Raw genomic sequence first — 144,179 nt, forward strand, 5'->3', positions numbered from 1 at the left:
GATCAGTTGCCATTTATTCCATTCTCTCCAAGCACCTGTTCCAGTCTCTCTGAGCTCCCCATTCTAGTCTCACACTGCCCCTCATTCCCATCTCCTCCTGTCTCTCCCGCTCATCTCTCCATGCTTCATCTTGCAGCCTGGGCTCTCTCTCTCTCTATCTCTCTCTCTCTCTCTCTCTCTCTCTCTCTCTTTCTCTCTCTCCTCTCTGGATTCTGACTCCGACTGCTTCTCCCCCAAGGACTCCCTCACTCTCTCTTTCTGCCTCTCCCCCACTTGTCTCTCCACCCTTTGACCTCTGGGTCCACTCTACACCCATCTGGTAGCAAAATCAACAAAAGAAAGCTCTTCTTGACTGCCCATCAGGCTCCAGAGCAGAAACACCACCTGGGAACATTCCTCTCCCCCTAGCATCTTAATTAAGATCTTAATATTAGTAATTTTTCTATGGGCACAGTAAGAGATACAATGAGGCTTGTAGGGGAGCTCTCCTAAGAACATCTTGCCACAGACTTATACTACAGTTCTCAGGCCAGATTAATCATTTCTAATGCTAGCAGAGTCCAAATCTAGTTATTATTTTTTGGATCATGACAGTATCTGTCCATGACCAAGCTCTTAACTTATAGTTAAGCATTAGGCACTTTGGCCAGGCCCATCTCGATGCCAGGGTAACACATAGCTCATGACTTGCCCTGGGTCCATCCAGTCCCTCATTGGTACCCTGCTTTGAGGGATGCTAGGAAGTAAGGGCAGCTGAGGCTTAGGTCGAGAGAATGGATGCCAAGGAGTAAACTATCGTTTAAAGTCAGTTGACTCACATGGTACAAAAGCATAGCATTTACTGTCTTCAAAAGGACATTGCTCTGAATTAACTATGCAAAGGACTTAAGGAGAAGAGGAAAACAATATTTACAAGTCAACAGAGCACAAAGAAAGAAGTTACAAATTACAAATAAACACAGAGGAATTGGAGCACTGTGATGGGAGTAACCCAAATAAACCTAAGCTACCTGTGGCAATGCTGTCCTACAGTCAAATATGATTTCAAAGATATGATAGCATCCCTCTGAAATGTCTTTATCAGATTTTAAATTAATTTAGAAATTTAAGATTCAAACCAACATTTTTGTAGAAATTTTACCATATTACTTGAAGAATAAATGATTGTCTCTAACTTCAAATATTTTATCACATAATGCCATAAATTTTTGTAGTTTTCATATTATATCTGATCATATGTAGGAGGAATATTTCTATTCAATTTCTATCCTACAAAAAATAAGTAAACATTTCTCATTAGCACAAACATATGTTTAGAGAGAAGCAATATCTTTAAGGTTTTAACCTTGTTTCTGTAAAAGAAAAGAAAAAAGGGCAGGAGAAATAATTCCAAAGGAGTTGTTTAGTGCATATTTTGTATGAGAGGCCCAGGTTAGAGGCCCAGCATCACATTTCCCACTGAACACAGCCAACAGTGACTCCAAACAGTGAGCAACAAGTAGCCCGTAGCACCACCAACTAAGGCCTCCAAAACCAAAAAATAAAAATAGAAAGATAAAACATTATCAGAGCTCAGTTTGATATGTGTCAAAAAGTTTCAAATGGTAATGGTGATTAAGATACAAAACTTCAATAAAAATCTTGTCAACCTCTCAGTATGTTAACCACCACAATACTTTCTGTGTGAAGTCAGAGGAAGAAAGATAAATACCAGATGATCTCACTCTTCTGAAGTAAATAGAAAAATAAAACCTGAAATAGTGATGAATGATGACAAAACCCAGCCTTGATTTTCAAAACTAGGCAGTGGGGAAAGCAAGGGAAAAGATAAGGTAGACTAGAGCTGACAGTGGTGGAAGGTCCTTCCTGGACACTTTGGTGGTGGCACTGTGTGGTAACTATTCATAAATGTAAATACTATCATACCCACATTCTCTAAGCTATAATTTAAAAAGTAAATTAGATATATAATACAAGGTAGTGTAATAGCACTAAAAAATATGATTGATGTGTGAATTGAAATCGTAATTGACCCCATGTCTAATTACCTGCCAGCCATCTCCAACATGAAAATTCTTCTAGCTCCTGAATATCTACTGCTAGAAAATTAATCAACTCCAATCTTAACAATCCTAGTCTCTCTACCTCTTTTCATCTGGGTTCTAGTGTTGTTGGAAAGATTTAATTAAATATTGGTACACAACACCTAGAATGGTACCTGTCACAGGAGTTACGCTTTTCATTACAGGTATTAAAAACTTTAGTCAGTGAGTACTACCCTCAACAACTCCCTTTCTGTGGTTTCCTCACAAGCAGTCATCCCTCATATTCTACCAATTTTAGGGTCAAATAGTTATTCCTAACATCTCCCTACCTCTAATCACTCACCTCTTTGCTAAATTAGATTGTAATGTTTAATCTTTTAAAATTTCTCATAGCAAAATAATTTGTGCTACTCAATTAGAGTCTTTTACTTAACTCTTCCACTAAAGCCTCGGAGAAGTGTATGTATACAAAGGTGACTATTACAGTTGATAAAAGTGAAAAAAATTAAGAATAATGAAAATTCCCAATAAATGAATTTTTAGGGCACTCATAACTTAAAAAATTCACAAGGCTTCAAATCTATTATAACTCTGGCCAAACTGTTTATAAATTCTGCCTTTGACTTTTGTTTGTCAAGGAGAACGCAATAGGAAAAACACTTCACAAGCACACACTACAGTGCCCTGGCTATCTGCTGGACTAGTACTGTATTCTAGCTAGAGTCTTCAGTCACCATATGTTCTAATAACCCAAAACAATGTAAAGGTTCTTCTTCATGAAGAAGTTACATTTTAATTGGAGTGAAAGTCTTGTTATATAATTAAAGGTCTAAACTATTTCAAATATCAGTCAAGGAGAATTTGGGAAGCCTCAAGACTTTGGTGATGACTTTTCATTACCAAAGAGACAGTTTGTTTGTTTGTTTGTGGGGCCACAAACAGTGATACTCAGGATTATTTCCTAGTTCTATACTCAGGGATCACTCCCAAGTGGTGCTCAGAGTACCATATGTGGTGCTGGAGATCAAACCAGGGTCAACCACGTACAAGGCAAGCACTTTACTCATGGTATTATCTCTTTGCCCCCCCAAAGAGACATTTTATAGTCTTTTATAGTCTTTATAGACTAGACATTTTATTGTCTTTATACACATTTACTTACCTTCTAGTAATATAGGTAATATACTTAAGTTTGAATTTCAGTTTAATGCTAGGTGTAGCCCTAAACCTGCTTCCTCAAAATACACAATTATAAGAAAAGAAAAATCATAGATCACATAATAGGGCTAAGATTCAGTGGCACAGCTCCTGCTTTGTGGTTGGAGGTCCCTAGCTTGGTCCCCAGCCCAGTCCCCATCACTTAATGTAATCCTGATAACACTATAAATGGATCTCTGATGCCACAACAAAAGTGCTATCTCCAGCAAGCCCTGCAACCAAGTGTGTGTCCCGAGAACATTGACAACAATAACAAAGGGAGGAAGGGAAGAAAAGAGAAGGAAAAAAATAGTTTCAAAGTTGTTTTAACCAGTAGCTCAGAACTGTCATTAATATTATCTCTCTTTTTAGCAATATGATTATGATGTAATGACTTATCCTAAAACTAAAATTCTTTACAGGTTTAGGCTAGCTTCCAGTCAGAATAAGGGCAGTGCTTCACCACTATTATCAGTGGGAAAGAGGATTCTATACTCCAAATAGAACCACTGGAATCACTTGAATTATATTAACTTAATCTAATTAAGTTAACTTAATTAATTGGGCCACATGCTTGTCTCTGAGTCAATAGCAAAGCCCAGGGAAATAAAATACGTGGAATGGTTTAAATCCATCTTAGCCTAACCAGGATAGAGTTAACTTCCCAAACAGCACAGTCTTTAATATTACAACATTCTACAATGTTGTAATATTAAAAGGTTATAAAAGGAAAGACTAAGGAAAAACCTAAATAATTTCCTCTTAAATAACTTGATTTTCTTATGTTTAGAATTCCTGCAGCAAAAAGCCTAAATAATTTCCTCTTAAATAATTTAATTCTCCTCTGTTTAGAAATCTTGAAATACTTGTATACACATCATAATTTTACAAAGTGAATACAAATATAACAAGGAATAAAAAATATAAATAAATAAATGTATTTAGAAATCTCAACTTAAAATAAATGTAACCAGGAATAAATGACAGAAACAAAATGCTTTACATATATTTATTTATTCAATCCTCACAAAACTGTAATGTTTAAGCAAGGAACTATTTTGGAATGGAGACAGAATTTGAAACCTAAGTAATATGACTCCAGCATTTGCATGTTTAAGCCCTCAATGAGGCTACTTGTCAACAAAAATGTAATTTTTAATTCCTCTGATGCACTGTAGAATGTCCATGGAGTTTAGTTATATCTGTGGCATCCTCCGCTTAAAAGTGATTAGCATAAAGCAATTAATGAATGAAGGACTAATGAATAAATGAATATCAAGGGAAAGAGGCATTCTTACAGAGAACTGAAACCCCATGAAAAGGAAAGAAATAAAGCAATTACACCAGTAGGGTAATTAGAAAATGTTCTCAACCTCACCTCATTCAGTTTCCCAGCCTTAACAGCATCTTCAAATTAGAAAGTCAGAGCTAGCATTTCTAATGTGAATGGAAATTGGTCACCATAATTAGGTGCTTGATATTATGAAATTCAAGGTTTCAAGTCTTATTTCCTTCCTCTTTGAAGTAAAGCAATTCAATGAGGTTATATAAAGAACAGCAGGTACACACATACACAAGTACAATTACTTACACACTTCTAGCACTACCTTGATCTATCCCCTCAAATAATAGTAATTTTACTTAGAATCCTGTTTATTGACCTCTTCCCTGTGGCTTTGTTATTCTACCATGTGTGGTTATATTTTAAGAGAATTTAACTGGTAAACCAAAGAATAAACAACACATAAGGAACCTTGAAGTCTCTCTATGAACTTCAGCTAGTTAATCCTTCCAACACCCTCTTTTATTCATGATAAACCATTTTCAAGGTCAGATCTCTTTGAAGTCAAACTTACTTTATTAAAATCATAGAAACCCCAGAGTTTATGCTTTATACTTTCTGTCTCTCCTTTCCCCCACCCACTCTCTATTTTTTGGTCAGTGTCTTTGTATCTTAGAGGTTATAAATGAACTAACATGTTTTTTATATCCTTATTTATAAAGAATTACAAGTTTGAACAATTAGTCCTGATAATATTAGAACATGTATCAGGACTAAATCACTATACTCTGCATGTTCACATAGAAAATATTTGATGACCTTAAAGATTTTACAGCAATATCAATTCCATAGTTTTATGAATTCAAAAGAAATATGTTTCAGGTAATGCAAATTTCTTTTCTATAACATAAATCCTGGAACTCTGAGAAGGACTCAAGTAGTTTTTATTCTAAAATATAAACCACTTTTCTGTGTTTCTTGGTTTAGGAAGAAAATGCCTGTGAGACTCATTCTTTTAGTAAGTATGTGGTTCTCATTAACCTTAGAGAGGAGAAATCCTAGGATATAGATCAAAGTAAAGGGCCATTTGGCTATAAACTAAATGTATTGCTATCTTGGTCAGTAAAAGAAAGTGGAATGTGTACTTCCTGAAACACCTTCAATGCCAAGGCAGCTTCATTCCCTAATGAAATTCTGTCAACCTACAAAGATTTTTTTTTATGGAGATGTAAATAGTTCACCTTGTACCCTGTAGAAAGTATCTTGAAAGATTTTAATGAGACTTAACTAAGCTCAACATAACAGATTAGAAAGAAAAAATTTGAAGGGTAAGTAAATCTTGAGAAATAAAATGTACACTGTCATCTTTTGTAACAAAGGGCACTGAATTCTGCTCTAACACTATTTTGTATTCCTAAATTGGCTTTTTTTTTTAATTTATTCTTTTATTGAATCACCATGTGGAAAGTTACAGAACTTTCAGGTTTAAGTCTCAGTTATACAATGCTCGAACACCCACCCCTTCACCAGTGCACATATTCCACCACCAAGAATCACAGTATACCTCCCCCATTCCCCCCCACCTCCTCAGCCCCCAACCCTGCCTGTGTAACTGATAAATTTCGCTTTACTTTCACTTTACTTTGATCACATTCAATATTTCAACAAAAAACTCACTATTATTGTTTGGAGTTTCTCCCCCCTAAAGTCAGTCTAAGTCTAAGTGCTCCTCTACTTCTCAATAAGAGCTTCACTTCTGTACCACCTTTCTTTTCCCATCCCATCTTCTTTATCAATTAAAACATTGTTGTTTTGCTTTGTTTTGGTTTTTTTTTGGTGGCCACATCTGGTTGTATTCAGGGTTTATACCTGGCAGTGCTCACAGGACAATTTCAAGATATGAAGAATTGAACCCTGGTCAGCAACACACAAGACACAGTGCCTTCCCCACTGTACTATCTTTCTGACCCAATATAACTATACCATTCTTATGTGCCCATCCTAATACAAAACAGATAGATACTGGGCAAGGATAGAACTGATGTGTTCTCAGTTTAACTTCTCATCAAGCTAAAAGTTTAAAGCAAAGCATAAGAACTAATAAAAAATTGAAGAAAAACTTGAATGTCAACTCAAAAGTAAATCTTGAGAGATATCAACAAGTTGCAGAAAGTCTTTCTGGATACCCGGGCATGGCTAAATAGTCCAATCACCCCAGGGGGTGTGGCGGGGAGGTCAGACCATTGCCCACCCAAACAGATCCCCAGTAGCAGCAGTTTGCTTCCACACTCCACAATTGCAGACTCCACTGTCTCTGGACCAGCCAACCCTCACTGAGAAATTAATCTGCTGAAAAATTCAGGTATGTGGGTTTTGTGAGTGAAATCTCCAGGCTTTAATAGAGTCAGGTTGAACTACCTCACCCCATCTGCCTGTACATCTGGAAGCCCCAGCAGTTAGGCCCGCACTCCAAACCCGCCACCCAGTTTAAAATTTAACTCTAGCTGTGCCACCTGTTAAAAATTTCAGACTTCCTAGACTGACATCTCAAACTCTACAGTACTGATAAACCAGTAGTGGCACACCACATTGGAATGGATGTAATATAGCAGGCAACCAATCTCAATTAATAAAACATAAACACAGAAGGCTTAACCTCTAATGATATCTTAGTATTCTCTTGTACAAGGACTTAATGGCTCCATGGTAAGATACAACAATTTTTAATAACTTTCTTCTAAGGAAACATTTTTTGATAATTCTATTAGCAAATTATTGATGACAAGCGATGTAAAATAAGTGATTGAGGACCAGCTATGGGGGCAGACTTAAGGAGTAGTTGGGATAATTAGAGACAATGGTAAAGGGAAACTGTAATAGTGGTGGTATTGATGTTGGAACATTGAATGCCTATAACAAATCATCATGAACAACTGTATACACCACAGTATAAGAGGAAAGTTTAGATGTGTAGGCCTTACCTAATCCATGTAAACTCCAAGATATATTAACACAGAATTGCTTTAAAAGTGTTATTAATGACAAGTGAGACATGGTTATTACCATAATGTGATCAAGTATAAAATAAAATTTAATGTAACACACTTTTAGATCCAGAATTGAAAATATATAGATGTAAGTGATAATAGACATTTTATTATACTGTTTGGAATGGTTTTAATTGTATTTACAAAGGTCAAATCATATAATAATCACTAATTGGCTCTTAATGATTTATTTTCTGATCACTCTATTTGCCAGTTCTTAAAATTTTGTTGGAATCAGAATTATAAAGCAAATTTGTTATGTGCCTAAGGGGGCAGGTTGGAATTGGGAAGGATACTGGGGTATTGGTGGAAGGAAGGTCATACTGGAGGTTCTGGAACACTAAATGCTTGAAACAACTGCATAATGAACAACTTTGTAAATTACAGTGTTTTTAATAAAGATTAATTTTTTAGAAACACAAATGTCTTTTCACTGCTTCTAAAATTGTGTGTTACAAGTGAATGAGGGCATCCATACTAGATCAGGTGCACTATAATAGATGCTCATATGCACCATTGTTAATAAGGACTTTGGGGATGAAAATCTGTTTCCTATAACTAGCTCGTGTATTTGGTCAATTAGTTGATTTCTTTATGCCCCATTTTTAATATCTCTAAATGAACACCTCCCTTATTGGGCATTATAAAAGTTAAATGAAGTAAATTAAAAAATTTAATATAAAAATTAAATAAAGTATATATAGTGCTTAGAATTGTGCCAGAATCATAGTAAATTCTGTGTAGATATTAGTTATTATCTAATTTGGGGTTTTAATGTCTTTTCAATATTCCTAAACAGTGGTCATCTTATGTTTTATTTTTCCCATAAACAATGAATTTGGGGGGGGCTGATGATATGGTAGAGCAAGTTGTGTATTTGCCTTGCAACAACAGATCTGCGTTCAATCCTCGGCATCCCAGTCCCCCAAGAGTCCACCAGGAGTGATCCCTCAGTGCAGAGCCAGGAGAAAGCCTTAAGTATCTATGGCCCAAAGAACAAAACAAAACAAACAAAAAGCAGGGAACTTAATACCTTAAAGGTAATCTATCTCATCTTCTTACTATTATAATATTGCTCTTCCTATAGTAAGCTCACATTTTTCCCCTATTATAGTTCCTATTTACTGGGCTGAAATTTTAGACCTGCATAAAAGAATTCAGTTGTTTCCCTCTCTATTTTCTCTGAACTAAATATCCTTAGTTCTTATAATGATATATATGTAATAAATCCAAGTGTCTAATTACTAGTTTGTTTATGGTCTTCATAAAGAGTGACATTTAGAAAGATGCATCTGAAAGCAGCACTAGTACATCCCTAATTCTAGAGGCAATGTTAAGATCCTATTAATGTTGAGTGCTTTTAGAAGCCCCATATTATCCACCAAGAAAAGTGATCTTTGAATGACAGATACTAAACTGCATCTCTCCTCCTTTCTGGACTAATGCAGCTTTCCTGCTTTCTATAGATTTTAGATGAAAATAAAGTGGTTTAATATATGTAGGAGTGAAGTAATACCTATACAATTTTGTGTTTATTCCTGTTAAATACTACGTGATATCAGTCTATATCTGTGTTTCTCAAGATATTTTTGGATTTTGTTTTGGTTAACACTTTTTCATCATTTATTTCTAATTGTCCTCTTTCTTTTGTTGACCAAAAATTTGTAACCACCATATGATGAGTAGAATTTGGTGCTTCCTGAGAAGACAATGATTATACTTTTATTCCTATTTTCAAAATTAATAGATCTAAGGACTTAGCTGATCAGTCTATCTGCATACCTCACAGATTTGATTTTTAAGGATAGATGCCAAGAACATTAAATTGGTATCTATCATCAAGTCTATAAATAATCCTCTATAACATTAGAGAGTCAATCAAGAGTTTTGTTGGGGAAAATTACTCATAAAACTAAGCGTATGGCAAAAAAAAAGTAATAGTAAAAATTTATTTCTAAAAAAATCAGAGTAAATTTAATAAGAATGTGAAGGGGAGAGTATAAAATGCATTTCTAACCCATAATCCTTTTTATTTGCTTTGTTCTTGAATTCTAAGCATCTCTCTATGGCTTGCTTTAGCCCTGAGAGCTGCCTCTCTGTAATTTTGCCTCACTCAAATCCTTCTTTGTCTCTGCTCTCATCTTTGTTTCTGTTTTGTTTGGGGGAGTGCTCCCAGCTCTACACAAGACATACTCCTAGGTCTGTGCTCAGAGATCACTCATGGTAGGTTCAAGAGACTGTTTGGAATGCTGAAGATCAATTATGGGTGGGGCGAGGGGGACTAGAGGGAAACTGAGGAGACTGGTGTTGGGAAATGTACACTGGTGAAGGAATGGGTGTTGGAATATTATATGACTGAAACCAAATCATAAACAACTTTGTAACTGTGTATCTACAGTTATTCATTTCTTTTAAAAAATGGGTCAGCTGTGTACAAAATACCTTCCCCACTGTGCTATCTCTCTGGCCCCCATCTGTTCTCATCTTTGGAATTAGCAATATTTTGTATTGCTCTTCTCTAAAATCATGAGTTCCTTAAGGTGAGGGGGAGCATTTTTAATAACCTCTATACCTAAAACGGGATCTAATGCCCAATAAGCAATAAATTTTTATTGAATAAAGAACTGAACAAGTATGCTACCTGTCCCTATTGGTAGAAGGACAACATCAATTAAGTTAATTAAATATTACCAAAGATTCCACTAAATGATTCCACTTTTAGATTCCACTTTTAGAATCTAAATTTCACAAAATAATTCAACTTTTAGATTCAACTAGAAGGTTCCACTTTTAATTTTTATAACTCTTAAAGACAAAAATGCATAAATGTTTTTACGAAGTTGTAAATTAAAAGCTATTCTCCATAGTTTGATTGTAATGACTAGAGTGGTAAGGAGAAAAGTGTTCATCCTCTCTGTAGACCCAGTCCTCTGACAATAGGCCAATAAAAGCCTGCAGCATCAGACCTTCAGCAATTAGAAGCTAGAAAATTCTCTTACTCTCACAAATACCATGCCTAAAACATGGATCCATTCTGAAAACATCTGTGGGAGCATCTGAACCAAGTTTTCATTTTTGCTGTTGTTTGTTTGTTTGTTTTGCTTTTTGGGTCACACCTAGCGATGCTCAGGAGGTTACTCCTCGCTCTGCACCCAGCAATTACTCTTGGTGGTGCTTGAGGGACCAGATGGGATGCCAGGGATTGAAGCAGTGTCGGTCAAGTGCAAGGCAAGTGCCCTACATCCACTGTACTACCTACCGCTCCAGCCCCCTGAACCAAGTTTCTTAATTGAATACCTATCCCAAGAAATTCATACTTTCTTCATAGTCCCTTGCAGACATGTGGATGCCTTCCTGAAAAAAAGGAAGCAGATCCTTGAATCTTGATCAACAATAAATATCACAGGCTTTCTTGTACTCCACTGTCCTCAAGGAAGATTCACATTCCAAGAAAGCTTAGGGAGGCTTTTTGCCCAACACGCCCTTAGGTTCCTGCTGATCCACTGAGGTAAGTTCTTCATTCCTTGCTTTGCAACCCCCTGACTCTTTTCTTCTCTAACAGAAACCTGACTCTTATGTCCCGTCCTCTAATTTGGGCTTGATTTGCCACCACTAATCGCTATCAACTCCACTATCCCAGGGCCCATCCAGCTCTAATCATTGCAGCCCTTGCCAATCCTGATTTGGTACTAGTTCCTTTTTTCTCCTTTGCAGGAATTTCTGCATCTCTGTCTGCCTTTGTCACATGAGAGGGAAAAAGGAGGGGGAGGGAATGGAAAAAGGAAGCACCAGAGACAACCAAGTAAAACTTCCTTCTGCATTAGATGTTTTGCCAAGAGTCAGTACTGATCAGTAGCATAGGTTTAAATTCCCTGCTCTCAGGGCTGGAGCGATAGCACAGCTGGTAGGACATTTGCCTTGCACGCGGCTGACCCGGGTTCGATTCCCAACATCTCATATAGTCTCTTGAGCATCGCCAGGAGTTAATTCCTGAGTGCATGAGCCAGGAGTAACCTCTGTGCATAGCCGAGTGTAACTAAAGCAAAATCAAAAGAAAACAAAAAAATTCCCTCCTCTCATACAATATTGTCTCAAAAAAACATCTGTAACTAGAGTTTTTCTGTCTACATCATGAAACCTTCTCTCCAGCAGGCCCACAATGTTAAACCCAATAAATCCTGGCCAGCCAGTTTTTCTGGAGCCTGAGTGTCAGCCAAATTTATCTGCCAAACTAAATAGAAAAAGGAAGAGACACAGAATGAAGATAGCAAAGGGCATTTCCCTGTTAAGACAAGCCCTGTTTTTTAAAAAACTGCATTTTTAAAATCCTGCTCATTCCAAACTGGAAATTCCTGGGAAGTAAATTTTACTGTCATCCTGTCTATCTCACTTTTTAAAGTGTTATTTTCATATACTTGTGATATTAATGAGGTTGTATCTTTCTATTGCACATACAAAAGAAGTTTAGTTTTTCAAATCAATGAGGCGGTTATCAAATACATGGTGCTAAAAGAAATAATACTTCATTATGAGTAAATGTATTTTTAATCATCTAATTTATTCTTTTAATTGACTTAAAGTTTTTCTCTGTTTTGTAGCATAATTTCATCATTCTCATCTATATGTCTGATTTAAATTAGATGTTAAATTAGATGTTTTAACATTTATTTTTAAAATGTGATGGGAATCAGATTTCTAAACACTAGTTATTTTGCCTACTGTAGAACTTTAAAAAAGGTTTTCAGATTCTTCATCTGCAAAGCACAGGAGTTATACAGAGACTGGTTATAGCCTTTTTCCATTCAATAATTTGCACCCAGAATATGTTACAATTTTTTTAATGTGCTAAAATACAAAATTCCAGGTTTTAGTCTTAGTGTTGCCTTTTTGTGACTAAGCGTTTTCCTTTCATGTTTTCTCACCTATAATAAAAAGAATGTAACAAATAGTGTCGAAGGATATTGCCAACTTTAAAACTTCATAACAAGGAAAAATGTTACACATGCTGTCTTACACTGACTGGCATGTTAAAATTAGTGTTTTACCCCAAGTGGTCTAAAAGCAATACATGAATTCACAAAACATTCCCCCACTCTGCTGAAATATATATACCATCCACATGAACAGTGAACCTTTGTTCTCAGCACAGACAATCTGTTTTAGGAGCCTTCTTTAATACCAGTCCCTTCTCACCACTATTTTTTAAGTTTCTGAGAACTAGACCAGAATCTAACTTAAAATTTATCATTACTAGGTTTCACGCAGTACATCCTGAAGACACAACATTCATAACTGGTCCTTGCCTACTGTTTGCAAATAACTGCTTAGTTCAAAAAGTTTTAAAAGTTTTTAAGGATGAAAAAAGGCTGTTAATCCAATAAATTTACTCTTAAATGTTTCTACCTAAAAATATTGCTATACAAAACTATTTTTGTAAGCGACAAAGATTCCTAGATTCAATGAAAACTATGGTGACTACTGGAAATGGGAAGGATAGAAAGAGCTAGATGGAGCTTTTGCAAGGTAATGGGACCCTGAACCTTGGTGGTGGGTGTGTTGAGTTCTATAACAAATGTAAAAATATACCCATGAAATTCAATGACCAATTACCATCGACTAAAATTTCCAACTCTGTTTCTATGTATGTTAAGTGTTAGTTATATAAGTACCTTGCATTTACAGTTTCTGAATTTTTGCTAAAATGCTTTAACTATTCAAATAAAATATCTTTGCTTCAAAAGGAAGTCAAAGTTACTGTCACGGGTGGTTTACAAAACACCTTCTGGTAGTCTTTGCTTCATTTCAATATCTTGCCATGATTGGCTGTTGATTGCTACAAATAAGGAAGTCTTCAAATTAGGGGATTTCTCAGTGGAAGTTCCCAGTTCGACTGAAGGAAGAGCTCAAGACAGTCTGAGCTACATTGCTAGAGCCTATAGACAAGACTTCCAGACTACAAAATTGTCTACTTTTTAAAAGAAGAATTGTCTGTGAAGGAAGATATGCAACCTGGAGAAGAGGTAACAAAAACTTTTGTAATCTAATCTTTTTCTACTATCTTTATTTTACAATCAAATATGCATAAAGATTGTGTAGCATTTTCTTAAAATTATTTATTGGAGGAAGAGATTATAAATTTTAGAAGCTAGCAAGTGACAGAATCAGGACTTAAAGAAAAATTTATAACACATTTTTTCCTATGGCTCTCTGTTTTGACTGCCCTGCCCTTTAACAATATTGAAATAGTACTTGAGATGTCTTATCCAAACTACAAGATAATAGGGTGAAATAGAAAGTAATTTGGCCAACATCACAGAGCAGCAAAATTATTCCTAGTAGCTAGATGTCTCTTCTCTCACTTGCCTACCCCATGTCCTCAATTCTTGTAGGGGATACTTTTACCTGGACAAATTTTAGGGAGGAAGACCTGGGCTGTATTCCAGATCCAAGCTAACTAAAGCTCCTGTTGTCAACCAACTAGTATCTTAAATTAACATCAGTTATTTCTCTTAAACACTCCTGATCATGAAATACATAGTCAACAGAAGAATTTAGCATCAATCTGTATAAATTTCTTCAAGGGGTTCTGGTTGAAATATGAAATTAATGCACTAAGTTGAGGAAAATAATCCATCTTACTATAAAGAAACTTTCCATTTATAAACATTTTGTCTCCCTTGAGGAAAGGTAAGAATTCAGAAAACATACTGATTCTTTATGTATTATAAAATATATGTGTATTATTTTTGTCCTCTTGTGAGTACAGGGGATGTGATCTTGATAAAGACATTTCAGTTACTTCCTGCTAAAGCTTAGAAAACTTGTTACTTTTTATCTTACATTCAATAATTACATTGCTCCTTTTTTAGTTCTCAATCATTTTAGGTAATTCACAAGTGATGCCTAGATAGGAAAAATATGATTTTGTTTTCTCTTTTTATTTCTTCTCACTAATTTGCCAAAACTCCTAGAATAGAAGTTAGTAACTGAAGCTACAGTCAACCTTGTCTTGATCTGATCCCACTGGGAATTTCCCTTTTGGTTAACATTTAGAATGATGTTTGCTGGTGGTTTAGAATCTGTCCATATGGATTTTTTCCATAGTTTGAGATAAAACCCTTTTTATAAAAAAAATAATAAATAAATATACTAGATTTCATGTTAAACTATGTGTAATGTCTTTTTGGTATCATTAGAAACAACTCTATGTCTTTTCTACTTTAAACTATATAGTGTTTTGTTGACACACAACACAGTGTACTCTATTTTGTTTTTAATCCATGCTATCAAAATAATGCTTTTATAATATAAGTTTATTTATAGTTATAAAGTGTACTTTATTATTGCTCTGGTTAAAATAAATTGGTTCATAAAAACAAAACAAACCTACATATTTCCTCATTTTCTCTTCAATCCACATGCTTAAACGCCTCTCCTCTACTATTTTGGCTTTACAATTCAGTTCACAACTCAAATTAACAGAAAAGAATGAAAACAATGTGGGCATAGCCAAGAAAACCCTATCCAGGCAGTGTAAGCAAAAACTAAAACAAAGCAACTGTTTCTACACTTTGTGAAAAATGTTTTCTCTATGTTAGCGGTGCCAATTGCACATCACAAGTATTATGATCAATAGTGGTATGTATTATGTATCCAAATTGATTACCTTTATACAAATTATATTTAAATTTTGGGTGCTGAAAATAAAATTCCTATAATTTATTGAGAATGTTTGCATTAATATTCACAAATGAGATTAATCTGTATTTTAACTTCCTGATCAAAAATACCAAAGCTTATTGGGGTTGGGGAGATAGCTTAGTGGTCAGGTATATGCTGGACCCAAGTTCAAACCACAGCACCACATACCCCTACTTCCAATACGACTGGGCATGCTCAGTGGCAGACAATTCCACAAGATCAGTAAACCTTCCAGTAAAGATGGCCAAGTATGGCATGGAGTGACTTTGGGATCCCTGAGCACTGTTTAGGAAGCTCCCCCTCATATCCCATTACCAATATATATTTTTTTCATCTTCTAAAATTGTTTAACAGGAATGAACTTCTCCTCAAACATTTAAGGAGAAATCTTAATACTGTCCTTGGCATCCACTTTTAAAATTAATTCTTTAAAAACTTGTCAGTGTTTTATTGCCATTGATCTCTTCGGGTTTTGTGCTAGTTTTCCACACAGCTTAGGTTGCTTTATGTTTTTGTTTTTATTGAAGTAAAATAGCTTTGTGTAGAGAAATGTGAAAGGAGAGAGAAACAGACAGAGTTATGAGTTCGAGGGGGAACATGAACTTCTTTGGACGGGGAAAAAACTGAATATGCACCTCAGGTCCAGATGCAGGCCAATCTGCAAGGTAGCAAGTCATACAGTGTTAAGTATACAATATCAGACAGAAATGCAGGCCATTTCTCGAGCCTGGAAACATCTACCAGGTAGTTTTTGGTTTATAAATGATCCTTTTGATCAAAATTTTCAAGTATACTAGTAAAAAGAAAAATATGTTCTTTTTTTTAAAGCCATGTCCATAACTATGTGATTAATCCTTCTTTTTACTGCTATTTTTATTCATTTACATTTTCTCTTTCTCCCCCCTAATTAGACATATAAAGATTTAATCACTTAGTTGTGCCACTGTATGGTTAGCCCTTTTTTAAATAAATAGTTTTTGCTCTTATTCTTACTAATATATTCTTATTGCCTTCTTTTAGTCTATTTTGTTTTTCCTTTCTTCATTTTAAGTTGAATACTTTTATTTATTATTTTTTGTTTAATAATAAAAATATTTAAGATGAGAATTTTTAGAGTACCATTTCACCACATCTTGTAATTCTTGATGTTACTTTCATCATACTGATATTTAAATTTTTTAATTTTCTTTTTAATTAATTTTTTTAATTCAAGAATTATTTAGATCAAAAACTTTTAATTTAGTTGACTTTGTATTTTAGGACAGTTTTAGGTTAAGAGAAAAATTGAATAAACACTACAGAGAGTTCTCATATATCATTGTACCCTTCCCCACGCACACCCCACATACATACCCATTTCCCCTAATATGAACATCTTAATGTGCTATATTTATAGAATTAAGGAATTGGTATTTACACATTTGTAAAAACTTGATCCATTATTTATTCAAACTTTTCCTTTTTAAAAAATTGAGATAACATTCATATAACACAAAACTAAAATGAACATCAGTAACATTTAGCACTTTCACAATATAATAAACTAACTTCTCTATCTGATTTCAAAACATTTTTTCACCCCAAAAGGAAACCCTGTACCAAATAAGCAATTGCTCTGTATTTCCTGCTCTGTATTTCTTAACTTTCACAACCACAAACTATATTATGTTTTTGTGTAGTTACACCTAGCTTGGATATCTCATAAAATAAATCATATATACCTTTTATATGACTTTTTGGTATGCTTTTGAGGTTCATTCGTGTTGTAGCATTTACTAGTTCACTTCTTTTATAACTAAATAATATTATATATGACACAATTTGTTGTTTCATCCATTGATGGATAGGATAATTGGACTATTTTACTCTTTGACTGTTGTGAAAAGTGATTTCGTGAACGTGCATTTACATGTATTTGTTTTAGTACTTGTTTGCATTTTCTTTGGTTATACATGGAGCAGTGGGATTATGGGATCATATGGTAATTCTATTTGTGATTTTTAAAGTAATTGCCAGTAGCCTATCAGAGTGACTAAACCATCTTATACTTCATCAGCAGTGTATGAGAGTTCCAGTTTCTTCACATTGCTGCCAACACTTGTTATTTTACATGATTTTTGCTGTTATGTTTTGGAGGCTTGGGGGCACAAGAGTTTACTTGTGGCTCTGCTTTCAGGAATCTCTCCTGCAGGGCTCAGGACCATAATCAGTCCTGAGGATCAAATTCAGACCTGCCACTCAAGAAAAGTGCTGTACTATCTCTCCAGCCCCTGGTATTAATTTTTATATCTGTTAATCCATTAATCCTGTTAGTCACCGATTTCTCGGGCGGGCTAAGTAACATCTTATTTTGTCCTTTCCCTGAGATCTTAGAAGTCCATCTTGACTCGGCCCTCCTAACGATGTTGCACTGGGGGCTCTTCAGGGTCAGGGGAATGAGATCCAGCTAGTTACTGGATTTTGCATATGAATACACATGGGAAGCTTGCAAGGCTGTCCCATGTGGGCAGGAAACTCAGAAGATTGCTAGTTTCTCCCAGAGGGAGAAGAAGGCTAAAGATACATATTTTTATATAATGTGAGGTAACTTCATTCTTTTGGTTGTCGCTGTAAGTTGTCCGAACATAAATTGTTGAATTCTTTTCCCACTGAATGCTCTTGGTGCTTTGGGAAGAAAAAAACAATCAAGACCATAGACACAATAAGGACTTATTTCTGTATTCTTTTTTCTTGTTTTGGGGATATTTTCCCCTTTGGATTTACTCCTGGTTTTGTGCTCAGGGATCACTGCTCAGGAAACCTTGTATGGTTGACAGCATGTAAGGCCAGAGCCTTATCCACTGAACTGTCTCTCCCATCCGTTTCTAGATTCTTAATCTTATTTCTTTGGTCTATGTGTCTATCCACTTTCAACTACTGTCCCCATTTCACCTCTATTCTGCCTCTTCATTCTCATTCACACCTCCCCCACTGTTTAGTTTCTGAGTTTGTAGCCCAAGGCTCTGGGTTTGTCATTGTTTAATACTGCTGTTCCCTTGTTCTGTCCCTCTCTATATATATATGCAATAGATGAGTGAAATCATCCGGTATTTCACCTCCCTCTGACTTACTTCTCTTAAATTGATATGGTCCAGTTCCATCCACATTGCAGTGGTCTACAATATTTCAGCTTTCCTGATAGTTGAATAGCATTTCATTGTGGGATGTATGCCACAACTTCTTTGACCATTTATCTATTGTTGGGTGTTTGGATTGTTTCCATATCCTGGCAACTGTACTAAACACTGCAATAAATACAGGTGTTCACGTATCTTTTCAAATTAATGTTTCAGTGTTGAGGGGGGCAGATGCCAAGAAATGGAATTACTGGGTCATATGAAATCTCTATTCTAATTTTTTTTATAAATCTCTATAATGTTTTCCAGAGACTAAATCAGGTAACATTCCATCTACAGTAAAGGAGGATTTTTTTTTCACCACCTTCCAAATGGCTATTTGTTTCCAGTCTTTTTTATATATGCAGTTCTCACTGATTTGAGATACCTCATTTTGTTTTGATTTGCAGTTCCCTAGTAATAAGTGACAACAAAGATTTTTTTCATATGCCTACAGCCACCCATATCTTCTTTAAGGAAGTGTGTGTTCATCTCCACTTCCCATTTCATGATGATATATTTCTCCCCCTGTTGAGCTTTTTGTATTTTGTATATTAGCCCTTTTTGTAATTAGTACTTTTTCTGGTGAACATGTGTAAATAGTTTATCCCATTCCATTGGGTGTCTTTTTATTTTAGTAAGAATTCCTTTTTCCATGCAAAAGCATTTTAATTTAATGTAGTCCATTTGTTTATTTTTGTTTTCATTATCTTTACCAATAGAGTAGAATCAATGGACATACCACTGATTGTTGAAGGCTCTACATGTGTTTTCCATAATTTATTTTATAGATTCTAATTTAAGATATTTAATACATTTTGAATAATCTTTTGTGAAAGGTGTAAGGTACAAATCCAGTTTGTTGTTGTTGTTTGTTTGTTTGCATATGGCTCTCCAGTTTTCCTACTACCATTTTTGAGGCTTTCCATGGTCCGTTTCATGAGCCAACTTCCTGTGTCATGGAGAAGGTGCTTGGTAGAATTCATCAGTGAAGTTACATGGTCTTAGACTTTTCTCTGTTGGGAGAATTTTAACTTCTTCTGATTCTAGAAAATATTTTTTTCAGGAATTTACACATTTCATCTAGATTATCTTACTTGTTGATCTTAACTATTCATTGAGTTTTTTATAATCTTTGTCATTTCTATTTTCTTGGTGGTAATTTCTGCTCCACTCTTTCCTCTTTCTTTTTTATTCTTTCTTCCTTCATTCCATTCCTCTTTCTTTCTTCTTTCTTTCCTTCCTTTTTTCTGTCCTTCTTTCTTCTTGTTTTTGGGTCACTTAGGAATGTTTGGGAAACCATGTGGTGCCAAAAATCAAACTGGGTCTCCAGCATGCAAAGCACACAATCAACCCAATAAGTTATCTCTTCAGCCGTACACCTTTGTTTCTGATAGCAGAAATTTTGTTTTCTTCCTTTTTCTAATAAGTTCAGCAAAGTTTTGTCAATTCCTTTGATCTTCTCAAAGAATAAACTTTGGATTTATTGATTTTTTTTCTGTCACTATTTCATTTATCTCTGCTCCAACTTTTATTATCCCGTTTCTTCAGCTAATTTTGTTTATTTAACTCTTCTTTTTTTTTTTTTAAATCTTTACTTTTATTTGTGTTTTTTTTTTGTTTTTTTAATAAAATAACAGTGGTTTAAACCATCTTATCAGCCTCAGGTATACATTATAATTCAACATTTCTACTAAATTGCATTGAAATTACTACTGTTATTCTGAAAAATATGGAACGCTTCACGAATTTGCGTGTCATCCTTGCGCAGGGGCCATGCTAATCTTCTCTGTATCGTTCCAATTTTAGTATATGTGCTGCCGAAGCGAGCACTATTTAACTCTTCTTTATATGGTTGCTTTAAGAAAAAAAAAAGTTTATTGAGTTCAGATCTTTCTTCTTTTTTTTTTAATCTAGGTGTTTGCTGGTACTAGCTTTCCTCTCACACTGCTTTCATTGTATCTCATTAGTTCTGCTATTTTTGCAATTTTGTTTTTTGCATAAATCTTATTTTTCTGTGATTTTTCTCTTTGACCATTTGTTTATCTAAAGGGTGTTCTTTAATATGTACATACTTGTGAATTTTCCAGTTTTATGCTGCTATCTACTGATAAATTTTATTCAATTTTTATTAGTGAAGATATTTCAATCTTTTTCAATACATTGAGATTTTATGTGTATCATTTGATTTGTTCTGGAGGATGTTCCACTGACAAAAAAAGAGTACTCTACTGCTATTCAGTAGAATATTACAGGTGTCCTTTATAGTTAATTGTTACAGGAGCCAGAGATAGAGTTCAGTGACAGAGTATATTCCTTTCATAAGTAAAAACTGAATTTGATCCCTCACTATACAATCAATGTCTGTAGCACTGTCTTCCCATTGTTCATCGATTTGCTCAAGCAGGCACCAGTAATGTCTCCATTGTGAGATTTGTTGTTACTGTTTTTGGCATATCGAATACACCACGGGTAGCTTGCCAGGTTCTGCCTTGCATGCGGGATACACTCCGTAGCTTGCTGGGCTCTCCAAGAGGGATGGGGGAATCGGACCTGGGTTGGCCACGGGCAAGGCAAATGTCCTACCCACTGTGCTATCGCTCCAGCCCATCTGATTATACAATAAGTAAATAAATTTATTGTTCTTACTATTATTTAAAACACTATTTTACTATTATTTTTCCACAGTTTTTGGATCACAACCAGTGATGTTTGGGTGTTATTTCTGGCTCTGCACTCAGAAATCACAAATTACTTCTGGCTGGACTCAGGGGACCATATGGGATGCTGGTGATTAAACCCAGGTCGGTAACACATAAGGCAAGCACCCTACTCCTTGTACTACTTCTTCAGCCCCATATGATATTCATTCTATTCAGTTTTTTAAATTTATTTTTCAATTGGTGAGTCACATTGAAGGTACAGTTACAGATTCACACATGTTCGTGCTTGGTTTTCCCTCATGCAATGTTTGAGAGTCCATTCCTCCACCAGTGTCCATTCTCCACCTCCAATGAACCCAGTATCCCTCCCATCCCCCAATCCCATCCCCCCACCCCACCCCCCCTCTGTGGCGGGGCATGATATTCAATTTTATATCATCTATTTCTTTATTCATCACTGAGTAGCATAGTAAAGTCTCCAAATATTATTGTAGTACTTTTCATCTCTCCCTTAAATTCTATCAATATTTGGGGTCTCTATCGTTTGGTGTGTATAATGTTATATCGCCCTTATGAATGGCCCTTATATATGTCTTTTACATCTCTTGTAATAGTTTTTACCAAAAAACTATTTTATCTGATATTAATATAACCATTCCATATTTCTATTGGCTATGTTTGTATGGAAAATATAGTTTGTATGGAAATATGTTTGTATGGAAAATATAGTTACAAACTACTTGCATTTTTTTTCTTTTTTGGGTCACACCCGGCAATGCACAGGGTTACTCCTGGCTCTGCACTCAGGAATTACTCCTGGCGGTTCTCAGGGGACTATATGGGATGCTAGGAATCGAACCCGGGTCGGCCGCATGCAAGGCAAACGCCCTACCCGCTGTGCTATTGCTCCAGCCCACTACTTGCATTTTTATGTCTAAAGTTCACTCTATAGCCAGCATATAGCTTGATCATGAAGCATTACCTTTTGTATAATCAAAAGGTAAGTTTTGCCTTTTGATTGAACAGGACAATCCATTTATATTTAAAAACTTACTGGTAAAAAAGGAATTACTTCTTAAAAGCAATTGCCAAGACTAGAGAGATAGTACAGCAGATTAGGCACTTGCCTTGAAGCACCTGACCCAGGTTTGCTATGATCTCCTGAGCTCTAACAGAAGTGATCCCTGAGTGTAAAGCCAGGAGTAAGCCCTGAGCACCATTAGGTATGACCCAAAATTTTTTAATAATTAATTGAAATATAAGTAATTAATAAGAAAGGAATTGATAGTTAATTTCTGATACCTTTTACCATTTTTTCCTATTTATCACATCCCCCATTACTACCATGTTTCATACTCAATCGATTCTTCTGTTTTCATGTTTTGTTTTCATTTGTTGATTTATTTTTGTTTTTTTGGCTCACAACTGGCTATGTTCAGGGTTTATTCCTGTCTCTGTGCTCAGGGATTACTTCTGGTGATGCTTGAGAGAACATATAGAATGCTGGGAATCGAACCCCAGTAGGTCACATGCAAGGCAAGCACCCAACTTGCTTTACTACCTTGATGGGCCCCACTTTCAATTCTTTGTTGTGTACTGTTTTACTTCCTTCTCATATTCTTTTGTGTATTTTTTAGTCTTGGGCTGGAGCGATAGCACAGCAGTTGGGCTTTCTCCCTTCACACGGCTGACCCGAGTTTGATTCCTCCGCACCTCTCAGAGAGCCCGGCAAGCTACCGAGTATCAAGCCCGTGCAGCAGAGCCTGGCAAGCCACCCGTGCATATTGGATATGCCAAAAACAGTAACAACAAGTCTCTCAATGAGAGACGTTACTGGTGCCCGCTGGAACAAATTGATGAGCAACGGGATAACAGTGACAGTGATTTTTTAGTCTTAGTTATTACCACGGGTTACCACTGGAATTACAATTAGCAACTTAAATTTATAACAATCAAATTATAATTAATATTAACTTAGTCTCAAAGACATGCAAGATTTCAGTCCTATACAGCTTAGTTTCCTCTTTTATGTTGCATAATTAAAGTGCCATATCATCATCATCATCATCATCATCGTCATCATCATCGTCATCATCATCATCCCATTGATTGTCGAATTTCTCGAGCGGTCTCAGTAACATCTCCATTTGTCCTAGCCTTGAGATTTTAGAAGCCTCTCCTTACTCCTCCTTCCCAACAATGCCGCATTGGAGGCTCTTTCAGGGTCAGGGGAATGAGACACAGCATTGATACTGGTTTTGGCATATGCATACACAATGGGGAGTTTGCGAGGCTCTCCCATGTAGGCAGGAAACTCTCGGTAGCCTACCATTTCTCCCAGAGGGAGAAGTAGGCTATAAGAAGTAGGCTATAGGTTCCGGGAGCTTGCTTTTAAGTCTCTGGATGTTGGTGGGATTACAGGGCACGTGGGGCAGTCCCTGGGTGTGACCGCCTAGCTATGAAAAATGGGAAATCTGGGTGGAAGAGGCCCAGTTCCGATCCGAGCAGGCTTGGAAGTCTCAGCCACATGTCCCACATACCTGGGTTCCTCTGCTGATACCTTCATGCGTGAGCTCATTCAAACTGTGGAGAGGGGCCTTGAGCATGGCTGTGGCTAAGGCTCCAGAGGTCTTCGGCCACAGGAGCTCTGCTCTGGGCAGGGAGGGAAGCTGGAGCCTATCCCCTCCAAGGGGCCCCAGGATAACATAAATTTATAATTTAAGCATTTTCTTAAAATCATCAAGTGACAAACAAAAAATTATAATAATGATGGCTCTTATTTTACCTACATAGGTGCCTTTTATATTTGGAAACTCATGCATTTTCCAAAGAAATAAAGACATTTATTTGTATGATTTTAAATTATTGGTTAGTGATCTTTTATTTGAGTCTGAAGGACAGTACTTCTCCCTTTATCATCTTTTTTAGAATTAATCTATTAACAGCCTTAGCTTTTATTTCAGAAAGTGTTCATTTCTTCTTTACTTTTAAGTAACAATAGTTGCACTGAATATAAAATTCTTGGTCAACACCTTTTTTTCCAAGTTTTTTAAATATTTCATACACTATCTTCTGGCTTCCATAGTTACAAGGTGAAATTGACTGTTAATCTGACCCTTATACATAATGTATCACTTCTCAACTGCTCCTTTCAACATTCTGTCTTTATCTTTTACTTTCAAGAATTCTAGTTTAAGATGCCTCAGTGTGGATCTCTTTATCTCATTAAAGTTTATCTTATTGAACACTGAGTTCTTAAATGTGCAGATCCAGTCTTTCATCAAAATGGGAAGTTTAGGGCCTTTATTTCTTCAAATACTTTTTCTGCTCCTTTTTTTCTCAGTTCTTCAGAATTTCCACAATGCATAATATGGTAAGCATCTTATGCTCTATTATTCACTTTATTCAGGTTTTTTTTCTTTCTCTTTCTTCAGCTGGAAGTTTTAAATGGCACTTTAATTATATTTTCTGTTCCTTTTGGCTAAGCTAATGAACTATTTGTCTCACTGTACTATTCAGCTAAATTATTTATGTATATATTTTTCTATTTTCTGTAATTTTAAATGTATTTATTGTGGCATTGAAGTTTAAACCCTGGATCTCACAAATGCAAGAAAAGTGCTCCCCTGCTGTGCTACCCTCCAACCCAAATTTCAATCTTTCTCCAGATAGCATCATTTTTTTTATACCATTTTCCTGATTTTCTTTAATTTTTTTTTTGATCCATGGTTTCTTGTAGCTTTGAGAACATTTTAAAACCATTGAATTAGTTTTTTTCTAGCAAGTTGAATGTCTAGGTTGGATGGATTAATTTTTTGCATTGGCAAACATTATCAAACATTTGCCTTCTTTTGTAGTGATGTTTAATTTTAACTATTTATTTTGGCTTTTGACCATATGCTTTGCAGTGCTCAGGGATCATTCCTGGTGATGCTGGGGAACAAGATGGGTACCCAGGATTGGCTTCTGGGTTGGCTTCTTGCAAGGTAAAGTCCTACTGAGTATACTATTGCTCTGGCCCCTAAGATGGTGTTTTTTAAAAATAATTCACTGACAGTATATTTACATTGAGGTTAGGAATTGAGTGGAATGACATAATTTCAAAGCAATTTTTTTTACTACATTATAACATATATGTTATGGACATAACATATATGTTATGTTAAAAGCAGGCTCTTTGTATGCCTGCTAGGGCCCATCTCTTCCATGTCTTCCTTCAAGGCTAGTGTTGACTTGTTGGGTTTTTTATAATTGACCTATCCAGCAGTGATCAAGGAGTGTCATCGTCTTCTATGACCGTTGTGTTGCTGTCAAAATCTTCCACCAGTTGTGCCCTTTCTTTAGAGAAATCTTAATCAGCAGAGTTATCAGATTGCCTCAGCCCTTGGGGGTGGCGCTGGATTTTGAACTCATTACCTTGTGCTTGTCAGGCAAATGCTTTAAGCCATTGAGCCATTTTATGTGTCCCTAAAATTATTCTTTTTAAGTCCATTGTTATAACTCATTTAAAAAATCCTCTGAGGTAGACAAGCTTAATGAGGAAAGGCTTGAGTGCCTCTGGCAGGTAGGGGCCCTATACTGTGCACAGCTATCTCCAACAGACACACTGACCTGATCACCAATCCTGCCTTTCAATTCCACTACTAGTTTTCATGATTTCCTGATTTTTTTATTAGGCATTTAATTTAGAGAGTATGAGACACAGACTGCTATACCTGATGTCAATCCTAATTCAAAAACCAACCAGGTTCTATTCATAGAGATATTTCACATCAAATACTTGGCTAAGATCATTGCTGCATACCTGACGCTCAACCTGTACTAAGTGTTTATACTGGCAACTTTCCTAATCCCTGGGTTTATACTCAGAACTCTCAAGAAAATATTAGGAGTGTTGAAAATAGGTCCTAAAATATTTTATTTTGTTTGAAGTTCTTACTTTCATCAAATCCTAACTCAAAGTATTGCACACCAACATGAGACATGTTATAATATAGTAAAAAAAATTGCTTTGAAATTATGTCATTCCACTCAATTCTAACCTAAATGTAAACATACTGTCAGTGAGTTATTTTTAAAAACACCACCTTAGGGGCCAGAGCAATAGTATACTCAGTAGGACTTTACCTTGCAAGAAGCCAACCCAGAAACCAATCCTGGGCACCCATCTTGTTCCCCAGCATCACCAGGAATGATCCCTGAGCACTGCAAAGCATATGGTCAAAAGCCAAAATAAATAGTTAAAATTAAACATCACTACAAAAGAAGGCAAATGTTTGATAATGTTTGCCAATGCAAAAAATTAATACATCTATACCAGCATTCATTCATGTTTTAAATATTTATAAATGATACAGCCACTTCTCTTCATTTTATTACAGCTTGAGAGAGGAAAGACATTTTAAAATGTATATTTGAGAAATGTATATTTTGAACCAGAGAGATAATATATTGCATATGCCTTGCACATGACTGACTTGGGTTTGAACACCAGCAACATGTATGGACCCCCAAGCTCATCAGGAGTGAGCTGAGCACATAGCCAGGAGTAAGCCCTGAGCATCATCAGATGTAACCACAAAAACAAAAAAACAGAAAATGTATATTAATAGTTCTTTACTCATTCAAAATTTTCCCTGCTTCAATATTAAAAAGCCCTTATGCATCCAGTTTTAGATTCTTGGTGTATAACTAGTGCACTGTCTGTCACTGTCATCCCATTGCTCATTGATTTGCTCAAGCGTGCACCAGTAACGTCTCCATTGTGAGACTTACACAGTCCATAATTCCCAGTAGGGTTCATACTTTTTTTGTGAGGGAGCCTCCTCAGTTGGGTTCAGTGGTAGGGGCTACTGATTCTCTTTTTTAAAACTTTTTATTAGTGAAACACCATGTGGTACAGTTGTAGACTTATAAACTTTTGTGCTTACGTTTCAGTCATACAATAATTGGGTACCCATTCCTCCACCAGTGCCCATTCTCCACTACCAATGATCCCAGTATCCCTCCCACCACCCCCATCCCATCCACCCCCCCACCCCGCCTCTGTGGCAGGGCATTCCCTTTTCCTCTCTCTCTCTCCTTTTGTGTGTTGTGGTTTGCAATAGAGGTATTGAGTGGCCATCGTCTTCGGTCTATAGTCTACTTTCAGGGGCTACTGATTCCTGATCTGGTAGTTATGGTGCTTGGGATTCAAAGCTGCCTTCATTTGTCTACCTGAGAATGACCAGAGCCATGCCAATATTGCTCATAGGCCACCAAGGCTACACCTAACAGTGTTCAGCAGGGTCATGGAGAGCAGGGGATAGAATTCAGGACCTTGTACATCACAGAATGCACCCCCACCCTTTTGAGCTATCTCCTGTATCTAGGGCTCATTCTTGATATTATACACTCTATGAGTTTTGACAGATGCTTAATAATATATATATATATATATTATAGTAACACTCTGAGTAGTTGTACTATCTTTATTGTTCACTTCACCTCACCAACCATTTTATCAAATTAATTTCCTGGCATGACAATGAATTTGGCCACAGCAATAGCCTCCAAAGAGTGAAAAACCAGGAGACACCAGTTCCAGTGAGAGCATTAGAGGAGAGAGGCCTCAACATTAGAGAGAGGCCTTCAGTTGCTCTGGATTCCTTCTTCCACTAAGCCAACACACTAAGTATCTCCTGACCTCAACAGTTTTCATCCCAGATCCCTGGAAGAAGAGGAGAGCCTTAGGGAGTCCGACCTTGCTATGTACAATCATTAATAGGTATCACTGTATCACTGTCATCCCACTGTTCATTGATTTGCTCGAGCGGGCACCAGTAATATCTCCATTTGTCCTAGCTCTGAGATTTTAGCAGCCTCTCCTTACTCGTCCTTCCAAATGGTGCCATATTGGAGGCTCTTTCAGTTTCAAAGGAATGAGACTGTTATTGTTACTGTATTTGGCATATCAAGTATGGCACGGGGAGCTTGCCAGGTTCCATTAATAAGTATAGAATCATTAATAATTATCAGTCACTAGTGATTGTGGACTTTATTGATAAAGTATACAATCATTAGTAAAATGTACCTTGCCGTGTACAATCATTAATAAAGTATACCGTTAATAAAGAGAGCTGGGCTAGAAATTTTCAGGATGTGAAAGAATAATAAGCTGAAAAACTTTAGACATGGCTCGACAAAGATCATTAGAAAGGGTGTGTTCTCAACCACAGAAATTTCATTAAAGTTATGTATGTAAGCTACAGCCTAGAGTAGGCTCAGTCAAACTCAGTCACACTCAGTCAAACCAGAGTCCTAGTCTTCAGGGATCTCAGGAAACTTCCACAAGTGCTGTATGTTTCTCTTTTTTCTTGAAAAGAGTCTCAGGGATGACATTGGTAATGAGAAAGAGTAACAGAATCTTTATTTTCTGAGAACCACTCAGAATAACAGGAGTGATTCTGGAGAATACCTTTCATTTGCAAAGCATTCTAAATTTTTCAAAGTATTTTTACTAACATTATTTGATCAACTCTCACAACCATCTGTATAATGAATAGGTAATGATTGTCTTCTTTGTCAGATTTTTTTTTTTAAAGCCCATGGAAAGGAGAGATAGATAATGCCAGAATTAAGGCGCTTTCCTTGCATCCCACCCTACATGGATTCAAATCCTCAGGCACCACTTAGAGTTCCAGGAGCACTGACAGGTTTTGCTTCTGAGCACAGAGCCAGGAATAGCCCCTGGGCATCAGTGGGTGTGGTCCCCAAACAACAAAAACCATTTCATTAATGTGCAACTTGCCTGAACCAGTAGGTATTAGAAGTGAGAGTACGCATGTCTTATTATATCTGTCTATAATATCTTGGAGAATATGGCTGGGAAATGGAAAAATGAGGAAGTCTTCATGGTCTGCTTGGATTTACCATTCAACTTTAGCAAGTACACTTAGTACAAGGAGTGACTAATTAGGGGAATCGTGTGTGTGTGTGTGTGTGTCTGTGTGTCTGTGTGTGTGTGTCTGTGTGTGTGTGAGTGTGTGAGAGACGCTTCTCAGGTGTGTAGTCTAATCTGTTTAATCTCATCAGCGAGATCTGTGGAAATTCTAATTCCTTTGACTTTACCCAGGTTTTTCTCAACTCTAGGGGTGAGTTGGTGAATCTGTAGCAAGCCCCAAGCTGATCCTGAGATATGCCAACCCAGTACCGAGCGATGACAGATACAGCTGTTGATGGTTAGCAAAAAGCTAGCCAAGACCCGCCGGTGGTGACCTTAAAACTTGATGTGAGAAGCCCTGGTTCGCCCGGGAGGTGTGTGTGTGTGGTGTGGGGGGGGGGGTGGGAAAGAGCTGCGCTGGGCGGGGCTTCAGGGAAAGGGTGTGAGGGCGGATCCGGGGGCGGGGCCAGAGGCGAGGGGGCGGGCCGGCCCGGCCCGGCGGGGTGGAAGGTGAAGGGTTAATGACTCGCCGCGCAGGCGCTGCCCTCTGAACTGGAACGGAAAAGAGCTTCCGGTCGAAGTCCCTCGGCTCGGCGCCGCGGACCTGAGGGCGCGAGTGGTTGTGAGTAAGAAACTTGGGGCGCGAGTGGGTGTGGAGGAGTCGCGGGCGCACGGCTCAGCGAGAGTTCGAGCGTGTGAGCGAGAGGGCTGCACCGGCAGCGGGAGCGCCGTTGGCAGGGGAGCCGGGGAGCGAGCTGAGAAGAGTTCCCGGGTCCTGAGAGGGGAGGGACCGAGCTCGAGAGAGGAATCTCCCTGGACCGCTGCCCGGGCCGCCGGGAGGGGCTTTCCCGGGCGCGACGTCAGCGCGGGGCCGTCGCGCGCCCCGAGGGCGGGCACTCTGCGGGGCTCCGCGCCTGTGGCGCGCGCGGCGAAGCGACTCCTGGTGCTGGGAGCCGGGGCGAGGAGCAGCCCACCCCGTCTGCAGCGACCCTGATTTCCACCCCCGCCCGACGTGGACCCAGCTCCCTTCCACAGTCCGGGTCGAAAACTTGGAAGAATCTTTCTCTCGCGCTCCCGCGGGTTTATTGTCGCCCAGTCACGCCTGTTGCTTTTTTTTTCTTGGAGTGTCAGCGCCTGGTCAGTGACAAGTCGAGTAACTTCCCCGAGTGAAGGGGCGGCGGAGACTGCTGCCTCCCGCTGCAGGAACCCAGTCCTCAGGGTCTACACCCTTTATCCGGGTGTAGACTAAGTACGAGGAGAAGGGGGAAACTGTTGAACCTCGACGTATGTTTTTTTGGCATCTATCGTGCCCAACTGTGTGTTTTACCTATTGAACCTAGTGAAGACAGTGACTTATTTTAGTCGATTTCTAGTGTGTGAACCAACATTATCCTCCATCGTTTGTGATATTGCTACAATTCTGTCTTTGAGAGGCCATAGGACATAGTGTAGAGCTTCGTTGAACTCTTGCCTTGCATGCAGCCGACCTGGGTTCTATCCCCGGCACCCCAAAATGTTTTCCCCGAGTCCTGTCAGGAGTAAGCCCTGCACACCGCAGGGTATGGTCCAACACTTTAAACATTAAAAAAATATTGGGGCTGGAGTGATAGCATAGCGGGTAGGGTGTTTGCCTTGCACGCGGCCGACCTGGGTTCGATTCCCAGCATCCCTGAGCACCGCCAGGAGTAATTCCTGAGCGCAAAGCCAGAAGTGACCTTTGTGCATCGCCAGGTGTGACCCAAAAGGAAAAAAAAAAAATTAAAAAATATTTAAAATTCAGCCGTTCAGGTTTTTTTATATCACCTTTTAATATCCAGTCATGCAGGTTATTTAAAAGCAGAGGAGTTGATTTTATTTTTTTCTTTTCAACTCTAAAAGTAGTTTTCGTGGCATGAGAGCTCTCTGTTCTTTGACCTGAAAGAGATCTCTAGAACTTATCATGAAGAGTAGTATATCGTTCTTTAAAAAACCAGCCACAATACTCAGGTCTGGGGCTTTTAAAAGCAAACAAAACTTATTAGAGTAAATCCAACTGAAGAGTTCTGACACACCAGTAAGAAATAATGTCTCACATATAAAAAAAATCTATATTATTTCTGATCATTTTTAAACCTCTCCCCCCATCCCATTTTTTTCAGAAGGCAATTAGGATAAATGTTATAGGTAGGCAGAGGTTCATAATAAAATGTATTTCAGGATCAGAGGGATGGCACAAAATCTAAAACATAAACTTTGCATGCAGGAGGCCCAGGTTCAGTCACCAGCACTGCATAGTCCCCTGAGCACTGAGCTGAGAGTAGGCCCTGAGAATTGCTCTGTCTGACACTCCTCTCCCCCAGAACATCTGTGCTTAAAAGAAAACCAAGACTGAAACTAGTCTGAGAAAGCACAAATTTCACTTTGCTGGCATAAACTTCCCAAGATTGTTGGGAATTTCTAACCTTAAGTGACATTCTACTATAGCCAAAAAAGGGGATTTCAAAAATTAGTAAGAACAAGGAGTGAAATCATTAGTATAGTCCAGGGATGTGTATGGAAGTCATATTTATAGAAGGACTCAGGCATCAGACGAATGCTGGGTTAATTGATGCAGGCATCATAGGCTTGCTTGGTTAATTGATTATATTTTTTCAGTGCCAGGATCGAACCCAGGACCTGACACATATGAGACAAGTGCTCTATAGCTGAGCTACAGTTCCATCTCTAGTTTGTCATGATTTAGGGCTTGCCCTATAACAAAAAGGACTTTGCATGTTTTATAAAACTGTTCATATCCCAAAGTACCTGGTAAACAAGTACTACCTTTGATGTAAAACTTAGCTATTCTAATTCTGGTTTCATTTTTTAGCAGATTGGCTGTTGCTGTTTATCCACCCACCCACCCCCAACACCCTATAAGCATAAATACAGCTGTTTCATTTTTGGTTTGTTTAATTATATTAAGCTAAATATCATTTTTATTTTCTTAGGTTTATATTATGGTGGTCATTCTCCCCTCCTATTTTTCCTGCTTGCTACTATGGTTTTCATTTGATCTTAGCCAAAAGACTGATAAGTGATGCTGTATGGTTTTCAATCATAGGTTGAGGGAAAGAGGAAGCTATTTTCTAGAGCAGAACCATTATAGTCCAGGATGAAATTATGAATTATCTTAAAGGATAGCAATATGAAATGAGCTGCCTTGTCAGTGGGTGCTAATTAGCATTTAGAATCTTTTGAACCAGGTACAGTGTTTGACAAAGTGTTTTTTTCAAAAAGATTTAGGAGGATTGGAACTTGCAGTGCTATCAGATCCTTTGGAACCAACAACAAAGCTTTGGAATTGTGTAACACATGTGTCATAGTTTTTCATTCTCTAATCCATTAAAAAAAAAAAAAACAACACCATGTTCTTATGTGCCCAAGAGATAGTATAAAAGTTAAGGCACTTGCCTTAAATGCAGCCAACCCTGGTACAATCCTACACTGCATATTAACCCCCTTAAACCCCCATCTCCGTCCAGCATTGCCAGGAGTGATCCCTGAGAATAGAGCCAAGAGAAAGCCTAATAGAACATTGGTGGTACCCCCTCCCCCCAAAAAAGTGTTAATTGTGATAAAAAATACAAGTAACACAAAAATTTGCTTTCTTAGCCATCTTCAAATTTGTACTAGTGTTGATGTTGAATATTGTTGATCAACAAAGAAAAACTTTTTTTTAATTTTTTTTTTAATTGAATCACCATGTGGAAAGTTACAAAGCTTTCAGGCTTAAGTCTCAGTTACACAATGCTTGAATACTCATCCCTTCACCAGTGCACATATTCTACCACCAAGAACCACAGTAAACCTCCCCCCAGCCCCCCACCCTGCCTGTGTAACTGATAAATTTCACTTTACTTTCTCTTTACTTTGATTACCTTCAATATTTCAACAACAAACTCACTATTATTGTTTGGAGTTTTTCCCCCCAAAGTCGGACTTGCTGGAAAGGAAGCATTTGAAAATTTTTTCCATTGCTGAAAATGAAGAGATATGAGGTCGTGTGGCCACACTAGCGGCCGCGAAGTTTTGGATTTCTGTATTTTAGTATTTTAGTATTTAGTATTTAGTAACTAAGTTCAGAGAAATATCTGCCAGAAGTTGCATCATTGCTAGCTTGTACCTCTCTGCTACTTTATATTCCACATGAGTGCAATCTTTCTATGTCTGTCTCTTTCTTTCTGACTCATTTCACTCAACATGATACTTTCCATATTGATCCACTTATATGCAAATTTCATGGCTTCATCTTTTCTAACAGCTGCATAGTATTCCATTGTGTAGATGTACCAAAGTTTCTTTAACCAGTCATCTGTTTTTGAGCACTCCGGTATTTTCCAGATTGTGGCTGTTGTAAACAGTGCTGCAATGAACATAGAAATGCAAATGTCATTTCTACTATATACCTTTTTGCCTCTCCGGGATATATTCCCAGGAGTGGTATTGCTGGGTAAAATGGGAGCTCAATTTCTAATTTTTTGAGAATCGTTCATATTGAAAAAGCTTTTTTTTAATTTTTAAATTTTTCTTACTTTTTTATTGAATCACTGTGACATAGATCCTTATAGAGCTGGTCATGATTAGGTTTCAGTCATACAGTATTCCAACAGCCATCCTTCCACCAGTGTACATTTCCCAGCACCAGTGTCTACAGGTTCCCTCCCATCACCCCCATCCCTGCCTGCTCTTTCTCTCTCTCTCTCTCTCTCTCTCTCTCTCTCTCTCTCTCTCTCTCTCTCTCTCTCTCTCTCTCTCCCTCCCTCCCCGCCCCCCTCCTTTTCTCCCTCCCTCTCCCCTCTCCCCTTTTGGGCATTGTGTTTTGCAGTATTGATATTGAAAGATTATCAAGAATATTTGTTTACTTACTTTAACCCTCAGATCTTGCCCAGCATGATCATTCCCTGCTATTATTGTCATACTGGTCTCTTTATTTTATCTACCCTCAGCCCCTAACTAACATTTGTGGTTATTTCCAACCATTGATCAGTCAGTCCTCCTAGCCCCTGTTTTCTCTAATAGACTAATATCTATGGCCAGGGAAAAACACTTTTTAAGGGCTGAATTATGACAGTAAGTAATTGTTGAAAAGTGAATGGGCAAAGGAAAATAGAGAATTCATTTCAGTAGTGCTTAATAAGTTGAAGTTATAAGAATCCCTGAAGTCCATAGCTGGAAGACTGCTTCATGAGCAGAGGGGAGAAGGCAGATGGAATAGAGAAGGGATCACTAAGAAAATGATGGCTGGAGGAATCAGTCGGGATGGGAGATGCGTGCCGAAAGTAGATAATGGACCAAACACAGTGTCTGTGTTGCAAGCCATAATGCCCAAAAGTAGAGAGAGAGTATGGGGAATATTATCTGCCATGAATGCAGGGGGAGGGTGAAAAAGTGGGGGTATACCGGGGATATTGATGGTGGGGAATGTGCACTGGTGGAGGAATGGGTGTCTGATCATTGTGTAATTGTAACCCAAACATGAAAGCCTGTAATTATCTCATGGTGATTCAATAAATTTTTTAAAAATAAAAAAAAAAAGAAGAAATAGATGATAACATCTTTAAAAAAAAAAAAGAATCCTTGAAGTGGTTACAGTAGAATGAGATAGGGAGCATTGTTTACTTAAGCAGCTGAGTGAACACAGGTAATTTTGTGTAGAGAATTACTTGGTGTAAGGACAGAAATACTGGACTTAGATCCTTTGAAGATTCTATCACTGTATCACTGTCATCCTGTTGTTCCTCAGTTTACTCTAGCTGGCACCAGTAATGTCTCTATTCCTCCCAGCCCTGAGATTTTAGTAGCCTCTCCTTACCCGTCTTTCCCAACGATTGGAGGCTGTCAGGGTCAGGGGAATGAGACCTATCGTTACTGTTTTTGGCATTATTTTTAATTGTTTGAAGAAAGCTTACTATTAACATGATTTGTTTATTAGTAGTGATGTATTATTTACTATAATGTGAGTTTGTAGCTTCATGTATTTGCTTTTCCTAAAACTAAATTCCCTTATGCTTGAGATCAGTGTTCCTCAAACTCCTAAAATTTGTTTCCTTTTTGAGAACATCAGAATCTCACAAATTCAAAAAAGAGTACTACAAATTCTAGACATTTATCTTATTGTTTTTTTATAGGGGTGGTCACCCTCCTTTTATGCTCAAGGGCCCAGAGACTATTCTCAGCAATGCTCAGCACCTGGGTTTGGAGTTGCTGGGGGACCAAGAATCAAACTCACCTCTCATCTACTAGGCATGCACTTCACTTAAGCTTTCTCTCCAGCTCTCTGGAGGTTTTGTTTGCTTGGCCTTGCTTTTATTGTTTTCTTTAGGTCACACTTATTGGTTCTGGGAGCTCCTTCCGTGGGCGCTATTCCAGCAGTGGTGACAGTTTGTGCAGTGCTAGAGATCAAACCAAGTGGCATACATGCAGAGCACTCCCAGTACTATGATCTGTCACCCTGGCCATCCTCTCCAAGTTTTTATTATATATGCCTCCTTCCCACACTCTCATACTATTATATGCTTTCTCGCTTGTAGTTCTCCTGTCCAGCCTCACTCTTTTGAAGGGTGTGGAGTTGGAACATTGTGTGCTGTCATTAACAGTATTATCATAAGTCACAGAACCTAAAATAAGATAAATATCACTTGTGTGGTTTAGCTAACTGAGTAGTACCGTGTTTATGTGTACTTCAGAGGGATAGAACATCACATTCACAAATTTCTCTTATGTTACACCTTTTTTTTTTTTTTGTGAACTTCAACCCATAGAATTTTGTAAACATTCTGAGAGAAAGAGGTACTGCTAAAGAAAAAAAAGGAAGTGAGGCAAAGCTAAGACTCAAGGGTGTGGTCTTTGTGAAATTTTTTAACTTTTAGAGGAAGATAGCACAACGTTTCATTCAGTTATGACATCCAGCTAAGCAGAGAACCTTGTCTGAAAAGCTTTGGGTTTTCAGTGGAGTTGTTTTACCTTGTTCATTATGATGCATTCAGCCAACCAACATAAGGGAAAGCTTTGGAATTCAGACTCTACTAGACCTTTAAGTTTCTCTTATTCCAGGTGCCTGAATTTGAACACAGTAACAGCATACTATATTTACTATGGGTTATAGGGAAGGGCCACACCCAGTGGGGCTCAGGAGACCATTTGTGGTGCCAGAGATTGAACCAGTATCAGCCATATGCAAGGCAAAGATCTATCTCTTTAAAGAGGTTAATATTTATATTGGAAGTTTCAGAATCTAGAAAGTAAGAATAGAATTGAAAACTGTCATTTTAGGCAAATGACTGTTTTAGGGAAATCTCTTAAAAGTGAAAAATGAGGGGGCCAGAGTAGCTCATTGGACTGAGTACATGCTTTGCATTTAGGAAACCCAGGTTTGATCTTTGGTACTTCATAATCCCCAGAGTACTTCTAGGAGCAACCCCCAAGCACTACTGATTATGACCCCAAAACAAAATTTAAAGTGAAAAATTATCATCATTCAGTGTTAGAAGTGATGGTTCTTTCCCATGTTTTTAAATAAAAATCGGATATATTTTTAAGAGAAGTCTTTAAAGGCTTCTTTTACCCATCAAAAATAGAGACTATCTTTTACTGATGGGAAGACACTATACATTATTGACTTTGTTTCTGCTTTTTTGTTCGTGGTGCTTATTGGGGGAGACTAACATAGCTAAGATACAGAAAGGACAGATTATATGTCTCATTCACTTTACTAAGGTGGCAACTTTTCTGAAATAGAACATGAAACTCTTTAATAGTCATAACGCTCAGAAGTTAGGTAAAGCTTTTGACGTTTTTATAGAAGGAGAGTAAAAGAGGCGGCAGTAACTCAAGATGGTTTCCTTCACTATCTTTAATTTTTTTAATTTTATTTCCATAAAGTTGCTTACAGTAATTGATTATATTCAGTATTTCAACACCAATCCCAGCACCATTACACCTTCCCACCACCATTATATTGAATTTTCCCACCGTCACTCAAGCCTGCCTGCCATAGGCAGATGCTAGATAATTTATTTTGTATTGTTTGTTATGAATAGCATAAGAAGTTGTAGGCGCTTTTGCAGCTGTGTGCTCCTGAAATTCTAAAATTATAAATAATTGGGGTCCAGAGACATCTCTGGGTGAGTTTTAAGGTGAAATTAACGTAAGAAGGTGTGGCCCATCCCCGGTCCCTTGAGGCCTGGAGTTTTCAGTCACTAGTCCCACGTACCTGGGTTTTTCATTGGGTTCTGTAGGTTCAAGGCTGCTGGGATTCATTTGGGGCAGGTGGAGGGACAACACCAGTTCTTGTCTGAGGCACCTGGATGAAATCAACCTGGCACAAGGTTCAGAGGCATCTCTGAGCGAATTTTAAAGTGTATTTATCCAGATTTTCAGGACCACCAGTATCATTTGCAGAGTTAAGACTATAAATTTGGGGTTCTTCCTTGCCTCAGGGATCCTTGGTGCTGGTGGCTGCTGCAGGAGGTGGCCTGGCTGTGAGATTCTTTTTTGGGCCTCGGCAGCCAGCCCTTGCTTCAGCGGCTTTGGCTCTGAAAGCAGACACCATGGTGTGGATCTCCCACAGCTCCAGGAGCCTTGTGTTTTTTTGTTCTTGCACACATGATGCTATCTATAGCTGTGGCAAGATAATTCTCTCCTGGTTCGAGTCTTGGACTTACACCCCCACCCCTGTTTCCTTCTCTATCTTTAAAGTGACCACTCTCTTACCACAAGTGTGCACAATGGCAGAACACGACAGTAGGGGGAAACCCAGCAAGTGGGCCTTCCCCACCTCTCACATTACCCATATTATCTCTTCTGCTGTACAAACATGTACCTTATTAGGTAATTAATCATTCTGGGATGGAGGTGGGGGATGTACCATTAAGCCTAGCTTCTTTTTGAACTTGAAACTTCATTATATGTGAGTGAAAATTGAAGTGCCCTGATTGGACTGGGCACTGTCCAATGGTGATGAAATGTTCAGTGTTTGGCTCATATAATAATCCGGCCTCAGTGGAGCTCCACGAACACCACTAATACCTTTGGTTATTTATTCAGGATTGGTTGGCTATGATTTGTCTTGACACTGGTTGCTAAACAAAACAGGTTTAAGATATTTTCTCTGGGGGGTAAAAAAAAAGAAGTTTATTTAAAAATGGAAAAGTAGGGAGAAGTAGATTACCAGTTCAGCAGTTTCAGTGAACAAAAGAAACCCAGAAAGGGACATATTAAAAACATGCCTAAAATATAATTCAAGAAAATTTCCTCAACAGCCTGATGGTACCTTCAGGCTTCCTGATATCTCCAAATTGCCGCTGTGCTTTTGGCCAGATCCCAACAACTTGGGACCAAGTTTACCAAGAAAGTAAACAGCTGAAAGTTAGGTATGTGAGAACCACACCCACAAATCACCTCTGGCTGAACTATACAAGCTCATTTATTGGCCTTATTTCAGAGACCCATCGATAAATCTCAAAAAAAGATCAAAAGCCTCAGAAAAGCATGGCAGAACAGACTAGGGTAATTGGAGGAGTGCGGGTTGGCCTGTGCCCACCCAAGCAGAACCCTGCAGCCACTTGCTTCCACAATCCAAAATTGCTGCCCAGCCTGATTCCACCATCTCAGTATGGATCTCACCAAGATACAATCTGCTGAAAGTTTCATAATGTGGATCTAGTGCACCAACAGCCCTGACTCTGATACACAGCAGCAAGACCTGGAAGACACCACAGCACCAGAGATCTTTCTAGGCCCCATACCAAGCCAGTTTCACCGGGGCACCCCAGATGGGAAAGGTGTGCTCTCCCCACCTACTCCAGATGGAATTCCAGTGACCAAAAGCTTCCACAAGCAAGGCCCAGGTATTCGGGTTCAGGACTGAATCTCCAGGCTGTGTGGAGGCAGAGGACCTGGGCTACCCCTCCCCAGATCCCCATCTGCCCAGTAGACTGGCTGTCAGGCACACAATTTGCCTCCGGGTGCCATCTTAGCGCAGCAACAGCCCTGGCCCAGAGACTCCCGCATGAATCCCAAAATGGATAAGTGCCATACAGAGACGTCTCTGGAACCCAACCATTTACAATCTGAAATTTACATTTACAGTTGTAGCCGTGCGAGCTCTCATGATATTTAAAATGAGGAATGGAAAAATAATTACCTAGCGTCTGCCCCTGGCAGGTAGAATTGAATGGTGGTGGGAAATTTTGAGCAAAACATAATGCCCAAAATTAGAGAGAGAATCTGGGAAATTGTCTGCCATAGAGGCAGGGTGAGGACTGGGATGTGGGTGGTGGAAAATATGCACTGGTGGAGGGATGGATATTTCATCATTGTATGGCTGAATCTCAAATATGAAAGCTTTGTAACTCTATCTCACGGTGATACAATAAAAAAAAAGTAATGTGGAGTTCATGCCCTATTCAATCAGCTTAATCAATGGCTGAACAAATAGCAGTACTCCCTCTATACAATGGAATACTATGCAGCTGTTAGAAAGAATGAGGTCATGACGTTTGCATATAAGTGGATCAGCATGGAAAGTATCATGCTAAGTGAAATGAGTCAGAAAGAGAGAGACAGACATAGAAAGATTGCACTCATCTGTGGAATATAGAATAATAGACTATAAGACTAACACCCAAGAATAGTAGAAATAAGTACCAGGAGGTTGTCTCCATGGCTTGGAGGCTGGTCTCTCATTCTGGGCAACTCAGAGAAGGGAACACCAAGTAAAATGTGGTTGGAGATCATGTGTGGGAAAGATGATGCGGGCCGAATATAGACTAGAGACTGAACACAATGGCCACTCAACACCTTTATTGCAAACCACAACACCTAATCAGAGAGAAAACAAAAGGGAATACCCTGCCATAGTGGCAGTGTGGGATGGGGGGAAACGGGACTGGGGAGGGGGGGAGGGATGTTGGGTTTACTGGTGGTGGAGAATGGGCACTGGTGAAGGGATGGGTTATCGAGCTTTGTAAGGGAGAAACATGAGCACAAAAATGTATAAATCTGTAACTGTACCCTCACATTGACTCACTAATTAAAAATAAACTATTAATTTAAAAAAAACATAGCAGTACTCCTACATTATTAAAAAAAATTTTTTTAAAGAAAAAATTTCTAGAAAAGGCAATGCATTTGGGTGAATTTGCAGATTGTAAGGACCACCATCACTCATTGGAGTGGATAGAAAAATTCATACTTAATGAAGTGAATTTATAATTTTATAAATTTCAGAATACTTGGAACAGGGGAAAATATGGGTTAAGTACAAGATGAAGAATCAAGATGAATGTGAACCTCAACAAAAATGTGGTTTTAGGAATTTCTCAGTAGCTAATGGTACCTGACTTTCAAGAATGAGACTCTGAGTTTAAACTCCAGTGCCATCTATAATCACTGAGCATAGACAAGAGGACTGCCATCTTGAACCCTCAGGGGTGCAACAAAGTGCAGTTCCAGGCCATAACTAGGTATGTGTGAGCACCTCAACTAGTGTGTACGCTCCATTGAGCACTGCAATTGAAAGGTGTACTTACAATGAAAGTATTATAACCAGGAAGTGCGCCAGCACCACACCTTGGAAGCACTTGTGCAGGCACTGAAGCTAAAGTATATAGCCCTCAGCAGGCAATATCACTGAGTGTATAGCACTGCAACTAGATGTCACCTCTGGAGAGCACCACAAACATATGTGACCTGGATCATTACAACAAAATAGTAACTAAAGGAAGGAAAATAATAAAAACAAATGAAAGTCAGATACAACACAACAGAACTCAGAAAATTCTGAATGGGGCCAAAGTGATAGTACTACAGCAGGTAGGTTTTCTGTCTTGCACATGGCCAACGTGGATTTTGATCCTCGTCATCCCATATGTCCCCCAAGCACTGACAGGAAAAATTCCTGAGTGCAGAGCCAGGAGTAACCCTTGAGCATCATTGAGTGTGTACCCCTGCCCCCCCAAAATAGAAAAATTCTAGTTGAAGAATTACTTAAAACTAAAGACTTTTTTTTTTGTACAGAATTGGAACTCTGGACCTCATATATGCAAGGCATTTGCTCTACCACTTGACCTAGAATTCCTTTTCCTTATATTTGGCTTTTGTGGGGGGAGAGGGTAGGAGGTGGAGGAACAGAGATTAGTTAAAGTTTGGCTGCATGCAAGGTATATACCGTACCCACTGTACAGTTTCTCTGATCCCCTTGACGTAGAACTCATTTTTTTTCCTTTTTTTGGGCCACACCCAGTGATGCTCAGGGGTTACACCTGCTTCTGCACTTAGAAATCACTACTGGCAGTGCTCAGGGGACCATTTGGGATGCCAAGGATTGAACCCAAGTCAGCTGCATGCAAGGCAAATGCCCCACCAGCTGCACTGTCACTTCAACCCTGACCTAGAATTCTTAGCATGATTATCAGTTAAATTTAATTATCAGTTAAATTTGAAAAATAGAGATAATTTCAGGGCTAGGGAGATAGGGCAATGGCTGGAGAGCATGCTTTACATGCAAGAAGTCTAACTCGTCTACAGCACTACAATGATCCTACTAACTGCTAGCAATAATCCCTGAGTACAAAACAAAGAGTAGCCCCTGAGCATTACTAGGTGGCCCTTAAGCCCTAAAATGAAAATCATAGAAAGTAATAATTTCAGTGATGTAAGATGCCAAAAAATTTACTTCCCAAACACACTTCCTCAGGAAATTTTTGAAGGGTTTACTTACTCAGTTGGGTTGTAAAAGAGAAGAGGAGGATTTGGAATATTGAAAATAAGGAATTAAACTAGAGAGAGAAAATGATGAACAAAGGAAATCCTCAACTTAAGGTGAAAGAAAATCCCAGGATGAAGACTTGTCTACCACACTGAAGCAATTCAGAAAACCCAGGGGGAGATTTTTCTCAATAGATTTTTTTTTCCAGAGAAAAGGAAAGCAGTCATAGTATATTAACTTTTTTTCTGCAGTTAATAGTCGTAGGAAAGAAGTGCTAACTGCTAATAATAACTGCTAATAATAGCCCATAGTTTTTCATAGTTTTTCAGGAATGGGTATGATATAACTGGACAGGACTGGGAACCAAATTCTGTTTTACACAGTGGGAAGACTAATAAGCCTGAAAAAATCAAAAGTGGCAATAGTATTTTATCTAGAGATAGATACAGATTCTAAAAAGAATTCGTCAAAAGATAACCTTCAGTATCAATATTGTAAACCACAATGCCCAAAAGGGGAGAGAGACAGAGAGGGAGGGAGGGAGGAGAGAAGAAAAGCGCCTGCTATAGAGGTAGGCAGGGGTTGAGGGGTGGGGGTGATGGGAGGGAACCTTGGGACATTGGTGCTGGGAAATGTATACTGGTTGAGGGATGGGTGTTTGAATATTGTATGACTGAAATCCGATCATGACCAGCTTTGTAAGGGTCTGTCTCACAGTAAATCAATAAATATGTTAAATAATAATGATTTGTCAAAAGAGCTAAATATTGTTGCCAAGCCAAAACAGGAAATGAAAACGGGGGGGGGGGTGAAGAGTATTGGAATACTGCTGTTCTTAAATCTTATAAGGGTGTTTGACTCATTAAAATAAAGGAAATGCAGCTTTGATTTTAAAAAATGAAAACTAAATTTGGCTGGAAAGACAATTGGTATTTCATATTCAAGAGACCTTAATTTATAGAGTTTTTTAATTCTATGACCTTTAGCATCTTTTGAAGCTAGTTAGGTTTCCTTATTTGGAGGAAAAAAGAATATATAATTCTGCAGAGGGGAGATTAAAATGGAAATAACTTATGTAAAGCACCTGGCAAATATTGATATACTATTACCTCAGTAGGTGTCAGCCTCTCCTAATGTTTCCCTTAGGAAATAGGAACTACCTTCCTGTCATTGGGATGCTTGCTATTCTAACAGAAGATTGAGATAGTCCTTCTGAGCCCTGATTGCCTCTTTGGTTTGCATACTTGTCAGTGAAGTTTGTGTCCTTTCTCAGTTCACTGTTGACTGAGAGTTTAAGCCGAATTGTGATGATTAGGCTATTGGTAAAGAGAGTATCAGAGTAAAAGGATTGTTGCTGCTTGTGGCAGAATAGTTGTGGTCACATTCAGATTTCTTTTGTAGTGTAAACTTTCGTGAAATACCTTCGGTGGAATTTCTTAACAGAGAAAATATTTGTCATATAGACATAATCAGTCATAATAATCATGAGAACATTTCATGAAACAAAGATCCATAGAGGGCTAGTGCTTTGGAATATCTGCAAACATTTTAGGGTGCCTTTTTCACTGAAAAAGGGAGTGTGATGATGTGGGTAGGCGGGCACTGAGGAAGGTGGCTGCTAAAGCCACACCTGAGTGCTGGAAGACCATGGGGACCTGGGGATAGAGCTCAGGATTTCACACATGCAAGACATACCTGCCCTTGAACCATACCCTCTGTTCCCCCACATCTACTCCTTTTTTTTTTTTTAAAGAATATCCTAAAATAGCAGCTACTATTTTTGTTTTCAATTTTTGTAAATTTCTTCCTGCACAATACAAAAAACATACTCATGTGGGCTCAAGTATTCTATACCTGTATCCCTGCCTTGGTGTTTCTGTTATGTTTTTAGAATAGGGCTTTCCCAGTTATGATTTGACCGCCTCTGGCAATGATTTGATTCTGAATCAGTTCTCTTTCCATACATTTCCCCTTCCCTATATAAAATTATGATCCAGAAATTCCAGGACAGGCATGCTATTTTTTAATCATATAGATTGATTATATTGTACATTATGGAAACCCATGTCCTATATCATGCTGAACCCAAAACATACTAAACTGGTGCAGTTGAGGGAATTAAAGTCAACAGGTTAAATGATTATTTAGTCTTAAATATCTGCTTGTCTTGTATTCTGATTTTGAGTTTTGGATTTGGTGTGTATATGTGTGTGTGTGTCAGTTTTTGTTGGTTTTCTAGTGTGCTCAGGGATCACTTCTGGAGGTGCTCAGGGGATCATGGGTGCCAGGGATTGAATTCAGATCAGCCATGTACAAGGCAAGCACCTTATCCACTACACTATCTCTCTAGCTTCCAAATATGTATTCTGAAGTCAGGATTTTCTCTTTGGTCGGAGAGACTTTTACATTTTTACTCTTTAATCTACAAGTTGTCCTAATAAACATTTTATATAGCTGAAAATTAAATTTGGAAACTTTATTTTATAGCATCTTTTTAGAAGCAAAAAGGAAAAATTAAATTAAAATATTAATTTATTAGTATATATTTACTAAAACTCTTGCTTTCTCATAGTAGGTTGGCAAAAGCATTAGGATTTCCCATTTTTAAGCATTCACCATTGAAAAACATCTGCTGTACTCCTAAAAAAACAAAAACTTGGATAAATTTGGCAAAGTTGTAAGTTTAAGAGGTTGATTTGTCAGGAGATGCCCAATGAATTGGGGCTCCTGTTTCCAAGATTATTGAACAGTTGGGTGATTGAGTATATGTGGCTTGTTGTAAAAATAAACTTTTATCTTTTATCGTATTACACTTTTAAAGTTACACCCTAAACATCTTGGGAATGACTGGAAATGGAGATCTGGAAATTTGAAGCATTATTTATTTTCTCGTTGGAGTTCTCACAGATACTTCTAATAAAACAAGTTGTAACTTGCAAACATTTGCCCAACAGCCTGTAGGTGTCCTTAGGGAAATTAAAAGCAGGGGTATGAAGAGCTGCAGAGTCTTGTGCCAATGGTAAAGAGCAGAGTATAGCTTTCTAATTATGTAGGCTGTTGCCTACTCCCATGTATCGTTGATAATAGTTTCAAGGCTAAATGACTGCTCAACAATTTAAACTGCAATCTGAAGAGAAAACATACCTTTTTTTGAAAAGGTTCTGTCTCCTGAAGTTTCATTCTCTTATAAAAGAGCTCTGCTTTTTTATAATGATTTTTTTCTAATAGTGTAAGAGTTGCTGCAGTTGAGATCTGGGGTGGACAGATAATCTGTTAACTCATGAAATTCTAACTACTTTTTAACAAGACAACATTGACCTTTTTGAATCTTGTGCTGCCTATGATATATCTTATGCTGCTGCCTTCTTTTGAGGGGGGAACCTGTTTAAGATTATTGTGAAAATGTTTTTCCAAAAGTTTTCTGGTTAAGACCAGAAGATAGGTGCAACCAATCCTACTCTTAAAATTGTTATTAGTTCTGTTTTGTCATAACTTGGCAGAGCAAAACAGAGAGACTTAAGAGAAAACACATTCTGACGCCATAGAGATAGTACAGGGGTTAAGGCCAAAGTTACAGTCCTTATCTTTGCCACTAATTATAGCTTATTAAACTTTTAAGGATTCTTAAACTTTGTGTAGTCATGAGCTAAAGGAATTTTTAAATGTTCCTGTATATAGAGATACATAGAATTGGTATGTAAATAATATATTTACAGATAAGTCATAAATAAACACATTTTAGAACAAATTCTTAAGAGATTTTACAACCCCCACTTTATTACATGACTCCATATGGGGTCACAACCCACAGTTTAGGAAGCTAGGACCTATATGAATTCCCCTAGAGTTTGGGTAATGCAGCATAAATATAAAGTGGCTGTGCCAGGAGTGATCCCTGAACACGACCAGGTATGCCCCCCCCCCAATCAATGCACAGTGGCTGTCTTCTTGGCACCCTTATCCTCTCTGCACATCATGAGACTTTCATAAATGCTCATCACCTCTTGTCTTTAATTGAACTATTCTAGTGACTTCTAAGTGCCTTTGCTCTTTCAGAGTGAATGATTCTTTCCTTTGTTTTTTACTTACTGAAATTCTCATATTTCATGCGCAGTTTGTGTCTAGTTCTCTGAAATCTCCACAAGTTCTCTAATGTCTCTTCTTTTACAGAGTCTATCTTGCTTGATTTTTTTATTTAAAACAATTTTTTTCTTCAGGCTTTTGGACCACACTTGGTGGTTGTTTGGGAGATTGCTCTCAGTGGCATTTAGAGGTGTCAAGAAATTAGCTCCAGTTTGAGCTATCTCCCTAGCCTGTCTTTTTCTTCCTTTTTTAAAGTTAAGGTCACATGCAATTTTTGCACTGAATTTTACATGCAATGAAATGCACCCATCATTAATAAACCATTGGGTGAGTTCGTACAAGTACTACTCAACCCCCAATTAAGAAATATTTATATCTTTTATACACATTAATAATTGATCTGCTAGTATGTTTAATCGTGTGTTTACCTTACCAACTTAATAAGCTCTAATTAGTGAAAAAGACAAGGACTGTAACTTTGGCTCTGTACCATGAAAAAAAAAGAAAAGAAAAGGAGTACCTACTGTGCATTCAGTGGTAAGCCATTATTGCATATTGTACAGTCAGCTGCTCATTTAGAGGCAGGGCCATTGGCAAAACAAAGTGTATTTCTTTCACTTATTACAGCTCAAAATAAAACATGTTTAGGACTCATCCAGCAGACCCACTATGTCAAGGAGTGTCTTCAAGCTTGTTCTACCACCTTAAAAGAGCTGTTGCTCCAGCTCTTGGGCTGGAGCTATAGCACAGCATGGGAGGCATTTGCCTTGCATGCAGCCAAACCAGGTTCAATCCTGGCATCCCAGATGGTCCCCCCAAGCACCACCAGAAGCAATTACTGAGTGCATCACAGGGTGTCACCCCAAAGCAAATAGAAAATAAAAAATAAAAGTGCTTTTTAAAAAAAAAAAAATTTTTTTAAGTGTTGCCATCTTCCCACAGTGTTATGTGACTCACCATCACAATGTTCCATCCAGCTGTAAAAGGGAAAAAGATGAGGCAAGCTCTTGGAAATTATACTTCCTTGCCAGCCACCAGAACATAGTTATGTGACCACAGCAGCCAAAAATTGGAAATGTTGTAATTGAAGAAAATGTGTATTGACGACAAAATAGCATATGCTTTATTTGTTGTCTTATTTAATCATCACAGTAATCCTACAAAAATGTCATAAGAAAACAAATACTCAAAAAAAAGCTAATAGAAAATTGTACACCTCAATCTGAAATTCAAAGCCTTTCTATTTTTCATTCTAGCTAGTAAAGAATTAGGAGAGAGGGCTGGAGTGATAGTACAGCAGGTAGGGTGTTTGCCTTGCACATGGCCAACCTGTGTTCGATTCCCAGCATCCCATATGGTCCCCCAGGAGTAATTCGCCAGGGGTGACCAAAAAGCAAAAAAAGAGAGAGAGAGAGAGAGAGAGAGAGAGAGAGAGAGAGAGAGAGAAAATATATAAATGTTACTGAATAAATTGAATCAATAGTTTTTACAATGTTAGCTGACATTATCATTTCGTATATCACAATATCATTTTACTCCCATGGTAGCCTGTGTGACTACTACTGCTTATCGCCATCTTGAAATGAGATGTCATCTATCTGCTTTGTAATGAAGGTATAGTTTGTGATAGTATAAAACAAAATAACTACTTTTAAATCTAAAGTATTTATGAAGGAAAATCACCATATTTGGTAAGCAAAAGCTTCTAATCTATAAAGTTAAAGGCAATGATGTCATTTAACCCCTTCATTTTGAAAGCAAGGAAAACTGACACCCAGAAAGATTCAGGACTTAATCTTTATTTCAGATCTACCCCTTATTTGTTAAACTGTTATGAGAAAATCATTGGGCTAATCATTTCTTTAAGTTACTGACATACAGTATTTAAGAATTTTCTCAGGTTTGTGGAGTTGTATAAATCAGTAAAATCAAACTGAATAAAACATAATATGTGGCTAAACTTGGTCTGTTTTAGTGAGAAGTAGACATTATTTAACACTAAATATATCTTTATAGTTATCAAAACCATGTTTCAGAGGAGCCAAAGAGATACTACAGTGGGTTAGGTGTAATTGCCTTGCATGCACTCAATATGGGTTTGGTTTTGCAGGCACCACATATTGTTCTCTGAGCCCTGCCAGGAAGGTTGATTCTTTTTTTTTTTTAATTTATTTTATTGAATCACCAAGTGGAAAGTTACAAAGTTCTCAGGCTTATATCTCAGTTACACAATGCTCAAACACCCATCCCTTAACCAGTGCCCATATTCCACTACCAATAAAAACAAAAACAAAAGCAAAAACAAAACAGACAAACAAAAGAAAAAAACAGATTACATCCCACCCCTCACCCCCCAACCCACCCCGTAGGTGAGTGATAATTTCACTTCCTTTTCTCTTTCAGGAAGGTTGATTCTTGAGCACATAGACAGGAGTAAGCCCTGATCACTGCCAAATGTAGCCAGAAAAAAACATATCAAACCAAAAAAAAAGTTTTGGAATAACTGCTATTTATTAATGAAATAAAAGGAATAAGATCATATCTACCCATATTCAGAACCCAATTCATATGCCATATCCTTTCAAATCTTTCAAGCCTCATAAAGAGATGTGACCACTATTTTTTTTTCAAATTATATAAAGTCATATATCTTAGGGCAAATATATGTGTGTGTGTTGTGTGTGTATTTTGAGGATAGGTTTTATGTCCCCTATTTTTGTTGTGTTTTTGCACAGGCTTTGCTCATAATTGATGCTTGCTCAATGTTTTATGTCACTAAACATAGTAATTATGACCCCCTAGGAGGTTACTTTTGCTGTTGGTTTTAAGGAACCATTCTTCAACTAAGAATTTAAAAGATTTAGTCATAGATACCGTGTAGGTGAGATACTCTTGGTAGTTTGCTGGGCTCTCTGAGAATGGTGGAGGATTTGAACCCGGGTTGTCCATGTGCAAGGCAAATGCCCTACTTCTGTGCTGTTGCTCCAGCCTGGCAAGCTACCTGTGGCATATTTGATATGCCAAAAACAGTAACAAGTCTCACAATGGAGACGTTACTGGTGCCCACTCGAGCAAATCAGTGAGCAACGGGATGACAGTCCTACGTAACTATAGACACATTATTTAAGCCCTCCTAGCCTAGGCATAGACAGATACATGAATAATAAGAAATGAAAAAATGGTGAAAAAAAATCTTTGTAAAAGAAACACAATTCTGTAACAGTATTACCTCTGAAACTTTTTTGCTCCACCCCATCCCTACAATGCCTTACTCATAGTAAGCAAGTAGAGTTGGGTTTTTTTTTCTATTTGAGTTAATGAATATTAATGTAGCACTGTAGCACTGTCAGTAGCACTGTCATCTTGTTGTTCATCGATTTTGCTCGAGTAGGCACCAGTAACTTCTCCATTGTGAGACTTGTTACCGTTTTTGGCATATCGAATACGCCACAGGTAGCTTGCCAGGCTCTGCAGTGCGGGCGGGATGCTCTTGGTAGCTTGTCAGGCTCTCCAAGAGGGACAGAGGAATCAAACCCAGGCTGGCCGCATGCAAGGCAAACACCCTACCCGCTGTGCTATCACTCCAGTCCTTGAATATTAATAGATACCAACATTTAGTCATAGCAGTTAACAAAATCATTCAAGCTGGGAATGTTACCAAGGGAGGGTAAAATTCTCTCTTGACCAGATGGCATCTCCTCCCTTGGATAGTTTTTTTACTGAATAAAGGGGCTAGTAAAAGAAAAAGCAACTTCTGCCTACCAAAACTCTTGGGGCTTCCTCCTTTGTGGGCAACACAGTCTACAAATACTGGATCCCAGAGTTGAGACAGGAATTTGCTGCTCTCAGTTTTCCTTTAAGCAGGACTATTTGGAGGAGGGTGAGGCATGAATACCTACAGAGGGACAGAAATGGGGTGGGAGCTGCAGATAACTACTTTCTGGAGGATTGCCCTGGGACAGCTGGGGTAACCTTGCATTGTGTTATCTCAAGCTACCTTCTTGGGCATTGGTGACTTAATCTTTTCCCTGCAAAATAGAAGCAAATCAGCTCTTCTAAAAATACATTTAAAAGAGTGAATCTATGACTAAAAGAGTGTTTCCAAGGTGGTGATTCCTCTAGCTTGTATATCCTCGGTTTGAGCAATGAGTCGCCATTACATTTGGATTTGAGCATGTTTGCTATAAATACATTTCCCTGGAGCCTGGCAAGTTTTGCAGAAGGCGTACCAAAATGTAATTGAAATGTGGCTGCCTCTTAAATTGTGAAATTAATTTTACACTTAACAAATGCTCAAAAAAATAGAGGAACAAGTGGCTTTAAAGTTCAGGGTGTTAATATTTGAAATCTGTCCAATTTAATTAGCTTGGTGTCCCAGAGACTGTTTCCTTTTTTTCTGGTCAGTGTCACTGATATAACACCCAATTTTCTTCTTGGTTGTGATAGGAATTAAGTGCATCATTTATTAAGTTATATTGACCTTAATCATATCTTGCCAGCATTCATTCTTATTATTTCAGGAAATAGGATGCATCCATGTGGCATTTACTCAGTAACTCCTCTTAGTGACATTTGTGTGATCTAATTCAAGGACCTGAAGTGAAGGCTCCACATGATTTACTTGCATATGATGTGGCTATTTTTAGCACACATTTACATTTTTAAAAACAAGAATACACCTTCTTGATGGAACAGACATGCGTTTTTTAGACTGATAGACTTAAGGACTTTAGCACAAAGGAATTAGAAATTCAAGTTCATATTTCTTTTTTTTTTTGTATTGGAGAGAAAGGAGCTTAATTCCAAAAAAAATTTAGTCGTCCTGAATTAACGTCATGAGAGTGATAGAACAAAGCTGGTTTCCCAGATTCTTTATTGTCCCAGACTGAACACTATAGGTATGTTTTGTACATTATATGTTTTACGTGACAGTTTGTTGTGAAACAGTTTTTTTAAATAGTGTTAGATATTACATCTTTCTGACAGGGTTCCCTGAGTACCTCCAGGAGTCGGCCCCACTGAGTGTGGTTCAAAAACAAGTAAATATATATCTGTCATCCCGTTACTCATTGATTTGTTCGAGCGGGCACCAGTAACGTCTCTCATTGTGAGATTTATTGTTACTGTCTGGCATATCCAACACGCCACAGGTAGCTTGCCAGGCTCTGCAGTGCGGGCTAGATACTCTCGGTAGCTTGCTGGGCTCTCCGTGAGGGGTGGAGGAATCGAACACAGGTCGTCCACATGAAAGGCAAACACCCTACCTCTATGTCTTAAATCTATTAATATTTTGTCTAAAATATGAAAGTAATAGTTGGTATTAACACATCATTGGGCTGGAGCTATAGCACAGCGAGTAGGGCGTTTGCCTTGCACACGGCCGACCCAGGTTTGATTCCTCCATCCCTCTCAGAGAACTCGGCAAGCAAGCTCCTGAGAGTATCCCACCCGTATGGCAGCCTGGCAAGCTACCTTTGGCATATTCGATATGCCAAAAATAGTAACAACAAGTCTCACAGTGGAGACGTTACTGGTGCCTGCTTGAGCAAATCGATGAAAAACAGGATGACAGTGACAGTGTTACAACACATTCATTATCATTAATTATTTGTTTCCTTAGTGTGCATGGCTTTCAGGGATCGTTGCAATGTATTGATTATCCTAACAGCATTTCATCTTTTCCATCTTTGAAGGTAGTAGTAAAAAAGTATGACACCATGATTCCTTTCATAAAAATCTTTAAAAAATTTTTAAGCCTGGAAAATGAGTTAGTAAATTTTGTGTCAAAAATTAAAGACTTGATGGAATTGACATATTACCTACTTAAAAGGGTATTGGGGGGCTGGAGCAATAGCACAGCGGGTAGGGTGTTTGCCTTGTACATGGCCGACCCAGGTTTGATTCCCAGCATCCCATATGGTCCCCTGAGCACTGCCAGGGGTAATTCCTGAGTGCAGAGCCAGGAGTAACCCCTGTGCATCGCCAGTTGTGACCCAAAAACCAAAATAAAGGGGCTGGAGCAATAGCACAGCGGGTAGGGCGTTTGCCTTGCACATGGCCAACCCGGGTTCAAATCCCAGCATCCCATATGGTCCCCTGAGCACCGCCAGGGGTAATTCCTGAGTGCAAAGCCGGGAGTAACCCCTGTGCATCGCCAGGCGTGACCCAAAAAGCAAATAAATAAATAAATAAATAAATAAATAAAGAGTATTGGATGGTCTGCTGATTTTCAGCATTGTGCAAAAGCCATTTGGTGCAGAAACAATACTACTCTTTCCAACAGATGACATGGAACAACTGATAAATATGATGAAATAATGAATCTGGACCCATCTCCACCTCATAATACATACATATTAATGCAGTATAAATCAAATAACCAAATGATTGATTTTTTGTTTGTTTGTTTGTTTGTTTGTTTGTTTTGGAGGCCACATCCAGCTGTGGTAAGAACTAACCCCTAGCTTTGTGCTCAGAGTTCACTACTGGCATGGCTGGGGTTTTGCCATGTCCAAGGCAAATGCCCTTTCCTCTGTACTAGCTCTCCAGCCCTATTAAGGTTAAAATTCACTATATCACACTGTCATCCCGTTGCTCATCGATATGCTCAAGCGGGCACCAGTAATGTCTCCATTGTGAGACTTGTTGTTACTGTTTTTGGCATATCAAATTTGCTAAGGGTAGTTTGCCAGGCTCTGCCGTGCGGGAAGGATACTCTTGGGGCGGAGGAATCAAACCCGGGTCAGCCGCGTACAAGGCAAACACCCTACCGCTCTGCTATCACTCCAGCCCAAGGTTAAAATTAAGTTAAATTAAATTAAGGTTAAATTCTTAAAAGGAGACATTGATGATAATCTATTTAACTTTGGATTGGCACTGATTTCTTGAAAGTACAAGGAACAGAAAAAAAAACTTGAATTATATCAAAATTAAAAACCTTATGTATGTCAAAGAACATTGTAAAGGAGGTAAATGGTAAAAGACATTGCAAATTGTATCTCTGTTTAAGGTCTAGTTTCTCTAATTAAAGATAATAAACAATGGAAAGAAACTCATTTAAAAAGAAGAAGGATTTAAGTAGACATTTCTTCAAAGAAGATATGTAAATGACCAATAAATACTGGAAGGAAGTTCAGAGTGATTAGTCAGTAGGGATATACAACTCAAAAGTAGTGAGATGCCACTTCACACCTATTAGAATAGCTATACAGTTTTTTAAAAAATTAAAGTATTATTGGTTTACAGAACTATGTATTTTAAGGGTATAGTTTTACATCTTTCTAAATGTGTACTACTACCCCATACCTCCACCAAAGTTCCGTTATCCTTCCTCAACATTCCTTGAACCTCTCTCCTTCCTTTCAGCCCCCCTCACTTCTTCCTCTTGTGTATTCCAGTTCTGCAGTTAGATTCTAAAACTGTTTTTGTTTGACTTTCTGTTTCCTTTGATTCTTTACATACTGCTTATGAATGAATTCATCTTGTATTTGTCTTTCCCCTTTTCTTCACTTAGCATACCCTTTCCAGTTCCATTCTCATTTTGCAGATGGCAAGATTTCATCTGATATTTAAGTAGTGTGTAAATTCATCACATCTTCTTTATCCACTCCTGTTTAAATCCCATTGGGTACTGGGATTGTTTTGTTTCTTGACTACTGTAAATAGAGCTGCAGTGAACATAAGAAAGCATGTATCTTTTCAGATTAATATTTTTGTAGTCTTCACATAGAAGGATAGGAGTAAAATTATTAGATCAGCTATTAGATCTGTTTGGGGGGGGGTGTTGTTTTCATTTTGGCTTTTGCCTTTTTGCCTCACACCCGGCGATGCACAGGGGTTACTCCTGGCTTTGCACTCAGGAATTACTCCTGATGGTACTCGGGGGACCATATGGGATACTGGGAATCAAACCTGGGTTGGCTGCGTGCAAGGCAAACACCCTACCTGCTGTACTGTCCTCCAGCCCTAGAACTATTTTCAGTATTTTGGTAAATCTATTTTTTTTTTTTATAGAGACATGACTAATTCATCTTCCTTTCAGAGTATACAAGGGCTTCCTTTTTTCTATGCCCTCATCAATACTTGTTTCAGGCTTTCTTGCTACATGCTATTCTTACAGGCCTAGAGAGATAACTCATTGTAGTTTTGATATGGATTTCCAAGAAAAAAGGAAAAGTAATAATGAGCATTTTTTCAGATGTCTGTTAACTATTTATGTCTTTATGGAAGTGTTCTTCCACATTTTTAATAGGTTTTGTTGTTGACTTTTGTGAATGAGTTATTTTATTTTATTTGGCTTTTTCGGTCATACCTGGTGATGCACAGGGGTTACTCCTGGCTTTGCACTCAGGAATCACCCCAGGTGGTGCACAGGGAACCATATGGGATGCTGGGAATCGAACCCGGGTCGGCCGCATGCAAGGCAAACACCCTACCTGCTGTGCTATCACTCCAGCCCCAGAATGAGTTATTTTAGGTCTTGAATAGCCCCTTGTTTTTTTTGTTGTTGGTGGTGGTTTTTAATTTTTTATTAGTGAATCACCATGAGGTAATTACAGACTTACAAACTTCTGTGCTTGCATTTCAGTCATACAGTGGTCAAGTATTGATCCCTCTACCAGTGCCCACCTTCCACCACCATGGTCCCAGCATCCCTCCCACTATCCCCACCCCCTTCCCTCTCCCCCCACCCTGCCTCTGTGGCAGGGCATTTTCTTTTATTAGCCCCTTGTTGACTGTAATGATAAACAAATATATTCCCTTATAAAATAACAGAGTAGGAGACAGACACCCAAGAATAGTAGAAATAAGTACCAGACAGTTGACTCCATGTCTTGGAAGCTGGCCTCACATTCTGGGGAAAAAGCAGCTCAGATAGAGAAGGGAACATCAAGTAAAATGTGGTTGGAGGCCATGCAGGGGAAGGGTGATGCGTGCTGAAAGTAGACTAGAGACTTAACACGATGGCCACTTCACACCCCTGTTGCAAACCACAACACCCAATTGGAGAGAGAGAACAAAAGGGAATACCCTGCCACAGAGGCAGGGTAGGGTGGGGAGGAGATAGGATTGGGAGGTGGGAGGGATGCTTGGGTTTATTGGTGGTGGAGAATGGGCACTGGTGAAGGGTTGGGTTCTCGAACATTATATGAGGGAAACACGAGCACGAAAATGTATAAATCTGTAAATGTACCCTCACGGTGATTCACTAATTAAAAAATAAATTAATTAAAAAACAAAACAAATATATTCCCTTCCTTTGGTAGAATGTCTACTTTTGGGGGGCGGTGTGTGTGTGTGTGTGTGTGTGTGTGTGTGTGTGTGTGTGTGTGAGAGAGAGAGAGAGAGAGAGAGAGAGAGAGAGAGAGAGAGAGAGAGATAGGTAGAGAGAGAAGGCAGGGCGGGGCCTAGGAGGGACACCACAAATGGGTACTCAAGGACTACTTTCAGCTCAGTGCTCAGTATTAGGGAAAGAACCCTGGTCTCCTGCGTGCAAAGCATGTACTCCAGTCTGTTGGGCTGTTTCTCTGGCCCCAGGAAGTCTTCATTTTAAATAGTTTCTTTCACTGTGCAGAATCTTTTTAGTTTTATTCAGCCTCCTTTGTGAATAAAGCAAAAACACTGAATATATTGGGACTGGAGAGATAGTACAATGGTAAGCAACTTGCCTTGCACACAGCTGACTCAGGTTCAGTCCCACCATATATGGTTTTCTGAGCCCTACCAGGAGTAAGCCTTGAGCACATTAGGGTGTGGCCTCAAAACAAAGAAACACAAATTTTTAAAACCACTAATTTACTTTGAACTTCATTGTGTTAGTTTTCTTAATTAAAATTGCCCCAAAAAGAGATCAAATGAAAGATGAATGACTAAGATTATCAGATTTTAGTCATAAAGAAGTGAAATAATTTGGTACATTGTAAAATCCTCTGTGACTTATGTCTGTGAACATTGTTCTGTGGTTTTTAGAGAATTAAGAGAAAGTTTCTGTGGTATGATTTTACAGCTGGACAGGAAGAATCAGAATCATTAGATGACCCCGGACTCAGAGCCAAGGAATGTGGTTAGAGATGTTATGCAAATTGAGATGATAAAACCAAATTATCTCCGCTGAATAAATCACCTGTAGTTTGGAAACAGCAGGGAGGTTGAAAAACTAATAGGAGAGGGGGTTAGGACTTTTTTTAATGTACGATCCAACAGCAGCTCTCTCTAGATTTTGTGCTAAAATAAGAGCATTTTCACACATTTTAATTGCTCTGTGATAACAACAGTGTGAACTCTAGCCACAAACATTTATTATCTGTTTAATTTTGCTCTAATTTCTGTGTAGCAAGAATTCTCCTTGTAAGTGGGAGTAGCTGTCCGTTTAGTTAAAAAGAAAAAAAATCTCTGCCCACATTGCTAATCCTGTTGTGCATATCTATAATAAAGTATAAATGACAAAATGGCCTTTTTAGATGTCTCCATTTTTAGATTGTATTTACAGATTACTTTTTTCAAAATAACTTTTTGTGAAATGGAACCCCACTTGCTCCTTGCATTAGTAAAGAGTTATGGGGATTATTGTTTTTAATTGCAGAAGCCAAGATCTCATATTTTTGAGCAAAATTCCAGATAAGCCTTCTATGCCTTTGTAAACCATTGTATTCAAAGCAAATTGTATAAGATTTACCTTAAGATTTTTTAAGTGAAATTTATAAAACTGTTACACTAAAGTATTTTCTTTAATTTCCAGACCTGTTACTTCATCCTTTATAGTGATGCTACAGAACAGAAAGGAATGGATAAAAACATTGGTCAGCAGCTCAATAAAGCTTATGAAGCCTATCGACAGGCATGTATGGATAGAGATTCTGCAATAAAAGAACTACAGCAAAAGGTACGTGGCTTTGATTTTAAAGGCTCTCTTTTACTCTGGTAAGTGGGATTTGAAAGTCTTTTGCTATTGAAAGAAACTACGTTGGAGAACTTTAATTATTGAAATTGACACAATAGATGAGATTTTAGATCTTTGTCTTTTTTTAAAAAAACCATTGTGATATGTGTGCGTTACTGGAGTTGTTTTAAGATTATTATGTTGAGAAAAAGCTAGAGAATGTTATCTTCCATCCAGAATTACATCCTGATTAGTCAGGAACATAGCTCCAAGAGCCAGCCCATGCTTTGTATGCAGAAGACTTGATCCCTGACACCATTTGATCCTCCAGCACCAACCATCACATGTAATGACCAAGAACTGTGGCCCCAAAACAGAGTAACAACAAATCACCTCCTGAAAGTATAATACCACTGTTTCAGCTAGTTGGATTTTTTTTTCTAATTGAATCATATGACATACATATTTACAAAGTTCTTCATGATTAAATTTCACTCATACAATGTTCCAGCATTCGTCCCTTTACCTGTTTACATTTCCCACCACCAGTGTCCCCAGCTTCCCTCCACTCCCCACCCACCTCCTCTATGGCAGGATCTCTCTCCATATTGGCATCTTATCTATCCTAACTGCCTTTTGCTCTAGACACTCTTTGCCAAACTTCCAATCGTTGACCAGGCCTCCTGGCCTCTGTTTTCCCTAGCCTTGGATATTAGTCTTAGACTATGTACTTTTTTTTTATAGCCCACAAATGAATACAGTCATTCTGTATCTATCCCTTTTCTCCTCCTCCTCCTCCTCCTCCTCCTCCTCCTCCTCCTCCTCCTCGCACAGCAGAGCCTGGCAGGCTACCCGTGGTGTATTCGATGTGCCAAAAACAGTAACAAGTCTCACAATGGAGACATTACTGGTGCCCACTCTAGCAAATCGATGAACAACAGGACAACAGTGCTACAGTGCAGTGCTTTTATTGAAACACTGTGAGTTACAAAGTTTTCGGTTGAAGTCTCAGTCATACAGTGATGAAACACCCTTCACCAGTGCACATTTTCCACCACCAAAAACCCCAATATCCCCCCCATCCCACACCCTCCCCCTACCTGTGTGGCAGACGATTTCCATGTTACTTTCTCTCTACTTTGATTACATTCAGTATTTCGTCACCAAACCCACCATTATTATTTGGGATTTTACCCTAACTCTCAGATCTGCTGAAAAGGCAACATTAGACAATTTGTTTTCTATTGCTGATTATGAATTGCATATGATGATGGGCGGCCACTATTGCAGCCAGGCGATTTTAGAATTCTGAATAATTAAATCTGGAGGAATTTCTGCCAAAAGCCGCTGTGTTCCACGCTTTGTTTCTGAGATCATGGCCAATAAGCAGCTCGATCAGCAGCCAGAGGGTTTATTCGTGGGTAGCAATTCAGGGTCTCATATGGGGAGGGGGGTGGTGGGAGGGCCTGCTCCACCCCCATCCCATGAGACCCCGTGTTCCTCATCACTGCAGGTCCCTCCTTAGCTGTCCCTAGACCTCTGGAAGATGGTGGCGGCGATTGAGCAGCCAGGGGAAACAGGCCAACGCACAAAACCCATTCCCACCTGGGGTGGTCCGACACCAGAAACCTAACGCGTAGTCCGGATGCATTTCTGCCTCAAAGATGCTGGGTTCCGAGCTTTGTCTCTGAGTCTCTGGGATCATGGCGATAAGCAGCTCAGTCAGCAGCTAGAGGGCTCGTTCGTGGGTGGCAACTCAGGGTCTCGTGGTGGGGGCCGGCTCTGCCCCCATCCCATGAGACCCCGCATTCCTGTCACTGCAGGCCCCTCCCTGGCTGTCCCTAGGCCTCTGGAAGATGGCGGTGGCAACCAAGCTGCCAGGGGAAACAGGCCAAGGCACAAAACCCATTCCCATCTGGGGTGGTCCAGCGCTGGAAACCTAATGGGTATTCCGGACACATTTCTGCCAAGAGCTGCATGTTTTGATCACCCATCCCTCTACCAGTGCAAACTTTCCACCACCAATATTCCTATTATCCCCCTCCTTTTCCATTTCAGTCCTTATGCTTCCTGTACGGCAGACAATTGTTCAGATTCTCTCTCTATAGTTTGGAGCATTTTATTTTGCTTGGGTATTCCCACTATAAAAGCCTGCCTTCTAGGGGTAGATGCTAGATCATATATTTTTCCATTGCTCACTTTGTATATCAGGAAAGGCGTGGCCACGCGGTTTGTAGAAATAATCCTGGGATCATGGCTCCGCATACCAGAGTCATGTTTGTAGAAGCTCATGGTCGCTAGGATTCCATCTGGAGAAGGCGGGGAGACTGCACCTGCTCTGTATAGGGCACCCCGGTGGTACGGGCTCGGTTTGGAATCTGGAGCATTCTCTGGTGTTGTGGTGCCCACCAGCCAGGATTCTTCACTACTGAGTCTCCCTTTTTTTCTGACTCAATTTCACTCAGTATGATACTCTCCATGCCCGTTCACTTATAAGCAGATTTCATTACTTAATTTTTCCTAACAGCTGCATAGTATTCCACTGTGTAGATGTACCTTAGTTTCTTTATCATCTATTCTCTGGCACTCAAGTTGTTTCCAGATTCTGGCTATTGGAATAGCCACTGCAATGAACATAGAAGTGCAGATATTATTTCTTTAGCTAGTTTTGTTTTTTGTTTTTTTACATTGTTATTTGAAGGAAGACTATACACATTTTCAAATCCTGGGACTAAATTTATTTTTAATTTTATAATAGTTTTTTTATTTATTAATAAATAATAGTTAAGTAAAAAGTTATCTCAGTGAAATTTTTAATAACTTAATAGAAGTTTTAGCCTTTTAAAAATTACCTCTGTACACATACGATTTCTATTTAAAACTTCCAGAAGAAATTGGAGAAACATATTTAGGCAAAAATTCCTTAGTCTAGTGGTTTCCATACACATATCTAATATTAGCCCATGATGGGAGGTTTTTGTTTGTTTGGGGGCAGCTACATCTGACTCTGTGTTCAGGGACCATATTTGGTACAGAGATTTGAACCATTGCTGCATCCACAGGCACATTAAAAATAAGTGCCTATCTCTTCACACTTTTTCTCTTTTTTTCTTTTAAATTTATTTTATTGAATCACCAAGTGGAAAGTTACAAAGTTCTCAGGCTTATATCTCAGTTATACAATGCTCAAACACCCATCCCTTCACTAGTGCCCATATTCCACCACCAATAAAAACAAAGACAAAACAAAAAAAAAACAAACCAGTATACATCCCACCCCTCACCCCCAAACCCCTCCCCCCATGCGTGACTGATAATTTCACTTCCTTTTCTCTTTACCTTGATTACATTCCAGATTTCAACACACAACTCACTATTGTTGTTGGAGTTTCAAAACAGACTCACTATTTTTGTTGGAAATTATCCCCCAAGAATACAGCTCTATTCACACTTTTTCTCTTGCCCTCATCATGAGGTTTTTAGTTTTTTGGCCAAAACTCAAAAGCTGCACATGCTTTGTGGGGAAAATGTAAATAATTCAGTGTATACATAATATAAAGTGATGCTCCTCTCTCTCTCACCCCCTAGAAGTAACCTCTTGTTATTGTTTTGATATGTATCCTTCCAATATATGTGAACTTTTGGGGGGATTAGGAGGGAATAGGAGGGACCACACCTGGTCATACTCAGGGATTATTCCTGACACCTGGCAGTGCTTGGGGGACCATACAGGATGTCTGGGATCAAACCTGGGTCAGCTTCATGCAAGGTAAACACTCTACCTGATGTACTATCATTCTGGTCCTTAATTTTTTTCAAAATGGAAATTAATCTAGAAAAAACTTTTAAAAAGTATATATGTCTTCATCTTCATCATCATTATCCCTAGGATTTATTGGAACTTATGTTTGTTCAATTGCTTTACAGTTATCTAATTTGAATTATACAAATTTGTGCAGAAATATTTTTATTATTGAAATGAGGAAAAAGAAACGGAGAGGTAAAATAACTTTCCCACAGCCACACAGCTATTAAGCAAAGCTAGTAGAACTAAAATTTGAAAAAAGTGTACGTGATCACAAATTTCATGCTATAATTTCTTTGCCTAAGGTCATCAATAGACTTTCTAGTCCATATATGAAGTTACCTGATTCTGTTTAGTAATTAACCATGTTTCTTGCACTATCTCTTCCTCAATGATATTCTTCATCATTCGAGACACTTTATTTCATTTTTCTGATTCTCTCTTGGACCCCACTTCCTTTGTAGCTTTATTCTCTACTTCCATGCTATTAAATATTAGTGACTTTTAAGGACTTCTTTTATTCTGTATATCCTTGAATGATCTATCCGATCCTTTGGCTTCAGATACACCCCATCCCTGAGCATTATGTCATTGCCACGTGGAAGTCACATTAAACTGAAAGTGTAAACCTATGTATTCACTATATTTTCTAACCTATAATCATTCCAAGGGAGTAATAAATTTTAAAAACTGCTCTGTGCAAAAATCTCATCTTTCATTTCTCCTAAATTATCTCATTTAATTTCAGAGAATTAATCCTTAACCGGGCTGGAGCCATAGCACAGCAGTAGGGTGTTTGCCTTGCACGCAGCTGACCTGGGTTTTATTCCTTCGCCCCTCTTGGAGAGCCTGGCAAGCTACCGAGAGTATCTCGCCCACACGGCAGAACCTGGCAAGCTACCCGTGGCGAATTCAATATTCCAAAAACAGTGACAGTAAGTCTCAAAATGGAGACATTATTGGTGCCTGCTCTAGCAAATCGATGAGCAATGGAATGACAGTGACAGTCCTTAACTAGTATTCTTCTGTCAATCAAGTACATTTATTTCCTTGGGCTGGGGAAATGTTTTTTACTTTTAATTTTATGCCAAATTTTCCATTGGTTACATTTGGGCACTTTTGTCTTGATACCATTAAATTGCTTAGCTTAGAACCTCTGGTCTTTAATAACATCACTATTTTTATCTTTTCCTAGTGAAATTTTTTTGTGAGGGAGGTGGCATTGGCTTGAGTTAGGGGACCACAGCCAGTGGTGCTCAGGGGCAACTTCCTGCTCTGAGCTTGGAGGCACCAAGAATTGAAACCAGACCTACATAATCAAAGCATATGCTCAGCCCTTTGGGCTATTTCTCCAGCCCTTGCTTTTACTCTAGAGCATATTAAAATGTCAGATAATCAAACTTAGGCTGAACCAGTTTCATTTTCTATTCTCCTTCGGTCCTTAAATTTATATGGAATACTATGCAGCTGTTAGAAAAAATGAAGTCATGAACTTTGCATATAAGTGGATCAACATGCAAAGTATCATGCTAAGTGAAATGAGTCAGAAAGAGAGAGACAGACATAGAAAGATTGTACTCATCTGTGGAATATAAAATAACAGAATAGGAGACTAATATCCAAGAATAGTAGAAATAAGTACCAGTAGGTTGCCTCCATGGCTTGGAAGCTGGTCTCACATGCTGGGGGAAAAGGCAGCTCAGATAGAGAAGGGAACACTAAGTAAAATGTGGTTGGAGATCCCGCCTGGGAAGGGAGATGCGTGCTGAAAGTAGACTAGAGACTGAACATAATGGCCACTCAATACCCCTATTGCAAACCACAACACCTAATTGGAAAGAGAGAGATCAAAAGGGAGTACCCTGCCACAGAGGCAGGGTGAGGTGGGGGGGAGATGAGATGGGGGGGAAGGATACTGGGTTTATTGGTGATGGAGAACGGGCACTGGTAGAGGGATGTGTTTGTGAAAATTGTATGAGGGAAAAACAAGTTCTAACATGTGTGAATCTGTACTTGTACCCTCATGATGATTCACTAATTAAAGAATAAAATTTAAAAAAAACAGATAATTTTAAAAATTTAATTAAAAATTTTTTAAAAAACAGTAACAATAAGTCTCACAATGAGAGACGTTACTGGTGCCCGCTTGAGCAAATCGATGAGCAACCAGATGACAGTGAAAAAAAAAATTTATATTACTTTATAATACATAAGGAGAGTTACCTTGTGTTTTACAAGTGTCCAATACTTTACATATAAATCACCCTAGCTCTGCAGTGTAGACAGGCCCCAGTTTCTTTCTTTTTGTTTTTCCTACCTACTTCTCCCTCTGTTGATGTTATTGACCTGGGATCACATAAGTTTATGTGATAACTGCAGTGTTTGCTGGGGATCCCACTCCCTCCTTTGGTTGCAGTCTGCGCACATGCTTGCTGGTGTAGCACTCTTTATTTGTAGTTCTGAGGTGCTGGGGATGACAGACCGCAGAGTTGCCAGACAAAAACAGCAGAGTTGTCAGAACCACACTTAACACATGCAAGTGACACTAGGGATCAAACTTGTCTCCTACTTCAGCCAGTGGTACTTTAGCCAGTGCTTCTCTTCCTGACCCCATGTTAGCCCCACTTTAAAATAAACTGAAACATATCATTTCATTTTTCCTCGTAAGTGGCAAAGTCTATACTAAAACTAGGTTTATCTGACTACAGAATCCAGATTGATTATACTAACCTAGGTTTGTTTTTTTTATTTATTTGATAAATTATTTTTTGACTCAGTGGAGAAATGCCACACTGATTTCTCAGTCAATTTACAAGTTTTAGATTACAGTGAACCAGAAAAAAAGACCACAAACAGGGGACTGGGTATTTATGTGATAAGTCTCTTTACCTGTGTTCAGTGGCAGTCAAGATCTTTAGTTAATGAATGTATACTCACCATGCTATAATTATAGACTCTTATGTTGATACGTTGCTAATAATTACAGGAAAGGAACTAGCATGAGTAGAGATGACTATAACTCAGATATATCACCAATATCATCACCTTCAGTCCTTCAAGTAAATATCTTATTTTAAAGACAGAGAAATCAAGGATCAGAGAGGCTAAGTTAATTTATCAGGACCAGAATATAAGATTATAAAATAAAAGTAGTTTGTCATAGTTTATCAGTTGAAGTACTGAGAAAGTAGTTACAGCATCGTCACCTAATAGTAGATAAGGGGGTTTATAGTCTGATCTGTCAAATTACAGATCTCCTAGAGAAGTCTTGGTATCTAGGGAATAATAGAGGGGCAGCATTTAATTGTTGAGAATATAGCAGACTCTTGTTTTATAAACTAGGATCTCTAAATTGCTAATTCTATATAACCTCATATTTTTTAACTTAAAATTTATGTTTATTTACCAACATGTTAAGGTGAGACACTTAGATTGAGTCAAAAGTGCAGTGAATTAGGATAATTAATGTTTAATGATCTTTCTTCGTGAATCGTGGGGCTCCCTTTAATAGCATTTGTGGTTGTCAAGCAGATACGTTAGGAAAACTTTCATCTACTTTGTTACCTTGGAATAGTTTGAAAGATTTTGAAATGAGACCTTTATTTAGTCCATTCAATGTCTATTAACTTTCTATTCTTTTATATTTAGTGGAAAACTGGTATTTTTCAGAGTCTCAAAATTAGTTCTTGAGAACGAAAAAAGTAGTGTTTGATCCATGTGGAAGATTCGAGGTGACTTAAGAACATTTGAGCTCCCCGGCTCCCCCCCTCACCCAGTCCCATCTAGGATATAAGTGCTTTGGGAAATATAAGAAATGAGTTTTCATTTTCAGCAATAAGGAAAAATCAATTTATAGAATTCTATTTTAATATTTATGAAGCACATGAAAGCTTGAGCAGCTGTATGTCCAGAATTACAGAAAATAGGCTGCCTTAGTTTTGAAGATGGTTTGCCTCTATAAAGGAACAATTCATAGGGTTAGCTTTTTGCTTTCTTATAGTTACTATGAGTCTGTGTGGACAACCATTTTTAATAAATTTAGGATGTGTATTATATTTTACTTGACTACCATTGCTTTAAGTCTCGCTTTGAATGCAAGTAAAGAAAGTACATTATAGCACAGGTATATAAGTACCTGTTTACCTCTTTAGATGCTGGTAGACCACTTGTTTTGCTAGTCTTTGGAATTGGAAGGAGTGTCAAATACACAGAAGTCAGAGTCATTTTGGCCAGATGGTGTTTGATACAGATGGATGGTTAGTTGTCATGCAGATCTCCTAGTTGGTAACTTGTTGCTGCCATCTGACTCAAAGAATCATTCACACACACTGGCTGTCAAAAGCATCTTCTCTTCTGTCTGTTTTAGCTGTCATGTCTGTGCTCTGTACAGAAGTGTTGACAAGACATTGCTGTTGTACATTTTCAATGTGGTTGTTAGTGATGTTAGTGATTTTTCTGTTTGTGAGGTCTTTGATAGTACTGGAATGTACTTGCTTTATAATTACATTGTTTCCTTTTTAACACTGTGAAAGTGTAACAATAATTTGATCTTTTAAAAGGACTTTTTAGATAGAAGTTTATTCAGAGCTGTTCAGTGAACAAAATTATGTAATAAGAAGAAAAAACATAGCTTCCAATTTTAGTAAATAAACTGAATTCGATGATTAATTCCCATTTGATAAAATATGTTCTTCTGAACTCTCTCTTAGCCTTGTGGAAAAATGTACATACTGTTGGACCGGAGAAATAGTACAACAGGTAGAGCACTTGCCTGTGTGTAGCCAATTTAGGTTTGATCCCCAGCACCATGTATGGTTCTCCCAACCATTCTCCAAGCACCACCAAGAATGATCCCTGACTACAGAGGCAGAAGTAAATCCTGAGCACTGGATGTGACCCCAAATTATTGTCACAGTATTACTGTCATACCATTGTTTATTGATTTACTCGAGTGGGTGCCAGTAACGTCTTCATTTGTCCCAGCCCTGAGATTTTAGCAGCCTCTCCTTACTCATCTCTCCCAACGATTGGAGGCTCTTTCAGGGTCAGGGGAATGAGACCTGTTATTGTTACTGTGTTTGGCATATTGAATACGCCATTGGGAGCTTGCCAGGCTCTGCCGTGCGGGCGGGATACTCTTGGGAGCTTGCCAGGCTCTCCGAGAGGTATATATATATGTATGTATGTATGTGTATATATATATATATATATGTATACATATATATATACAGTTTCCCTCTGGTTTTATGGAAAATCTGTAGAGATTGTCTTATGATGTGTCCAGGAATATGTTCATTCATGCGTGAGGCTCTGCCCAAGCATGTGGAAAGCGTCCTGGAACATGGCAGTGGTGGGTAGTGGATCTCAGCTGCTGGGACTGGATACCTTGGAGCAGGGAGGGCTCTCACCCACTCCCTCTGGGGTGCCCTGAGTGAAAACAACCTGGCGCAGAGTCCAGTGGCATGGTTATGGGGCCTCATTTTATGCTCCCTTCCAGAAGAAGCAGTCATGAGTTCTGAAGGGTGGCCAATGAGATTATCTGGCGCTGCAGGAGGTGACTTATGGGCGTGACCCCTGGGTCGATGGAGGCTGGGGGAAGCAGGCAGAGGGTCTCTGTTCCCAGGTCATGTGGAGCCCAGAGTCCAAATCACAAAGTTCCCCATTACTTGGGTAAAAATAAAACATACACACTATTATTCAAACATGTGTTTTCTGAGGGTAGTACCTTTCGCCACCACCAAGGAAATAAGCTTCCCTTTTTATGGTTTGTTTTGGATTCTTTTCTCTGGTGCCAGGGATCAAACCCAGAGCCTCAGTGAACTACATACCCAGCTCCAAAGTTTCCCTTTTTAAGAGGTTCTTCTGTCACTGTAACTCGTAAACATTTTCTTGAATTTAATTTCCTTTTGTTTTATTTCACTTATTCACCCATGGCTCCACTTTTTCGATTTCCCATATAGAAATAGAAGCAAAGCCTTTTATTCATTTCTTCAGGACTTCTGAAGAAATCTATTTCTCTGATATTTCTTTGACAAAGTAATTAGTTGAATTATTCGGCTAAAATTTTCAGAGCTTCTTAGTAATATGCCAAATACTCTATTCTAGAGATATCAAGAGAAAGTATTCTCTGCCCTAAGAGGTCATCATAGACAAAAAGGAATTCAGAGAAATTGACAATTAGACTATAGAATACTATCATTGCTGTAATGTAACTATGTAGAAGAATAATCAGAGAGCTTGTTCCTTTGCTATTCTATTTCCCCTACTATATTTCCAGAGTGTAGTCTTTCATATATTACAGGATTGCTTAAGCTTAAGAAGCTTATGAAGTCCTGAGCTCTTAAACCACTTTATTAAGTGGGTAACTTGAAACAGTTTCTGATCTGCTCATTTTTTTCAACTAATATTTTGAGCATTATCGTTTATTAAAATATATGCGTATGGGTTAACATATGGTTTTAAATTAGAGGGTAGATAAAAACTACCAGACTGAACCTTTCTTAGTGTATTCCAGAAGAAAACAGAGGTCATTTGTTTTTTCATTAAGATGTGGGGAAAAACTGGGGCTGAAGAAATAGCACAGCGGGTAGGGTGTTTGCCTTGCACTCGGCCAACCCGGATTCAATTCCCAGCATCCCATATGGTCCCCCCAGCACTGCCAGGAGTGATTCCTGAGTACATTGCCAGGAGTAACCCTGAGCATCACTGGGTGTGACCCAAAAGCAAAAAAAAGAAAAAAAAGATGGGGGGGGGAACTGTACGTAATCGAAGGAGAATAGAGTTGTTAGAGTTGTATAGTGCGCATATTGGGGGTTTTTTTATTGTTTTGTACTGGTTGCTCAATGTCTGGAGAGTGGAAAGTGTATTATGCTATCAGGGATATATAGAAGTGTTTATTAAGAGCTTTGAGTTCTTTTGGAAAGTTCTAAAAATCACACAGAGAGAAGCAGGTAAAGAAGATTCTAAACATCAGTAATTGCTCTTTCCTCATTTCTGGTGGTTCTTCTAGCTCAGATAAATTTAAGGTACTACATAATTTGCTATAGACATTTGAATCCTTCTTTTTGGTCAACCTTTCTAAACTTTAAGGATTTCGGTTATGATTTTGTAGGAATAACAAGTATTTACCTGGGAACCATGACCCTAGACTAGACTGGTATCTAAGATTCAGTTCTATTAATAGACCATATGATCCTAACATTCTCACAAGATTCATTCTTTGATTCATCGTAATAAAACTTAGGGTTTTTGAAATTTGAATTTTTTCCTTTTTTCAGCAAGCATACCCTAAATTTCTCTAGTTGTAAGTTACTTTAAAGAGTTTTATGGGAATGCTAACTTATAGGATGGTCCTCAGGCAGCATGCAACAACAGCACTTGGTTACTTATCAACTCTGTCAGTTTTTTGTGTTTGAAGTATATTAACAAAATTTTACCCTGTTTTTGGAAGATACAATAATTTTGTTTTAATATCTTAAGCTAATTTATTTTCAAAATGTATGAACAGCTGTGTAATTATAAAGAGCTTTAGGTTTAGTGATCGCCAAAAATAATAAAACTTCACTAATTTTGAACCTCGATTAAGAATAAATTCAAAAGCTGTAGATATAGCTCAGGAAGTCTAAGCACATAAATGATTTGCATGCAGGAAGCCAGGATTGCATCCCTTGGCACTACAAGGTGTTTCCACCACCCAAAAAAAATAAGTAATTCAAAATCAAATATTTAGTATCTGCTAAAGGGAATTTAGCAGATTTAAGGGAAATTTACAATTACAAATTTGTCTTGCTGTTGATTAAAAACTGATAATTCTCTTTTTAGTTGATAGCATTTTAGAGATAAATACTGATTTGGTCACTGTGATACAATAATTTTAAATTTTATTGAAGATACATAATATCTGTATTCTCTAAGCCAACTTATATCTTCTTTTATTGCTTCATTACCATAAATTAATTAACAAAGTGAAAGGATTAAAAATTGAAGGGAGGGGCCCAAGTGATAGTACGCTATACCGTCTATCCCCTGTATCTTACAAGGTCCTGAGTACTGCCAGAAATAATTCATGAGTGCAGAGTTGGAAGTTATTCCAGAGCATCAGCTGAGTATGGCCCAACAGTAGGTGGAGGTGGGGACAGGGAGGAATTATAGTACTTGAGATATCCTCTTAAGATTATCAGTAGTATTTTTCCTCTTCTTAAAACTTGGAACTGGTGTGATAGTCTGGCAGGTATAGCATTTGCCTTGCATGCAGCCAACCCAGGTTCGATTCCCAGCATCCCATATGGTCCCCTGTGTAAATATATGTATGTATGTGTGCATATATATCTGTCAGGAAATATCAGACTAACTAGTTTTAATGTCGGCAGACCGAGAACTATGAACAGAAAATACGTGAGCAACAGGAACAGCTATCATACCAGCAAACTATTATCGACAAGCTAAAATCACAGTTACTTCTTATGAATTCCAGTCAAGGTATGTACATGTTAATTTTTTATTACTTCTTGAACCTTGTAGAGAAAAGAAAAGTGGAAATTAGGTTTTTATGTTTTATTTCTCGATTGCTTCTCAAGAGTTATGATGTTTAATAATTTTTAAATATAACTAATAAAAGTTATATATTACATTTTAGAAATGAGCACTTGCAGGATATGAAAAGTGGACATTTACACATAATAATATGTGGTAGGACTCGAAGTTGATGAAACTTCCTCATATACAACTTGCCAATAAATAACTGATTCTTTTAAAAATGTTTCTGGTTGCCAGAGAGAGTACAGGAGGTAAGACACTTGCCTTGCATGTGGCTACTTCAGATACCCCAGTTTAATCCCTAAGCACTACATATAGGCCCCTGAGCACTGCCAGATATGGCCCCCAACCTCACAAAAACTGTTCTTGAAAAAAGTCAGACTTCTGACTGAGAGATAGTACAAGGGATAAGGCACTTGTCTTACATGTAACTAATTCCTGATTCAAATCCCCAGCACCACAACCCCACCAGGAATGATCCCTAAACACAGAGCTAGGATTAAGACTTGACCTGAGCCCTGCCATGTATAATGACCACCTCCTTCAGTCCCCTCCACACACAAACACCTACCTCCCCCAGGTCTCCCACAAACAGTCCAATTTTCAAGTGAAAGTTACATATCTTAAGAATATATCATATAGGGGCTGGAGTGATAGTACAGTGGATAGGGCGTTTCCCTTGAACGCTGCTGACCCGGGTTCGATTCCCAGCATCCCATATGGTCCCCTGAGTACCGCCAGGGGTAATTCCTGAGTTCAGAGCCAGGAATAACCTCTGTGCATCGCCGGGTGTGAACCAAAAAGCAAAAAAAAAAAAAAAAAGAATGTATCATATAAAGGTCAGAGATCTACTACAGGGGGATAAGGTGAACCCCTACTTCATTCACTCTGAGGTACCACCACGAGTGATCCTGAACATAGAACTAGGTGTAGCCCCAGTGTACTACCTGTTGTTGCCCAAACCCCCTCCCGAATATAAGTAATATTTGATTAAGTTCTCCAAGATCTCTATACAAGAATGCTCATAACAATATAATTTCTACTAATGGAAAATTGAAAAAAAAAATCTGTCAAACTATAATAATCTATATAATAAAAAAACTGTAACCAAGAAAATTGATGAGATTTTTATTTACTAACATGAAATATTTACAGAGTATAGCAAAATGAACAAAGAAGAATACAAAAATTAATATATTGTGCAGCAGAAGTATTCTTAGGTGAATTTGTAAGAAAAGAAAAACCGGGGCTGGAGCAATAGCACAGCGGGTAGGGCATTTGCCTTGCACGTGGTCGACCCAGGTTTGATTTCCGCATCCCATATGGTTCCCCGAGCACCACCAGGAGGAATTTCTGAGCAACCCCTGAGCATTGCCAGGTATGACCCAGAAAGCTAGAAAGAAAGAAAAGAAAAACCTTGATAAAGTATAAACCAAATTGTTAACAGGAATAATTTGTGACAAGTGTGAGCACCAGAGAGATAGTACAGGAGTTAAGGCCTCTCCATTCCATGTGGCTGACCAATTTCAATCCCAAGTACCACATGGTCCTATGCTCACCACCGGGGGTGGGGTGTGTGTGTGTGTGTGTGTGTGTGTGTGTGTGTGTGTGTGTGTGTGTGTGTGTGTGTGTGTGTGTGTGTGTGTGTGTGTGTGTGTGTGTGTGTGTGTGTGTGTGTGTGTGTGTGTGTGTGTGTGTGTGTGTGTTTAGGCCACACCTTGCAGTGCTCTATGCTCAGGGTTGCTCCAGCTAGCGTTCTGGAGACCATGTGGTGCCAGGGATCAAGCCTTTAGTTTCTAATGCAAAACATGTGCTCAAACTGTTCAGCATCCCTTTGGCCATTTTGTTTTTTTAAAGACTTGTCTTGTTTGCATTTTCTTCTTTTCCTGTAATAAACATGGAATTGTTATGTCAGTAAAGATCGAAAGACAAGAGGTAGGGCAGTTCCCTTGCATACAGCTGTCCCCAGTTCAATTTCCAGCCCTACAATGGTCCCCGAGCATCATATAGTTCATTCCTGAGCACTGGTAGGTGTGACACATAGTTCTTGCCCAAAAATAAGTAATTTTAGATTTTGGTGTTTTTAGGTTTGGTTTTTGGGGTTTTTTTTGGGGGGTTGGGGGAGTGTTGTTTGATTACTTGGTTTTGGTTTTGAGGTTGCATCCAGCAGTGCAGGGTTATTGCTGAATGTTATTGAGAACTGTGTGTGGTAATTTTTATTTTTTTAAGAAATAAAAATGTATAACTAAAAGTATGACTTTGGAAAAGTTTAATAAGTGGTTATCTTGAGCGATTTTAAAACTCATACTTTGAAATTTCTATCTTTTAAATTAGGATGTTTATTGGTTAACTGGTTGATTTGGGAGCACACTGGGCAGTGCTGGGGATGGGGTTCTACTACCAGCTTAGTATGCAGGAGTTGCTCTTTGTGGTACTAGTGGGACCTTGAGATACAGGATCAAACTGGGGTCTCCTGCATGCAAAGCATGCACTCCAATCCATTGAGCTGTCTTCCTATCTACAAAATAAGGATGTTTTGTGTATATCTTTACTTATCCTGGTAGCACTAAAAACCGATTTCTTACAATTCTAAGGGGTTTTTTCTTGCAGATAACAGTGATGTCTGTGTTCCCTTACTTGAAAATATTGAAACAAGGAAGAATAAATTGACTTTTGATCAGCCAAATGAGAAAATGAAATCAGGAATGCCAAGAGATAAAGAATCAAAGGTAAACTGCACTTCCTAAAGGAAGTAACACTTGAAAAATCAGTCCCAAAGACTTGCTGAATTGTTTCGTGATATTTGTTTTGCAGATTTGAGTAGGCAAAAGATGGGAAGAATGTGGACAAAATTCTTTTCAGCTGTGATATTGTTTATGCAATATAAAATGTTCAAATGTTGATAAATAACACATCCGGCTCATTTTATTTTTCTAAGGTGGAATTCTATACAGAAGAGCTTCTATACAGATGTTCTGCTTATACAAATGCTTATACCTATTTCTAGATGCACTGCTTCCCAGTAAAGTAATAGTTTTTTCTATATCACAAACATTCAGCAAAGAAATAAGATTAAAGATCAGCAGCAAGACCAGCAAGACAGTCAGTTCTGCATTAAAATATAACATTCTCGTTCTTTGATTGCTTATGCATGTTTTTTAAAGCAACCTTGCCAGATTAAGCAGAAGTCTTCATTAAAGCAATGTGGGGACAGAGGGAGTGGAATTCTGTATCTAGAAGGAGTCATATACAAGTATGAAAGTATGTTCATGTATATTGTTTAAAACTGAACATCTTTACAATGATGTTAAGCACTTTCAAATATCAAGCATATACATATATTTCTTGATTTCAGAGACCATTTTAAGAAATGAAAATTACAGATTATTAAAATTTAAGTTTTTAAGACAAAACTGTGGAAACAAAAAGATAATACAGAGGAGTTAAAGTGGTTACTTTGCATGCAACTAACTCCAGTTTGATCCCTGACAGTATATATGGCCCCCTATTGTGTCCCAATCTCAGAAAAAATTTACACACACACACACACATACATACATATGTATGTATATGTTGCTTTACCAGAGGGGGTCACCATCCTGCAGTTACCCAAGGGTGTCCTTGGTGTGTTCGGGGTCAAATCACTGTTCTCCCAGCCAGCCTCTAGATGAAGGAACAGGGGCTAACAAGCTGGATAAAAATCAGTGACTGTTTGGGGCTGGAGCGATAGCACAGCGGGTAGGGCATTTGCCTTGCACGTGGCCGACCTGGGTTTGATTCCCAGCATCCCATATGGTCCCCTGAGCACTGCCAGGAGTAATTCCTGAGTGCAGAGCCAGGAGTAACCCCTGTGCAACGCCGGGTGTGACCTAAAAAAGAAAAAAAAAAATCAGTGGCTGTTTAGTCAGGTCTCACAGCATAGTTATATAGAAATCTTGAAGGGTTGAGGGTAGCAATTTACACAGGGGTGTGGTTGACATTATCTTAACATTGAACAGATGTAAAGCTCTTCTTTCAGGGGAAGTTCTTCTAGAGGATTTAGTTAAGGACAATTCAGCACTCTAGATTACTAGATTTGATTTTATCTAAGGGCTGTTGCTTTTTCCTTTCCTTAGCTAGCAATTCATTTAAATAGTCATCTTAAATTTATTTCTCACTAATATTATTTTGCTTGTACATAGTAAGAGATACATTAAGCTTAAAGAATGGCTCTTCCTCGGGACATCACACTATATATCCCAGACTGCAGTCCTCAGGCCAGGTTAGTCTTTCCTAATCCCAGCAGGGTCCTTACTCAGTTACTTCTTTTTGGATCATGACTGAGTTTGTTCCATGACTGTGCTCTTAACTTACTATAATTCTTATGGCGCTTAGCCTGTCCCATTTTGATGCCAGGGTAGCTTACGGCTTGCCCTGGGTCCATCTTTGCCCCTTGCCATCCCCTTCCTTTTGGAGTGTTAGGAACCAAGGGTAACTGAGGCTTAAATCAAGTAAATATGAAGGATGCCCAGCAGTAAATATTCGTCAGAGTCAATTGACTCCCCTGTTATAAAAGCATAGCATTAACTGTCTTCCTGTGTCTATACAGAAAGAACATTGATCTAAAACAAACTATGCAAAGGACATAAAGGAAAGGGAAAAAGCAATAGTTCGTTACATGTAAAAATTCCAGAGCCCTCAGAAGAATTTGACTTTACAGAAAGATCTGGAGCAAATTTTTACTTGTTAAAGGAAGGTTGTAGTGATAAGTAGTTGTTTTTTGTTTCGTTTTTTTGTTTTTTTTTTAATTATTGAATCACCATGAGATAGTTACAGGCTTTCATGTTTGGGTCACAATCACACAATGATCAAACACCCATCCCTCCACCAGTGCACATTCCCCACCACCAATATCCCCGGTATGCCTCCCCTTTCCCACCCTCCTCCTGCCTCCATGACAGACATTGTTCCCCATATTCTCTCTCTGCTTCTGTGCATTATGGCTTGCAACAAAGACACTGAGAGGTCATCATGTTTGTTCCATCATCCACTCTCGGCAAGCATCTCCCATCCCAACTGATTCTTCCAGCCGTCATTTTCCTAGTGATCCCTTCTCTATTCCATCTGCCTTCTCCCCTCCGCTCATGAAGCATTCTTCCAGCTATGGGGCAATCCTCCTGGCCCTTGTATCTATTGTACTTGTGTGTCAGCCTCATGTGATATTATTCTGTACTCCTCAAATGAGTGCAGTCCTTCTGTGTCTGTCTCTTTCTGACTTACTTCACTTAGCATGATACTCTCAGTGAGAGTGAAGGGATATGTAGTTTTATGTATTTCTTTCCGCTACAGACTGTTTAGTTTCTGATTCCATAACTAAGAACATCATAAACTCAGTTTCTTGTTATTGTTGTTGTTTTAGATTAGGGGCAACATCTTGCAGTGTTAAGGGGCTACTCCGGACTCTGCACTCAGGAATTAACTCCTGACAATGCTCAGGGGACCGTATGGGATGTCACGTATCAAGCCTGGATATAAGCTATATAAAAGACAAGCACCTACCCGCTGTACTGTCTCTCCAGTCCTTTAAACTCAATATTTTTGAAAATCAAATCTGAGACAATTTTGATACTTTTCTATGAATGAAAATGCTAGATTGAGAAGTTGTCTTTAGTTTCTCCCAGTTCCTGTTTTCATTCAAAATTACTTTTTAATTTATTTTTACCTAAAAATGCTAGTAAACACAAGAAATCATTATTCAGAGTATGTTTAGGTTCATTTTTCAAAAGGGGGAATTCAAAATCATAATTCTGAATTAGAAATATAGTTTTATGCTTGAGTTTGTTTTACGACATTATAAAAATCATTGAACACTATAAAATACATAAATTTATTCCTTAAGTGCATTTTTCTTTGTCAGCTTCCAGATATTTTTTACCTTATTTTTTTAAATCAAAATTTTGTTACTTAATATTTCTTTTAAAAATTAAATATAGGCACTGGTAAAGATAATACAATAGTAAGGTGCTTGCCTTGCACTCAGCTGACCTGGGTTTGATCTCTGGCACATCAGAAGTTAAGAAACTGGTCTGGGGTTGAAATGATAGTACAGCAGGTAGGGTACTTGCCTTGCACAGGGCTGACCCAGGTTCCCATGTGGTCCCCTAAGTATTGCCAGAAGTGATCCCTAAATGCAGAGCCACAAGTAACCCCTGAGGCACTCAGGTAACCTCCCTAATCCCCCAAAAAAGAAAGTATAGCCTATATCACTGGATAATCCAATGAAATCACCTATACTTCAGATAGATTAGAAAGGTTACTCAGTTTGTTGGAAAACCTGACTTTAAACTCTTCTACACCAGAGTAGTTTGCAGTCTTTTTTGACCCAATTTGGCAAAAGGGGATTGTACTTTAACAACAAATTATATAAATTGGCCTCAACACCCAATGTCATAAAAAATATATTAATTATCTATTTCTGTGCATCAGAAAAGAGATAATGATGTGGCTGAGAAAGTCTAGTCCAGGATCTCTTGCATTGAAGTCAGGATGTGGGCAAGGACTTTAGTCATCTGAAGTTTTTAACTGGGGTTGGAAAATGCAGTCCCATGATGTCTTAATCACATAACTGTTGACAGGAATTCTCTCAATCTGGCAGCTAATTTTCTCAAAGTAAGAAAGTAAGATCTTGGGGCTGGAGTGACAGCACAGCGGGTAGGGCGTTTGCCTTGCACGAAGCCATCCCGAGTTCGATTCCCAGCATCCCATATGGTCCCCCAGCACCGTCAGGAGTAATTCCTGAGTGTAGAGCCAGGAGTAACAACCCCTGTGCATCACTGGGTGTGACCCAAGAGGCCAAAAAAAAGGGGGAAAAAAGAAAGTAATATCTTAAAGAGCAAGCAAGGATAAAATCACAATGCTTTTTATGACTTAAGAGTCTACTTCCACTTCATCCTGCTCATTAGAAACTAGTCAGTAAGTGCTCCAGGGGCGAGAGTATCACAGGCATTATAGACTGTAATATAGAAGAGAGAACCAAAGTAGAGGGTGTGGAAAGGTAGAGTTTAATTCTTGAATAAATACTGATGAATGGTAAAGGAATGGGGCAGGATTTAATAGTGAATCCAGATTCCTAAATTCTGATCTTAGTATATGAAATTCATAGCTTATCTTAACAGTTTTTTTTTTAATTTAATACAATGATTAGAGAATAACTGAGCAGTGCTCTTGCTTTAGAACAGTATTTTTCAACTGGGAGATGGGGGATATATCACCTTTCAGTGGTCCCCCAGGATATTCCAGAGGTCACAGTGAAAATCACATTAATGGGGAGTCACAAAATGAAACAAGAGGGCCAATCAATAGGGCAGGGGCACACTATAAAAATATAAGATTGGAAGGAGGCCATATTTGGATATCGTTGATAAGCATTGCTTCGAACAATCAATTTGTTACTTCTAACTTTGTTATAAACAGACTTTAAACATTGAAAATATATACAGGAAATAAAATTACACACTTATTTTTGAATCTATAGGACATTTTTTCAAATATAGCAAAACATGTAATAATAACTAAATAGGATTTTGCTTTCAGTATAAGCTATTGATTGACATTAGTTCATCTTTTGTTTCTTCAGGTGGAATTGTACCAAAGTGGGTCATTTTTATGATCTTGCAAATAAGAGATTTTTTATTACACTGTTTCTAAGAAACTTTTCAATTGCCAAACTAAATACCTGGATGTACAGAGTTAGACATGAGCTATTTGCCCTCATTTCTATTCCACCTTTTATTTTTCTGGAAGTTTTGTAAAAATCTAGAGTGTTTTTGCTGCAAGAAACAAAATAGGAAGTACTATGTAATTCTTTTAAAATGTGGTGGTATTGGTAAATTTTCTTCGCTCATTTATTCATTAACTCTATACTGTTATGTATCTAATACTGCTACCCATTGGAAGACTAGTTTTGTGCCTGCATCTGGTTTAATTGTGAGTGTTGTAATTATTTAATCTAGGATTCACAATACAAAGTAAATAGTTTTATTGTTTCTTTAAACTATGCAGAGATCATGTATTCATGTTACCAAAAACTTGATTTTATTCTTTATTTCTGTTTTTATATTTCTAATTTATTCTATATATTTTTATCTCGGCTGTATACTTTGGGAAAAAGTTTCAAAAATATGAATACAGTTATTACTGAAAGATGCCAGTTAAACAGTTGGCAAATTTCTGATGTAACTATCATTGTGATCAGATCAGCAGATCTTTGAAAAGCAGAGAAGATTTTATAGGTTTAGAATACTAAAACAGTGATGTAGCTGTGGATGCTGCCATCAGTGCTAACATTAAGGAAATAAGATGTGCTGTACCTGGCAATTGCAAGTAAATATAGAAGCTCTGACATGTTTGAAGAAAGCGGGTGTCTAAAAATTCACTTGTCAATCACTTAGACAAGAAGTATTTATTGAACTCCTTCTATTTGCCCAGTCTTGCTAGTCATTGACAGGAATAACAAAAACAAAAAAGAAGAGAAGATATGTGCCCTTTAAGGAGCTACAGTTTTGTTGGATAAAGAAAAATTTGGAGATCCAAAGCAATTTAAAGTCCTAATTACATGACAAAATAAAATTCTAATATAGTTGTATAGTACACAGAAAACATATGGGAACATATTGGGGGGAGGGAAATGGGAGGGGCCGTACACAACAATATTTAAGAACTACTCCAAGTAGATTCTGCTCAGAACTCATTCCTAGCATTCCTCTGGGACCATAAGTACTCTACTAATTCTCCAGCCTCAGAACCTTAATTCAAAAATAAAAATTTGGGGCCAAAGAGATAGTACAGGGGTTAAGTTTTGCAGATGGCTGATCCAGGTTCAGTGCCTTGCACTGCATATGGTCCCCTAAGCACAGAGCCAGGAATAACCCCTGAATACCACCAGGTGTAGGCCAGCAACCCAGATCTCCACCCCCACTTCCTAAAATCCTTTTTGCAGACATTTTATTCCCAAAATCTGAACACTCTGGGTTTTTTGCTGGGAGTCAAACCTAGACCTTCTGCATGAAAAGCATGCGTTCCAGTCCTATCTTCCTGGCTTGAAGTCTGACTCATTTATTTTAATAACCCTTTCCTGTTCTGGGTCAATTTTATTTAATTTTGTTTGTGTGATTTTGTTTGTTTGGGGCAGTGCTCAGGGAACCATATGGAATGCCATGGGAATGAATCTGGGTCAGCTGCATACAAGGCAAGTGCCCTACCTGCTGTACTATTTCTCTGGCCCAAGACTTAAATTCTAATAGGGCCAGAGAGATACAGTAGAAGAGTTTAGGAATTTGCCTTGCACGTAGTAACTCAGATTTGATCCCTGGCACCATGTGGTCCCCCAAGCACCATTCATTTAAGGATTTAAATTTAGCATTTAATTTAGGATTAAAATTCAGTAGTTGTTTTACTGCCTTATCAAGGACATTCTTAGGTGAAATTGACTTTTTCATTGAGTAAGTGGTATTGAATAGTCTTGGTCATATTTAGCGCTGGTAATTTCATTCACAAAGGCTTTTGCACTATAAGTGTAAATACCAACACAGTGAGAGAAAAAATGGAAATAATATATAATAGTATCATGACGGTAGTTGACTTCCTGAGTATCAGGAGCAAGATTTGATTGAGCTGTTAAGTTAGCCAGTTAGCATCTCATGGATGCTGGAAGAAGACATGAAACTACTGGATAGCAAACAAAAAAGTACTTAGTCCCAGCAATGGCAAAAGCATTGTCTTTGTATTGATCCCACCTGGGACATAACACAGTAAACCCAGATGTATTTCTACACATGCAATGGTTTATATTAAAGAAAAACAGATAGTTCATCTGAGAAAACGCAACATGCAGAATACCATGCCTTTCTTAGACTGGGAAAAAAGGCTGGGTCCAAACATATTTAGTTCAAAGAGCTGAGAGGCCTCATAAGATTACAAGTCAATGAATTACCGTGCTTTTGGAAAAGAATGAGTAGAATATGCACTGGTAACTGGTCATATTTGAGCAGAGAAAGAGTGCCAGGTCAAATAGGATTTTGTTGAGTGCCTGCCTCTGCTGCAAACAATAGATTGCCTGAATGCCATCAGGAAGCAATGGGGTAAGCTAAGAAAGGAGAGGAAGTACATACCTCTGTTCTGAGTCGAACAGCTGCTAATGACTAGAGGTTGATTTTCCTGTTCCTTCTCCAGTAGAAAGTTCACCAAAAACCTGTTGAAAATAAAAATCCAACAAAAAGAAAAGTAGAAGAAGTATGGTGAAGGGCCTTTTACACTTTGGTGGTGATGGAGTTACAGTAACTTTTTTACAATAAAAGCACAAATGCTAACACTGGTAACCATATTACCTCAGTTAAAATTAAAAAGAACTTTAGGGCTGTATAGGTAACTCAGCAAGCTGAGCACACATGTTGCCTGTGGGAGACCCAAATTTGATCCTCAGGCATCTCAGTGTCCCCTGAGCACTGTCATGAGTTACCCCCTGAAGATTTAATCCTTGAAGTTTGCCCTGTGCAAACAGCTCTGAGGAGTATACTAGTTAACGGGCAATCAGGGCCTTGTATTCTGGACTTGCACAGTGGAAGTGTGCATGGACATTCAGGACCCCATGGAGATTCACATTCACAACCACTGATCCTTTGAAAGAATCTCCAGATCCCCTGGAGTCACTTGTTTTGCTAGAATAGAATTTCTATTAGAAAATTTTTATTGTATTTTTCTCAGAAAGTTGCTTTCCTCCTACTGAGGAAAAAAAAAATGTCATCCTCTAGGAATATTTAAGCATCTTCTCAGTAACTCTTATTCCATGCAGAGGGGTCATATTGTTGGCTTTATCAATCCTTTTTAGATTTAATAGATAATTATTTTATTCTGACATTATCAATCATGATGTCTGTAAATGACCCCAGGTTACTTATCAGTACCTACTATATTAAGTCAGGGTGGAGTCTGACTTTTGACTAAATATATTAATAGACAGTAGAGGAAGCCAGGTCTCGTGCTTGAGATAGAACACTTCTCTCACCTTGTGGGTGTTAAGTCCTGGGTTTTCTCCTTGGCACTACAAAAAAGTGACAGTTTAGTGGTATCTGATGCATTTCCTGAGGTGTTCCACAGAACCCAGTACCTGTGAATTGCAGCATAGTATGTACTTTTGATCTTTTATATTTTGGCGACACTCAGTGCTGGCAAGCTCTGGGACCATACGAGATGCAGGGATAAAAACTAGATCGACCACATGCAAGACAAGTGTCATACCAACTGTACTATCACTCCAGCCCCTGTGATCATTTTTAAAGGTATAAGAATGTAATAATCCTGAAATTAGATTTTAGGAGCTGAAATCATTAAGAAATCCACTTAGCTTCATCTAAGTTCCTAGCTAGCACTTTTCCCAGTACTGTATTTTAATAACTCTTAACAGGATTTGTAGTTTTCTCTAAGGTATTGCTAAAATTTGGTAGAGGAGAAAAGGTGAGAACTTACCTAAGCTTTTATTTGTACTTTTATTTATACTTAATGTGTCAGGCTTTCTGAACTCCTCTCTTCTACTTAGACAGGCTGCTCATGTTATAAAAGCTGACATTTCCCCAGAAATATTTTTCTTGTTATTTAAAAATCCCCAGTATTCTGTTTTATTTTTCTGAAAGACTTTCTCCTACACTTAATGTTCTCTGAGTGTGCACACACACTCACTGACTGACTCTCTCTCTCTCTCTCTCTCTCTCTCTCTCTCTCTCTCTCTCTCTCTCTCTCTCTCTCTCTCTCTCCGCCCTCTACCCCCAATCCTACAATCCTAATAAAGGTATAATAGTTCACAGGCATTCTGTAACTCATTAATCTGTGAATATTATTTTTCTCTCATATGGTTCCTTTTAGAAAACCAGATCATTTTGGGTCTGGAGTGATAGCACAGCGGGTAGGTCATTTGCCTTGAATGCAGCTGACCCAGGTTCGATTCCCAGCATCCTATATGGTCCCCTGAGCACTGCCAGGAGTAATTCCTGAGTGTATGAGCCAGTGATAACTCCTGTGCATCACCGGGTGTGACCCAAAAAGCAAAAAAAAAAAAACCAGATAATTTCTTGAATAACCGTTTGGTTATTTTTATCACTTACATATATTTGTTTTCTACCTCCATTTTCTTCTAAGTAATTATATTACCTGATTATTATCTAGTTTTTTGTTTTGTGGTGCTGAGGATTGAAGCTAGAGTGTCACGTAAAGTAGAACAAGTGCCCTGTTACTGCTTTATATGTATTGCCACCCTGTTATTCTTTGTTTTTCAGGGGGCGGGTGGGATTGGGCCACACCCGAGGATGCTCAAGAGCTACCTCTAGCTTTGTGAGGCATCCACCTGTATTCGGGGGACCATTCTTTGCCATGTACTAACTGGGGTTAGCAGCATTCAAGTCCAGTGCCTTAACTACTCCCTTAACTCCTGTACTATCTTTTGACTCCTTCTCTGTTGTTTCTATTCCTGATTACTCTTTATTATTAACATTAAGAATACATGTTTCCAATGTGTTTTGAACTTGAACAGCGGGACACTTGGGAAGTCGCGGGCTGGGGCTGGCACCGGCTCCAGCTCGCGCTCCACCGGGATTCGAACCGGGTGGCCATGCATTTGCACGGCTGCTCTGCTGCTGTACGCCCAACATCCGGAGCCAGATGGATGACTTCTGAACCCAGCAAGTGCTCCCAACCATGTCCCCAGAACAGCAATGCACTGGGACTGTGAGCTGTGCTATGCGATTTCTGGCAGAATTTTCCCTGGACTTTATACAGAAATCCTATTTCTGTATAAGGACAATTAACATTTATAATTGTCAGCAATGTGAAATCATTCCTTTTGAACAGGTCTGACTTGGGGGGGAAACTCCAAATAATAACAGTAAGTTTTTGTTGAAATATTGAAGGTTATTAATGTAGCAGCCACCTCTCTGGACTGTGAACTAAGCCAAAGCCCCACGCTGGCCGACACGGCGTGGCGTATACCATACTATGAGGCGCAGGAAGGGGGATGACGGGAAAAAAGAAAAAAGGGAAAAGAAAAAAAAAAGAGAGAAGAGTTATGTACTTGTAGCAGTGGGGCTACATATTTCTTCATTTCCAGCAATGTAAAACTAATTATCAAATGCTTCCTTGGTAGTAGGTCTGTCTCTCTTGGGTGGAAACTCCAACAACTATAGTGAGTTTTGTAGTGAAATATAGAATGTAATCAAGGTAAAGAGAAAATGAAGTGAAATTCATTAGTAATACAGTAGGGGGTGGGGGCGGGGGGTATAGTGGGGTTTTTGGTGGTGGAGTATGGGCACTGGTGAAGGGATGGGTGTTTGAATATTGTATAACTGAGACATAAACCTGAGAACTTTGTAACTTTCTACATGGTGATTTAATAAAAAGTTAAATAAAAAAAATAATAATCAGATTTCTAAAATGTCAAAAAAAAAGAATACATGTTTCCTTCTGCCTCTCATAAAAGTATCATCTAGAATATATTACTGCTGGATAGCCAAGTGATTGTATTAACTTTTGCTTTCCTTCTTAATGCTTCAGTCTTCATGCCAGTTTCTAGTTTTTCATTCTAGTTTTGAGAAGTGATTTTTTTGTTTTGTTTTGTTTTTTGGGTCACACCCAGCAATGCACAGGGGTTACTCCTGGTTCTACACTCAGGAATTACCCCTGGTGGTGCTCAGGGGACCATATGGGATGCTGGGATTCGAACCCGGGTCAGCCGCGTGCAAGGCAAATGCCCTACCCACTGTGCTATCGCTCCAGCCCCGATAATTTTTTATTACCCCAATAGTGGGCCCTGAGCATCCGAACCCATCAGGCCTGCAGCAACAGGCAGAACATAGTGGGAAATGGCCCCAGGATAAGGAAAACAAATCTAAATTCTTGGTTTTTGTTTTTCTAAGTTATTATTTGGCAGAATTAAAAGTTGATAGCCTTTCGTCAGGCACTTTTTTATTTTTGATTTTTGGATTTCTTCTAAGAAACCCTAAACTTCCTTAAAGTTTTCATGCTCTGGAATCTTGCTGAGAAGAATAAATAAAATATTTTTTTATTTTATGTATATTTTAATATATGTATGTTGTTTAATTTATATTATATATCCTATAATATCTTTAAATAATATTTAATATATTTTATCTATGTATTGGCATATCTATATATTACATAAACTATTTTTTTTAATTTTTTATTAGTTAATCACCGTGAGGTAGTTACAAACTTATTATGAACTTTCGCTTTTGTGTTTGCATTTCAGTCATACAGTGATCGTTTACCCATCCCCCTACCAGTGTTCCCAGCATTCTCCTCCACCATGTTCCCAGTATCCCTCCCACCACCTCACACCACCCCACCCTGCCTCTGCGGCAGAGCATTCCCTTTTGTTCTCTCTCTTTTGGGTGTTACAGTTTGCAATAGATGTATTACATAAATTTTTTAAAATAAATATTTTTAAAGGAAAAATGAAGAGTAGATGTGTGAAAACAGATTTGATAAAAAGATGATGTCTTTTAATTTTAAGAATCAAACAGCAGAACAAGTAAAATGTTTAGGATCAAAAGAAGATTGAGAGTGGCTATCATGAAAGAGGATGGACCTACAGATACAGACTTTAAGAAATTAATGTTCAATACAGGACATGCAAATGAATGCTAAGAAAGATGTGATGAGAGAATAGTTGACCTATGTCTAACTAAACTTTAGAGAACACCCAAGTTTATCATCTAGGGGAAAATGGGACTAATGAAAAGATCAAAATTTAAGAAACTCTAAATGTCTTATTATACTTGTAACTATAAAAAGTTTCAAGGAGTAGTATAGAGATAGTTCAGTACTAAGATGCACCTTTCTTTTTTTTTTTTTAATTCTTTTATTGATTCACCATGTGGAAAGTTACAAAGCTTTCAGGTTAAAGTCTCAGTTATACAATGCTCAAACACCCATCCCTTCACCAGTGCACATATTCCACCACCAAGAATCACGATATACCTCCCCCCTTCCCCCCACCTCCCCAGCCACCCACCCCGCATGTGTAACTGGTAAATTTCATTTTACTTTCACTTTACTTTGATTACATTCAATATTTAAACAAAAAAAATTCACTATTATTGATTTGGAGTTTCTCCCCCCTAAAGTCGATCTGCTGAAAAGAAAGCATTTAGTAATTTGTTTTCCATTGCTGAGAATGAAGAGATATGAGATCAGGAGGCCACACTAGCAGCAGCATAGTTTTGGATTTCTGTATTTTAGTAACTAAGTCCAGAGAAATGTCTGCCAGGAATCGCAACATTGTAAGCTTGTACCTCCAGCTACTTTATATTCCACATATGAGTGTGATCTTTCTATGTCTGTCTCTTTCTTTCTGACTCATTTCACTCAGCATGGTACTTTCCATGTTGATCCACTTATATGCAAATTTCATGACTTCATGTTTTCTGACAGCTATGTAGTATTCCATTGTGTAAGTATACCAGAGTTTCTTTAGCCAATCATCTGTTTTCGGGCACTCTGGTTTTTTCCATATTGTGGCTATTGTAAACAGAGCGGCAATGAACATGGAAATGCAGATTTCATCTGCATAAATATCCTTTCCCATTCTGTAGACTGTCTTTGTATTTTGGTCACTGTTTCTCTTGAGGTGCAGAAGCTTCTTAGTTTGAGATAGTCCCATTTATTTATCTCTGTTTTCACTTGCTTGGCCAGTGGCGTGTCAGCTTTGAAGATACCTTTGGCTACAATGTCGTGGAGGGTTTTGCCGACCTTGTCTTCAATGTACCTTAGGGATTCTGGTCTGATGTTGAGGTCTTTAATCCATTTTGATCTGATTTTTGTACATGGTGATAGATGGAGGTCTAAGCCCATTTTTTTGCATGTAGCCGTCCAGTTTTGCCAGCACAATTTGTTAAACATGCTTTCCTTGCTCCACTTCACATTTCTTGCTCCCTTATCAAAGATTAGATGATCATATATTTGGGGGTGTATGTCAGAGTATTCAAGATGCACCTTTCTTTCAAGTGTAAAGCCATGACTTCAGCCCACAATGGGCCAACATCTCTGAACCTGAGCCTGGTTGCTTTGATGTTTGAGCTGGCAGCTCTGCTGTCTGTCATCTCCGGTAGATTTGTGATGATTTCTGACCTCACCACAGCATATGTGTGTGAGCATGACAGCCATACTAGTGAGCACTGCAGCTGGAGTGTTAAGCACCACATCTAGAGACTATAACCCTGGAGGAGCATCACAAACAAGTGTCCGAGCAACTCCCAGTCATCACAACAGTATAAGCAAGGAAATAATAGAAGAGGCGTAGAAAATTTCTAAGAGAATTTATTGTGAAAATAATTTTTAGCAAATAAGCCTTAAGCAAAAAGTAAACTTTTTGGAAAATTATGAGATCTCAGCATGTAGAGAGGAAAACAAAGCAAAACCTGACTTTGAGGGTTTAGAAGTAAATTAAAAAAAAAAAAGTACTCATGAACCAGAGAGATAGTACAGTGATTAAGATGCACCCTTGCCTTGGGAAAAACCAGCCCTGGTTTGATCCCAGGTACTACAAGGTCCCCTAAACACTGTCAAGTGTGATTTCCAAGCACAGTGCCAGGTGTAGAATCAGGTATAGCACCGGAGATTATGGACCCAATTCCCTCACTCGCCTGCATACAAGAACAGTTGCCTGAGGACATTAAAGGCTAACTTAACACATTTTGGAGAGGATTCAAAAAGTGGAGTAAGTAATCTGCTTAGTGCAAATTCTTTTCTTTTCTGTGTTTGTCTTCAGGATGGCCCTCAGTGGCTGAAATTCCAGGAGAAAGCCCATAGATCATTTGGGGGAGGATTTTAGGTTGGGCCCACACTCAGGGGTTCTCAAATACTATTTGCAACTTGGTGCTAAGAAGTTGCCCTGACAGTTTGGAGGACCATACAGGAGCAGGGGTATAATTCAGCCCTTCTGCTTGCAATACATGTGCTGTATAGCTTTTTAGTTCTCAGACCCCCACAAATTACTCTGACTTGAAGAAGTAGAAAGAAAAGTGAATCCAGAATAACTATGTCATCAGAATATAAAGGAATTTGGTCCCAAAGGAGAGTGATCCCCGAAGTTTTTTTTTTTTAATTCAGTCTAAGACTGCGTCTGAGAACTCAAAAAGCTATACAGCACATGTATTGCAAGCAGAAGGGCTGAATTATACCCCTGGTCCTGTATGGTCCTCCAAACTGTCAGGGCAACTTCTTAGCACCAAGTTGCAAATAGCATTTGAGAACCCCTGAGTGTGGGCCCAATCTAAAATCTTCCCCCAAATGATCTATGGATTTCTTGATCCCATGGATGAGAGTAAGGAAAACAAAAGAAGTTTGCATATCAAGACTTACAGAATGAGGGGCCAGAGATATTGTACAGTGGCCTTCATGCAGCTTACCTGGGTTCAATCCTTAGCACCAGCCCACTCCATAGCCCCACCAGGAGTTAATATTCACAGTATTTGGGGTACATATAGTCCAGAATTACTCAACATATGGAAAAACTAGTAAAATTAATCCATTTTAAAAGAACAGATTTGGGCCAGTGAGATAGTACACAGGGTAGTGCATTTGCCTTGCACATGGCCCACCTGAGCTTAATCCTATATGGTCCCTCAGGCCCTGCCAGGAGTGATCCCTGAGCTCAGAGCCAAGAGTAAGCATCACCAGGTGTGGCCCAGAAACCAAAAAGGAAAGAATGAAGGGAAAAAGACCTTCGATGACCAGGTATTAAAGTTATCAAATGAGGATATATTTTTTAATTGTATTGAATCACCGTGAGATAGTTACAAGCTTTCATGCTTGGGTTACGATCACACAATGATCAAACACCCATCCCTACACCAGTGCACATTCCCCACTACCAGTATCGCCGGTATATCCCCTCTTTCCCATCCCCACCCCCCGCCTCCATGGCAGACAATATTCCCCATTCTCTCTCTACTCTTGGGCGACATCTCTACCTATATGTTCATTGCAGCACTGTTCACAATAGCCAAAATCTGGAAGCAACCCAAGTGCCCTGGAACAGATGACTCGTTAGAGGAACTTTGGTACATCTACACAATGGAATACTATGCAGCTGTTAGGAGAGATGAAGTCATGAAATTTGCTTATAAATGGATAGACATGGAGAGTGTCATGCTAAGTGAAATGAGTCAGAAAGAGAGGGACAGACATCGAAGGATTCACTCATTTGTGGGGTATAGAATAACTTCACATGAGGGTGACATCTAAAGACAGTAGATACAAGGGCCAGGAGGATTGCCCCATAGCTGGAAGCCTGCTTCATGAGTGGAGGGGAGAAGGCAGACACGGAATAGAGCAAAGATCACTACGAAAATGATGACTGGAGGAATCAGTCGAGATGGGAGAGGTGTGCCGAAAGTAGATAATAGAACAAACATGATGACCTCTCAGTGTCTGTGTTGCGAACGAGGATTTTAAATCTGCTGCTGTAACTGTGTCCATCCTCTGTAGGGAGATAGAGCTGGAGTTTTTGAGAAATACCTGTAAACTCCATTGTCATGCTTTATCATATTTAACTCTCAACAATAAGTTTGAGAAACATTTAAACTGAAAATTTAGTTACCAAATTATTATGAAATTGCTTCTATCCACAAGTAGGCTTATTTGGAAGAATTTTAGTTATTTGGGGGATAGAAATTTCTATATGGACAATTTTTAACATACAAAAAAAAACAGAGTTTTTTCTCAAGCAATATTTATTGTTCCACATAAGAGTAAAAGAGAGCTCGCTTTTCTCTTCTAAATGACTAATTCAATTAAGCATCATACAGAAATGAAATTAATTGCTGGTTTCATTCAGTTGCGTGAACAACTTAAAAATTAACTTTCTGGGTCTGGAAAGATAGCACGATGGGTAGGGCACTTGTCTTTCATGTAGCAGCCCTGGTTTGATCTGGAATGATCATGAGTTTAAAATTTTTATTTTATTTCCCTCCCCACTTTTATGAAGGTTAAATTGATAAAAATTGTGTATATTTACTATGTACAGCATTATATTTTTGAATATGTTTGTAGTTATTACCATCATTAAGCCTACATATGTGTGTTTTACTTCACATATACTTTGGGAGGATTGGTATTTGGGTCATACCCAGCAGTCCTTGGACTTAGGGGACCATCCAGTATCAGATGTTAAACCTGGGATCTATACATGCAAAACACCCATTCCAGCCCTTTGAGCCATCCCCCTGGTTCCCAGTTACTTTTACTATTGGGTTAAAATATTTCTCTATGAAACCCATTAAGCAAAGACTGAAAGGCTCGGGAAGGAAGAGAAGACCAGAGGAGACTTAAAGATGATACTGTGGGGGTTCTGAGGTGGGGTTGGGGATTAATAACTGTATATCAGTGCCATGAATTTCAATACTATTATAACTTCCTAAACTATAAGTGATAATAAGTGAATAAAATAATAGGGGAAATATTCTTATATGTTTATGTATATATGTTTTATGTATATCGCAGCTCATTGTACGTTTTCTGTGAATTAGGTTTTCTTTATTCATCCATTGATGAACACACAGAATGAAACCATGTCTTGGTTACTGTGATACATTTCTATTTTCTTTTCTTTTTTATTTCTTTTTGTGTTCAATCACAGTGAGATCACAGTTAAAGTTGTTCATTACTGGGTTTCAGCAACTGTCCAACACCTGTCCCTTCACCAGTGTCATTTCCCACCACCAGTGTCCCAAGTTTCCCTCCTACATCCTGCACTTTTCTTCTGCCTTTTCTGCTCCCTCTTCTTCTCCCACTCACTCCTCTCCCCTCCAGCCTTTTGGGTATTATGGTTTGCATTACAGATACTGAAAGATTATCATGTATATACCTTACATTGTACATCTACACAATGGAATACTATGCAGCTGTTAGGAAAAACGAAGTCATGAGATTTGCTTGTAAATGGATGGACATGGAAAGTTTCTTGCTGAATGAAGTGAATCAGGAGAGAGACAAATATAGAATGACTGCACTCATTTGTGGGATGTATGAGAGTAATACCCAAGGCTAGGAAAAATGGGGGCTAGGAGGACTAATCAGTGGTTGAAAACTTGTCACAAGTGTGTGAGGGGTAAATGGCAGTTAATGATAAAGAAGGGACCTGTATGACAATATAGTTAGAAATGATCACTTTGGATAAGAACTGAGTGTTGAAAGTACATTTCTGTTTTAAAATTATAAAAATGCTTCGACTTTTAGTATCAGATACTAAAAAGTTATAGCACTTCAACAAAAAGGCAGGTGCTAAGGAAAATACACATTTTTTTCCTTTGAGTTCTTGACATCTGACAGATCCTGGACTCTCAATACACAACATTTTCCATTATTTTTGCATTAAGAACAAAGTTGGTTTGGGACTAATAAAATACTGGATACATTTTTTGTTTTTCTCCTTAAATATTTCATTTTCAAAAACACTTGTACATGATCTTTTTTATACAATATTTATATATGAGAAGCTTGAATTGAATTATACTAAATTAAAGTGCTCCCAATTCACATAAGGAAAATTTTAAGGAATCATTTCACAGCATCTTCCAACTGTTTGAAATGGGTTTATCTTAATGATTTAGTTGAATGACTTACTAAGTGCCATAATGGAAGTGTAAATGAAAAGTACGACGTGTAAAACTCTTTTTCAGTATTCATTCCACAAGTTCGGCATTTCCAAACTAGTACTTGGAACCGTTTATAATGTTAAGTATTTTAAGTTTTAGTATCTCAAAATAAACTCATTTGTTGAATGATTTAGCGTTTAAAATCTAAAATAAATGTTCAAAGTTCCCTTGCTTTCTTATTTGAAGTTAGAGTAACTTGAACTTCCTACATGGGATCCTCTTGGATCCTATTTGAGAAAGAAAAAATATGTAAGTTTCCTCTTCTAATGTTTACTTACTTGCTGGGAAACTCATCAAACTCAGAGGTCTTCATTAAGATGCTTTAGCTTTAAAAATAAAGTCTGAGTTTGGGGGGTTGAGGAAATGTTAGAGTTGACCTTTCATTGACCTTACTAAACCTAAATCTTTGAAAAGCAAGTTCAGAAAAAATTGTCAGATTGTTAAAATAGCATTAGCATGCTACATCCATTCTAGAAAACTCTGTTTCAAAATGCCTTCCCCCATTTTTTTCTTCAATTAACATATTAAAAGTTTTCTTAGGATACTTGGAGATCTAAAATTTTTATATGGAATATAGTAACAGATCATTCGAGGCCGTGCAACCTCTTATAATCTAGTTCTCCCTCTCGAAGATCCTGGCAAGCACCAAGAGCATCCTGCCCACACGGCAGAGCCTGGCAAGTTCCCCGTGGTGTATTCGATATGCCAAAACCAGTAACAGTGATGGGTCTCATTCCCCTGACCCTGAAAGATCCTCCAGTGCAGCACCATTGGGAAAGATGAGTAAAGAGAGGCTGTTAAAATCTCAGGGCTAGGACGAATGGAGACGTTACTGGCGCCTGCTCAAGCAAATCGATGATCAGTGGGATGACAGTGATACAGTGATAGTAACAGATGTACTTGGTGTGAATAATAGAGAATACAGTTCATTGCTTAGTACAATAAACTTTATTAATGTAAGTTAGTACAAGAAGTCATACTATTCAATGAAAGCCATAGTAGCATTGCTAAAGATCTTTCTTTAAGTACTTAGGGAAATTCCCAGTAAGGGAGCCACCCCACCCCAGCCCCCCACACTTTTGCAAGGTATCATTTCCAAATAAATTTACCTATGTCATTTATCCAAGCTAAATATCTAAACATCACAGAAGTTAAGTTTACCAAAGCAAAGTTTATCGTTCTTTTCCCCCACCTTCTATTGCCCACTGCTCGACTAGGTTTTTTAATATCTTTAATGTCAAAAAGCATGTTTTTTTGTAGCTTATGTCAAAAATTAATGCTTTGAAATTGGGTATTATTCTTTATTGCTTTCCTTTTCAAACTAAAATTATAAGGTAATTTTTAGTCTTTCCTTATTTCTACATTTTTTCATGTTGAGAATTCTAGTAGTAAATTTTTAAGGAGTTAAATCTTTCTGTCTAGTCACTTATGATTTGTTGAGCATATTCTCAGATGTTTTTGTACTCTTAATATTGCTTCTTCTCTAGTTTTGTTTAGTAGATTTAACATAGTTTGTACAAAGATTCTTGGGGCCAGAGAGATAGTACAGTATGTAGGGTGCTTGTCTTGGATATCACTGACCTGGCATCCCATATGAGCACGTAAGTAATTCCTGAGTGCAGGAGTAACCCCTAAGCACTGCCAGGTGCAGCCCAAAAATCAAAATTAATTAAATATTTTTAATCTTGGAGAATACTTATTGGTTGACTAAAATTAAAGTGTTCCCGTTCTCCATAGTCCATAAAAAAAATCCATTGAGTGTTCTAATTACACATAACAACAGTAGAACCTTACTACCAATTTTATAAACAAAATGTGAATGTAAAAATGTCTTCTGATGTAAATACTTTATAAAACTTAATAATGCAGTTTAAATCCAGAAGACGACCTAAAAACCTGTCAGATGAAAGTATATAGCAGCAAATTATTTTACCTCAATCTGACCATGCAAAATAGCAGTTGTTTGGGTGCAATATCTTTATTTTATGAATCACTACTAAGTAATACTCTATTTTAGAAATGTGAAGAGTGAGAGTGAGAGAGAGAAGAAAAGTGCCTGCTATAGAGGCTGAGATGGGGGAAAAAGGGGGAACTGGGGATATTGGTTGTGGGAAGTGTACATTGGTGAAGGGACTGGTGTTGGAACATTACATGGCTGAAACCCAATTATGAACAACTTTGTAACATATTACCGTGATTCAATTAAAACAAATTTAAAGAAATGTAAAGCAGCCAGTTGGTATTTATAAAAACGGGTTGGGAGTGGGAAATAATAAACTAAAATGGAGAAAACGATGAAGTTAAAGGAAAATAAACTGGAACCAAATCCTTACTTAATAAGATTCCTAGGATTGCCCCATAGCTGGAAGCCTGCTTCATGAGCGGAGAGGAGAAGGCAGATGGAATAGAGAAGGGATCACTAAGAAAAAGATGGCTGGAGGAATCAGTCGGGATAGGAGATGTGTGCCAAAAATAGATAAATGAACCAAACATGATGACCTCTCAGTGTCTGTGTTGCAAGCCATAATGCCCCAAGTAGAGAAGAGTATGGGGAATATTGTCTGCCTTAGAGGCAGGGGGAGGGTGGGATAGGGGAGGTATACCAGGGATATTGGTGGTAGGGAATGTGCACTGGTGGAGGGATTGGTGTTTGATCATTGTGTGATTGTGACCCAAACATGAAAGCTTGTAACTATCTCACTGTGATTCAATAAAATTTAACAAATAAGATTCCTAAAAAAGTTGAAACTTTTGAAAAGCAAAATTAAGCAGATATGTACTCTGATAAGCCTCATAATGAGGTAAAAGTCACATATTTTAGTAATAGCTACACTGACCTTAATTGAATAAAATCAAAAAGGTCTAAGTAGAGTTGATTTGAATTTGAACTTAAGACCATTTCAATTTTGGCCAAATTATAGTTAATGAGTATACAATTATTAGAAGTCATATGTTTAAAGTCATCAGTTTATATCTTTAGTAGTTATACAAAGTTTTCTTGCTTTCATTAGAGACTTTTAAAGAATCTAAATGTTACTGTTACATTTTATTTAAATAGCAGAATAAATGTAATACCAGTATAAACCACAGGGTGGGAGTGAAAGGTAAGAACTGTGCTGAAGCAGCTGAAATATATAATTACTGTAAAATGCTTATAATGCTAAGGATTCGTCACTTGATTTTTTTTAATTCCGCTAATTCTGCTATAATCCTCAATAAAGAATTTATTAAAAAAATTAAAAGCAGGCCAAAGAGATGGAGCATATGCTTTGCATGTGAAAGCCCGGATTTGATCCCTGGCACCACATGGTTCCTTAAGCTACATATAGCTCCTGAGCACTGCCTAACGTAACCCCAAAAAGTCATAAAATAATAAAATATTAAAAAACATAAAAATAGTAAAGTGGGCTGGATAGGTAGTTTAGTGTGCTAGAGCATATGTTTTGCATGCAGAAGGACTGGCTTCAGATCCCAGCACCATTTATTCAAGTACAGCCAGGAGTGACCCCCAGTACAGCTAGGTAGACCGAAAATCAAAAATAATAATTAAAACATGAATTTAAATGTATAGACCAATAATAGAAGAATAAGATTTTTCCCTCTGAAGTTTCAGGTCATATCAGATATTTGGCAATCTGAGTATCAATTTTAGTCAACATTGAATTTGAGGAAATTCCTTAAATTAAGAGTGTGAAATAGCAATTCGTAAAGTTTTAAGAGATACTGCCTGCCTCTCCCTAGTTTTCTGCCATTATTTTTCTTTTTCCCTGATTATTCTCTTTGAAGAAAAATAAAGTATACATTTTATATATGTGTAAATAAGAAAAGGTTAATTTTTTCTTTATGCTTTCTATTAACCCATTCTCATTGAGTTTAGAAGCAATTTAAAGTGATAATCATTTTATATCTTTAAGGTAAGAAGACAAGAGGTTTCTTCTCCTAGAAAAGAAACTTCACCCAGGAGTTTTCCCTTATTCCATGAGAGGTAGCTTTATATCCTTTTTTTGCCAACTCTTAAAACTGTAATTGAAATACATTTTTATATATTTTAAATTGTTAGTGAGTAGAAGAAAATAACAGCCTTTTAGAATTAGAGGGCTATTCAAGATTTCTTCATATTAAAATGACATTTTAAATAAATCATATTCTTAATAACAAAGATGGATCTAAACACAGAATTCTCTAAAGCTCTGATATTCAATATCATTGTAGCTGTGTTGGTTTGTATGGATGAATCTTAGTACAATCCTTATCAAATTTACAAATGTTCCATTTTCTTCTCTTGAGGGTACTTGCAAATAACAATAAGATGAAATTTTTAATGTGAGAGATAGCCATTATTAATGTTATATATGAGTAAAAGATATGCTTATTTTCGCTATATTTATTTGTTAGCACTTTCATCTCTGTTTCATGCAAAACTCTCCAAACATCAGAATTATGTTCAAGAGCATTTTGTTGGAATTTAAAGTAATTATTTTTAACTTTAACCTTTCAATAATTGTTTTGTGCTATATAACAGTATTGGTAGTCACAATTTTAAAAATATTTGAAGATATAGTCTTATATGATAAATTATTTATTTTTAGGGGTTGTATAGAGAAGACTTTCTGGGATCTGAAAGAAGAATTTCACAGAATATGCAGACTAGCAAAAGCACAAAAAGATCACTTAAGCAAACTTAATATCCCAGATACCACAGCTGGTAAGGCCTAATTAAATGTACAGTGATATTCATTTTATTGCTAGAAATTTATCTCAATCATAAATGTATTTTTACATATTAAGGTTTGGTGGTTTGCGCCTCCTATCACTTACTATGGGTAAGTACTATTTAAGTTCTATAATTCATTACATTACAGAATTGTTGGCTTTTTCTCATGAAAAAGCCAACATGAGATTGAAGGGAATAATTACTAATCTTCATGAAAATTTGGCACTATGAGATTGAATGGAATAATTACTAATCTTCATGAAAATTTGAACATTGGAAAAATTCAAAATAAGTACAATATATACCTTTCAAAGTCTTCCATCACTCTTTAAGACTTATTAAACATTAATTTGCATTTAGTAAACAACCTTGAAGCCATACTACCAGATATGAACTAAGTAAAATAATAACATTAAGTTTGTTTTTAACTATCAGTAGGTTCTTGCAATTTGGGTCAAGAAATAAACATTTCACATTTCATGAGGCCAGTTTTATTGTAGGCACACAGTACAAATTTAGTATAAAATATAAATACATACATATGTGTTGCAGTGTGTTTTGTAAAAGCTCCACTCTTCCTTCAAACCCCAGACTGGCTTCCTGGTATTGGCTTCCTAAATTTTGATGATATGAATAGCAAAATAACAAGGTTTGAAGCTAACTACCAGGCATTCTGTAAACAAAGGGAAGGTAAACTGATCATTTATAATAATAACTTCTCTTTTACCCTTGTGATTCAAGATATTCTGCATATAATTCCCAAGAGATGTGATTTACAGTTTTCACTCTGAAAGATGTTGCAGCAGTGCTGACTAGCACCCCTTTATAATTAAGGATCACTTTCCATTTCTTACAGCTTTTAAATCCAAGCTATTTAAAAATCATTTTATAGTGCAAGTTTACTTTTTGCTTACTGTTGCCATTTTGTTTTCAGAAAAGGTACAGAATGAAGAAACAAGCTTTATATTTTAATTCTCCTTCCTTCTGCTTGTCTTCCTAAAAGAATTTCATTTCCCAGCTTAACTTTTATCATTTTCATGAGAAATTGACCTTTTGTATAGACTAAAGACATTTAAGGTACTTCTCAAGTAAAAGAATTGTTTTTTTTTAATATATTAGCCATAAGATATGGCACCTAGAATTCATAAACATGCATTTTTTGAACATTAGCATCTTATCAAAACATTGTAATGGTGATATATTCATTGTTACACAGAGAACCTTTCCCATTATCAATAGCATAATACTTTGACCATTTTTAAATTGCATAGGTCTTAATCTGAATGTGTATCTGTCAAGTAGAGCACTGAGTGTTTAACTCAATTTCTTCCTCACAAAAATTGCTTCCTAACATTCTTCTTCTTCTTTATATTAAATGCATTATAAATAATACATTTTTCAGATATTTTAGTTTTGTCGTGCAGTAGTTTCCAGTCAAGGTTTTATAGGTGCAAACAGAAACCAGAATACCAAACTTCTGACAAAAAGAGAAAAAAAGAAAGTATTTTGGAAAAGAAATACCTATTCAGCTTTGGGTTTACACTACACTGAATTAAAAATAGGAACTGTTTCATGTGTGATTTGCATAGTATATTCATAAAATAGATTTTATTACTTTTACTTTTTGTTTCAATTTGAGGCTGTTTTTAAATAAATGTAATTCATAAAACTTGCTGAGTTAGTAGAATTGTATGTTTCTCTTTTATTACGTTTTCCTTCTCATCCACATATGGCAACATTCTTGAGAGAAGATAAATATTAAAATGTATGGTTGAGCAAATTGAATTCATAAGAAATACTACTCGATCCATAAAGTCCTATTTTAGTGGCACTTCCAAGCCCAAAATATATGAGTAAATGTTACAATCATAAGATCTTTTTATCATTAAGCCTGCTAATTAAACTGAGAAATACTCTAAATAGGTAATCTGTACTACAATTTAAAAATCTACAGTTTTTCTCATTTTACTTTTTCCTTACTAAAAATAAGTGTTCTTGGAGCCAGAGAAATAGTACAGTGGGTAGAATGTTTGCCTTACACATAGCTTACCCAAACTCAATCCCCAATACCACTGGGTGTGGTCCCTAGGCCCAAGTAGGAGTAAGCACTGAGCACTACTGTGGGTGACCCAAACTCTCCCACGTCCCCCAAGAAAAAGTGTTCTTGAAAGAAACAAAAGAGAAAAGTCATTTGCTCACCTAATTTTATTTCTTGATACTGTTTCAATTACAAGTGTTTTCTTGAACCTCATTTGTGTTTTTGGTTTTCTGAGTTTAAATTTCTCGTGGCTTTAGGAATCTTAGATTTGATTTTTTTTTTAATTTTATAGCTAATAACTCACTGAGCAGATTAATTCAGAAGGTTTTTTTAATGTAGTTGAGGTATGCCAGCTAACTATACCAAAAGAAAATATTTTATTACAACTCTGGTTTTTTTCAAGTTTTCTTTACAAGAGGAATAGAGGAACTTAGAAAAGAAATTCAGAGCACATCTCTGTCATTTGGGGACTTCTCTATGTATAGAAACCAGGATGTTCAGTTGAACATAATGGTTCAGAGCACTAATTCTGGAGTTAAGTTGCCAAGGTTCTATTGCCAGAATTGCAACTCATTCATAAGCTGTATAGCCTTGGAATAAATTTCAACTTCTCACATGTAAAGCGATGATAACATTATGCCTATCACAGGATTATTTTGAGTATTAAATGAATTAATGAACATACAGTTATAACAAAGCAAAGCATGTAAACAGCTAATTTAGTAGTAATACTTATCAACAGATTTTTCAATGTTCATCTTGTTCTCTGTGAGAAGATCATTTTGGTAAGTGTTTCTTTCTCATGTGTAACAGTTTGGTTACCTCAACAGTGTTTTCCTGATTTGCTATTTGCACTTAGCAAGTGTACCCTATAAAGAAACTACTTAGGCCAGAGAGAATACAGTGGGTAGTTAGGATGTTTCATACTGCACAGGGCCAACTCGGGTTCAGTTCCTGCCATTGCATAAGGTCTCCCAAGCACCAGGACCAGGAGTGACCCCAGAGCACAGAGCCAGGAGTACGCCCTGAGCACTGACTGGGTACAGCCCAAAAAACAAAAAAAATAAAAGAAAAAGGAAATGACTATTTTCCAAGATTTCCAGTCACTCTTAAGTTACCAAGATGATTATTTGAGGGTTTGCAGACATTAATAACCTCACGAGGGCAAAAAAACAATTCTGCTTAACAGTTAAGCTTGAATTCAATTACTATATTACTTTGAGTCCCAAAATAGCTGGTAAATATAAATTATCATACTATTATCATACTACGGCTCTGTGGGTAAGAGGATACAGATTTATATAAAAGGCATATATTAAGGAATACTGTGTGGTAGGTACTGGGCAAGATACTGTAGTAAGTCAAAAACAAAGTATAGCTTAGGGCCTCAAGAAAGTTACTTTAGGACCCAAAGGAATAGGTCAGGGGCATAGACCACCTTTCACTTCCAAATATCTTAAAACGTTTGCAAGGTTAAATCACTGATGTACCACTGCACTGAGCTTGTGCAATGATACTCTTAGTGATCCCTAGCACCACAAACATAGAAATTTATTTTTTAAAGATGTGCAAGTGTCGTGCGCAAGAAGTATGACCTGGTAAATAAAACAAAGACCCCCCAGCAAGTACCACAACTAGAACGTGTGTGCCTCAACTAAGAGTGTGAGCCCCTGTGAACACTGACAGATACCACAAATAAAGGAGTGCAAACCTTAGGAGTGTGCTAGGTATGCAACACCACAACCCGATGTGCAACGCTCTACAAGCACCACAACCACATGTGTGTGCAGCAGCAACCAAGTTGGGAGATTCAGAAAAAGAGCTGGGGGGAGGGGCACCATCCCTGGCAGTGACCAGGGCTTACTCCTGGCTCTGCTTGGGGATCACTAGTGGATCAGAGGACCATATGAGGTGCTGGGAATCAAACCCAGGTTAATCACATGCAAGGCAAATACTGTACCTACCATATTATTGCTCTTGCCCCAAGAGACCTACTTTCACTGAAGAAAGATCGGTTTCCAATAAGTATAGTGAGAGTATTTAGTTTTCTAAGCATGTAAGTGTCCTGCCTGAACTGGTCTTGGGGAGCCAGAAAAACAAACGTCAAAGCAAGTGATGGAAAACAATAAATTACACAAAGGGAGATTTCAGATAGTCTGTAGAATATGTCCAAAGGCTCAAAGATGAGATCTTGGCTATTTTGCAGAACCATGCAAAGATTTTTATAGCTGCCGTCAGGGGTGAAACAGGTATGTTGAAAGAGGAGAGATTGGAATGGTGACCTGGGTCAAATCATGAACAGTTGTATATTCCTTTTCTGAGGACTGAGGGCCTTAGCAAAGGAAGATGACAGAATTTATATTTGAGAAGAACTAAATTAGTGGGTAACAAAACTAAATGAGTAAGAAATGCCCTGGGTCTGAGATAAATGTAATAGCAGAAAACAGTTCAGTGGACAGAGAGATAGTTCAGGGCTTAAGGTGTTTGCCTTGCATGTGGCTGACCCAGTTTAACCCACAGCACTACATACGGTTCCCCAAGCACAAAACCAGAGTAGACCCTGGGCATTACCACATGTGACCCCAAAAACACAAAGAAAGAAAACAGTTCAAAGACTGTTGTAATAATCCAGTAAGAGAAGACGATGTAAGAGACATAGCTCAAAGGGTTGGACTGTGTGGTCTGTGAACAGGAGGCCTACATTTAGGTCTACATTAGAACAGGAGGCCCAGCAACCGTACCAGGTGGTCTCCCACACACCTCTGGAGTTGGCCTCAAAACGAAAAGGTGGAGAGAAGATGGTACGAAATAAAAATTTAAAAAATTTTAAATGACAGTTGGTATATAATAGGGTGAGCCCACTTAATGCTTATACCTGCTGCATCCAGTACTGTGCACGGTTAGTTGCACAATGCTACAGTTATGTCCAAAAGAAAATATCCTGGCACAGGAAAGATAGTCCCTGGAAGGTTAAGACACTTCACCTTCCACTTGGCTAACCCCTGTTCAATCCCTGACACCACATATGGTCCCCTAAGCATTACCAAGAGTGACTGCTAAGCACGGAACCAGGAGAAAACCCTGAGTACCACCATGTCTGGCCCAAAAACCAGAAAAAAGAAACAAAAAATTGTGTCAAAATGTGCTGTGGCAATGATAAAAAGGTAACAAGGACTACAGTAGGTCAGAAGGGAAAGGAGCTGTCATTTGTTAAATGTCTATTAACCTAAATACTCACTGTACAGAATACTCTTCTCTGCCACCATCATATGTAAAGTTTCTATTTATGAATATAAAACTTCATTGATAACTACTTTTTCAAAGTGCTGAGGGAATTGATGCTTTTTTTTACCATTTAACAAAAATGCACACACTACCATCTTCCCTGACTTCTTGAAGTAACATTGTGGAATATAATTTAGCTTTTTCTGACATCTTGCAATCATCAACATGAAGAGTGCTTTGGCTATTTTGATGGAACTCTTTGGCGGGAAGGGGGTGTCTCTTTTCTTTTTTTTAGTGTGTTTTTTTAATCATTATTACTGAGAAATATAACCTCTGTCAGCCTTATGTTAAATTGAACTGTTTGGGTGTTTACAACTGCTTTTCTTGTTTTTCTTGTCTCAAGTTTTTTCAGCTCCTGATGTTTTTCTGATCTTGTCTGCCTTCTATATCTCATATCTGTGTCTTCTACTTTTCTGCTTCTAACCAACACTGAGCTAGGGAAGTATTAGGCTTATCCATAATAAATCTGAAATAAGAATAAGAAAATGTCACAGTTGTATGAGCCTTATGGCTCCATTTTGGACTCTTCATAATTCTTTTTTGCTTACTTTTTATCTTTTCCCTGTAATCTAGAAAGCTGAATTTTTTGTGTAAGTGGTTTCTATATAATGGGATTACAAAGGCGCCAGTATCTATCTATTATCTTGAGAGGCCTTCTTGAAAAGTATTTGTATAAGATGAGAAAATCATAAATTCATTCAGTTTTTCAAAATACTCATCCCAAAATTTCTTCCCTCTATGCCACCAATGTTTCCTTTCTCCCCAACCCAGCCCCACCACCACCTCTTCTTGACATGAGTTATTGAGAGTAGACAGTGGCTAATTTGATTTGCTTTGTCACAATGTGCTATTAGGGGAAATAAATAACCCAACTCGTATAGATTTGTAACCTGTTACATATAACATACCCACACACACATATATATATATTCCATTTAACAACTTATTTGTCTAAGCAAGCTCACAGTTGCAGCTTCCATTACTGACAAAATGTTTAAATGTATACACTACAAGCAAATGTTTTTAAGTGTAGAACAGTATAACTGTGAACAAGATGCAAAGCATACAGCAGAAGACCTAGGAACAGGCAAAGTAGTTAAATTGTGACTAATAAGCTGTGTTCCATTTCACCCCAGGAGACTTCTAATATTCCTGTGTAAATGGTAATAAATATTAAAAATCCCACTTATCTTCAGTTGCTATAAAAATAGAAAAAATATATTAGTTTTTCCAAAACTGATTGAACATTCAGATTTTTAAGAATGATTTAATGTGATTCTTTTCCTTTTGTGTTCTTTTCCCTGCAGAAACACAGTGCTCTGTGCCTATACAGTGTACCGATAAAACAGATAAACAAGAAGCTCTGTTTAAGCCTCAGGCTAAAGATGATATAAATAGAGGTGCGCCATGTATCACATCTGTCACACCAAGAGGACTAGGTGGAGATGAGGAAGAAACCTCTTTTGAATCACTTTCGAAATTCAATGTCAAGTTTCCACCTATGGACAGTGAATCTGCTTTCTTACATAGCACTCCAGAAAGACACAACGTCCTTGTTCCTGCCACATCCGCCCTTATTCCTTCCACATCCGAGTTAGCATGCCAGGATAAATATAATGTGCAGCTCAGAGACAACCCCAGAAACTTTGTTAAAGCAGAAGAAACTTTATTTAAAATTCCAGGAATCGACCCCATAGCTTCAGCGATACAAAACCTTAAAACAACTGACAAAACAAAACCACCTAATCTTGTAAACACTTGCGTCAGGACAACTCCGGATAGAGCCTGTTTGCCACCTGGAGACCATAATGCATTATATATAAATACATTCCCACTTCAGGACCCATCTAGTGCTTCTTTTCCTTCACTTGATTCCCCAGGAAAAGCTATCCGAGGACCACAGCAGGTAACTGTTTTGCATTAGCAAATATATTATGTGTGAACACACATTTGCCATACATCCACTGATATGCTTCTCTTTCAGGTTATCAAACATCCTTTTTAAACTTAATAATTAGCCAAAGTTTAGGCATTCAATAAGAAACCCAAGCCTTATAATAATATAAAATTACAGAAGATAAATAGTTTATAAGTATTAGTAAAGCTCTATTATAAAGTACCTTAAAATTTATGGTATATTTTAAGCTATACATAAGCCTTATCAATATCAAATACTTGTTATATAAAGCTTTTTAATCAGCATCAGTATACAATAGGATTATTTTTTAAATTAATACTGTAAAATGTCAGTTTATATGAAAAAGTTTGTATATTCATCTTTTCAAGACTGATTTTTCATGAGCAAATTACATTCTACATCCTTTTTATCAGAATACGTGAACTGTCTTTCAATTAGTATTTTCCATCACATTCTTAATTACATATTACATAGATGTTTGTTTGTTTTAATCAGGAATTAAATATGCAACCAGTGTATTTTTAAAATAGTTTCTACATATGTGTGATATTTTTAATCAAATACGTTAATGTTTATAAAGCTGAATAACTACTTACAGCCTTCCTATCAACTGCTGTGGCCCCTTTTATTCAGGTTTTATCACGAAATGTTTTTTATAGTTATTTAAAATAATGTCTACATGCAAACATATTATGTCATTTTTAGAATAAAGAGAGGCTTATGAAAATACAGATTGATGTAAATGTCTTCCATGACTTATTTGATTTCTTTTTCTCTTGAAATTTAAAGGCCAACAACTTGTTGGTTTTATAAGTACTCTCATAAGTTATAGACTTTTAAATTAAGGATACTAGGACCTACTAAGCATGCTAAGGAGGCAGTAGTCAAGCTGTGGTATAATTTAGTAATGGGGAAAACTAGGCATCTCTGACAATAAGCTTTAATTATAAACTCACTTATGATCTTATTGTACCCTATTTCACATCATAGTCTCAGTTATAGTTACCACGAAATGAAACAAATTAAACAATTTCATTTATTACAAGTAGAATTCCTGGGGAGCTGTGAAGTGCATCAGTTCTAATGCTTGTTACTTTTTTCTCCATTACATCTCTTGCATGTTCTTTTTTTACTAGTTAGTCTGTGCATTCATGTTTCAGTAGATGGCACCCTGCATTGTGCATTTGCTTTCTATGCTACAGCAAGGGAAACAGCTGGTATGTGATTACAACTTGATGGAAAAGTATTCAGCTTAAAAAATGCAGAAGAATTGGTGTTGAGCTGTCACAAGACATGGGGCATAAGGTTAGATAATTGATATTTTGGCAGAAAAAGCAAAGAAATTAGTTTGTTTTGAAGGCCATGTTACAGTTCAAGATTGGAAAATATTTCTTAAGACGAATTCTCAAAAACAATTGTATTAATAAAACAAGTCTGATAAATACAAAATACTTGAGTTAAAGAGAAGTAAAATTTTTATTACGTACTTCAGACTTTTACTTTATATCAGTCATTATTAATCATTTGCTCCCTTTATAGTACATTAAGCTATCAATAAAATCTTAAAGTATATTTGCTTATTTTTGCTCTTTGTCAGTTTTTCCATCCTGTTTTTGCTGAGTCAGTGACTGGGAACTTAAATGAATTCAATGAAGAGATCAAATATGAACTAATATCTCCTACAATCTAGGATAAATGTGAACATTGAAGATAAATTAGCAAAATATTGACTCACCAAATTTAGAATCTAGATTGTTTCTGTTTTTTACTGTTGTGCAGATCTTAATAAGAATTATTTTGAACATCAGAATATTATTTTTATATTCACTTGCATTAGAGTGGTCCATGTTAATGAATGTACTTTTTTGATAACCTACAGACTGTACAGTTTAAATTTACTTATCTAAATTTTTACTTATATGTTATTTTCATTAAGATAGTTTTTTAAAAAATATTTTACCCAAGATTTTAAAATATTTCTTTTAAGTAGTAGTATTATTCGTGATAGGAATACTGCCTGTTCACAAAAGAAAGTTGAGCCAGTGTTATCAGAAGCTTTCTGAAATAACTGATAATGAATGTATCTTATTACCTAGACAAGACTTTATTTATATCCACTGTACACAGCTGTCTAGTATAATGTTCATAAGACAGCGATGTCCTGAAACTCAGTACTTCAATTAGTAATACACCTTTTATGTAAAAGATTGGTTAAATAAAATGAAAGAAAGGAATGAAAACTAACACTGTATCAGGTATGAGACTATGCTGTTACTTTTATGAGCATATTAGTAATGGCAGTACAAAAAGTCTCTTTAAATTGACTTTTTGAGTTGATCTTCCTTTTAAAAAGACAGAATTTAGCTACATCAAGGCACTTACCTATGTCAAAGTAGGAAAGAATTTAAACAGTTTGCTCACAATGTTTCAGTAAAATAACGCATCGTAAGTAGTGAACATTTATTGAGCATTTGTATTAAATGTATTTCTTGCTCTTTTGGATGTGTATGTGATTTTTAAATAAATACAGTTATTTGAAGATATTTTTTTGCTACTTATAATAGAGGTAGGTCTGCTACTGTATTGTGATTTTCCATAATTTTCTAATTAGATAGCTATTGACTGACTTCATTTTATCAGGCCCAGACAAAGCAATAAACAGCAGCAGCAAAATAGTCAAAAGCATGCATTCAATGTTTGATCTTGTTGGATGATTAAGTACTTGGGATTTTAAAAAAAAAATGGTCAATAGAAATTGAATACTTTAAAAAGAAGAAAATTACCTTTTAAAAATCAAAATGCCAGAGATGTGGCCCAGCATAAAGTGGGCATAAAATGTATGCATGACGCCCTGGGTTTGATCCCAGTTCTGCTAAATATTTTATTCCTATATAATTTATTCATGTGTATTATATATTTAAATAGTAAAATTGAGATTAAATGATTAAAATGCTTATACTTGTCCTGTTTCATACACTAAGTTTAAGGTCTTATGATTTAAGTTTCTGTTTTAAATTAGAAAAAACATAATTGGATTTTTAAAGACTTTTAGTTGTTTCAATACTACTGCCATTGTGATAACAGATATTAAAATCTTCTGGTATTAAAACCGGTTCTTAAATATGTATAGGTAAAAGAACATGAGTGTGTATTTTAAGTGGCTTTTAATCAAAGGTTATTTGTGCCCTTTTTGTGAGAGAAAGTCATGTCCTCCTGCTAAGTGGAAAGGCAATTTGCGTTCAAATTAATGAATTTCATATATTTGCATATAATCCATTCTAAAAATTGAATTTGAAATGTGCAGGTTGATTTTTACATGCAAATAACAAAAGTTGTTCTTATTTACTTTTTTCTTGCAGCCTGTTTGGAAGCCCTTTCCTAGTGAAGACAGTGACTTACTTGTATTAAATGGCATAGCCTCAGAACTGGATATACCTCGACACTGTGAATTCTGTCAAGCAGTTTTCCCACCATCTATTACCAGGACAGATTTCCTCCGGCATCTTAATACACACTTTAATGGGGAGGCCTAAGAGACATTTAAGAATAGACATAACAGGTTTTGTATGATGATTTTGAGTTTGAAATGCAGCATTACAAACGTTAAATATCATTTATTAAAAAATCTAGTGTCACAGGTATTTCAATAACTGTATCTAAACTTATTTTGTAACTTTCTTTTGAAATATCACTTTGTACAGAACTATAATTCATCCTATTCATGTTATATTGTTTATTACCATAATTCAAGATGATATGTGATTTATGGAATTGCATAATCATAGTTTTTATTTATTTCATGTATCTAAGCTTATTGCTTAGATTTCTAGTTAGATCTATTGAATTCATTAATGAAAAATGTTTATAGGGATTTCTACATTTGTTTTCATTTAGAAAATTATTTATGCTACAGGTAATACTTTTTTTGAATGAACTAGCCTAATGGAGAAGAGGAGACAAAATAAATATCTTAACCCAACCTAGGATATTTGTTGCCCAGTGAATAAATTACTGCTAGAATTGTTTAATACTTTAGGCTGTTTTTTTTAATGATACACATATTTTTCACTTTTACTATGTACATAACTTTGGGATGCATTAAAATATTAAAAGTTACTTATGTTGTGAGCATTATTGTTTTTCCTTAGTTTTTTAAAAAAGGAAATAATTCATAACTGGGGAAAGTTCTTAAAATTTGTGTTTTCTTTCCAGTAATTTGGTGGAGTAATAATACCAGATTGGGTGATATTCCATTGCTAGCAATGGATCATTCTTAATTTTTTAGTTATTTTTGAAATCAAACTTGCCAAAGAGACATGTTTGTATTTATTAGGAGCAAATTTAAGTTGCAAAAAAACTATCCATATTTATACTAGAAATGTTGGCATTCTTGAGAAATTTGTTCTTAGCAACCTAGTTGGTAGTCACTGGAAGATAATTGAGAGAATACCAAATTTTATTTAAATTGAATCTTCTTTTTTCATTTTTGTTCCCTGTAATCCTAACCATTTGCATTTTGCTTTCCCCTGATTTTAAAAAATGAGTCATTACTCCCCTTTTTATGAAGTAAACATTGATTTGCAACTCTCAAAACAAATTTAAGCCTTCTCTGGAGCAAGTTTTAGAAAGCTGCAAGGTTTCCAATGGGAAATTTGAGTAGGCCCCAGACCTACAGTTCAGAGCTTTAACTTGTAGAAGAATGAACATGGTACATGGACTTCTCAGGATGCGGAGCACATCACATTGACATCTTCCTCACCTAGGTGACATAAGATTATTAGGCATTCACTGTGAAGGGTTCTGAGGCATGTACATCTTTCATTGCCACTGGGGCTGATTGGAAATGCCTAGACAATTAACCGAGTCTCTTCCCTTCCCCCCTACCTCCTGCCTCCCCAACCTCCTCTGTCACATAACACCCCACCACCATCACCACTACACACACACACACACACACACACACACTGTACATACACACAGCATGTACTAGATAGAGTATATCTTGTCATAGGGGGTTCTTCCACACCTTTCTTCCAGAAGAGAGAGACTCTCTAAGAACTCTTATCAACAACCGAAGGAAGTTAGTGCTAGGAAAGCCCCTTCTCCCATCCACTCATTTCCCACTTGCACCTCTTTTAGTAAGAGCCGGGTACTCATATCTCAGATGTTCTCTTGTGGGCTCCAGTGCTACCCTAAGATCCAACTTCCAAGGGACAAAAGCCCCTCGTGTCCCTGAAGTGGCAGCATGGAGAACCTGCTCCTGTCCAGCCCTGGCAGAGGTGACGTTGACTGTCATTTGAAAGGTGGAGTGGGCACCTGCCAGGTCTCTCCCTCTACCTCTTAATTCTGAGTCGTGCAGGGGCTGCAGCTTGGCATCTGCTAAGCGTGGCCGGGTAAGAACAGTTCCCAGGTAAAAATGCTGCACACACGAAATGCTGAGTCTGAAAAAACCACCCCCGCGGAGGCAAGGCAGTTGTGAGCGGGATGCCTGAGATGTGGGAGGTGAATGTCCTCGGGAGGGCCCCCCCCCCCCCGCCCGTGCAGCTTTCCCCGGAGGCTGAGGCTGCTGCCAGCGGGGACATCTGCTTTCTTACACTCCAGCCTGGCTCACCCCGCCCCCTCAGCCCGGGTTGCGTGGTTATTTTACCAACACGGGGGGGGGGGGGGGCAGGAGCTCGAGGAGGTAGATAAGGGTGGATGGGAGCTCAGGAGATGTTCTTCCCACTCCCCCACGCCCCCTCCTTTTTTCTTCACATCTTTTAACCTTCAAGGTAAAGACTTTATAAATACGAAACGATAAGCGTGCCCGTGGCTGGTGGGCCCGCCTTCTGCTCGCGGGGATCTTGGGTGCCGTGCGGCGCGGCGCCTGGCCAGTGGCTCCGGCCTCGTCGGGTCGGGCGGGCCCTGGGCGGATGGGCTGGGCGCAGGGGCCTGGCCGGGCCGCTCAGCCTGCAGTGCCTTCTCTCCCGGCTGCTGCCTCGACAGCTGCTTGTAGCCACAGTAATTAGACTGTCAGTGCTTGTTAGAGGAGAGAGGGGGAAAAACAGGCTTCTGACAGCAGATTCCGAGACTCCCCAGTTTGTTAATTTCTAAGAGATCTTTAAGGCATTAATTGAGGTCTCCCCAACTCGCCCCTCCCGCCCCTCTCTCTCCCCAACTCCTCCCTTACCCAAAATATCTTTAGGAGAAAAGAATTCTCTCCGCGTGGAAGTAGCGTTTTCCTGCAAAACTGCAAGCCCGCCTCCGACTCACGCATATACGCGGGGTTTTACATATACATATATACATACACACATATATATGTACACATGTATACGTTCAAGGTTAACTCGGAGGAGGCATCGTCCAAATAGGAACCAGGATTGCATTTAAAATAATAATAATAAATAAATAAACGAGGAAGGAAGGGGGGGAGGGAAGCAGAAGTCGGGAAGAAAAGAGAAAAGCAGCAGGCTGATTACGAGGTGTCAAAACTGCCAGGAGCAAGAAGGTGATAGCAATCAGGGGTGAGAAGAGTGCGGCATTCGTGCGGGGCAACTAATTATCCGTCTCATTTGAGAAGAGCAGCATTTGAGGCAGCAGCGTTCGCCTGCTGAACGGTGACAGATTGGCGCGGAGGAGAGGGGAGGTGTTAAAACAATGGAGCCGGGCGCGCGAGCGCTGCTGCATGCTAATCAGCCCTCCCTCCGCCTGCCTGCCGCGCTCCCTCCTTCCTCCCGGCCTCCCTCCTCCGCGCTCCCTCCTCCCGCCTGCGGCGCTCCCTCCTTTCCAGCGGGCCCGCCACCCGCTTCCTGATCCCTCGCTTTCCCGCGCGTCCTGCCCGCCGCTGGCAAGTGGAGCCCCGCCGCCGCCGCGTCCCTCGAGGCCCGCGCGCCCCTGAACTGGCTCCCCCCGGCCCCCTCCGCAGGCCCGGCCGCACGCGCGCCGCCGGCGAACGCCACTTGGTGCGAGGCAGCCTCGGGCCTGAGCCCAGCGCCCACTCCCGGGCGCCTCTAGGAGACCCCGTGCTCGGGGCACACGTCTGGGAGGAGAGGTGGGAAGCCTGCAACCGTCGCGCTCGCCTGGCGTTCAACGGCTCAACAGAGCACGTCGGGGCGGCGACGTGAATTCAGAGAGGGTGAAGGACACACTGTCGCCCCAGAGGTGGGGAGATAGTCGATGCCGGAAAGGAGGCCCCTGGATGGGAAGGCCCGGCCTAGCGCTGCTGCTACCACCTGTCTCCTAAATGACCTGCAGAGCTGCCCCGGGCGCTGTAGCTGGTGCAACCCAGCCGGTGCACGGCCGCCTTCCTCTGCCCACCAAGACCACACTCCGTGAGTTGGAAGAGAGGCGCCCTGGAAGGAAGACAAAGGCCCTTGGTCCTAGTGGTGCTTCGAAGACTTGACCTTCCTACCCCAAACTAATCTAAGGACCATCAGAACCTCCGAAATAAATCCTGACCCACTGAGACCTTGAGGCCTTAAGCCGGGACTTGGGGCTCCTGGCCCTTCACCCTGCTCTTCTGTGATCAGACCAGCAAGGCCTCACCAGAACTAAGCCTCTGCTAAAAAGGTTGTTGAGGCAGACCCTGGACCCGAAGTTTTTTGAAGCAATTTCTGGCACCTTTATAAAAACTGGGTTTTGCTCTTAAAGCTGTTGATTAATATACACTTTAGTCCTATGCTAATGTTATTACAGATTTGGAACCTTGACACCCTGCCGGCTTAAGTAGGTTCAACAAGGACACAGCTACAGAGAACTAGTCGAAATTTGGACTGCTTGAGAACGTAGTTCCCACTAACATATTCCGTGCTTTTTAGCTAATCAGGTGTCTAAATTAACACAGTGCTACTTCTCATATGTAGAAAAGGAACGCAGCTGAAAGTAATCCATGCAGTAAGATTGGAGGTGAGAGTAGGGGACTGGCTGACCTTTACCGCCACATAACTTTACACATACTATTGTTCGTTTTCAAAGTTCATGTGAGAGGCCAGAGCAAAATACAGTGGGTAGGTGCTTGCCTTGTACACAGCCATATGGTCCCCCAAGCCAGGAGTGACCCCAGAGGTAAGAATCAGCCCTGAGCACTGCCAGGTGTGGCCCCAAAACAATTAATTGATAAATTAATTAAAAGTTCATTTGAGGGGCCGGAGCTATAGTACATGGGGTAGGGCATTTGCCTTGAATGAGTCTGACCCAGTTTAATCCCGGGCGCCCCATATGATCCCCCCGGCCCGGCCAGGAGTAATTCCCAAGTGCGGAGTAGGAATAATCCCTGAGCATCAGCAGGTGGGGTCCAAAAACAAAAACAAAATGTCTATTTGAAATATGAAAGGTTATAACTATTGTATATACCTGAGGGTTCATTCATGTCCTCTCAACACTTCTCCATTTATAATATTTCATGGTGAAAGTACATAAACCATAAAATAAAAATTATTTGAGTAAGCTTTGGTATTTTATATCATGAGCATTAGTCTGGTCATATGGAAACTATGCATGCACAGAGTGAATCATATTCCCTTTTAGAAGGTGCCTAGGCATGCCAATAAAATAGCTGAATGCAGAATTGTTAGGATTTACTAAAACAATAAGAATGTTTTAAAATTTGCAAATAAAGTCTTAAAAGTTTTGCATTAAGAATTGTGTATAAATACAAATGATTATTTTTCCCCTCTGGAAAACCACTGTGTAGTCCGCTCTACCCTACATGAATTATAGTCTTTTCAGTGCTAGAGTAGTATCTGGCATTTGCAAAATATACCCCAGTCTCTGAATCTGTTCAAATAGCAACCTAATAGGAGAAAAGTAACTTTACATTTATTGACGTAAACATAAAGTTTTAGATGCCACATCAGCCCAAAATTAAGAAATTTATAAACTGTTCATCAATTTTTATTAACCAATTCTATAGAAGCAAACTTTCTGAAGCAATAAGCCCATAATTCAAATAAATTTACTTCAGCTCCAGTTCTGTTATTTCTAATATATAATCCAATTTTTTTATCCTTAAACAACTTGATTTTTTTATGGGTTTAGTGTAATTTCTTCTTGGTATAAACTTCACAATTTTGCCTGATTATTTTAATGATGTATTTACAGATAAGTTTTATTTGCACATAAGGACAAAAAGGTGAAGTGAAATTTGGTCCCAATGGAAACCTGTTAGGTTCCCTGAACATATGGCTCACTGGGCTGTTACTTCCTTTTTGAGATCATTTTCCAAGATTTTTTAATATATACATCAATTTGACACCAGTTATAAGCAAAATATATTGGCTTTGAAGATGCCTCCACCTGGGTCATCTCTCAGTAACAAGACATCTAGTCCAGTGTACTGTTGAATATATAGGTCCCCAGTCTCCAAGAACAAAATATAATCTGAAACCCATCAGCAGTGACAGTTGATTTACACTGTCTTTGAAAGTAGGTGGTTCTTTGGATTCTCAGAATGCCACAATGGTTTGATTAATACAATTTAGGGATGAATGCCTAAAACTCTTTTTCAAAAGACTGTGCATTTGGAATCCACAGTTACGATTTCTCTCAGTAGATATAAGTGATGTAAGTCTCATTGAAAGTGTGTGGTGCCAGCTTAAGACTTAGGGGGAAAATCACAGCACTTTGAAATAGATGTAAATGTTCAATTGGTTAAAAAGGGGGGAAACTGTGCTAAAACATGTGCCTATTTCCATTATGCTTAATTTACTATTCAAAACAAGTTTTTCCTAATAAGCTCTATTGTTTCTTTCTGTTTTGTAAAATTTAGTATGTGTGAGACAAAAACCAGATTCAGAATGTGAATGAAGTCTGTTTAGCAAAAGCTTGTTGGAACTTACAGTTCAAGGAGGGCCTTGTATTAAAAGACACATCACCTTATAACACTGATAGGATATAAGGAAGCAAGTTTTTGGGTCATTTCTAGAATTAGTCAAAAGTAGTTGCAACTTCCTCCAGCCTCAGAGTTCCTTCAGGAAGAATTCATACTTGTAAAGTACAGCAAACATTTAAATATGCCTGGAGCAATAATGCTGTGTTTTTACTAAATAACTTTAAATTTCAGTTTATTACAATTCTCTTCTTTCTGTGTCCTGCATGCAGTTGACTCAAACATGTAATCTCCTTACCCTGTCTGTACAGGTTGTATAGCTTTAAGTCAGTCAGAACGTTCCAGCGTATTTGTCATGATTCTGGAATCCCCATGATGGCCTACCCCCATATTCTTACATGAATGTTCTCTTGGAATATCAACCCCATATTCTTGCCTGAATATTCTCCTGGAATCTGGAATGCCTGGAACCTGGGGTATGCTGATATTTCTTGCTTGGGGCTATAAAATGAGTTTTTTTTTAAAAAAATTATTGTACAAAAGATAGACTGTTGCTTATTAATGAGTTCAAGGAACAATTGTTTTAGAAATAACCAATCTTAAAGATTGCTTAATCAAATTTATTATGTGTAAAAAAAGGCCCCCAACCAAGTGAATGAATCTTTCTTCAAAACCATTCAAATAGCTACAACTTAAGTCAACTACTCCTTCCTTTCTACCACTATTTTTTTCCATATTAATCTCTTACCTCAAAAAATAATATACTTTTAACTGGCTTTGTACTTGGCTTCATAAGAAGATTAAATTATTATATGAGAAATCCATTTTTCCTTTTGTTTTATCTTTTTTTTACACGAAGTGATTACTCATTATGCCAAACCAAGAGAGTAAGGAGCTGAATGTTACCCGGTCATGGGATTGAGTTTATAATTTGGGGATTACCAATTTATCACTACTTTCACACAGATCCCTGGGCATTTCTGCTGAAAGGAAAAAGCACCTAGCGCAAGAAATGATTAGAATTTCTCAAGCTAGCTCCCATGAGGAAACAGTGAGTATTAGAACATGTTTTTGTAATTTAAGCACAACTAAGGTCAGAGAAAAGGTAAATAGAATTTGTGCATTTAAAGCAAGGAGTTAAATCTAATGATAGCATCCAAACTTTTTAATAGACTAAATTCTAATCCAAACTTTAGCAATATTTAGGGAAAGTGGGGGACCTCAAAGTAAGCCCGTATTGACTCGAAGGGAACCTGTGTAGTTTAAAAACTATTAGATTGGGACCAAAATATTCTCTCAACCAAATAGTTAATCTTGTGGAAGAGCTGGCCTTCGCTTGTCCGAGGTGACTGTGTCTCAACAGGGAGTCTTTATGCTATATTATCAACTCCTGGAACAGCACTCATTAGATAAATAGTATCTCCATTTTCAGTTATTAAATAAAACTAATCGCCAGTGATAAAGAGGCATATTATGTGGGTGCATTCATACAACGTCCAGACATTGGTTTAAAAGGACACCCAGCTAGCTCACTGGGAATCCAAAATATCAGCAAGCTGCCTTGAAAAAGCTCTCTACCAGGCCTGGGGAAGAAATACATGCAGCAGGGTTCTTTCTGCTAAGTAGCTTTGTGAATTACACGCCCACACACACATACCAATATACAAAAACTTCTTTAGGTTTCCCACTGGCTCTTTTTTGTGTGTGTGGCCGTAACTGGGCCACACCAGAGGTGCTTGGGGGCTACCCCTGTCTCTGTGCTCCAGGGATTGTTCCTGCAGATATTCAGATGTGGTGCTGGGTATCCACCTGGTCAGTTGCTTGCAAGACGAAGATGCCTTAGCCCCTTTTAGTCCCTTTACTATCTTTCCCAGGCCCCACTGGTATTTTGAAAATCTTTCAGTGTGAGGCCTGGATGAAATCTAGAGCCCTTGATAAATGGTAAAGCATACTTACCACTTTTCAAAGTTTTCAAGCCCCAGTTTAGTTTCTTACAAAATACACGAATGCAAACTGTGACTTTATGGGTGGTGGGGGTGGGGGGGTGGGGAACCACATGATCCTGCCATGGGGAGATCACAGGTGACTAACTCTACTTTCAAAAATGCCTGGATGCCTCTGCTGATCAGATGAGCCGAGGGGAGCTAAGAGAGGAATAGAGGAATGCTGGTCTAGTTTCTGGTTGAGTCAATAACGACATTGTCATTTACCCTAAAAATAGAAAATTTTTTTCAAGTTGATACAGTCATGTCTTCTTATAGGATATATTTTGAATAGTATGCAGTGGAGATAAATAGTTTCTTTTCCATGGCAAAGTTCCATCAAAAATGTCCCAAATGAATACCCTGATCAAAATCCACCAGAGATTGAGCCTTGTTTCTTAAGTCAGGTTTCATCTATAAAGTATTATAGTGATTGTCAGATTTAGCAAATAAAATACATAGCATATCCGGTTAAATTTGCATTTCAGATAAACTGCAAATAACTTTTAGTATAAATACGCCCTGTGCAATATTTGGTAACCCTATTTTTTTTTTCATTGAGATTCTATGGTTTATGGCAAAGCTATTTTGAATAACTCATTGACTGCATAGATGTGGAATCCAATCCTACATTAGTGACTGTCCCCTAGGTGTTTTGCTTTTGGAGGGTTTTCTTTAAGGAAAGAACTGAGCTGTACAGGCATCCTTTTTTGGTACCGTAAATTTTCTGTCTTTGATTCTGCAGGGAACATCGGTGCCTCTTAAATATCCCTCTACATTTGGTATCTGTACCACTCCCCTTGCTTTCGATGATACAATGTTTTGTGTTGCGTGTGCATGTGCGCTTGTGCGTGTGTGTGTGCGTGTGTGTATGTGTGCGCGCTAGTGTGTTTATATAGTCTCCTCCACTATATCGTGAGTTTTTCAAAGCCAGAGAATGCGTATCACATCTCGTCCCCCCTTCCACAGAGTTCCCCGGTGCTCTCCTTGCCTCTCCTTCCACGCTGCCTCAGGTGGGCTGAGAAGCACCCCCCGGAAATTCTCCACGCCCACGTCTGCCCCTGGAGCAAGGGAAACTGAGAGTGGGGAATGGGCCCCTGGAGGCTGGCGGGGCCAGGCCAGGGCTTGCAGGGGAGGCCTGACTTAAGGGCGGCCGCCTGTCCGGCCTGTTGCTCCCGGGCCCGCGAGGCTGGGAGACCTGGAGCCTGGGCCCGGGGCCCCTCCGGCCCGCGAGCCGCGCCCGGGGTCGGGGAGGCCGGCGAGGCGGGGCTCGGGGCAGCGGGAGAGCAGGCCCTTCCCCGGCCCGGGCCGCGCCGCCCCGCGCCTAGCTTCAGCCCGGCGATTCTTCCCCTCAGTTGTTGCATTGTTTGCATTAATATGAATATCTTGTTCTGTTTGTTTTGTCTCCTGGGAGCCAATAAAGCTGTGAGTTTTTTCTTTACACCAAATGCAGCTCTACGGGCGATCAATCAATGGGTAGTCTTCGGATAATCTGTGAGAGTGAGAAATCTAATAAAGCTAGCGACTCAAAAAGGAAAACAAAGTCTATTTTTCTCTTAGGTTAACTACGTCAGGAGGAGTGTGTGCCACTTCTGCTGCCTGAGGTGGGTTGAACTCTGGTTGGGGTTTTGTTGTTCTGGGTTCGGGGTGGGGGCGGGGGGCTTTCATTCTATTTATTTATTTATTTATTTATTTATTTTTAAGAAATGAACTTAAATGTCAGCGTGGGAGGGGAGTAGATCTGAGAGGTGAGAGAAGAAAGAGGGGATGTTTAGGGTGCTCTTCCTGTTCCTGGTGATTGGTCGAGTCTTCTGACAAGACGAAAGAGACTTTCTAAGGGTAGAAACAGATTTTCTAACCTCCTCCCCGCAACAGGAGAGAACTGCAGGACTCTAATAAAAATGAGAAATTACAAACAAAAAACCGCTCTTGGGCGAACAGGTTCTCCCTCGCTTTTCCAAGCCGTCAGGAATTAGAAATTAATAACAAGGGGAACCAAACTTTGTTAATACATCAAGTTGTTATCAGTGTCTCCTGTCCCCATCACTTGTTTACTCCTGCAGGATGCTACCCTCCCCAAAGGCATTTGGGGGGACCTTCCTGAGAAACCCAGAGCAAAGCAAGGAAAAGGAGCAAGCTCTTCCACCTTTGCTGCTGTGCTCCTCTCGGCACAATGCAACCTAAATCATTTATAAACAGATCAAAATAACAATCTGAATTATCTAACATTAACAGCTGAACTGAAGAGCCCAAGATTATGTGATGAATTGTTAAATTGCAGTAGCATTGTTTTGGATTGCTAATTAAAAAAAAATAAGCAAACCCCATGACTCTAGATATGACAACTGAAAATACCCACAAATTATTTAATAAATGAAGCGTCTAACAACTTTAACACTTCCTGGTCGCCTTGTTAATAAATGTAATTTGAGGTAGATTTTAAAATTCTTCAATCTAAACAGTGAATTCATTACGCGCCATTCAGATCTCTGGATGCCTATGGACTTCTTGGAATTAGGTGTTAAATAGACAAAAGTGAACCAAACTGCCTTTAAAAGCACAGCATGACCATGTAATTCTTTTTCCAGTTTGTGGTAAAAAATGATGAAACTTCTTTCCAAGTAGCTATCACCCAGATTTAGTGTGAAAAGTAGTGTAATTGTAATTCACGCCATCAGGGTCTATCGCTGATAGACGATCAGCTGTTCTGTGGTGGGGAGAGGCTTTCTTTTCAAATAGGAAAGCTGCCAAGTGCTCTGTGATACCTCCAGCAAGCTTATCGGATTGAGTTCGGAGCCAAAACAGCAGCTGCACACATATGCAAATTGGCAATTAATAGTATAACATTCTGCAAAAAAAAAAAAAAATGTTTAAAAAAATTTTAAAGAAAATAGAAAGAAGCTACCTGAACATTAACCTTAACTGTAACTGGGACTTCTAGGAGGAATGACTAAGGATTAATTACCCTCTGGAGAGGACTTGCTCTTTATTACCTTCTCTCCTGCAGATTAAGTCTTTGTTGTCTTGTTGAGTTTTGTCTGAATCAGGGAACACAACAATGGACTCTACTAGAAGAAGTTTAAAAATAACTAAAAAGCTTTTACATTTTTGATTCCAAAAAGAGAGGGAAATTAAGTCCTTCTTAATTTCCAGGTGGAAACCAGGCTCATTGATCACTCTTTTTGTACATGAGATCACAAAGCCAGAGTTTGAACCTTCTCTTAAAAGGATATTTTGTTCTGGATGTTATCATCTAGTTCCACTGCAGCTTGCGGTAGGAACAGGCTTCACATCCTGGGGGTGCTGCCTGTCTCTGTCTTGATTTCTGTCTGTCTCTTTTTCCCCTTGACAGGAATACCGTTTGTACGCTTCACGCAGCAGTTTGCAGAAATCCAGCAAGATTTGTGGTTTATGTTGCCCAGCATGTATAAACACAACACTCTCAAATGTTTAAAGGAAAAAAAAAAACTCATGAATTTGTTAAATTTCTTAGCTTTCTGGTTCCCCTACTCCACCCCAGTTCTCACACACACAAGTACACTGTTTTCCCGGATACAATCATACAATAGTTGTGGCTGGGATGAGGATGACAACCTAAACCCCCAGAAGGGCCTGGCATTTTTCACAGCAGCCCTTATCCAGTGCTCTGAGTCTTCCTCTCCCGCTCCCCTTTTCTCTCTCTAGCACGGGGGTGGGGTGATTAGCAAACGTTTCAGATAATCTGTGAATTCTTAATAGTCATATTTCCACAGTTGAAAATCTGCCTATTTCTGGGATGTGGCAGCTTCAGAAGTCATGGTGTTGGAGGTTTTACAAGTTCCAGGAGTTTGAAATTTGGGTCAGGATCTTGATTTCTTTCAATGTGTGAGGGTAATGGAGCTGTATTTTGCTTATTTTTTCCCTGGGTGTTTCAGGGTGAGATTGTTATCAGTCCTGGCTGTAACATGTACCATAAATGCAGAGTTGCAACCATTATTTCTGCATTTTCTCTTTTATCACCAACATTTCTAGCTTATTTTCAATTGTATTGAAAATTAATGGTTTTTAGTTTCAAGACATTTTTTTCCTCATATCCTGGGCATATTTCTTTAATAATCAGAGAGTTTGGGATTATTAACATCCCAGTTGAAATAACACTGCACACTCACTGTCAATATTGAGATTTGAAGCTTGAAAGTCAAGTTTCTAATCGGAAACTCACCAATGTGGAATTTAGGCTTGTTGAAATTGATGTTTTTGTGTAATTGTCAATTACAAATCCAATTTCCATTGGTATTCAGGAAAATATTAACTCCTGACATGGACCACAAAAAAATGCCTTCTTCAAAATAACCAACTCTGGGTCAGTGAATTGCACTTTTCTTACCATTTATGTTAACAGAACTTTTTTGTCTGATTTTATTGCAGTATCATATGTTCTAAAGAGGTTAAGGTATAGAGGGAAATATCAAACTTAAATTTTATTCATGCTTTTCTTGACTTGTGAGTCAATGTAAATGTATTGTTCGACCTTTCTATTTTCTTATGACTAAATGAAAAGTAGCTTAAAATGATATAGCAAGTCAATTGAAAAGTTGCTTTTGAATAAAACAGAAAAGTAGGAATGCCAACTTTCTTTCCTTCTCTATAACTTCATTAACATGGTTGTATAGACATTTGCATGTAAAATGTAGTTAACAAAAATTACACAGAAGTAAATTTAGTCCTTTAGTGCCTACCTCTATGGTAAAATCAGACCATTTGGCATAGTTTGAAGTCTTCCAAGAAGCCTGGTTTCCACCTGGAAAATAAATTACTAAATTTGAATGTGTTACTTATACTATGGTGAGTTGTCTATCTGTTACATTTTATTTTAGTGCATATACTAGAAGTTGTATTTAGAGTTTTCTAAAATTGTCATCTGTCAAGGTAGAGAATTATAATAATATAATTATACCCAGAAAAAGTGTTCTGACTTTAAATTATTTTGGTGCTGTTACAAATATGATGCATTTTTTAAAATTCAGAATGTTTGTCAAAAATTCGTATGTTTAATTGTCAAATTTTAATTTAGATTAACTCCATTAAAAGGAAAGTTTATTTTCTTTCCACATATTGATGCATAGATAATACTTAGATACCAGCTTCAATGTGATCCATATACACTATTATAATCACTATCTAGCTTGTATTTACTTTGCTTTATCTTTAAATGCAATGTGATCTCAAATTTTTTTCTGAAAATTTAAATTAAACACAAAAAATTTTGTTCTCAATTTTAACATCTCCTACTGTATAAAATCACTGTATCACTGTCATCCCGTTGTTCATCGATTTGCTCAAGCGGGCACCAGTAACGTCTCCATTGTGAGACTTATTGTCACTGTTTTTGGCATATTGAATACACCACGGGTAACTTGCCAGACTCCACTGAGCAGTAGATACTCTCGGTAGCTTGTCGGGCTCTCTGAGAGGGATGGAGGAATCGAACCCAGGTCAGTCGTGTGCAAGGCAAACGCTCTACCTACTGTTTAAAATACTAAGCAGTTTTACTACGTTAATAGATTTTGATTCATTAAAAATTCTATGTTCGTATATGACATAAAGTATCATAAAGAGATGGTTGGTCATGACTTAATCAGCTATTGTTGCAGATGTGTATGTGTCTGTGTATGTAGGGGAAGAGGGGAGATATAAAAATGAGGGACCATAGCTCAATAAAAACTTACTACCACAGGAGCCAAAGCAGGTAGGTGCTGGCCTTGCACTTGGCTGACCCAGGTTCAGCTGAGTGCACCCATATGGTCCCTCTGAGCAATGCCAGGAATGTTTCCTGTGCAGAGAGCCTGCAGTAAGCCCTATGCATCCCAGGTATGGCCCAAACCAAAAACAAGCAAACAAACAACAATAAAACTTACTACCACATGACTACCAAAGGCTTATCATGGGTTTCATTAAGATGTCCATAGACTTTTCTTTATATGAAAGGGTAGTGCTTTGATCTCTCTTAAAGACTTTTTTTTCTGAGAAGTATTGTTTTACTGAGTTAAATAACCAGAACAGGTGTAGTTGTGGAACCCTTGTCCAGAAACTTTATAATTCACTACAGTATATCCATGTGTTAACTCCTATTCCACTTTCATAATGATTATAATTTTTATGCTTGTCCCTTTTTAATTCTAAAGTACTATGAGAATCCAGGTGAATATATAATAGATACTACATTCTGTGGGAGTGAGGGGGAAAACTTGATTCATATTTAAAGGTGCTATATTTGAGCACTGTGGTATTAAAATATTTTATCGTAGCATAAGGCAATTGTTTTGAAGATTTCATTTGGGAGACTCAAGAAATTTTCTACAATGAACTGAGGAAAGACCCTATAATATGAAGACAAAGGGTAATAGTTTAAGAAAATTATGCCTCTAAGAAATTTACTTGGCCAATTGATTTAATAGTATAAAAATGATGTCATAGAATCATTACAGCTTTTTGATTAAGTTTCTTCTTTATATTAGACGTTTCACATATATTCCTTCATTTATCATAATGACCACCCTTTGATATCAGCATTCTATACTGATGAGAATTTAAGGCCAAGTTGAAATCACAAAGCTAGTAATGGATGAACCCCTAAGGTTATAAAGATCTAAAGTCTACATTCTTATTCCCAAAGTGACTTCTACTCAGTTGCCTGAAATACAGAGGCTTGGAGGAGATCAGAAAATCTTTTCCCACTCTTAAGATTCCATTTTCCTTTACTAAATCCAAGAGTAAACAAAGTAGTTCAAGAATTTAGTGGTGTGCTTCAAGTCTGTTTGATTAGGAAGTCTTGACACAAGAATCAGGATTACTTTGGATGTGCGTAAAGACTTGGGCGATCTACACATCCATCCTCAAATTTACCAAGTCAAAGCAGTTAGCTGCACGGACAGTTTTGTATGCATTGCTAAATGCAGACACAAAAACTGCATTTGCAAAAAGAGGAAACCCAGTTAAACTAGGTTGCAAATTTGGCCCTAATTTAGCGTAGCATTTGTGATACATATAGGTTAGAGTGACATTTATATAATGGTGTGAAATATGAGAAAGTTCCAATGCTAGACACAAAGACTTTTAAAAATTGCTTTTGCCTACTTTGGTTAGTTTAAGAAACAGGAGGAAGAATTTGGTTTCTTATGTGATGAGAAGCCTTTAAGGATGTTGGAACACTCTTCAGTCCCCTGGGGTTCTGCCTGCTGTACAATTTTAAATGTCTTTTAGCTGAAAAATTGGCCAACAAGAGAAACATAGATGAAATTCTCTCTCCGTATTTGTGAAGTAAGTAGCTCTAGGTGGCGAACATAACCCAGTTGTGATAGTCCAAATGGTCAGCATTTGCGGTCAGAAAGGCAGAATCATTTCTCTAAACTACTATTTGCATTAAACTGTAGCAACTTCCTGTATGTTATAATTTAGTTTGGAAATTTTTTCCTTATATTTACAGGTTTCACTAGAAGCAAAAGAGCCAGAAATGAGATAGTCACTGCAATCATGGTACCTGAAACTTTCCCTTTAGCTAATAAAGACCACTGGAGGGCAGTGTTTTCTCCTTTGGGAACAGCACCTGGTTTTTAGATGTAAAATGCACTGATTGTGAAGAGGTCTGGGTTATGGGAAGTGAGTTGCTCTTCTCATCCAGACTGCACAGAATCTACCCCTTCTGTTTATTTGACCTGAAAGTTGTTTCATATCACACTGCCAGCAAATTATCTGTATCTGTAGTCTGATCCTTAAAAAAAAAAAAAACGTACAATATTTACTGCTTGGGTGTCTAAGTTTTACAACTAACCTTCTCAGCATTGTGCAGTTTATTTCACTAATGAAATTTATTTCATAAGTAGCACTTGAAATAGGGTTATATCAGCACAATGGGTGTTTTTTAAATTGTACTTCAAAATTTCATTAAGTTTAAATTAAATTTATTTTCTATATATGCACTTATTTTCCATATGTATTGGCCACCAAATCAAAAATTCCTGGATGGAAAGAATAAATATATTTATTTTTTTAAGTTATTTACTCTATTTTATGATATGACTTGTTGCCTAGGAAAAGTTTATGGGAAACTATTTAGAAATATTTTATTTTATTTTATTATTATTTTTTGCTTTTTGGGTCACACTCGGCGATGCAAAGGGGTTACTCCTGGCTCTACACTCAGGAATCACTCCTGGCGGTGCTCAGGGGACCATATGGGATGCTGGGAATCGAACCCGGTCGGCCGTGTGCAAGGCAAACGCCCTACCCGCTCTGCTATTACTCCAGCCCCTAGAAATATTTTATTTAAAAATTCGCCTGTTACAAAGTATAAAAATATACTAACATGTATTCCCATTAACTTACAAATGGAACTGGTACCAGAGTTTTAGCTCCGAGGTAGAATACATGCTTCTGATGTGTAAGGCCCTGTCTCTGATCCCCACCACTACAAAAAAGTTTAAAAATTTTTTAAAAAAGAAGTTAATCATACAATATCATTTGGTGGGAAATCATAAGACAGAGAGTTAATTGAACTCTTTACATTATAAGATGTACTGAGTGATAGCACAGCAAGTAGGGTGTTTGCATTGCACGTGGCCGACCCGGGTTCGATTCTTCCACCCCTCTCAGAGAGCCCAGCAAGCTACTGAGAGTATCTTGACACCGCGGCAGAGCCTGGCAAGCTCCCCATGGCTTATTTGATATGCCTCACAATGGAGACATTACTGGTGCCTGCTCAAGCAAATTGATGAGCAACGGGATGATGGTGATACAGCGATACATCATAAGGCAATTTGATTCATTAAAAAAAATATTCTCATATAGTTTAGCCATGTGAATTTGTCCATTTCTACAAGGTTTATGTGTAACTTTATCCTGAATTATTTTTCAATACAGTGCCTAGAAATTTCTTGGATTATGCTTACGCAACACAAAGCAATCCTAAGTAACCAATTCCATAAGGAAAACCATAAATTTCAATATCTTCATTGTAAATATTTGTTCAAAGTATTTCATTTTCTTTGTTTTTGATTTTTTTTATTGCTTTATCATTGCTATGTGATTTTAAAAAGTAGTCTGTGTGCTTGTTGGCCACACTCAAGAGTGCTCAGGGTTTATTCCTAACTCTGTGCTCATGATGACTCCAGGTGGTGCTCTGGACTAGTGCTGGGGACCAAACCTGAGTCTGCCATTGACAGGGTAAGTGCCTTTCCCACTGTGCTGGCTCTTTGGCCCCGACAAACATTCTGAATGACTTTATACAACATCAGAGTTTAAATTTCTCTCCAGTGCTTTATATTCTGGTAATTTTAAATTTCCCTATATTGTAAGTAATGCTAAAAGGAACATATACGTAGACAATATTTGCACACATCTCTAATGACTTCTTCCAGAAAAAAAATTTCCAGCAAGTATTTCTGAGTAAAAATAAATTGAGGGGTCTGGAGTAATAGTACAGCAGGTAGGGTATTTGCCTTGCACGCAGCCAACCCGGGTTCAATCCCTGGCATCCCATATTGCTCCCTGTGTACCTCAGGAGTGATTCCTGAGTGCAAAGCCAGGGGTAGTAACCAAAAAGCCACAAAAAACAAAAAAAATGAGTCTTGGGCATGATGAGCCCTACTACACAATGCTAGGAGGCTCGAGGTCACTCCTTGAAGGGTGCCCTTGAGACCATTTAGTGTCAGGTGTCAAACCTGCTTGTATTCCAGTCCTTTGAACTATCTCCTTAGGGCCAGCATAAAAGATTTTGTAAATAAGTTATGTTATCTAAGGCCAAAATGTCTTTTAAATAAAAATGTGTGAGTTTTCATTTATTTATGTTAGCTGGTCTATTTGATGTGTGGGGGTGGGAAGAAATGTTTGTTTGTTTTTATTTTGGTACCTTGAAAATTTTAATGTTTTTCATTGGTTTATTGTTTCATTGGTTTAATGTTTTTCATTGGTTTATTTCCCATCTATATTGTTTTGTTTGGGGCTTGCTTTTTCCTCTACTTCCTTGGGCCACACCTGGGGATGCCCATGATCACTTCGGGCGGTTTTCGGGGAGAATATATGCAGTGCCAGGGATCGAATCTGGGTCAGCTGCATGCTAGGCAAGCACCTGTACTAGCTCTGTGCCATATATTTTACAAGTATTTTTACAAACTGCGTTATTTTTTATTATTATTGAATCATCAACTTCTAGAGTGATTTTTGATTGTTGTTGTTTTCATTTTGGGTTCACACCTGGTTGTGTCAGAGGCACTCTCAGTGCAATGCTCAAGGATTGCTCCAAGGATCATGTGATCAATCAAATGATCAAACCTGGGGTTCACAAAAGCAAAACATGCACTCTAGCCCTTTGAGCCATCCCACTGCTCTAGTTTTGCAGGCGGGGAGTTGAGTTTTGAACGACACCTAGTTGTGCTTGGAGATTGCTCTTGGCTATGTGCTCAGGGATCACTCATGGCAGTGCTGGAGGAATGATGTGTAGGGTAGAGGATCAAACTAGGATTGGCAGCATGCATGATTAGTGCCCTATCCACAGTAGTATCTCTTTGATTCTATAAAATAATTTTATAAAATTTCTATCCTTGCTTATAAATTTAGGATATATTCTTCACAACATTAGTTATATATTTGTACTTTCTTATATGTTTGATGAATTAATATGTTTCTCCTTTTTTCATTTAATGCTTTAGCCAGTCTGCAGTTTATTTTAGTTTATTTAGTTTATCATGTGAGGTAGAGTCCATTATTTCCAATTGTTAATTGTCCATTAAGTCTAAAATGTTCCTGAATATTTAATGAATAGTATATTTTTTTTCCAATTGGTTTCAAAAGACTTTTTAATCAAGCTGAAGGCCCCTATAACTGTTGAAACTCTTCTCTTTTTTTCTTGTTTTGGGGGATATGTCTTGGGTCACTGCCCCTGGCAGTGCTCAGAGTTCTCAGTGTTTGAAGAGCATCCTGACAGTACTGGGGAACCATTATGTGGTACCAGGGATCAAACCTAGACCTCTAGAAGCCTATAAGGCATGCACTTGAGTCCTTTGCACTATCTCCTTGGCCCTGAAATTATTTTCTGCTTTGCTAATTTTTCTAGTTTTCCACCTTTTTCACAATATTTCTGTTTTGTTTTGTGTCACACTCAGTGTTGTTCAGGGTTTACGCCTGGCTTTGCTTTCAGAGATCACTCCTGGCAGTACTTCAGGGGCCCTAATGGGATGTCAGAGATCGAAACCTAGTACAATGCATACAAGGCAAGCATCTTACCCATTGAATGATCTTTCCAGCCCCCTTTGTTGCAATATATATTTTTTTACTTATCTATTTTGTTTTGGAGGCGGAACATGAGGAGGTCAAGGCCTACTGCTGACTCTGTCCTCAGGGGTTTCTACCTGGTAGTACTTATGAGAAAATGTGACATTGGAAATCAGATCAGAACCTCCTAAATGCAAAACTAACACTCTAGCCCTTTGAGTTATCTCCCAAACCATTTTATTTTATTTTATTTTATTTTATTTTCTCATTTTGTTTTTGGGCTCATACCAGGAAGTACTTGGTGGCTGCTCCTGGTACAGTGCTCGGGAGTTGCTTCAGGCAGTTCTTGGGGGAACATGGGGTCCAGGGATGGAATGCAGGTTCTGTATGCAAAGCATGAGCTCCAGCCTGCTGAGCCATCTCCTTGGCCCTGTCATAATATTTTAACTGTGCAGTCATACATCTGTCATTGCAAGTTCCTCCCTCCTCAGTTGTTTTATTTTTTTCAAAAGTTTTCTTTGTCATTCTTATTTGTTCTTTATCTGCTTCAGAATTGCCTTAAGTTAAAAAATTTCACTTGAGAACATATGCTTTGCCATGGAAAAATGCCCAAGATATATTAAGTGTAGAGTTGTAGAACAGTATGTATGATATTCCTCCAATAATTTTTAAAAAGTCAGAAAACCATATAAGTATGTATGCATGCCTATGTGCATCTGAGTATGTACCATATACATACAGATATAATTTTCAAGAAAAACACACAAAACTACATTAATTATTATTAACTTTTTTATTAACGTAGGAGTACTGCTATTTGTTGAGCCATTGATTAAGCTGATTGAATTGGGCATGAACTTCACAGTTGTTATTAACTTTTCAGAGTAGGCATGAAGATTGTAGGGAAGAACTTTTGCTACTTATTATAAAGCAGTTCTTTGAGGCCATTGGATTTAAAATTCACTTGAAATTCTAAAGAAAAAAACTTTACATTTATAAAAAAATTGGGATATTCTTATAGTAATAATAATTTCTCATGAGAATAATTTTCAAAAATTTTGTAGGTGTGACCCAAAAAAAACCAAAAAAAAAAAAAACCAAAAATTTTGTAGGCTTCAGTTAAGTTTAGTAACTCTTATATAGGTTTTGCTAAGCTCTCATATTTATCCCTAGAATCTACCTCCCTATGTACATTATGTATCAATATTTGTGGATTGGTATATATATATATCAAAATATTATATATATGTATTCTTTTTTGTTGTTGGAGGGGACACAGCTGAAAGTGCTTAGGGCTTACTCCTTGCACTGTGCTCAAGCATTACTCTTGGTGGGCTCAGGGGACAATATGTAGAGCTGGGTATCGAACCTGGGTTGGCTGTGTGCAAGGCAAATTACCCACTATATTATCCACTATATTATTACCCACTATATTATCTCTCTGGCACCAAAATATGTAATATTCTAAATATATTTCATAACTGCTATTGTTTTTCTTATTAAAAACTATTTTCTGGGCCCGGCCCGGAGCAATAGCACAGCGGGTGGGGCGTTTGCCTCGCATGTGGCCGACCCAGGTTCGATTCCCAGCATCCCATATGGTCCCCTGAGCACCGCCAGGGGTAATTCCTGAGTGCAGAGCCAGGAGTAACCCCTGTGCATCGCCAGGTGTGATCCAAAAAGCAAAACAACAACAACAAAAACTATTTTATGTTTATTTCTCTAGATTACTGAAATTTGATTTAAAAATTTGGGGTTTTTATTAACTAATTTTCATAGGGCCCACTCCTGGAGATGTTTAGCGGCCACCAAGCTACACCTAGAGGTGCTAGAGGAACATGCAATCTCAGGATTTGAACAAAGGACCTTGAGTTCAGTATGATGTACTCTACCTCTCAGTTTACCTTAATCACTCTCTCCAACCCTATGTAATTTTTCTTTTTTTAAAAGGGAGTTTTAGTACTATCGTTCCATGCTACAAATTTATTCTCATTGTAAAAGCATTTAAATATAGGAAAGTATTTTGTTAAATGAAGACCAACCATAACTATAACCTATCTTTAGAAAAGAGCCTGCTATTAATAATATGTTGCTTTTCTCCCAAAAATTATTTCTGGGGCCTGGAATTGCTCAGTGGGAGAACATCTGACTTGTAAGTACAAGTCATGAGTTTGATTCTCAGCATCATCCCACATACTTGTTATGATCTTGGCTGCACTGTCATTTGTGCCGCTGGATGCCACAATTAAGTAACCCTATGCAAGAACCACAAGCAAGCATGTGAGCCCCAGGTGTTGCAACAACAGCAACCACAAAGAAAAAGGAAGGGGTGAATAATGTTCAAACAAATTATTTCCACTCATCTATTTCATATACTTATGAAATGACACCTTACAATACATGCAAGTATATAGTTGCCTTTAAAAAAACTGTATAATCAACCGCAGTTTTTCTTTTTGGGGATAGAGATTCTCTCTAGCAATGCTCAGAGGGACCAGGGTTCATTCTCCATGATTCTGTGCCAATTTGGCCTAATGTCACTGCTATTTATTAATATCTGGAAAATATAGAATCCTTGATAGCTACCACTATAGTATATATTTTACATGATCAGTGTTCCATATTTATTTGATAAATCCTCCGTTGATTAACATTTAAGTAGTTTCCAAAATCTTGCAATAAATATTCTTAAAAAATGGTGCTGGGGATCATGTGTAAGGCAAGTGCCCTACCTATAGTTCTCTCTCTCTCTCTTTCTCTCTCTCTCTCTCTCCCTAGAAAAGTATTTTTAATTTTATCTTCTCAGTTAGTCTGTCTAATAATAAGAAAAATATCACTTCAATTATGCTTTTAGACTGAAGAGGAAGTTGTTTTAAGGACTTGCTAAGAAAGGATAGAAGGATTACTATTGGGACCAAAAAAACCTGATATATTTTCTGCTTATCAAAAAAAAAAATCAAACAGAGCTAGGGAGATAGCTCAAGTGGTAGAGCATATGCCTAAGATGTGAAGGAATCTGAGTTCAATCTCCAGTACCCATATCCTAGCACAATGAGGTGGATCACTGAGAGCAATCCCCACCCACACATACTGCCAAGAACACTTGTATGTTTGGTCCCCAAAAGAAAGTAAAAACTATAGGAGCTGGAGTGAGAGTAAAGCAGGCAGGGTGCTTGCATTGCATGCAGCCAACCTGGGGTTGGTCACAGTCATCCTATCTGGTCCCCTGAGCCCTGTCAGGAGTAATCCTTAAGCACAGAGCCAGGAGTCAGCCTTGGGAACTGATGGGTGTGCCCCCCCCAAAAAAAGAAGGAGGAGAAAGATAAAGAGGAGGAGAAGGAGGAAGGGGAAGATGAAGAGGAGGTGGAAGGAGGAAGGAGGAAGGAAAAAAACGAAGACAAAGAAGAAAGAAGGTCAAAACTATAACATAGTTTTTCAAATATAAAATTAATTGAAGTACCATCTTATCTTAAATAAACTAATATTCAGTTTTGTATAATTATATTGAAACTCCTCGATGGTTCACCACCTGTGGTGGGAGGGTGGCAATGGTGCCAACCGATGAAGAGTGAACCAACAGGTGCTGCCCAAAGACGCAGACATATGCATGTTTGTCAGCCTGTAGGTCGTTAGAACATGCCAATTGATCAAAAGTTTTCATTCGATAGACTGGGAGCACCAGTAAAAGTGATTAGAGGCTGCCCAAAAAGCCTACGTCCCTCTTGGAGAGTCCAGCATGGCAGAGCCTGGTAAGCTCCCTGTGGCATATTGGATATGCCAAAAACAGTAACAATAATGGGCCTCATTCCCCTGACTCTGAAAGAGCCCCCAACATGGCAACATTGGGAAAAAAACCTCAGGGCCAACCTAGGCTGCCAAAACGAAGGACTAAAATGATTGTCTGTACTTTCAACACTTGTATGCTGGCATTGGAAGCATCCATTGAGGACCTGATGGTGCAAGCACAGATCAAGTACTATGTCATTGGACTGACCGAGACGAGAAGGCAACGATCACATCACACCATTTTTGACACTGGAGAAGAACTGTTCCTCGGAACATGCACAGTAAATTGTCGGTGGTGTTGGTGTCCTCGTCAACACGAACTTAGCCATGAGCATTGATTCGTTCGACTGCCTAACAACCTGAATCGGACGCTTATGTTTGAATAGATGTAGTTCATTGCCAGCAGTTCCTTTCTTCGTCGTCTACACATCAACATCTAACTACAACAAAGAAGAAATTGAGAAGTTCTACAGGGAGCTGGAGAAATTGTATAAAGACCACACCTTCTACAAGGTCATTGTCAGTGATTTTTAATGCCAAGATAGGACCGAGAAAGTCACCCGAAGAACTCTACATTGGGTCCCACAGCCTAAAATGGAATGAACAAGGTGAGAGACTGTCTGAGTTCATCATGTTGACCGAGACCATCTGTGGTAACTCGCAGTTCCAGAAGACCGAATCTAAATGTTGGACGTAGGAGTCTCCCGGTAGACAGTTCCACAACAAAATTGACCACATCATATTCAATTGACAGTTTTGCCTGACCAGTGTCGCTGTTGTCCCAAAATTCCAAATGGGATCAGACCATATCCTTCATGCAAAATTCTACTTCATGGAGCAGGTAGAATGGGCTGCAAAGTTTAAGAAGAGAACTCCCAGAACAACCACCAACTGGGAGCTCTTTGGCACTATTGCGGCAATATGGGAAGATGCCATTGTTGACAACATCGACGAGGAATATGATCAACTGGTTCAGCACCTCCATGACTGTGCGAGGAATGCTGAAAGTTAGAAAGCCACAAAAAGATACCTGTCTTCTGAAACTCTCAAGCTCATTCGCCAATGTGGTTTCGCATAAGCCTCAGACGATCACAAGCTAATGTCCGAGCTTGCAAAGCTGTGCAAAGAAGCGATAAAGGAAGACCTCAAAAAGAGAAGAGCAGCAGTGTTGGCTGATGCGGCAGAAGTCAGGAAAAGTATTCACAACATCCTCCTGTCCTTCGCCAACTATAAAACCACAATGACTTCCCTCTAATGTCATGATGGATCTATCACATCTTCCAGAAGGGCAATGGAGAAGGTTATCCATGACTTCTACTTGGATCTCTTCAATAGCCACGTCCACCTACCCAAATACCAAATTCTGTAGGATGGATATGTCATTCCCAGTGTTCTCCCTTCCAAAATCTGACACACCATTTTGACAGTAAAGAAGCATACAGCACCCAGTCCAGACAAGGTCAGACCCGAACACCTGAAGAATTTGCCAGCAGTACTCGTCAATGCACTGGCTCAGCTCTTCACATGCTACCTGTCCATATGCAAGGTTCCATCCCAATGGAAAACCAGCAGGACCATTCTGTTGTATAAGAAGGGAGACATCCATGACATCAGCAACTATCGCCCAATCTGCCTATTGTCCATCGTCTACAAGTTATTCATTCGAGTCATCCTGAATAGGATTGGCAGAACACTAGATGAAGGACAACCTTGAGAGCAAGCCAGGTTCTCAAAAAAAATTCAGCACAATTGACCATATCCACATGGTGACCAAGCTCATTGAGGTTTCTCGAGAGTTTAAGATGCTGCTCTGTCTAACATTCACCAATTTAAAGAAGGCCTTTGATTCTGTTGAAACTGAAGCAGTCATCGAAGCCCTAGGCAAACAGGGTGTTCAAACTCCATACATCAGGATCCTCCACGAGCTGTATTACAGATTCACCACCAGGATCTCACCATTCTACAAGGAAGTGATCACTGACATAAAGAGAGGAGTTTGGCCTGGGGAGAGGGAAGGATTTTCTCTCCCAATGCTTTCTTTCTACAGGGAAGATAGCAGCAGCTCCAGCAGCAGCGCCCACGTGGTGTGTGCCATTTTCTAGGACTCATAACCCAGAGGTACTTGCTTTGTAGTGACGTGGTACACAAGAGATCATGGGATGGGGGTGTTACCGGCATGCCCTCGGCCCAGATGAGATCCAGAGCAGCCGTGCACAACACAGCCCTCTGCTCCTTAAAGACTATGATCCGGAAGGTCTACTAACCCATTTTGGCCCTCAGAGAATTATAGAAATGCATCTAGACTTTGAGCTGAGCTAAAAGAACAGAAATCCAGAACCGAGCTCCTATAATCTTCATTCTCAGCAATGGAAAACAAAACTACCTTTTCAGCAGGTTTGGTTGTTGAGGGAAAAGTCCAAATAATAATAGTCAGTTCTCTGTTGAAATATTGAATGTATCCAAAGTATAGAGATAATAAAGTGAAGGTCGTCGACCACTTAGGTGCAGGAGCGGGGGTGGTAGGAGGGGGGGATATTGGGGTTCTTGGTGGGGGAACAGGTGCACTCGTGAAGGGATGGGGGTTTGATCATTATATGACTGAGAATTAAACCTGAAAGCTTTGTAACTTTTGTTAGTGATTCAATAAAATAAAATTTAAAAAAAAGAGCGAGAGGGGTTTGGCAGGGTTATACCATTTCACTGAAACTCTTCAGTGTCACCCTTAAGAACGTCATGCGACAACTGGAATGGGAAAGAATGGAAGTGAAGATAGATGGTAAGCAACTACACCACCTCTGCTTCACTGATGACATCGTTCTAATAACACCAAACATGAATGCTGGCCAACTTCATTCCTGAGTGTAGAAAGGTCAGACTGCAGTTGAATCTCACAAAGACAATGTTCATGAGAAACAGACTAGTTCCTGACATTGCATTTGCTCGCAACAAATTGAATAAACATCTCTGAATGCAGCAGTTATGTGTATCTGGGTTGAGAACTCAACATGACAAATGACTTGGCGCAGAACACTGCGTGGAACACCTTCAAGAGCATCGAAGAAGTGGTTAAGAGGATGAAAAACCCCCGGCTCCAGGCACATCTTTTCGACTCCACTGTTCTTCCTGTACTAACATACGCCTCAGAGACCTGGGCCCTATGAAAACAGAATTAGAACGCTATTTAGGTCTCCCAAAGAGGAATCGAAGAGCTATGCTTGGAGTATCACGTTTCACACAAGTGAGAGAAGGAATCTGGGGTTCCTACCTCCATCGGCAATTGAGGATCAGGGACCCTGTCTCATTTGCCAAAGCATCAAAACTTGATGGGCTGGACATGTAATGCAATTTGGAGACAATCACTGGACTAGAGCCATTACCGACTGGATTCCATGGGATATCAAAAGAACGCCTGGCTGCCCACCTACAAGATGGTCAGACTTCTTCGTCAAGACCCTGAATGAACAGTTTGATGCTCTTCATGTTCCTGGAGCGAGCAGATGCCATTGGGCTACACTAGCATGCGGCAGGGTCGAATGGAGGCATTATTGGTACCCGCTCGAGCAAATCCATGAGCAACAGGATGACAAATGATACTACTGATATATTATAAATAATACTTAAGAGAAAAATAAGGAGCTAGAGAGATCATGCAGGGTTTAAATGTGTGCCTTGTATGAGGCCAACATTCTCCCTGCACCAGATGTTTCCCAAGCATCACTGGGTGCAGCCCTAAAGGTCTCTATGTATCTCTGAGTGGCCCAGGTTATCCCTGCACCACAGAGCCTGAGAAACATCACATTCTTGGGCCATCACATTGAATGAATGACCTGGTAGAATGAGAATCAAGGGTAGGAACCCCCCCCCCGCTATACCCCCAGCATTATTTGGGATAGGCCCCTCAATAGAAGGAGCAAAATACAAGGCAAGCTCATCACATTCTGTACAGTTTTATGTTGTACAAAGTATCTAGGCAAAAGAGGGCAAATTAAGAAGACTAAAACTAAGGTTTATCTGCAAAGAACTGATATTCAACAATATGTGTGTGGGGGAGAGGGAACACACCATTTTATGATTTCTAAAATAGTCAAGGGAGAGTCTCTTTTCTGTATCCTGTATAAATTACATTGGTTTGTTGTTGTCTTTTGGCTTTTTTTTTAATTTTGGGGCCAAACCTGGTAATGCTCAGGGCTTACTCCAGCTCTGCACTCAGGAATCACTCCTGGCAGTACTAAAGGACAATATGGGATGTAGGTTGTATGCAAGGCAAGTGCCTTACCCACTGTACTATCTCTTCCACCCCCAATTACACTTTTATTTTAAAAATATTTCTATCTCAGATTACCTTAGAACTAGTGAAAGTTTTAAAAAATGCTACATCATAGACATGCCTTTAGACGCTGTGCCAGGCTGTCTTATCCAGGGTAACGTGGAGGGGGACAGGTGAGTTCCCCTGCCCACCCCAACAAAGCCCCAGCAGCCAAAAATATCCAGAACTCAATAGCTGCTATGCTCATGGCTAATCTCCACAGGCTCAGACAAGTCTCAACCATGAGTGAATCTGCTGAAAAACCCAGATATTCGGGACTTGTGACTGAAATCTCCAGGTTTGCAGAGTCAGGAAAAGGCAACTTCCCCCACTCTCCCTATTCTTCCGGTAGCCTCAGAGTCATGCCCACAAACTGCCTCTGGCACCATATAATCTCATGATCCAGAGACTCACAAATAAGTGTCTTGGAAGAGAGCAACACAAAGCAATATGCCACAGAGATATGGCCGGGCCTCAAAGTCACCATCTACTTTAAATATATATATGTATGTGTATATGTATATATATGTGTGTGTATGTATACACATATATATACACACACACATATATATATATATATAATATCCTCTGCTGTATCACCTTATTTAAAATTTTAGAACTCCTGGAGTGACATCTCATATTCTACACCACTGATGTACCAAGAATAGCACACTACATTTCATGGGATGTAAAGTAGAAGGCAACCAGTTGTGGGGAGAAAAAAGAAATATATATATGCACACAAAGATAAACATTGAACAATATGTTAGTAATCTCTTATGCAAGGACTTAATGGCTCCAGGATAAAGTAAAACAATCTTCACACACTTTCTTCTAAGAAAACATTTTTGGATAATTTCTAGTGGGTTACTCATAACAAGCAATACAAATTAAAATATTTAGGTCCTGCTTGAAGGCACAGTTTGGGGGTTGGCGTGGAAACATTCAAAATATGGTGGTGGGATGTGTAATGGTGGTGAGATTGGTGTTGGAATGTTAATATAATAAATTATTGTGAATAACTTCATAAAAATAAAATTAAATTTAAAAAGAAAGTTCAAAAAACAGAAATATTGCTAAAGAGATCTAATTTAAGTTCTTGAGGAAAACTAAAGCACCTGTCATTATTTAGTTTTAAAAGTCTAAGGTGTGACTTAATTAATATTCAATTGTATTTTCAGAGAAAAGATGCGGAGTTGGTGTCCCTTTTCTAATGTGTAAGTGGGAAAAAAATAGGGAAAAAGGTTTCTTTTGTTTTTGGTTGGTTCTAGAGATTAAACTCAAGGAGGTCCCCATCTACAAGGTTTGTGCTCTGCTCCTGAACCATATGCCCTGCCCTGAAAACAATTCTTTCATTAATGTACACGGTATTGACCAGGGATCTGTCTCAGTCGAGCACATGTCTGGCAGATGTTCAATTCTGAATTCAAGCATCAAAAAAGAGAAATAGCCTGTTTTATAAAGAACAAGCTATTATTAATCTGATTAAAACTGTCATTTTAGTGACATTGAAGCTAAAGGTGTCTTTACAGAAGAAAGTTCGATAACAGGGCAAGTGAAAGCAAAGACAAACAAATGGGGACTACATTAAATTGAGACGCTTCTGGGGCTGTAGAGATAGGACAGTGGGTAGGGTGATTGTCTTGCACATGGCCAACCTGGTTTGATCCCTGGTACCCCATATGATCATCCAAGCCCCACCAGGAGTGATCCCTGAGAGTAGAGCCAGGAATAAGCCCTGAGCACTACCAGGTGTGGTCCCAAAATCAAACCAATCAACTAAAAATAAATATATTAAGGAACTTCTGCACCTCAAAGGAAATGATGACCAGGATACAAAGACGGCCCATATACTGGGAGAAATTATTTGTCCACCACTCATCTGATAAATGGTTAATATCCAAGATACATAAAGCTCTGGTGGAAATTTACAAGAAAAACCATCCAACCACATTAAAAAATGGGGAAAAGAGATGAACAGAAACTTCCTCAAAGTAAAAATACAAATGCCCCAAAATCATATGAAAAACTGCTCTATGTGAGTAATCATCAGGGAAATGCAAATCGAAACAGTAATGAAATATCTTCTCACACCACAGAGACTGGAATTCATCAAAAATAACAGCAACAGTGAATGTTGGTATGGCTTCAAGGGGAAAAAGTGACCCTCATTTACTGTTAGTGGGAATGTCAAGAGGTCCAGCCTCTTTGAGAAACAATATGGCTATTTCTCAAAAAAACAGGAATTGAGTTTCCATACAACCCAGCACTTCTACTCCTTCCAAGGGCCCAAAAATACAATGCAGAAAAGACATCTGCACTCCTATGTTCATTACAGTACACAATAGCCAAAATCTAGAAACAACTCAAGTGCCGGAGAACAGATGACTGGATCAAAAGCTATTTTATACATATGTATATTAAATTGAAGATATTTAAATATGTATTTAATATACAATATATTAATAATATATAAATGTATATTAAGTATCACTGTCACTGTCATCCCATTGCTCATCAATTTGCTCAATCGGGCACCAATAACGTCTCTGCTGTGAGACTTGTTATTACTGTTTTTGGCATATTGAATATGCCACGGGAAGCTTGCCAGGCTCTGCCGTGAAGGCAAGATACTCTCGGTAGCTTGCCGGGCTCTTTTAAAGGGGCGGAGTAATTGACCCAGGGTCAGCCGCTTGCAAGGCAAATGCCCTACCCGCTGGGCTATCACTCCAGTCCATATTTAGTATAAATATATAAATAATTATATATTTATATATATAATGAAACACTTATTGGCCATAAAGAAAAGATGAAGTCCTGCAATTTGCTGATACATAATCCATGATCTGGAGGGTATTATGGGTGAAGCTATAGTAGGGGAATAACTAAATCAATAGAAACAAAGAGCAGGAGAACTAGTCTTAGGAGGAAGCTTGCTACTGTGGGGAGAGGGGGAGGGAAGGGAGGAGGGAAGGTCAGAGAACAGACTCTAGGACAATGATAGAGGGTTGTAGTTACTCTGGACCAAGACTAAGGTGCTGAAGGACAGTAAAGTGGCAGTAAAATGATTACTGATAGGGTTATCAGTAATATTGTAAAACACAGTGCCTGAAGAGATGGGGGGGCGCATAAAGGAAAAAAGAAAAAAGTACCTGATATGAGGCAGGCTAGGGGCCAGGAGGGAAACTGGGGACATTGATGGAGGAAAGTGGACACTGGTGAAGGGATTGGTGCTGAAACATTGTGTGCCTGAAACTCAGTTATGAATAACTTTGTAATTCATGGTGATTCAATTGAAATATATTTTTAAAAAATTAATAAAATCAATTTAAAAAACAACCTGTCATTTTGGAGCTGGATAGATAGTACAGTGGAAAAGGTTCTGTCTTCTATGGCTGACTTGGGTTTGATCCCTAGCACTACATATGTTCCCCTGAGCAAAGCCAGGAGTGATCCCTGAGCACAGAGCCAGGACTAAATCCTGAGCATGCTAGATTTGTGCATCCCACTCCTCAGAACCCCTCCCCCTCAAAAAATCCATAAAACCTCCAACACTGTCACTTGAAGGTGAATGACAAACCAGATCACCCTTCAAGGACTGTGAACCTATGAAGTTATCTCAAGATAAGTATATAATACTAAAATCTGTATTATTCATTAATTAAATTTACTCAATTTATATAATCTCATAATAAAACCATGATATTTTTGTGCATATTTTGAACACAAAAAATAAAGTTACCTAATTGACCCTCATTTTTTTTTTCCTTTTCTTTCTTTTTTTTTTTTTAAGAATTCTTGGGTCACACCCAGCTATGCTCAAGATTTAATGCGCAGGCATTTATTCTAACAATTCTAATTACTTGAACCAATCCTATAAATTACTCAAGCATACTGACAAAGATAATATATTTATAACAATATATACATTATATCATTGTTTTCAGTAGAAAATACTTGAAATAACCTGAAATTCATCATTGGTAAATATTTAAATAATATTTCTTACTTTTAACCTTTACATATACTTGTATACAATATTACAATGCTTAGTTATAAACTTATTTTCTGATTCCAAATTATCATATGACAATTTATATAATGAACAAGGAATGTAAGGAATGTACTTTGGAATACTACACACCAGATTTTAAAAGAAGGCGGTAGATCACTTTAACATTGAGATTACATTTGTGTATTAAGCAGGCAAACCTTGATTTTTAACATTTTACATGTAAAAACTTTGCTCTGGTAAATAGCTGTTAAAAGTATAATGCAAAATATTTATAATTATTCTCTGCATCTTTGTCTTTACTGTCAATTCTCTCTTCACACATCCCACCCATTAAAAAGCAAACAAAAGATCTCTTTTTAAAAAAGAGTGAGAGAGAGAAACCAAGATATGCCTAGAAAATGCCTGATTTAGATTAGGTTCTAGTCTCTGTTTTGTGGCAAAATATCAATTTTCTATTTAACTCTTATTTCAACATTTTTCTTCAGATACATTCCTTTAACTTTATATTCCTTTAACCCTACTGGTGATATTTGGTGATATTTTATTTCCTGTTTGCCTAGCTTGCATAATGGCATGATCTATTATTGAGACTAAGTCGTATCCATGATTTTGTAATTCAGGTATAAAACTACATAGTGCTAATGAGATTGTACAGTAAGCCGGGTCCTTGTCTTGCAGGTGGCAGACCTAGGTTCCATCCCTGGTACTCCATATGGTCCCCCAAGCACTGTCAAGTGTGATCCCTGAGCACAGGGCCAAGAGTAAGCCCTGAGCACTGCCTAATATAGCACCAAAACAAAACAAACAACACCCCAAGCAAAGAAAAAGTAAACTACAGAAGACATTAGTTATCTCTTGCAGTTTTTCTTTTGGTGGGAAGGGGACTTACCGGCTATATTATTTCTCTGTGCCTTAGCTCTTGCAATTTCTTACTTTTAACCTTTACATATACTTGTATACAATCTTACAATGCTTAGTTATAAACTTATTTTCTGATTCCAAATTATCATATGACAATTTATATAATGAACAAGGAATGTAAATGCTGGCTATAAAGAGAAGTCATGTTCCAAAGTGAGCAATATTTTTAAATGTTGCAAATGCTTAAGCTTGTTTTATGTAAAATCCTTTAGATTTCAGTTATAGGTTTATTCCCTAAATTTTGATCTGAAGCCTAAGTTAATCTGAAAAATGTTTGTCCTTAGAACCAGGAAGCTTATGGAGTTTGGGGTGATTGGGGAGCTAGTGATGTAGCTTCATGGGACTTGTTTTGTATGTCTTGTTTTGTAAGTACTTGTTTTTTTTTTATCTCTGAGACCTTGGTACCTCTGTGTGTGTGTTGTGTGTTTGTGTAAAAAAGAAAAATACATTTTAATTTTAATTTTGGAAGGAGGATGGTGTCATGCATGCAGTGCTCAGGGGCTATTCCTGCTCTATGCTTAGGAGTACGCCTAGGAGTAAGGGGAACCATACATAGTGCTAGGAATTCAACTAGGTTGGATGATGCAAAACAAACACCTTTCCAGCCCAAGAACAAACTTCTATTTATTTATTTATTTTAAATGACTAAGGTCCAGGATTGTATCATACAGTGCTATTTGAGCTGATTTGTGTGTGTGTGTGTGTGTGTGTGTTTGTGAATTTTTGGGCCACACCATTAGTTCACAGGATTTACTCCTGGATAAGCATTCAGGGATCACTCATGACAGGGTTTAAACTCAGGTTGGCTGCAGGAAAGAGTAATAAGCTCCCTGTTCAACTATCTCTCCCGCTTCTTTGAGCTGACTTCTAACATAAGGCCATGAAGGAAATTTTAGGCCTCTCTAAGAGAGCTTAGCTCTTAGCTTCCACAATATCCAATCTGCCAGTAGAAGAACTACAAATGGAAGAAATGTTTTATAAAACTTTACTGCTATTTTCTAAATGAAAAGACATTATGCTAATAAGATGAAACAAAATCTAATGATAGTTATTCCCTTCTGCTCTAATAATTCAAATTCAGAAGCAGTCACTCGTCTTCTTAAGATGGGAAAAAAATTTTAAGCAAATAGAAAATAAGACTTTTTCATATAATTTTCAGTTTAAGCATTCCAACAAAGAAAGGAACAGGTGAAAACCTTACACCGGAAAAATATAGTAAGAAATTTTGTAATTTTTAAATTTTATTGTTTTTTACTATTCATACCATTTTCTTCATTGTTTAAATTAACTGCCCCTTTCCTTCTACATGAATTGCACTTTTAGAAGTCAATGAAAAATGAAGACATTGTTGCAGCCAAGTAATAAAATATCTTAATTATGAGTAAAATTATGAAAATTATTTCAAGATCTTAGTATTTTAGAACATTGGCCTCTTTTCACATTCTGTTTTCTCACAATTTTTTATGCCATATCCAGTGGTGCTCAAGGTTCACTTCTGACTCTGCTCTCAGGGACCAGTTCTGATGGGACTTAGAGGGCCAACTGGAGTGTTAGAGATGAAACCCTACTCTGCCTCATGCAAGGCAAGTGCCTTACTAGCTGTACTATTTTCTGGTCCCCTCAGTGATTTTAAATCAGTGCTACCATCATTACTGAGAACAGTGAATGAATGTTGCTACAATTTTAACTTAAATATAACTTAAGGGGCTGGAGCAATAGCACAGTGGGTAGGGCGTTTGCCTTGCACATGGCCAACCCGGGTTTGATTCCCAGCATCCCATGTGATCCCCTGAGCACCACCAGGAGTGGTTCCTGAGTGCAGAGCCAGGAGTAATCCCTGTGCATTGCTGGATGTGACCAAAAAAGATATATATACATAAAATTCAAATTTTAAATAGCTGATAGTTTGATATGACAGGTGACCCTGAAGTGAATTCTCTTAATGAGTTCTTTAGTAACTCTAGATATCATTTGCAATTTTTCTGGTTATTTAGATATTTATTTACAACCATTACTTGCCTTAGTATATGTAAGGAAAGGTACATGAAAGGGAGGAAATGGTCTATTGATCTGTATTAACCAAAGGTAGCATTTAAGAGAGGTGGGATTCCACATGTCTCAGTATATGAATGTCTGATATCACTTTCTCTTTCCTTTCCTCCCTGGAAAATTTCTCCTTTCCTCCCCCTCTCCTCCTCTCTCCTTTCCCAACACCTCTCCTCCTCTCTTGTTTTATCACCTTTTCTCCAGATGTGGACCCACACCATCTCCCCAACAATAAAATGCAACAAATAACAAGCACAGAATTTGACAACTGGAAGGTATGTATTCTACCAAGGGGCAACAACCATGGCCCATACTTGGATTTTTTTTTTTCCTCATTAGAAACTGCACTGTTCTCACAGAAAATGTTGCTCTATATGGGATAGTCAAATGACTTAATTAATTAGAAGCAATTACTATTGATTTGTTTGCCTTAAGATAAAAGTTTCTTTCTTTCGGTTATTTCTACAAATTGAATTCTGACAACTTGTATATTATAAGAAGAACATTTTGTGGTTTTCAATTTTTACAGTTTAATAACTGACTTGTACTTTAGGTCTCTTTTTCACATAAGTTTACAGAAAATATATTGAAAGAAAGTTGGTGTTATGAGAAGGAATGAAAAATCTCAATTGCTGTACTAGAAATAATAATCAGCTTTCATGAAACTATCATTTAATGGAGCTGAGGGCAAAATAGATGCCTCCCATTTATAAAACCCACTATTTTTCTCTGATGATTTTAATATTTTAAAATAGCATAATAAAAGGATTATATTAACCTGCATCTGTATGAAATAATAAATGAGACAAGAAAGCTAATTTTATCTATTTATTGACCATCTTGTAGGACGTGGACTTTCATACATCTGTCTAAAGCACAAGAATTTCCGCAAATCTGTTCCTAATGATTTATGTTTGTCCTGGATGGGGATGAAATGAGATATGACATGATTTTTTTGTACTGAAGATACTTCCAGGGTACTTCAAAATACAAATAATAGGGGCCGGAGCGATAGCACAGCGGGTAGGGCATTTGCCTTGCACGCGGCCGACCCGGGAACCCGGCATCCCATATGGTCCCCCAAGCACTGCCAGGAGTAACCCCTGAGCATCGGTGGGTGTGACCCAAAAAAGCAAAAAAAAAAAAAATACAAATAATACTGCAGCTCTCATTTAGCACGTAAAAATTCACCAGTCTGTGGCTAAACTGCAAAAGTAAAATTTTATTCAACCACAACGTGAAGGAAGAATGATGAGAAGGAATTCAAACTTTTCCCGATTTTTGCTCACTGAACACTCAAACCACTTTTCCATTTTCTTGCTCAAGTGAACTTTTAGTAATAAAAGGAGTGGCCTGAATTTCCTTTGAGATGAGAATGCCTGTCTAGATTAGTTGCGTTATTCTACCCAACGCTTTGCGTCGTGACCCACGCACGTGGTTAGCTTCCGCACTGGCCTGTTACGCGCCTCTCCTGGAGTAATTTTGCAAAACTCTGAGGAATTGGAGCTCTCCCGGGAAGCCACTTCTTCAGGGGAGCCCCTCTCAGTTATTTAAGGTAGGCCTACATTTCTTTAAAATAGCTGAAGTATTCAAATTCGAAAAGCAGCCACTGCGTCAGCAGCTTGACTTAAACTGACAAAAGCAAGGAAATTCTGAATCCATAATTCACCTTCCACCCCTTGACCTCACAAACCGCCATATTAGCGTGATCGCACCAAAATACCAGCTTGTGTTTACAGTTTCAGTCCTCCTGATGGCGGACGGGCGCGTGTACACGAGCACTCGCTCTGTGTGCACTGAATAGGATCACGATCCGGAGAGCTGAAAATGTAAACACAAGCTGGTATTATGGTGTGACTGGCGGTTTGTGGTTCTTTGTTTGAATACTTTAAAAATGGGCACCCTGGCAAGGACAAAAGAGGCAGAAAGCAGAACTGCTCTTACATGGCTCCTCTCCTCTTTGTCCCTCCTCAGGTAGACCCAAAATAGCTTCCCCACGTGAGGGGGCTCCCCCAGCGGCGTGTTTTTTTCCCTAGTTGGCTACACTTCAACGCAACAGTTTGGTGTTCAAAGGCAGGCCATTCGTTCATACTTTGCGTTTGATCATTTTAAAGAATTTTCTGAGTATTTGCAAGCACTCGACTTCTCTAGTCATTACTTGTGTCAAAAGCTTCCCCCTGTTACAAATGTATGGCAGTGTTTGATTTGCACGTGCAAGAATTGGCCTTGTGTTAATATTTGCAAATTAGCAATGGTTCTTGTGCCCTGAGTGAGGATTGGCCTTAACGGAACACTACTAGACAACAGATCTAACTACTCTCCTTATACTAGTTTTGTTCCTTGATTTGAAAGTGCACAAGTTGATCTTGAGGAACATGTCAAGGGTCGAAGAAACAAAAGTCGAGAGCCTTTAATTTAGCCTAAGATCTACTAGATAGCTCTTGCATTTTCTCTGCAGTACTTTATTATTTCTATATCTTAAATGCTAAATAAGTTCTATCATTGGCTTTCCACCGTGAACTTTGATTCTGAAATACATTCGCTTGTAGGACAAAGAAATGGTTATATTATTTTAAGGAGGGAGGAAGGCTAACAGATAAAATAAAACACTACCTGGAAAATACCAGCATAACCCATGATATGCTGTACATTAGTTTTAAAAAAAAAAAAAAGTTGTTCCCTCTGGAATTAGTTATACCAAAACCCAGCAACCAAAGAAACAACAGTGGGTAGTTTGGCAAATTCCTTTCTCAAATAAAATTATAAATTGATTTTACACCCACTGAAGCTGCCATTCACCATTGTAAACTTATTCATGGCAACTGCTTCTTTTAGAACCCAGTAAGTAATTGAAAAAAGTAATTTTCTCAATATAGTTGAGAAGTGGTTAATATAAAGACATAAGCACAAACAACTCATGGTTGTAGACAGTTTTGATGTAGGTTGCTATTCTTAATAAAGGAGTAAAGGAGGTCTTAGTTTGGATTTTTTAATGAAATGCCACTCAAAAGGAAGCAAGTGATTTCAGAAGTGTTGTCAGTCACTTTAGACTGAAAAGAAATAACAAGATATAGCTTTTAAGATATCAAATAATTTGCACTAAAAATACTGGACTATAGCACCTTGCCTTTGAATAGGCCAACAATTTGCCTTGTTTGTTTAAAACTTATTGTACTTGGTCACTTCACAAAACGGCACAATTTGAATGACCTTTGTCACCTCATGTCTTGATTATCTCTCTCCATGTGAGATCCCTCCCTAAGATAGCGTGCAAGCATTTCACAAATTATAATAAAGGAACCACCCATATGTACATCAGTACTGACAGGCCTGCATCATCCTATTTTCACCTAAGATATGTTGGGGCTCAATTGAAAACTAAATTATGAAATGAATAGATTTACTGGAAAAATGAGTTTGGCCTTATCTTACACACATGTTTTGAAAACAACGCAATGAAACTATTCTGGAGATTCAATATCTATGGTAATATTTTTGGATGTATCAACAATTGCTGTGTAAGGAATTGACATAGTCACAAATTTTATCCTTAACATCTATTATATTAGTTTATGTAGTGTGTATTTCATTTTTTATTCTGGAGGAAAAAAATCCCCATGTTTTTGTAGCCTCAAGCTTTAGCTTTCAGTTTTAGAGATTTTTTTTTTCAAATGCCTCATTTCAAACACATGATTGCAATTTTGTAGGAAAGTTCAAAACATCTTGGAGCCTGCAAACATCCTTATTATTCCTTATAATTTGCAATAGCTAATCCACTTTCTAATGTCATCACTTTTCTTAGCTACCTTATCCTATTACTATCTGTTAGTAACAAAAAACAGATAAACAAATGTGGCCTTTATCACTAAAAGGCCTTTAACAAAATCATCTTGTGGAAACCAGCTAGAAAGGTAAAGTGGAAATATAAAAAGCTGCAACAAGGGCAGGAAAGATTGCCCAAAAAGCTGTAACACCTGTTTTGCATGTGGAAGGCCCAGCACCTCGACAGGGATAACCTATCCAAACCTCAATTCTATCATTCCTAACAAAGTTAAAGATGGAGGGGCTGGAGCAATAGTACAGTGGATAAGGCGTTGGTCTTGCATCCGGTCAACCTGGGTTTGATCCCCGGCATCTCATGTTTCCTGAGCAAGTCTTTCTGAGAGAATACTTATGAAAATGAAACTGCAATTCACCAGAATAAAGACTTAAGAATTGTTGTCAGTGTAGTTCAAACACAAATTATCATAAAAAGTTGTCAAAAATAATCTTAAAGGAAGACAAAGTTCATGACACAAAGTTTTACCTGGCTGTTTTATTTTTCCAGGTTATTCTTTTTTAAGCCCAGAGATATAATCATGATTTATCTGT

General features: G+C 38.2%; 1 protein-coding gene and 1 non-coding gene across 6 annotated transcripts; one reads left to right on the plus strand and one right to left on the minus strand.

The window, feature by feature from the left end:
* Positions 1-13,521: 13,521 nt before the first annotated feature.
* TANK (TRAF family member associated NFKB activator) lies at positions 13,522-105,803 on the plus strand. 5 transcript variants are annotated; one of them, XM_055122107.1, is made up of 9 exons: positions 13,522-13,591; positions 21,116-21,231; positions 56,563-56,706; positions 68,878-68,986; positions 71,654-71,772; positions 93,657-93,727; positions 94,332-94,447; positions 101,087-101,685; positions 105,057-105,803. In XM_055122107.1, exons 3-9 carry the CDS (start codon positions 56,608-56,610, stop codon positions 105,228-105,230), a joined length of 1,287 nt encoding a protein of 428 aa, XP_054978082.1. In that variant the 5' UTR covers positions 13,522-13,591; positions 21,116-21,231; positions 56,563-56,607; the 3' UTR covers positions 105,231-105,803. The 5 variants fall into 5 exon arrangements, with proteins under 5 accessions (XP_054978082.1, XP_054978083.1, XP_004608157.1 ...); XM_055122108.1 differs by lacking the exons at positions 13,522-13,591; positions 21,116-21,231 and adding an exon at positions 29,364-29,385; XM_004608100.2 differs by lacking the exons at positions 13,522-13,591; positions 21,116-21,231 and adding an exon at positions 29,503-29,633.
* Positions 20,154-20,260, minus strand: LOC129400377 (U6 spliceosomal RNA). The gene has a single exon (XR_008627620.1). It is a non-coding gene; the product is annotated as a U6 spliceosomal RNA (small nuclear RNA).
* Positions 105,804-144,179: the final 38,376 nt, after the last annotated feature.

The sequence above is a fragment of the Sorex araneus genome, chromosome X, assembly GCF_027595985.1.
Source record: "Sorex araneus isolate mSorAra2 chromosome X, mSorAra2.pri, whole genome shotgun sequence".
Taxonomy (NCBI): Eukaryota; Metazoa; Chordata; class Mammalia; order Eulipotyphla; family Soricidae; genus Sorex; species Sorex araneus.

Coding starts and splice junctions, on each gene's coding strand:
- TANK (XM_055122107.1), top strand. CDS start 56,608: ATGGATAAAAACATTGGTCAGCAGCTCAATAAAGCTTATGAAGCCTAT. Junction 68,987..71,653: donor TCTTATGAATTCCAGTCAAG/GTATGTACATGT, acceptor TTTTTCTTGCAG/ATAACAGTGATGTCTGTGTT. Junction 71,773..93,656: donor CAAGAGATAAAGAATCAAAG/GTAAACTGCACT, acceptor TATATCTTTAAG/GTAAGAAGACAAGAGGTTTC.